Here is a 142,355-nt window from a genome sequence, read left to right on the forward strand (position 1 = left end):
AGAGGGGTCCGGTTCCCGGGGCCCAGCCCCTACCAAGAATTCCTGCAGTTTATAAGGTCCATGCAGCTGGGCCCAGCTTTTGAGGAGCTGGAAAAAATTCAGCTGCTGTTATCAGCCACTAGAATCAGCTTAAAGCTTCCTTTGTTCAGTTCCCTTTCAGGGTCTCCGGGATGTTTCAGGAGTCAGGACCTGCCTAAGGGCAAACCCCATGAAGCTCTAGGGAACTGTGGCCAACAGTTGGAGGTAAAGAAAATTCCCTCCTATGGGCTAAGAATAAGATAAACTCCATCCCAATTGGTCTCTGTAGTTCAAGGTGAGTGAACCTGTATGTCTGAAGCAATTGGAAAATATTCAACTGTTACATTGCAAAGTACCTGAAATTGCTTCCTAAATGGTCTCCCTCTGACTCAGCTCCATCCCTAGAGCTGCTGGAATGTTCTGTCCTTGAACATTCTCCTGCTGAAAGTGGAGACAGACTGAGAAGCAGCACAGACCAGAGCGACATTCCTTGGCGTCATAAACGGGGCACGTTGCTAGGTCCCCCCGCCCCGTGGATTCAGGGGAGATTGAAGGCAGCTTGCCCGAGCTGGCTCGTCTCTCCTCTATCTTGTACTCAAAGCACAATTTCTTATAGACACCATATAGCAGGGGCTTTTTAAAACCTAGTCTAACACTTTCTGCTTTTTAATTGGAGTATTTGGGCCACTTGCATTTAACATAACCATCAATATAGTTGTGCGTAAACTTACCATCATGCTCTGTTTTATATTGTTCCTGTTTATTCTTTTTTTCTTTCCTCTCTTCCTGTGTTCTTGCTGATTAATTTTTAGCATTCCGTCGTATTTCCACAATGAACTTATTACTCATACATCTTTAATTTTTTAGTGGTTACTATACAGTTCACAATTGGTATGTTTGCCTTATCACAGTCTGCCTTCAGATGTTATACCACTTCATGTATTACCTAGGAACTTGCCAAGGGAATGCTTTCATTTCTCCCTCCCATCTTTTCAGGTGTCATACATGTTATTTCAATGTGTTACAGATGCCACAACACATTATTATTTTTTGCTTTAAACAATTATCTTTCTAAATGTTTTTAAAACTGAAAAAAGAAATGGCTGTTTACTCCCATATTTACCATTTCCTGCACGCTTCCTTCCCTTGTGCAGATCCAAGCGTCTGTCTGGTATCGTTTTCCTTTTGCCTAAAGAGCTTTGTCTGATATTTTTTTGTGATGCAGGTCAACTTGGTGACACATTGTCTCAGCTTTTTGTATAGAAAGCTTTTATTCTGCCTTCAGTTTTTAAGGATTTTTGTTGTTGGACATTGAACTCTAGGGTGATAGTTCTGGTTTTCTTTTCAGCACTTGAAAGATGTCATTCCATTTACTTCAAGTGTGCATATTTTGAGATCATAATATTTGTATCAAGAACACAGGACAGATTCTGGCAGGCAGCTAGGGTATTTGTGAATTGGTTTGATTCTTTTATGTCTTCTTTTAAAACTCTTAGAACAGATCTAAAGTGCCCATTGTTTTAAGCCTCACTGAGCCCCACTTCCAGTGCGTGGTTTCCCAGGATCTCCCACGAGAGCCCCACATGTTCAACATGATCTGCTCTCTCCCTGAGGGGGATTTGAACGAATCCTGGCCTTGTTGGAACTTCGGGGCGTGTTTATCTCGCAGCTCCCGGACTACTGCTATTTCCTCGGCAGAGTCGTTCCTGCGCAGCCCGTGAGGATTTCACCGGACACATGCACAATTTGGTATTCGGCCAAAGACTTAAGGGAACCTCTCTGCAGGTTTCTGGAACTCTTCCTCTCTGGAGCCTTGCCCCTTCAATTCCAGCCCCTTTGGCCTTTCCTACTCCAAATGCATTCTCCTCACCTCAGCAAGATCGCCAGGCTCCATTCGGACTCCCCCGCCCTGCACTGCAGTCCGGAAACTGCCTCCAACACCCTCCAGGAGTGTTCTGTGCATATTTCTGGAGCTCCTTCTCTGCATATTTCCCTCCCACAAATTCCAGCTACCTTTCCTCCCCAAACTCATTCTTCTCAGCCAGCAAGACTTCCCGCAACACAGCCTAGAAAAATGCCTAAGTCAGAAAGCCGGGACAGTCTTAGCAACACGTCTTCCCCTTCTCTTGGCATCGCAGTCATGCATTTCATATACAAGCTGGAGCAAAAGGACACTTCCAGTGGCTCGTATGGGAACTAATACAATGATTAATACATAATAATACAAGAATAAACTGTTTCCCATACTCACAGCGGTACACCCTATTTTTGCCCCACCCGGCATTGCCTCCCATTTTCCAGTTTTTGTAAGAAGAGGGTAAGTGTACTCCCAATTCCTCTGCCGTGGCCAGAAGCAGAAATCTTGTTCACTTTTAACAATTTTCAACTGTAAATTGGTTCGCACGGTCCTACGTTTCATCTGTGTCCTCCACCACAATGGAAGCCGCACGAGGGTAGCAACTACGTGGACTGCACACGACCCAACCCCAGGGCCTAGGGCCAGGCTGCACCGTAGTAAGAACTACGGAGAAAAACACGTCACTGTGATCCTGAGGCCACGTGTTGGCACGAATCAATCGACAGAGACAAACCGCGGGGTGGGGGACGAGACGGAGCGCGCGGCCCCGCGCGCACTGCTGGGGCCCGCGTGCTGCGGGGGCCCCATGTGGGTCTCATTTCGTCTGCACTGTCCCCGTGCCACATGCTTCCCACTTGGACCTGGGCGTTTTCACAAAAAAAAAAAAAAAAAAAAAAAAAAAGACTGACAGTGAATGCTTCCAAATGCTGGTACTGTGTTAAAGCAGTAGACTGTTTCCACACGTTTCTCTAATATGGTTAGAAAACTTTAAATAACTCTGAAAGATCTTCACATAGATCATGGCGTATGGGTTTGTTGCATGACAGACTCTTAGGTGGGGTGAACTTCGGGTTGCTCTGGCAGAGACACTGGCCAGTTGAAACCGCCTCCTCTGCCCCACCTCCAACAGCTGGTATGATTTCATCTACACAAATTACAACCAGAGACGAGCCATTAAAGATCGACCTGACGATGTTGGCCAACGGCCACCTCCATCCTCACACCCCGGAGAAACCGATGAGTCTCCTGTCGAGATGCGAGAGGTCAGTAGCAGACCTGTCAGGAGAAGTGCCGCCTTTCTTTGCAAAGAGGCACCCACGGGCACAGCAACACCATTGGTCCATCCAAATCTCTGTTCCATTTATTTCCTGCCACCCTTGTCCCCACTTCTGCACCCTCCTTGGACGCAAGCATTCCATTGTTGAGTCTCTCCTGTGTTATGAGCATGTTTTTAATTTATGCAAATAGTATATTGTTCTGTGTTCCATTTTGTTTGCTGCTTTTATTCACTAAGGGATATTATTTGTTCAGAGCCACCCATGTTGCCACGTGTACATCTAATTTGCTGCTTTTGGGTGCCACCTAATAACCCCGGGTGAGGGCGTCCTGTTTTATCTAACAACCTTCCAAATGACAGGCGTCAGCTCGCCCCCAATTCTCAGACAGCACTGCAACAAACAGCCCCGTACACACGCCCGTAAGTGCCTGTGTAAGAATTCCTTCAAGACTTACACCCTGGAGGGGAACTGTGGGGTTGCAGGGAGTATGGCAAAATATTGCCACATTACTCTCGACACAGTGCCTGTGCAGTTCCATCCCGGGGTTTCTGAGCCTCTGCTGCGGGGCCTGAGCTGTGCCCTGCAGGGCGTTGGGCAGCATCCCGGGCCCCGCCCCCTGGTGGCCAGCAGCTGCGCTCCTCCCCATCAATGCATTGACACACGTGTTCCGACAAATCACGTGCTCCGGGGTGGGGGCAAAATCGCCCCCGGGTGAGAGCCACGGCCCTGTCTCACTTCTGGCAGTCCAACGCTCTCTTTTTCTCCCATAAGCAATTACTTGAAGCACCTTTCCACATGCTGCAGTTTTTAAGGGTTTTCTCTAACGTTAACGCTCTGCCGAGGTTGCTGGCCTCCTGTTGTCTTGCAGGAGTGGCCTGTGTATTGCCAACGCTTGTCCTTCATTGCAGTGGACATAGCAACTGTCTCCTCCGATCCTTGCAGCTATTTAGCACTATCCACGATTACTTCACCGACAAAAATCCTTCTTTCCATGTATGCGATGCAGTGTGTTGCTTTATGGTCTGGACTTTTGAACTTCTATGGAAGAAGTCCTTCCTTGCCCTTGGTCACGAGACAGGCCCCTCTACGAGCTTTCAACTTTTACCTTAATTTGGTCTTCACTCTATAGGGAGCTGGCCGCGTGTGTGGTGTTGGACTGGACCCCACACTTCTCTGTCCCTACAGCGAACCCTGCTCGTCTGCGGTGCCACTTGGGTTCTGAACTAAGTTCCCACGCGTGTGAGTGTGAACCCGAGCTCTCTGCCCTGTTTTGCCGATGGGATCGTCCACGCCTGCGGCAATGCCCCCACGCCGTGCTCCTCTGGCTCCGTAATGTGTTTCCATAACGAAGAGAGAGCCAGACCCCGGACCCTTCAGCGAAGGATTGGTCTCCATCTACAATCTGATGTAAATTTGTCCGGTTTCTCAAAATAGCCAACTGCAATTTTTGTTGGCGCTGCACTAACTTTATAAACTGGTTTGGGGGAAAATGATGTTTTTAGAATATTGTCACCCCACCCAGGATTAGCGCACCTTCTTCTAGGCCTTCAATTTCATTTGTATAGTTTTCTTTAAAGAAGTCTTCATATACTTGTTGAAGTCGAGTCCTGGACACTTTATATTTCTGGTTGCCATTAGGAGTTGGTTTTTATTTACATGTCTAGCTGGAATTGCTGCTCTTGATTTTTAAGTTGATCTTATATCCAGAACTGCCTGAGTTTGGGGGGAGTTTACAATCACTGATTCCTCCTAGGGGCCCCCATCTTGGTATCAACGCCACCTGGAAGACTGATGAGTTCATTAGATTGCACGCGAGCACAGAATCAGACCAACACAACTGCCGGAAAAGCACTATAAATACCCAACCCCGCAACAGAGTGCAATCTCGCCCCCAGATTCCATATCTTCCCTCCCAGCTGCAAAGTGCTAAACACGCCCAGGCCTATTTTGTCTTTATGTGGATGGCTCCCTCTTGCAAAGAAACACTTTAAAAAAAATCTACTAGTACTACATGCTGAGTTACCGTAAAATTTGCCAAACCAGTAGGCTCAGGAGCTACTGTGCCTCCCCCCACCCCAATCACAGGCAGACGTATTAACACAACACACGGCCCACCCGCTTCCCCACAGCCGCTGTGCAGCAGTAAGTCAGCAGGTATGATCGCCTGCCTGCCCAGAAATCTTTGCTCCCGAGCCGGCAAGACCCGCCGTCCACCTGAGCCACCGTTCTCCCCACGGGTGTCAGTTTTAAAAGTGCATTCACCTGCACATCAAGGAAACATAGACCGACCGGCCAGGCTTCATGTTGTGTTTCTTCCAAGGACGATCCGCTCGACCGGACTCAGTGTGGAGGCTTCCAGGAGACCACCTGCCCTTCCTGGTCAGTCAGCGTGTCACCGCAGCCCACCGCTTCCGCTGGGGACCGGTGCACCCCCACACTGCTTCCCACTACCCTTCAGGGGGCGCTGGGTCCGGACTGTGCAGAGGGGCCCCCTGGAGAGGTTTCACGCAGGTTTAACAGTAAGAATCCGTTTCTTCTCCTCGGTGTTCACCCCGGCCCCGGCAGAGGCCCAAACAGACACGTCTAGAATATTTTCAATGGCTTTATTAAAGGTTATTAATATAAAATACAACCAAGTTACAAGTAGCCAGTAAGAATTTTCATTGTTGAAAATGTGTATCAAAGAAAGAGAGGCGCAAAGAAAGGGAGGCCGCTCTGACAGCCACGTGGGGGCTGCGACCCCCGCTGTTCCCAAAGTGGGTGGCGCTCCCAGGCCCAGGGGGGCCGGGGCGGACCCCCAGGGCAAAGGGCTGAGACTGGTGTCTGACTTCTTGGGAGAGATTTTGCAAAATACAGCCACCCAAGGCAAGACGCTGACTCTCTGAGCTGAATCCCAGGCGCAGAGGGTAGGGGTGCGGGAAATCCGAAAACATACAGGCTGCAGCTGAAAAGTGTATTTTTAAAATGATAAATAGAAACTTCTGGTTTTAGAAGCTCCATCCTGATACACGGGGGAGAAAGGTGGTGGACAGAGGAGCTTAATTTTCCCTTATTTGGATTCACTGACCATAGATTCCCAGGGGACGGCAAAGGAACCATCTTTGTATACAGGCTGCCATGGTTACGAGGACAGGCAGGCCCGGCCGGGTGCAGACCACGAGCCAGCACCCTGCAGGCCTCCGCTTCCCCCTCTCACATTCCTTTACTTCGGAAAGCGGAGCAAAGCAACACGACTTTAGGTCCCCTCTAGGATTTCCGAGCTTGAAGGGGTTATTGGGCTTGATGGGAAAGTGGGAAAGAAATTAGAATCGTCTCCCAGAAGAACAGACAGATCGCTTCGGGCTAATCGTCTGAGGACACAGGTCTTTCTTCTCTGCTCTCAACACCAGGGGACACAAACCCATGTCTGCACATCTCCTGGTTTTGAAGGACCCTTCTTTCAAGCCCGGGTTCTAAGGCAGCTCCCGGCCCTCACTGGGGCAGGGGGTAAGCCAGGCTCGAGGCTCTGCCGCTGGCCCAGGGGGGCCGGCCCCCCGTGTGCTGTTCCAGGTGGGCTTTCTAGGCTCCCTTCCCTCACCACCATGCTAGAAACCTATTTTCCTTTCTATAGTTCAACTCTACTTAAACCGCACGGAAAAAAACAAAACAACAAAAAAAACCCCGCATTTGCCACAATAGACAGTCACCAAAGGAGGAAGGTCAAATCCAGTACCCGAAGGAGCCAAATGAGGTTTAGGAACGTTAAGCAATTGGCAGGAACCAAACCAAACATTGGCTAAGCCACGGCTTTGGCAGAAACTTTCCTGGAAAAAATTAAAATGTTGCCATGTGCTTCACCTTGGAGCCAGCTAAAATATTCTGAAAATCATTTCAGATTTGTCCTGTTAAACAGAGGCATTTTTTTTTTTAAAGATACACTTTGATATTGAGACCAGGCGCACGCTGGCAGGACTCGCTGGGATTAAGGCTTCAGGTGAGGAGAACACAGTGAGGGGTGCTGTGGGGACCACACTGGGGCGTGTCCTGCAGGTTCACGCAGCCCGGGGCCATGGTCAGGGCACAGGCTTCCCAGGGTGAGGCCCCCAGTCCTCCCTCCCCAGGAGGTGCTGTTGCTATGACCACAAAGGTCTCCAGGGGGCACTGCTGGGTCCGTGCAGACGCTGGACAACTCCACTTCCACTGGCGGCCAGGGTTGGGGGAGGGTCCACGGCGACACAGCTTGACCAGTCCTTGGGAGGAAGGAGCCCCGGCCGGTCTCACACGGGAAGGTCTAACACAACTAATCAGGAGAGCCCTGTCCTCCGGCGACACCTGCCATCAGCCCTTCCTCCTGAAGGCGCCCGGGACAGGGACACCCAGAGGCCACAGAAGTAGCAAAGAACTTCTAAAGTGGTAGCCCTACCACCGCTAAATCTAGATACAAAATAATGAAAAGTTAATACAAAACTTTTAAACATGCAACTCTTAAACAAGGATGGATAGTCTGAGTAAGCATCAGGGCCGCTCAAAGACGCCCTCTGCCACGTGTCATGTCTGTTTCCTGGAAGTGACACACAGGGCGGAGGGTGGCACAAGATTCAAGAAACAGGGCTTCTGCGCGGAAGCCCTGGGCATCTGGAGGCGGAGGCGGGGGCGGGGGGGCGCGTGGGGAGCAAACCTTTCCACGGCCACAGCCAGCATGCTGACGGCACCGTGGCTGAGGATGTCACCAGCAATCCCCTGCCAAAGGTAGCCCCACCCATTCAAAAAAGGGAGGGGATAAAGGAGCAGGGGCGGAAGTAGCTTTTATGACATCAGAGAGAGCCCTTCTCCGGGGGACGGGTGGACTGGGTGCAGCCGGAACAGAAGTTGTATTTGCAAGATTTACTGAACTCCCGAAACGGTCTTTAAAAATTCCAAGTGTAAAACTTGTTATCAAAGCATTGAAAATAGCGTATCTCTCTGGTCTTACCAAAAAGGGGAAAGTGTGGAAATCTGGGCAAGGCAATTTTTACCAGTTTCCAAAAGATTAAGAAAATTGGGCACTGCAACCAGAAAGGACCCAGGAAACGCTGTCCTTTGCATCCTCCTCCGCCACACCGCTCCAGAAAACATTTGGGGGTTCTTGGGTTTTTATGGGGTTTTGGTTTTTTTTGGTCTAACACATTTTACCAGTTGTCCAGAAAATCAAACCCCGTCTTCAAGATGACATTGCTTGAGCTGACCTGCGGAGAGACAAAAACACCAAAGTCAGGCAGGAGGGTTTTTTTAGTTTTGCGTAATCTAAAAACAGCAATTCATTTAAAATGACCCAAATGAAGCGGTCCGTTCCCTGACCTCAATTTGCCTCCGTGCTTGGAACCAGAAAATTAAATAAAATTCAATGCAAGCTACACTCTCTTGGGACCCAACACTGGCCTTCTCTGTCCCCAGACATGTCTGTGAGCAGCTTCTAGGCCAACTACAAAGGCAAGGAGAAACATGTGTCTCTGGAAGACAGGCATGTTTAAGTTTACTCATCACGGAATAAGAGAACATGTTACAAATGCAGTCTTTCTAACATAATACACACACACTCTCGCAAAACTTGCCAAGTTGAGGGAATAAAAAAAATGGGGAGAGGATGGAAAGCTTCTTTCGGATTATGTGGAAGGTTCTGGAGTGTCTTCCCCAACCCAGGGACACTTTTAAGGTCAAGGATCTCCCCCATGAAGGACGTGGTTAAGCGCGGGCTGTCTCGGGCGGCCGCGGTATTCAGACATGTCCCCACAGGCTCCCGCCAGCCCTGTGACTGGGGGGCCCCTTTCTTCCGGTCCAGCACAGCAGGTGTCCCCGGGTGGCCTGCAGCCTTCCTAGGCAAGGATGCGTTCACAGCCTGCCCGCTGCGCTGCTGGCAAACGCAGTGTCCGCAAGCAGCAATGAGCCACGCAGCTTCCCTGGCAGCCCGGCGGAAGCCCTGTTTTGCTGCATCCGAGCCGTGTCTTCGGGGGATGCTGACCAGTCGTCTGCTCAGAGAGATGTGGGAACACCTGGAACCCCATTCAGGAAACACCCAGAGGATGACCAGAGCCCAAAAACAAAACACCCTCCAGTGAAAACTGGGCAAGGGACGATGGACATCTCATCAAAGAAGATACACAAATGGTCAGTGAGCAACATGAAAAGATAGTCAACATCACGAGTCATCAGAGACATGCAAATCGAACCCACAATGAGATAGCTCGCACGAGGATGGCTATTGTCCAAAAACAAAAAAAGAGCAAGCGTTGGTGAGGATGTGGAGAACTAGACCTCTTGCTCGCAGGAATGCCGAACAGTGTAACCGCTGTGGCATTACCACCTGGCCTGTCAATTCCTCTTCTGGGGACATACCACACACACTGAAAGCAGGGACTCGAACAGCTATTTGCACATCCCTGTTCATAGCAACACGATTCACAACAGCCAAGAGCCGGTAACACCCACGTCCTTCCGGGAGGAAGGGGCCACCCACCTGCGCAGGTGCGGGTTCCGAGAACAGATCCTCTTCCATGTCCTCCCCACCGCCCGGGCCGGCCACGGGGGAGGGCAGCTTGCGCACGGGCTCGGAGGGGGTGACCTCCTCCACGGTGCTGGCACAGGCCTGGGGGGGCTGGGGCCCTTCACGCCCGACGCTGGCGTTGGGAAGGACACGCGGCTCCGGGCGGGGCTGGCTGGGCCTCTCCACCTTGGCCTCCTTGTCCTTCGGGGCAGGGTCTTGCCTGTAACAGGCCGGCAGGACCTTTTCACCTTTCTCTATGGACTTGATCTGGCTGGGGGTCAGCGACTGGAACTCGGCCTCGGGCCCCTCCCCGCGGGACCGCTCTGCATTGATCTTCCAGAAGGACGCTTCCTCTTCCTTCCGGGCGGGACCCAGAGCATCCAGGCTGCAGGACTTGCTGCCCTGGGGAGGCCGGAGGGCCTGCGAGCCCTGAGCAGCTTTGGACGGTGGCCTAGGCTCGCTGGTGGGGCCGCCGCTCGGCTCCTGGATGGATAAGGAGGAGATGCTGAACTCCATCTGACTCTGCGCCAGGCACCGGGAGGAGAGAGCAGAAAGCAACCTTTAGAACCAACCGAACAGGTGGCCTGCTCACAGCGCCCACCCCCGCCACTGGCAGCAGTAACGCCGCTTTGTTGTCCATTTTCTGGAATCTTCTTGCTCTGATGCCAAGGCCCTGCCACAGCCCACACTACAAACCGCTCAGAGGCCCCAGCTCCTACTGCTTATTAGGGCCTCTCTGCTGGGCGCCCAGAGCACCCACCCGCCTCCTCAGGAGTGATTCCAGGGCCCTCCAGGGGTGGCGCTGCTGTGGGCGACTGCCATCCAGGGGAGCGTCACGAGGGAGTATACGCAGCCCAACGTAATACAACACTGGGCCAGGGTCAAAGCCCAGCCCCCGCCCCAGCCTCTTCCCTCCGGGACCTACAGCAGCAAACAAGAGTGAAAGAAACCAGCGGAGCCAGACCCTGCCTTCCTGAGCTACAGCAACAAAGTCAAGGGCAGGCCTGAGCGCGGCTGCAGACCCAACCTCCCCCTCTTGCCCCTCACACCTGCTATGAACTGAACAGTGTCCCTCTAATCCACACATCGATGCCCTAACCCCCAAAGAGATGGTGTCAGGAGGTGGGGCCTGTGGGAGCGGGCAGATTAGGTTTAGATGAGGCCAGGAGGGTGGGGCCCCTAAGAAAAGGCTTGAGAGAGACGATCTTTCTCTCCACTGTGGGAGGGCACAGCAAGAAGGCCGCCGCCTGCAAACCCGGAAGAGAGCCCTCACCGGGACCCAACCACACGGGCACCCCGATCTCGGCCTTCAGCCTCCAGAGCTGCGAGAAATAAACGCCTGCGGTTTAAGCTGCCTCATCTGTGGCACTCGTCAGAGCAGCCCGAGCCAACCAGGGTGGTGGCCCGTCACTCCAGAGGTTGCCTCCCGAGACGGTCCCACTCGGCCGGCTCCCCTGGGCTCCCCCTGTGCCTGGTCCTGTGAGCCAGGACACCGCTCCCCACCCGTGACTGCAGACCCCCAAGGGCAGGCAGGGCCTAGCACGAGGCACGGCCCACACCCCACCTCTGAGAGCCCCAGAAATGGTTTCCGCAATCCAATGCTGCTAACCATAGCGATCTCCAAAAATGATAGCGCTGAGCTGTTCTGACCAACAGGTCATTACACGGAAACCTAAACCCTCTTTAGATCCGAACTCGCCAGAGGACGCGCGATCGGCCGTCTCGGTCCCTCCTGAAATCAACCTTGATAATTCCGCGCTTCTCACCACGCGCCCCCCCCCGCCTCGTCTGTATTCTTTTTTCATAAAAGTAATCACACTACAATAGAGAAAGTGTGGGAATTAGAAAAAAGGGAAAAATTGATAGCCCTTACCTCTCCCCGTAATCACTACTCCTTGTCGGATTTTTGTGTAATCTTCTGTTGTCATTGTTGTTTTAAATTTTTTTGTGTGCAATCTTTCTCATGTACATATTTTATGAGGCTGCGGTTCTGTTATGCCTCTAATTTAGGGTATTGTTTTCTTACTTAACATAAGCATCATCCATGCTGCCACATAATTTTAGTGGGGGCAGGATGTTTCAAAGAGCAACCATCCCACCATCTACCCAACTACTTCCTTATTACCGGCAGTTGCCTTCTAATCTGCTGCTATAATTAAGGTTGCCACGAACATCTTCATGCACAGAGCTCTGCCTCATTTGGAGTTCATCTCTTCAGACAGGCTTCCAGAAGTAAAATATCAAAATACAAGAGGGTTTTGTTTTAATGGTTAACATGCAAACTACTGTATTCGTTTTCCAGCACTTGCCCCCATTCTTAATGCCACCAGCTCCTTATCAGAATAACATCATCGGCCACTGCTCCCTCGTCACCACCAAGTATAATTTAAAACTGTTAACTTAGATACGAAACATGGTCCTTTATTACTTTAATGCATATTCCTTCATTTGATAGATGGTTGACTCAGGTCTCTCAGTTTGTACAAACGGCTCTGTTCCAGGCCCCTCCCCAGCGGGTGCGGGCACGGGCACGTTCAAGAAAAGGATGAAAACATCGCTTTTTCTGCAGAAGCTGCTGGCCCTGAACCCGGAGAGCCACACATACCCTCAGTCTGAGATTTCCAAAAGCCCAGACTCTGATGGACAGAGGTCAAGCCCAGAAGACGAGACGAGGCCCCAAAGAACTCAAGTTCAAATCACAAGCACAGGCTGCCTTAAAGCTCGGGGTTATAAGAAATCAAAGACACCAGAGCCCTGGCTCAGCGAGGTGCTGTGGTTCAGAACAAGCGCTGATCACCGAAAGCGTCCAGTGCAGCGAGCGCTCTTTGTTGGCGGTCGTTTTTGTTTTCCAAATTTTCTTTCTACAAATGAGAAAACGACAGTTTGGAGCAAGTCCGTTAGGAGTCGTGCAGCTGAGGTTTCAACCTGGATCAAGCGAGTCCCCAGCATGAAGCTGTGCCGGGCACCACAGCACCGATCAAAAGCCCAGGACCAGCAGGAACGTCGTCCACAGAAACGCCAGACAGCCTTGTACCTTGCAGGATTTCTACACGAGCATGTCAAGGATCGGACTTGATTCTTAAAGGTCTGTTTCTGAGAAGACCATGGGCAGTCGGCACACTTCCAAATTCCACAACAGAATAGATGCTGTTGAGCACAGAGATGATGGCTTCTTTAAATAAGCAAATTAAAAATAGCTCGGAAGTGGAGACCAAGACTCGAGAACAGAGCCGGCTCTGATCTGGAAATTGTAGTGTAAGACGGCTCTTAGAAGCGGGCCCTTCGTCAAGCCCCAGGCTTTTTTGGGGTCAGGAATTTCTCCGGTGGGGGTGGATCTCTGCCGAGGAGCCTCTGGGAAGCGAGGCGGGACATCTGTCTACGAGGAGGGCAGTGACGGGCCCAGCCAGGGGCGCTGGGGGCACAGGGGGTCACAGCGCTTCCGAGGCTGCCCCGGGCGTGCTGAAAGGGCGCTGGAGCAGCACTTGGCTGGATGTGACATCCTCCAGCAGGACGACAGAGGCTGTTCCCATGGCTCCTTGGACAACGGGAGGGCATGTCATGACTCCTCAAAGGAGGGTGTCCCTTGGTTAAAAGAGAGGGCTGTGCTGACAGAACTGCCTACCTGGCTTCGAGGCTTTAGGGTGAAAACGAGGAAAACAAGAATCTGCAGCAGAAAACCATCCCAGCATATCTGCTCCTAAGTCGTTGCCCTGAGCGTATGTTGTTTTTTACTTTTGTAAATAACATTACAATCTCCTGCCCTGGCTGGTGTGACTCAGTGGATTAAGCGCCAGCCTGTGAACCAAAAGCCACTGGTTCGATTCCCAGTCAGGGCACATGCCTGGGTTGTGGGCCAGGTCCCTGATTGGGGGTGTGCGAGAGGCAACCAATCAATGTATCTGTTGCACATTGATGTGTCTCTCCCTCTTCCTCCCTCCTTTCCCATCTTTCTAAAAAGTAAAATAAATAAAATCTTTAAAAAAATAAAAAAGACTACAACCTCCCTTAAAAAACAGTCCTGCTGGATCAACTGCACTGGAGCTCAGTCTCTGCCCCACTGCTCACTCCACATAAAAAGGTTTTTGTTATTTGTATGTCAAGCACACAGCATGAAGCACACAGCATGAAGCACACAACCGCTGGGAAGGGGCCGGCAGGAAGGGGGAGAAGGAGCCTAGGGTCTGTTTTCCTGTCTCCTCCCCATCTTCCCCGGCCCCGGAATCCCAGCACAAGCGGACTGGAGCAGGTCTGGGGGAGCGGCCCACCCACCCCGGGACCGCGGCCCCAGACTTCACTCTGTAAAGGTGTCTATGCACAGCAACACAGCAAAGCAGGAGGTGCTGCCAAACGCCTCCGCAACCACGTGCAGTCACACCTGCAGGTCGTAGGGAAGGGGCACCTGTTCCTTGGACAGCCTTTGCCATTTCATTTCCAAAAACCGATTTTAGAGAGAGGGTGGGAGAGAGAGAAATCGATTTGCCATTTCATTTATTTTTATGCTGAGTCTTGCATGTGTCCTGACCAGGGATTGAACCTGCAACCTTGGCTTTCCGGGACGACGCTCTAACCAACTGCGCTACCCAGCCAGGGCAGCCTTTGCTGTTTCAAAGGAGGCTTGATTGCTTCTCACTTCGGTGACTCAGCCCCACCAGGACTTCCCTCTCTGTTGGCCACTCACTCGCCCTCCTGTCCCAGACCAGGGCTTGTCCTGGGCGGCCTCTGCAAGCCGAGCTTTCTCCCTGGAGATGTCCCCAGCTCCTGCGGGGCCCCAGGACACCCAAGCAAGATGTCCAGGCACCGCTCACTCGCCTGTCCCCTTCCTTCCCTCTAACCCACCCCTCGCTCAGTGAATGGCAAACCCACCGCCAGCTCCCCGACCTGAACTTCGACTTTCTTCTTTAGTAAAAAGGGAATAATAGTCATTCTCACTTCATGGGACTGTCATGAAGATCAAATGAGTGGGCGCCCCTCGGGGCTTAGGGTAGGGCCTGGCACATAGCAAAGGCTCAGCAAACGCACGCTACTTGGCGCTCCTGGTTCTTCGTGGTCTGAGGTCAGCAAAACTCCGCCTCCACGCCCCCCAGTTACGAGGGCTCCTTGCGCACCTTCTCTGGTCACCAGGGCAAGGCACGTGGTCCCTGTTGCCCACAGCTGGGACGGGAAGGCGGGCATCTGTGCCCGAATAGCAAAGCTGGGTCCAGGGCTACCCGGAGGCCCCCGGAGTCTGAGTGTGTGGGGCTGCCGGGGACTGTGACCTCCTCACCTTCTACCTGCCTTTGAAGGCCCCGCCCTATGGCAGGTTCTGATAGACGGGGCCCCTCTGACACAGGGACAAATCAGCGAACAGAAGAGGGACATCTCTGCCTCAAGGTGGTGACCAGCTGGTGGAGAAAGAGCTCTTGGGAATGGAGGTAATGCCAGCCCTGTCCCAGAGCACAGAGCCGCTCGGAGCCGGGGCCCCGGCAGGACACAGACAGGTAGGCGGACTGCCGCCTCCGTGCCGGGCACAGGCGGGGGTTGGGTGGGGGGTTCAGGTGGCCTTAGGTCCTTGAGACAGGAGAGAGGAGCAGTACATAGGAAGCCCTCTCCCCCGCAGCGGCCCCACCGCCGGCTGAAAAGGTCGGCGAGGGTGTGCCGGGGAGTCAGCCCCGCCGCCCAGTCGCCCCCTGTGGGGAACTGGGTCTCAGCTGGCCCCTCCATTCTAAAAACAGCAAGACCGCAGCTGAGCTCCATATCTATTTTTACGTCCCGCTCACTGGAGAGGAATGTGTAAAATGCCAGTAAAGGGGGAGCCCACGCCGCCAAAACTGACGGTTTGGCTCGGCCGCCTCTGGCAGATCTAACTCAGGGAACAAAGGCCGCAGAATCACTGTCAGAGAGACACCAGTTTTCTGGAGTAAATCCTAATAAATTCACAAACCATCTAACATCTACTCTCTCCATGGAAGGGAGAGGACAGAGGAGGGGGAAAATACGAAAAACCTTTAGAATCCCAAAATCAACAGAAGTGACACCTTGACAGGGAAGAAGAGAGCGCAACCCGGCCACTGGAGACTCGGGGCGTCCGACCGCCGGGGGCCATCCGGGGGGACACCCGCCCTAACCCCAAGCACCTGTCCCAGGCCAGGGGCTGAATGACACACTCCGGCATTTCACCTGGGAGTGCAGGGGCCTAGAGAGCTGGCAGGCAAGGGGTGAACCCGGCGCGGCCCCCAGGGCCCATCCACTGGGCCCCACAGCCACGTGAGCCCCCCAAACCCAACAGAGACCCAAGAGGCGGTGGCGTGAAGGAGCCCCGGTTCTGTGGTTATGCGGTTAAGGGACAAATGACAGTCTCTGCCCTCCAGGAGCTTGTCACCTAATGTCCTGTTTCCATCCACCCCAGCCCTTCCCAAAGGCGGTGTGGAAGAGGGGAAGCCCCCGATGCTGCCACACAGGGTTCTGTGCATGGTCGCGGGCTCCGAAACCTGCTCCCCTTTCTGCCTCGGTTCCCTCGTCCGTAAAACGGGTCGTTGTGAGGATTAAACGAGCAAAAGCCTCAGAGGCGCTCAGCACAGACAGGCACGAGGTGAGCCACGCGGCCGCTGCCATGGCTGCCAGACCCACAGGAACCAGGCTTGCGCCAGGTCCAGAGGGCAGGGTGGACCGAGGCCTCGGGGTCACAAAAGGCCTGGCCCCAAGGCAGGAGAGAACGGAGCCCGGGGGACGGCCACCGAGGGCCAGGGACTGTGGGGGACGGGCGGGGCCCTGACTGCTGAGCAGGGATGGGCATCTCGCTGAAGAGGGTCGTGGACCCCAAGTGCAGAGCTGCGACGGGGGGACAGTGTGGCCCCAGGCGATGACAGCGCCTCAGAAAGGTCCGGCTGGCAGTCGGCGGCGACAGCAGAGCAGAGCTCGGAACCGAGGAGACGCTCTGCGCGCGGGACATCCCCGTCCCCCCGTGGGCAGGAGACCCGGGCGCCAGACCCTGCTTGTCCATCAGCCTGCCGGTCCCCGGCTTCTTGGAACCCGGGCCCCTGACCCACCGCAGGACAGCGGCACCGGTCCCGGCAGTGAGAGAATTCGCGTGCCTGCAGATCCCTGGTGCTCCCGCGCTCCCGCCTCCTCCCGAGAAGGGGCTGCAAGGCCTCCCCACTCGGGGATGGTCTGCACTGGCCCTCAGAGGGCTCCGGGGGCCACAGGAACCGAGGAACTGAAGCCCGTGTAGCCTCCTCACTTCCCCAAATCGGCAGCTGACCGTCAGGTAAAGGGCAGGGGGAGACAGAAAAGTCCAGACGCCCTGCGGGAGGACAGCACCGCGGGGCAGGGTGGGGGTCCTCTGCAGGCCTCCGCCTCCTTGAAACTCCAGCCCAGGGCGACGGGCAATGCCAGGAATGCTCTCGCTCCCTGCCTCCCCTCTCTGGGGCATTCCAAGGGCTGGGGTTTTTCCTCTTGAAATGTCAGTAGCATGAGAGAGGAATTCAGCATGGGGTCCCAGGGGCACCCTACCCCCAGCGCGCCTGCCAAGCTGACGGATGAGTGGGTGGGAAGAGGCCGACCGCGACCCCCCCACCCCCGCCGCCCCGGCCCCCGGCCCCTGCTGGGACAGGCAGCGCTCCCTCTGAGCCTCCCTTCCATGACGAAGAGGTCAGAGCAACAGGGGCACCGGCTGGGTCGCCAGGGAGGGAGGAGGGGCCCAGGCAGGGAGGACGGGCTGGAAGACGGAGAGGGATTCCAAGACATGGGTGTTAGGTCTGTGTGCCTGCCTGGCCAGCAAGGGCTCTCCTACAAGAGCTGTGCTTCACTGGGCAGCGACCCCGGTCCCCAGCACAGCACCAGCTCCCACTCCGTGGGTGGAACCACGACGGGCTGGCCTAAAGGAAGGAGCCCACACAGAGGTGCAGCTGTTGGGCAAGAAAACTCCAAGCCGCTGGGGTTCTCAGCTCTGCCCCCCGACGGCTGACCTTGGGACAGGCTCCCCCTGGCCCGTTCTCTGGCTCTCAGGGGTCGGGAGTCAGAGCTGAGGAAGAGCTGGACACCGCTGACGCGCGCTGAGTCTGCTGGACTGAAGAGGTGGAGGACGGCGTGAGGTTGCCCCGCCCTACGTGGCCAGGAGTACGTGTTCAGTGAATGGGGAAAATGGCTGAAGGGATGATGGTGAGTCCAGAGCTTTTCTCCTGCGTGAGTTCTGCCTCCAATCAAGCCCTCCTCTCCCTGGGCTGCTGCTGGAGGGTTTACTCCTCTCAGCCTTAAGCACAACAGCTGACACAGTGATGTACAATAAATGTCCGCTGAATTTTTAAACCAATGGGTGATGTCATAGAGGCAGGGAGTAGAAGGGTGGTTGCCAGGGCCTGGGGGAGGGGCCTCGGGAGTTAGGGTTCGATGGGACAGCGTTTTAGTGTGGGAAGGGGAGGGAATTCTGCAGCCGGACGGCGGGGTCGGCGGCACAACGTCGCGAATGTACCGACGACCCCAGAGCTGTGCCCTGAAAGACGGCCAAGATGGTACAGCTTATGTTCAGAGTATCTCACCCCAATTGGAAATGGAAATTTAAAAAAGAGACCAGTGCACGATGGGTAAACAATGGAAGGAAACAAGCCGACGTCACAGCTGCCAGGCTACAGAATCACAGACAACAAACCGCCAGAGTCTCGGCAACCCTCCCCCAAGAGCTGTGATCTGTTCCCCACACCGTGAATCCAGGCGGGCCTGTCCCCCGACGGGACCAGCAAAACAAAGTGGAGGTGACACGGTGCGGGAGGCCTAACGATCTCTTCCTCCGCCACACACGTGGCCCAGCTGACAGCCAGGCCAACGGGACACGGAAGCGAGGCTTTCTCAGCTCCCCTCAGGCTGTCATATGACACATGAGCCATGCAGAGGCGGCGAGCAGCGGCCTGCCCAGACGGCTGACCCCCCGGATCACAAAGCCGGGGGCAGTCTGTTGTGTCAACAGATAACTGACGGGGTGAGGAATCTGCTGAGGGAGGGCAAGTCGCAGGCCCCGAGTCGCCCACCCTGCACCTGGAGTTCAGGCCCCCTGCCCTGGATAAGGCCACCTCCCGCCTGCAGCTCTCCAAAGGGGATCTGATCCGTCTGGAAGTCCTAAGGCAGAGAGTGACACAGTCCAGGACTCAGGGGACAGACGGGGCGCTCCAAGCCTGAGGCTGGGAGGGGTGAGCGGAGGACTTGGTAGAACTTGATGTTGACTCATGAGAACAGATGTAGGGACAAGCGCCTCCCCGCTCTGGAATGCTGCCCACAAGGTACTAACGCTAAACAATACAAATCGGACCTCAAGAGGGCACCCCGAAAGGCAAGGCCACACAGTGAGCCCCACATCTGTGAAATAAGCTGCTTCTCGTTGAAAGCGAACAGGAAATGGAATGGAGAACTCCGACCGACAAAGGCTGTGCTTTCTGCTACAGGACACAGGCGAACATGGGTGGCATGCTAACTGGATTTTATCGAGCTTTCTCAGTGCGCCAGGTTCCCAAGGGACCCGCTGGTGTCTGTGGACAATGACCGCAGCACAAGCATGATCCGCACTGGCCCGTATTAGCATCCTGCTCTCCAGGCCTTGTGCCGGCGCCTGTCCCCAACACCGGCCCCGGAGCTGAGCCCCGGGTCAGCAGCTGCCCTGGGCCCCGCCCCGTCCTTGTCCGGAAATGTCACCTGCGCAGATTAACTAATAACACACAACTTGGGCCGTCCCACGAATAGCTCATTCGGGAACATTTAACAAGGTAAATTCTTGAGAGAGCACACACTCTTCCGGGGCACACAACGGACTTAGGCCCTAGGACATCCTCAGCGCGTATTTTGACTTCTCTGTTCTCCCGTCGCCGCGGCAGCCTCAGACCAGGGCCCGCCCAGGCCGGGAACATCGGAACATCGGTGTTGCCTCGCAGGCCTCCGCACGCAGGTTGTCACTCCCGCGGCCCGGCGCCTGTTTGCCCATTGCCCACCCCCCCCATCTCATCTACAGGACTTGTGCGCCTCCGTTACCTGTTCGGGGAGCCCATGTACATTCAAGGAATTGAGGACCGTGGCTGAATGCCAACGTGATCTCCTACAGCTTCCTTTACACGGCACCAGACAAGGTTTTACCGTTGGATTTAGGAGATGTGGTCATTCCAGGCTGCTCCCGGATGACCTTCTGTGCTCCCTGCCACCCTGCCCTCAGCGGCCCCTTCATGCCCAGATCCCTAGGGGGACTGCAGCTTCCGGCCACCACTGCCCCTAGCCTGCTCTCTGCACTGGCCCAGGGTTTAACCTGCAGTGGAAGCTAAAACGACACATGCAGGATGCGGATGTTTGGGGCCCACCACAGGGGCCGCCGAGGGCAGACGCAGCTATGCTCACGGAGAACACGTTGTCCTTCTGCACGAACACCGCGTGCTCCCCAACCGCACCTTCAGTCCGACGTGAGGGCCGCCTCGGCTGAACCCTTGTTCAATATTTCACCGAAGGCCCCCGTGGGGGAGCCTCTTCCAGACCCCTTCTTGCTTCGCCCCACTCGAACCCACCCCCACCCTCCTCAAAAGCCCCCTGGGTGCCCGTTTCTCATGAGATGAGCAACTAGGGGAACAAGAGGAAAACCAAGAACCATCCCCGTCAAGTGACGCACTTGAAAGCCCCCGTCTGACCTCAAGCCTAAGCCTCGCCACCCCATTATGGAAAGAACCCTCGGACACACGGCACTAAACGTTCTAGAATGCAGAGCATCCTGGGCTCTTTTCTCCTTTTCCTTGGGTGAGAGACACCTGCCTTCTGGTCATTTCATCGTTTATCAATACACTTCTACAAGGGCAACTAAGGGGGATGTGGAAATAAACTAAAATCGGTTAAGCCTGATATGCTTAAGCAACTCCAGCAATAAATAATAATAACAACAAATAAACAAATAATGACTGCCTGGGCGGCTGGAGTCAGCGTTAGCGATCCAGGTCGGGTTCCAACAGCGCGCGCGCCCGCATCCCTGGCAATTTCAGCCGCAGGCAGTACTAGGCGCGTCTCCCTTCTCTCTCACCCTGGGGACCCCTGCACCTGCGCCTGACTCTTCCAGGCACTGGTGTGGGAGATACAGTCACTGCCTCTCTTGTCCCCACACCTACCCAACTTCCTGTCCCTCTGGCCCTTCTGATTTCATTTTAATAACTGCAGCTGTTACCTTCTCCCACATCCCCCCTCTCAAAATTCTTTTAAAGCCCTGCTCACAGCTTCGCCAACGGAGCACCCCCACCAGGGCGCCGGGTGCTGGCGGGCGCCGCAGGAGCAGAGAATGGCCTGAGGGCCCTGTGTCCCAGGAAGGCCGCCCCGCCCATCCCCCCCCCCCAAGTGGGCTAACTCAGCCCCAGTTCCTCCCTCCCCGCTCCTGCCCCCCCAGCAGCGGAGCGGCTGCCTTCCGCGTCCAAAGGCTGAAAGAAAAATATATAACGATGCAAATCTTTTTAAAAGAACAAGCAAATCTAAATTTAATCCAACTTACCCTCGTTTCCCAGGAGAAAGGGGCAGAGTGCTCATCTTGCCAAGTTATGTCCTGAAATGAAAATTCAAGAAGAAATCTGAAATCCAAACCCAAACACCCCGTGCAAACATCCCCCGGGGCCTTGGGGGAACTAAAATTTAGGAGTAATCCCAACTCTTGGCTCGAAACAAGACTGCTGTTTTGATGCTCTGCAGAGAATGCGCTGACCTTCTCAGTCTGGCCGCAACCGACCTTTCTGGCTGAAGCTGCCAGGGATGCGCCTCCCTGGCTGGACAGACATCAGTGACCGCCGGGGAGGCCCCCAGACGGACTTAATGACAGGGATGCTGGGTAGGAAGGGAAGGGGGCTTTAGGGCTCAGCCCAACAGTGATGAGCCAAGTAGCCAGTGGAAGATGATTAGCTTTTTGAGCCTCAGTTTCCTCATCTGTCAAAGGAGAACCATTCTTCCCTTGCAGGGGATGTTGTGAAGATTAAATGGGGTAACATAAGAAAAGAACACCAGCGATGATTTGCCGCTTAATGCTGGTACATCTGAGTCCCCATCCCTCCCCTATATGCCTACCAGAGCTCTGAAAGGCACTGATCAGCAAAGTCAATGAAGGAAATGCCAATTTAACACAACTGCCTAAATATAACAAGAACTCTGACATCACCCCCCACCCCCGCCGCACTGGCGCCGAGCACAACGTGATAGAAAGAGCCCTTCTGCACAGTCTTTGAGAACTTGACCTTGGATCCAATATGTCCACTCACTGGTTGGAACGAGGACGGGGAAATGGCCTTTCGTTAGAGACCCTCCAACCCATGGCTACCTTCCTGTGCCAGCAAACCTCTCATCTGTGCCCCGCTTCTGTTTGCTCCCGGACAGGGCCCGGCCTGAGCGGGCCTGCCCAGGGCCAGCGGCCGCGTGTGGCTCCTTGACTTCGCGTAGGAAAGACCTCACAGCACAAGTCCAGGTGATTGAGAGAGTACGTGTATCAGAGCTGGGGACCGAGAAACAAGGAGGGGCTCAGCACAGAAGCAGCAGGGGGAGCCGTGGCTGGGCTGCCTCAGGGCGCTGGGGAGTCAGCGGAAAGGGGGCTTGGGGACAGGTTCAGGGGGTCGGCCTGGGACACGCTGCCGCTGCCGCTGCCCCCTGCCATCGAGCTTAGGAGACACGGTCTGTGGGGAAAGACGGGGGGAGTGGGGGGAGAAGGGAAAGGGAACAGCGGGGGCTGCTCCCAGAGGGAGGGCGCGTGGGCACTGGGCCCTCTGTCTTGAGGCTCTTCTCTCTCATGCGGGCGGGATCTCAGGGGCAGTCTCAGCAGAATATTCTTCAGGTCCCCACCTGTGCCCTCTCAGGTCACGGTCTCCCCGGGTGGCGCAGAGCCAGGGCAGGGGGTCTTCAGTCCTTGCAGCTGGTCCCGGGTCGCCCACCTGGTTCTGCCGCTTTTCTGGGCCCGGATGTCATCTCCAGGGAGGAAAGGCCGCGGAGGAGAGGTTGCCCTGGGGCGAGGCCCTCGTTCTCCCAGTTCTGCCTCTGCCGGGCCCTGGCCCGGGTGACCGTCCACCCAGCTGTAGTGGCCCGGCCGCTGTGTTTGGCGCTGTGTCCCTAAGCTACTTGTGAAGGAATTTTTCTAGCTACTCATACTGGGGATCAGAGTTTCTACACCAAAACATTGGGGACATATTGGGTGATACAGGTTAAACTGGGATAAAATTTTTTAGGTTGAGCCTGTCCTCCCGTAAGTCACCCCAGGTGAATCGTCGTCTTCTTCCCCCGGGGCACCCCTGCCCGACAGCTGGTTCACTGGCTCCCCCCGCCCGGGGCGAACTGGTCCTGCCCGCACGCCTCCTCCCGTCCCCGCCTGACCCAGCCCCTCGCGCCTGCTGCACGTCTGCCCTCACACAGGCCGTCAGACAAAACTTCCAAAATGAGAGGGAGCCTGGGGTCACTCACTGCCCGCCCGCTTGGAATTTCAGTTAAACACAAGTTATTTTCAATTTATAAACCCTGTCCCTCCAAAAATGGAAATGCACTGCCTGGAGGAATGTGAGTTAACAAGCCTTTGTGACCAGGAGTCTCCCAGCAGGGGCTGTGGGCTCGGCATCCTATCCCTGTGCGCGTGTGTGTGTGTGTGTGTGTGTGTGTGTGTATGAGAGAGAGAGAGAGAGAGAGAGAGAGAGAGATGGGGTGGGGGAGGGGTGTAGCTGAGCTAAATGACCTGAAGGTCCCTACACTTCCATGATCTCAGGACCCCGTAAGGTCCTCTCAGAAGTAGTAAAACAAGATGGACTTTGTTTTCGGATGGGAAAGATAAAGGCAGCCGGTGGAATGTGAATCATTTAATCTAGATTTGGACCTGTCCAAGAAAGTAAAGGGATTTCAACAAGCAAGTATGCTCGTGTCTGGAGGTGGGACAGCGCAGTGGCCACCTCAGGGGACAGAGGAAGTGTGTGGGCAGGGGAGGGAGCAGGACCACTGACCAACGGCAGGGCACACTGGGACGGGACCCCCCTCATCATGCGATATGACCTCTTTTTTAAATATTAATTAGGCAGCTTGAGTCCCTTCGAAACCTGCAACGATTAATATAAGGTTTTTGGTTTGGGAAGGCGAACGAGTTCAAGACTCAAAGCCACACAGACCCAGCCCGGAACGTGGTGGGCCAGCAACCTCCAGTGGTCACACGCCCCAGGAGGGGACGTTCCGAGGGCGTCAGAGCCGAGCGGGGGTCACTTTGTGATTTCTCCCCAATGTGGTGTCAAGTCAATAGTCTTTTGTTTGCTCCGGTGAGAAACTGAGTCAAGGGGCAAATTCCTTAGATGTCTGCAATCCTGGGCTCATAAAAAATAATAAAGCGCTTAAGAAAAACAAACACGCCAAAGAAAAATGTGACTGAGGCTCTAACGTGCGGCACTGGCCGCACACCCCAGCCACGGAAAGCGCCGGCGGCGAGAACAGGCTCCCCAGGTCGTGGGTTGCAAATCAGCATCGGAACGGCAAAGTGGAAGCAGGCGTACAGGCACACACACAGCTCTCCTGATCCCACAATGACCAGCAGGCAAAGAGCGCATGGCCAGGCACGCACTTGTGGACGGTCCCGTGCGCCTCCTGCGGCACTGTCTGGAAGGCTCCCCCGCCTGCCTCATAGTGCCCAAGGCCTGAAACTAAGCCCCAAAACTCATGTGCCACCGAGGCCACAGGACAGCCGGGCAGCCTTCATCCGGGCCAAGGGCTGTCCGCTCCGCAAGGGACATCCAGCCCAGAGACAACACTGACTCCCTCTGGAAACGATTCCTGCTCTGCAGCACGGCCTGGGACAAAAAGCAGAAAGGAAGGCACAGAGGGCCGCAGGGCACACAGATCCACGCAGCCATCAGAGGCTGGGGCACACGTGGAGGCTCTGGGGGTCCCTGTGGAACTCCAAGGGCTCACGATGGACACACACCAAGGGCCTTTCCTAACAGTCCAGAGGCCTGGGCTTTTGTTCTTGTCTGGGGCGTGTTCACCCAACACAATGTCACCGCCTAAGAGAAACAGTATTAAAAAAAAAAACATATACATTCCCTGCCTATAGTCCCAGAATGTGTATTCACAGGAAAGCTCTAGCATTTATTACTTGACCACTCAGAAAAACAGATCCCGGGGAGCTGTGAGGGCCCAGTTTTCCTTTCAGAGGCTGCAACCGGCCGCGGCTGAAGCAGGCTCCATCCCAGACCATCAGTGACTGTGACCTGGTTGGCAATGTACTTAACGTACACATAAAAATGGCTGGAACGGTGCATTTTGTTCTATATATTTTACCACACCAAAAAAATCTGAAAAGGCTCTATACTGTATGATTCCAACTCTATCGCCTTCTGAAAAAGGCAAAATTATGGCGTCCGCAGAAAGCCCAGCGGTTGCCAGGGGTTAAAGGGAGGGAGGGGCATCTTAGGGCCGTGAAATGCTCTGTCATGCTATAATCTTAGCTACTTCTCTCAAAACCCATAGAACGTTCACCACCAAGAGGAAACTCTATGTCAACTGCAGACTCCGGGCCATAATGCTGCGTCAGTGCAGGCTGGCGCACCGCGACAAGCCCGCCGCTCTGCTGGGGAAGCTGACCGCGGGGGCGTTGTGCCCGTGCGGGAATTGGGGGCAGGCGCGTGTTCTCCCAGGGGTGTCCAACCTGCAACCCGCGCGCCACATGCAGCCCAACACAAAATCGTACATTTACTTAAAACGCTATGAGATTTTTTTGTGACTCTGTGTCGCAGTGTATTTCCTGTGTGACCCAAGGCAACTCTTCTTTCAGTGTGGCCCACAGAAGCCAAAAGGTTGGACACCTGCTTTCTCCTCAGTTTTGCTGAGAACCTAAAACTGCTCTAAAACATAAAACGTATTTTCAAAAAAAGTGTGTGTTCCCGGGAATAAAGCCCACAGAGATAATAAATAGCCAACGGTCATCATTTCCTAACCAGCACATTTTGTGGTGACCTGTGCTCTGGAGGTCAGTGGCATCTGCTGCTCCTGCAGGGCGGACGGCCCATCGGTGACACTGCAGGGCGCTGGCCGCACCTCCGGGTGCCTTGGTCTCAGTGCATCCCCTGGGGGCTTGGATCCAGCAAGCGCCGCACTGCAGGCCGCTCCGGCCCCCCCGCCCCCCTACTTTGGCTGCAGCGCATTCACCGCAGTCTACATTAAATGTAATTTCTGCAATTCAATTTTTAAAACATGTTGATAATTTTGCTTTTGAAATTATTTGGTTACAAGTAACTCCTCTACAGTTGGCTAAGCTATGTCTGTAAAAGTCATGACTTGACGATACCAAAAGCATCCTAAAAAGAGAAACTCTGGACTGAAAATTCCTTTCAAATGGGGTGACGTTTTATACATATTCACTCTGCCTTTCAATGAGCTGGATTAGACACTCCTGCACATTTCGTCCTCCGTGACTTCCTTTCCACTTGCAGGGCCCGCGCCCTTCACTGCTGCGTGCGGAACAGACGCTGCGCCTGTGGGAGGTTCTGTGCGCGCAGGGGTCCCCTGCCGGCCCTCGCAGGTCGGCCTGAGGAAGACAGTGGGGAGCGTGGGCTTTCTGAAGTCCCCGTGGGCTCCCCCGCCCCGAGCCAGGCCCTACTGTTCACAGGCAGTAGACAGGAAGCAGCCCCTCTTCCGGAACATTCAAAGAATGGCTTCTGCGGCCGCTGCCAGCCCCATAAAGTAATGTCTGCACTCCGGGTCTCTCCGAAGGGCAGGCTGGGCACCGTCTGAATCCTCAGCCTGACTGGGGATGCCCTCTCCACGACACGCCCACCACAGGTATCGATGGGAATGACCCCCTTCCCGGGACCTCACTGGACCTGGGTTCACACTGGAACTGTCCACACACACCAGACTCAAGACCCTCGGGAAAGGGCCCTGGCCTAGCAGCTCCCAGGCCTGGCCGCACATCAGCGCCCCCCAGGGCCGCTATCTCAATAGGCAGAATGTGCGGGTCCCATCTGACTTGGCTTCGCAGAGCCAACATCTCCCGAGGTAACTCCCGTGCAGCCGCTCCCCTGCGCGGCTTACCCAGTTCAGTCCTTCACAGGACACCCGACGCCCCCTTCACGTCGGGACCCCCGGCCACACCCCGTCAGAGGTGCCCTCAGTCAATACTACCAGGTGGCCCTCACCATCCCCAAAGAGGGACGTCTCTTCCACCAGCCCCGGTGCAGGCTGCTCGCAAGGGACGCCCAAGTGTTCTGGGCGGCTCGCACACCCTGCTTCGCAGCAGGCGAAATCCCGGCTGTACCCATTAGTATAGGCCACGCCGCAAGTGAACCGTCTCCGAGCGCGCTGCCAGGCTCCAGCACAACGAGACCACAGTTAAAGATTAAAGAAGAACTGCAACAACTGCCCTCCTGATAACACTGCTGCTGGACAATGTAGCAGATGTCGCCATACACAGCACTCCTATCCGCCAGTCTCAGAATACGGTGCTCTGTCTGTGAAATCTCACCTCCTACCAGGAGGGCCGGGTTTCCTCCAAAAGTCGGAATCCCAAGCATGAGATACATTAGATTTTTCCGGAGTGATTCAGAAACAGCATCAGGATCCTGGAACACTGAAAGATGCTCACTGGAACTATAAATTGTCACTGTGCTCCTGTTTCTGGTTGACAGATGGTAGCATCTTGGCTTCAAGGCAAGGATTTCAACTGTGAAATACTATAAGCTGGAGAAATGAGACAAAGGCCCGGCCTGCAGGAATGGGCCGCCCTCCCCAGCGTTGCCGACGGCGTCATCTCCGAGTGGCGTCAGTGGCCTGGGCCTCGTGGCACATCCTGCATGGAGCACATTCTTCCCGGGGGGCTGTGGAGTGTCGGTCTGCACCTCAAAGCATATTAAAAATGGGCGAGGCAATCATATTCCTTGGTGTTTAGTCAAATGAGGTGAAAACTTGTGTCCGCACCAAAAACCTGCACACTGATGTTTGTAGCAGCTTTATTCGTGATTGCCAAAACGTGGGGACAACCGATATTCTTTGGGACGTGAATGGGTAAATTGTGGTACATCAGACAATGGACTATTATTCTTCGCTAAAAAGAAATGAGCCATCAAGCCATGAAAAGAGATGGAGGAGCCTTAAGTGCACATTACTAAGTGAAAGAAGCCGGTCTGAAAAGGCTACATCCTGTGTGGTTGCAACGATATGATGTTCTGGGAAAGGCAAAGCCATGGAGAGAGTAAAAAGATCCGTGGTTGCCAGGAGTCCGGGGGAGGGGAGATGACCAGGCAGAGCACAGGGCGTGTAGGACAGAGAAATACTCAGTGTGACACTGCCAGGGTGGACACATGTCATTACACACTTGCGCAGACCCACAGAATGCACCTCCCCAAGATGAGCCCTGATGTAAACCGGGGACTCGGGCAATGATGAGGGCTCCGTGCGGTGCATCGATTGTAACGAACGGGTCCCTCTGGTGGGGGTGCGGGTAGTGGGGTGCGGCTGTGCCTGTCCCCATGGACGGGGTGTCTGGGAACTCTCTACTTCCTGCTCAATTGTGCTGTGAACCTAAAACTGCTCTATAAAAATAGTCTATTAAAAAAGAAGGAGGGGTGAGTGAGGAAGAAGAATCATTAAAATACGCTTTTTTTTTTTTTTTTACCACTGCTTACTCTTAGAGACTAATAATACTGTTTACATATTGATGGAATCGATGGTTTTCCCTCTGACTTGCAATATTTTTAACTGCTGCTAAGAGGGCTTCCGGAAGTAGACCGCAGACCCACGCTTCTAACAACAGAAGCGGCTACGACAGGACCGCCGGGCAGCCTCCACCGGGAACCAGGTGCCGAACCCAGGCCTGCCCAGACCACAGCAGAAGCAAAACACGAGGACACTGTGGAAATGAACGGGAAAATGAGTAGGAAGTGTCAACAGGTCTGGTCTTCATTTATTTTTTCTGGTACTAAAGGAATCTCTTGCTTAGAGTACCAAAGGGACTCCTGGTCCATTAAATGGTGACTCCAGCCCAGCCAACGGGCTTTCGGCTCTGTCCCCTCCCCCGCTGCAGGACAGTAAACTAGCCCTGTAATTTCCCTGCCCAGCCGGCTCTCTGGCAGCCACAGCAGCGGGGAGGGGACAGAGCCCGCTGCAGCCCGCGCTCCCAGGGCGCAGCTGTTCGGCACGTTTCTCCCGGGAGCCCCGCGGTGCAGGACACCTGCCAGGGGCCACTCTGGGCAGAGACCCGTCGGTCTGGAGGGCAGCGCATGGGATCAGGGCAGCCTCCCCCTCGTGGCCTGTGCCAACGGACTGGGACTCCGGCCAAGCTCCCAACCCCTGCCCAGCGCCAGCTGCAGGGACACGGAAAGCCACATCCACCCTGTCATCTTTTCTAAAAAACACACAAATCGGCCAGACAGAGGTGCAACCACAATTATACAGTCCACATTCCTAAAAAAAAAAACCCAAGTCCAGAATACTGAGAAGTAACTCGAATTTCCCTTCTGCGTCTCCACCAGAGGCTGAAAAAAGAGAGGCCAAGCTGCCGAGGGCAAAGGAGAGAGGAGGCCTCACAGGTTACAGGTCCTGTATCGGGAAGCCACAGGCCTGCCAATCTCAGATGGTACGAAGATGTAATGATGGAGGAAGGTTCTGGAAGGATGCTGCTTCTGTGTTGTCTGAGATTTTTCACAGGAAGATCCAGGAACGTCATTTTAGGCATTTCCTATTAACTTAATGAGTGCATTTCCAAAAGCTCACGTCTAGGCTGGCCAGCCTGGGCCCTAGGGAGAGAGGGCAAGGCAGGCCCTCGCAAGTGGCCGGAGGGCACCACGTGGGCAGCGGGAGGGCTAGCTGGGCCGGGGTACTCCGCACCGACCGCCCACGCCTGGCCCGGGCAGCAGGGGCCTTCAGAGTCCTGCGGATGGAAGAGAGGCTGCAGGCGGTACAGGGGAGGCAGGGGGGACGGGACTCGGCCCCTGAAAAGGACATGAAGCCCAAGGGGGTAAGAAAGCAGCCAGGGAGCCCCCACGTTCCTGCGGAGGGGGTCCCAGGGAACACTTCCGACAGCGGCTGCTCAGGCTCCGCCGGCGAAGAGGAGGGGGCGGAGCTCTGGAGCCTCGATGCCGCGTTTCACGCAAAATCAGATCAGAGTCCCCGCCCCACCCCCCATCCAGACCCACCTGCACGACAGAAAGCTCAGAGGAGGCAAGTCGGTCCACGAGAAGCATACACGCCAACTGCCCGAATTTCCAGGGTCGCCGGCTTATGGCCCGTGGGGGACTGAGAACGTGGCCAGAGCTCAGAACCCGGTAACTAACTCTCAACAGATCCTGCGGCAAGGAGTTGGGAGGGGAGGCGAGTGGGGGAGGGTGGCAGGGAGCAGAGAGAGACACATTCCTAGAAATTCAGGGTTGTTTTTTTTTTTTTTCCTCCCTACCTGATCACACAAAGCAGCAGAAGAGACTGGGATATTCTCTCGACCCTTTTAAAATGTAAACTCTCTAAGTGAGCCATGTCCGAAACTTTCCCGCTGGAGAAAGATCCCAGACCGGGGAAGCCAAGGCCAGGACAGGCGGCTGAAAGCATCTATTTGCACACACGCCTTCCTGTGCTACCAGACACCTGACCAAGGTCTGCGTCTGCGCCCAGGCAGGCCCGCGAGCTGAGAAACCCCGGAGCCGCTCCCTCCTCAGGGGGACAGCCACCCCTCGGAGGGCCATGCTCCGCGGGTGCGGCTCCAGCTGCGACTCCTCTTTTGCTGAGACAGGCCCCCCGAGGGCGGCAGTGCCAGGTGCCCTGCACAGCAGAGACAATGGGGGCAGGAAGAGCTGGTGGCCTTGTCCGGAAGCTGTAGTGAGATCCTACGTTCCTGTGGGGGATTTTTAAGGGAGCTAGTGAAGATTACGGGAAGGCTAAGCGCCCCTAAGCCAGAATGCCTCTAATTTCTACTCTAATCTGCTTTGAGAAACATTCGCTCAGTTGATTCCCAAGGATGTAAGAACTGAAAGACCGACAGGTCCCCCCATGGCTTCAGAGCTCCATGGCGGCCGGCCTCCCTCTGCACCCAGCCAGCAGCAGTCCAGCAACGGCGGTCTGGGCCCTGGTCTTCTCCCTCTGCAACGGCGAGGCAAACACCGGCCCTCAGACGCACCTGTCAGGCGCAGGGTGGTACCACCACAGGGCAACCGCTACATGTGAACCGAGCCCTGACCACACGCTCCGCCCCCAAGGGCTATGACCAGCAACATGCGATCAATTTACACTGTTGGTCCTGCAATACCTGACGATGACGGGGGCATGGTCACATTGGGAGGCTGTATTTGCACAGCCTCACTTCAAATGCTGCCGGGTGAAACAGTCCTGTTACTGGTGATGGGGGAGGGGAACGTTCAAAGAAACGCGCACCCTCTGGCTGCGAATCCGGAGGCAGGCCACCAGACAAGCCCAGGCTCCAACGACATGCCCCGAGGCACATCCCCCCAGCCGCCAGGGCAGAGCTGCTTTTCGCAGAGCCAGCTCCAGGCTGAGCAACAGCAGGAATTTATTTATTCCACGACAGTCGGTGTTTTTCACAAGGGGAAATGGAGAGATGAGCTAGTAATATTAATATTCTCACCATCCGCAGCCACAACCATTTTTCAAGCCCTCAGGCCCTTCACATACATTATCTCTTCTACTCAATGTTATTCCCACTGTAGAGGTGAGAAAACTGAAGCTCAGCGAGGTTAGTGATTTACCGCCATCAAAATGCTGGTGGTAGGTGGGGAATTCGAGCCCGAGTGGCCACAAAGCCCGGGCTCGCGCTCCTACAGCCTTGGGAAGGCCCTGGGAACCCAGCACGCCGCGCGGTCTTCCATCTGACACTCACAAGGCCCATCCCTGCTTGTCATCTAAGGTCAGGCACTGGCGAGAGCAAGAGCCATGGCTCACCTGGAGCACCCATCCGAGGTCCGTCTGAGGGTGTCAGGGCGGTCCCGCCGGCAGGGGACCGGAGGGCCCTGGGGAGCACTCCCCACTCTGTGGTTGGCTGGGGGGGGCCCTGGGACCACATCAGAAGGCAGATCAAGTGGGAAGAAGGGCAGAGTGCCCTAGTCAATCTGATACAGGGTCCTCTTGGACAAACTTGGGGCCACCCAGGGATCACCCCCGACCTTGTCCGTATCCATCACCTTTTCGGCCCGGGGATCAGTTCCCCTCTGGGGATGGTCCTCCTCTCGGGCATGAGACCATCAACACCACTTTGGCACCCACTTTTCGCCAAGTCCAAGGGATGCATTTTAAACGCCCTAGTGCCAAGAATCCCCACAGCCAGTACAGGCAATACAGCCCCGACAGCGTTCCATGCACGTCTCCCCAAATTCAGTGTCTCTGCCTCTCTGCATCTGCGTGAGGCTGGGCAGAGGCCCTGGAAGCGTGCTCGCAGCCCGTCGGGCAACGCTGAGACCAATTCTGAAACACAGGGCTCATTTGGTCTGGAAAGGTTTGCAGGACCCACAGAAAACAGTTCGGTTTGCTTTTAAATCGCACTGGATACACAAATTCACAAACAGCTCAGTCTGGCACCTGGTGAAGGAATGAAGAGCACTAAATGAACCCTGGCCGGGGAGCTCAGTGGGTGAGAGCATCATCCTGATACACCAAGGTAGTGGGTTCGATCCCCAGGCATGGCACCTACAAGAAGCAACCAATGAGTGCATGAGTAAGTGGAATGATAAACCAATGTTTCTCTCTTTCTTTCTCTACCCCTTCCTCTCTCTCTCTCTCTCTCTCTCAAATCCATTAAAAAACAAAACAAAACAAAAAAGGAGTACTAAATGAACTTGGCCACATCTTCCTTATCAGTGTCAGTGGGCCCATATGTGGCAGGGGGCTTTTTGATGCCGAGCAGGCCTGTGAGGGTTCTTAGCCAGATACCAAACCAAGGCAAGCTGCCGGCCGCTCACCAGCATTTGTAAGTGCAGTCCTTAGAGGTTTATTTCCTCTCCTCTTTATTTCTCCATGACTTTTCCAAACAGGGGCTGCCTGCATTCCCGGCACCCAAATCTGAGCACCAGCCCGGCAAACATCTTTCTTCTTTAAAGGTTTTATTTATTTATTTTTAGAGAGAGGGAAAGGGAGGGAGAGAAAGAGAAACGTCAAGCGGTTGCCTCTCGTTCGTGCCCCACGCGGGGACCAAACCCACAAGCCGGAACTGAACCAGCGGCCATTCGCTCGGTGAGACAACACCCAAGCGAGTCACACGGGCCAGGACACCCTGTATCTTCAGGGAGATGCGTATTTTCACACTGAAAGTGTTTCGTCTCTAGGAATACATTTTAAACCTATACGGTCATCGCGCGAGGTTACTACACCCTTTTCCTCCTGGCAAAGCCTTCAGAGTGTAAAGTCTAATGGAGACTTCTTTTAATTCTGTCAGAATAAATCACTACTGGAAGCCTATTTCTGTCCTTCACACTTCCCTCCCGTCAGTGTGGGTTTATGACCAGAAATCAGATTTAAGCCTCATTCTTCCCTAGAATTCCTTCCACAGTCCAAACTTCCTTGGAAAAACTCCAAGCTCAGTCCCTCCTCCCTGCAACCTCACAGCCTCAATTAAGAGAGGGAGGATCTCATTTGTGTACTTCTAGCTCCTTCTGACTTTGCCCCTCCTGGCAAAAGTCGCGTTTGAAAAGCCAAGTAAGAACCGAGCAAAATCTAATGACACCAAGCAGGTTTTAGTTAAATATATTTCCAAGGGAAAGAGCAAGTTATATGACCACGTCTTGCTGGAGCTCACTGAAACTTACCTCTTATGTCTTTCGGTGGGAAAACGAGCCACCCCACGCCCCTCAAAACAAAGCTTGTACATCATGCTCACTCAGGAAACGTCTTCGGCGCTGGGTGTCGCCTCCTTATCTTGGAAGACACCTCTTCCTTCTTGTTATCTTGCTTGGCAATTTCACAGTCCCCACACAGCTCACAATTAATACATATAATTTCCTGAGCGCAGGCATAGGGTGGATATTATGAGCCCGGGTCTGCACCGCGGGGACTGAGCGAACCTCTAAGGGGTTAAGTCACCCACGGCCACACGCTAAGTGGCAGAGTGGGTTAGAACCCACTTGGCTTAAAATTCCTGCTCTTTCCACTTTGGCCTGCCTCGCTTAAGAGCAGCTGCCTTCGGCTCTGGGCGGTCTGTGGATTTGGCGCGGCGCGGCGGAGCGGGACTCCTCCTCTCGGTGACTCTCGCCAACTCCCGGGAACCCCCCACCCCGACCTTCGGCTCCGGGACACCCCCTTCCATTCCTGCGCCCTCCCCTCTTCAGCCCCCGCTACACTACCACGACCGGAGGGGCGGCTCCACGCAGACAGGTGCCAGCCCGGCCCGGGAGCCTCCGGGCATGGGGAGGGGCGAGGGTCCCGGCCCGGCCCGCGCCTACCTCGTCCCCGAAGCGCACCACCTTCTGGCCCGTGGGCCCGCGCAGGCCAGGAAAGCGCGCGAGCTCCTCGGGGTCCCCGGGGTCGCGTGGTGCCGGGGCGCCCGGCCCCACCAGGCACCGGTCGATGATCTCGTCCTGCTGCGCGGGCGGCAGCCGCGCCCACTCGGGCCCGTACTTCTCGCGGATCTTCTCCTTGTCCTGCATGATCTTCCTGGCCATGGGGCTCAGCGACGAGAAGTAGGTGAAGCGTTTACGCTCCCGGTCGTCCAGAGGCCGGTTCCCGCTCATGACGACCGAGCGCGAGGCTGCGATCGCCGCCGCCATGGACGCCATGCCCGGCTGGCCCGCCGCTCCCCGCCGGCCCCTCCCCGCGCCCCCCGCCCCCGCAGCCCCAAGCACCGCCCCGCCGCCGCCCCTCCCTCGCTCCGCCCCGACCCCACCCCGAGAAGCGTCCCGGGAGCCCCGCCCCCCCGCGTCCTCCTCCCCTGTGAGTCTGTCCTCCGCGCCCTCGGTGCCCTAGGATCCCGTCCTCTCTGCGCCCCATCCCCGGGACCTCTCCCTCCGCGACCCGTACCCCAGCCTCCCGCACCCCTACGCCCGAGAACCCCGCCTCCAGCGCCCCCACCCCCGGGAATCCCGCCCCCCGTGCCCGCCCACCCCTGGGAACCCCACCTCCCGCTCCCCGCACCCCACGCCTCCATCTGCCCCACCCACCGCCTCCCGCACCGCCGGGCGCCCCGCCCACTGCCTCTCTCGCCACCTACACCCCCCCCCCACGCCGCCCGGCCGTCGTCGGGATCCGCCCTCTTGGGTTCCCTCGGTGCCTTCACTTCTCGAGGCTGCGCTTGGCCAACTCAGGAGGTGGCTGGCGCGTCCCCAAGTCCGCGCCCGGCGGTCTGACCGGATTGCTGGTGGTGACCGCCATGGCGCCACGTGGTCACTGGTTTGACAAAGGAAACTCTTTCTCGCGCTGATGTGCCTGCGAAAGCCGGGCCTCCCCGGATCGAGCCACCCGCCGCCCAGGCCCCTCCTGCCCCTTCCCTCGTTGAGCCATCTGCTTCCTTTCTCTGAGCCGTCCCGACACCGGGCCAGCGGCCTGGCGCCGCGAGCTGGCGGAGGAAGTGTGGGCACGGGGCCGAGGGGGTGACCTGGGGTGCCTGAGCTCGAGTCAGGGGCATGAAAAGAAATTAGTTCTCGCTCCTAAAGAGACAGGAGAAAAGTGAAATACCCAGCAGCTCCAAATGCCGACCGTGGAGAAGGCGGTGCAGAAGCACTGGGTCGCGCACCTGCACGGCGCTTTGCGAACGCAGGTGAAGAGGTTGTCCCCAAGACGCCGCGTGGCCTTTCCTTGAAGTGACACAAATGAAGTGACAAGACTTATTTTGGAATCTCAGAAATCAGGAGAACTCTCAGCAGCTAGATGTTTGCAAAACAAAGTGAAGAGAGGCGCCAGGTTTTCATAGGCAGAGCTAAGGGACATTCCTGTAACAGTTGGGGGCCAGATTGGTCATTTGAAGCGTGCCCCAAATCACAAAAATTAAAACTATACCCACCCTTTATCCGCTTTACCATCTGGCAGATCTGAACAAGAATGTAACAGGTCTCGGAGGAGAATTAAGTATCCTCTCTTCAAACAAAAACACTTGGATCGTTCTGAACACATTTGTAGAAATAACTTGCGAAGTTCTGTTTTAAATGTGGAATGGTCTTATCTTCTGGCCCAGAGAGTCTAAGAAAATATTTGTGGAACGCCATGAATGCAACAAGCTCCATAATAAGGGACATTGCTATCAACAGGGTTATCAGCATGATACATTGAAGGAGTGGGAAAAGCCACCAGATTAAAAAAAGTCTGGATTGCACAGTATGCGAAGAACTATGTGTGAAGCCACGGAGTGAGAAAGGCTTTGGGGTGTTATTTTTCTCTGTTTAAGTCGCCCCACAGGTCCGGTACACGATCCTAGAGTCCCACGGATTCCTGCCTCCCAGTCTGTGTTTAGTAGTGAGTGATATTTAAACATGTGTTCTTGAAATGTAATTAATATCTTTGAACTTGCTTTGATATGCACAAATGAAAGGTCCTGTGCTATTGGAAACTGGTCCCATGTGGTTTTTAAAGCAGTTGCAAGAGAAACAAGTGTTGCTTTTCAAAAAACACAACCCAATTAAGTTTTTCAGATCAAATATAATTTATTGCCAGAGAACTCGTAATATTAAATGTGATATGACATAATTCAAGGACATCAGCTGAAGTATGTAAAGTCCATGACCTGGAAGATAAGGGGTAACTAAAAGAAAATTACTTCCAGATTTTTAAGAAACTCAGGGAATTACATGGCTCTGACAGATAACTTGGCTGAAATTGGGGGGAAAATGAATATACATATTTGTGCACTCCAGGGAAGAAATAAAAATATACAAATTCCAAATCTATAACAAGGTAGAAGAACAGGACGACTCTAGTTAGAATTGTAAAAATGAGTGTGAACAGAGCCACTTGAAAATATAGTCGGAGCTGCCGCCCAGAGGGACTGTGCAGCACATTCTAGTCCTCGAACCTTTGAATGGTAAAACTGGACCGAGTAACTTTGCAGCATTTACCCCTAACAACTGTTTGCAAAGGAAACAAGAAAGAAGATATCGCGATTACCAGACTGAAAATGAAAACCATGCTTTGGAATTATCGCCATTCTTTTTAGCTTATCTGCATCAATAGAAATGCCTTTCCTCTATTGATGTAACCGTTTCCCTTCCCTTTCTCAGAAATCCCCCTGGCCTTGGTCTCCCGACTGGACCACTATTTTGGGTTTCCGCCTGAATCAGTGCTGCCCAAATAGCTATTCTTTTGGACCTCAAAAAAAAAAAAAAAATGCTGTTACCTCCCACTCTGGCCTTCTAGTTCCTTCCTAAGCAAGAATTCGGATGGAGTTAGTCTACTGTGTCCTTCTCTTTGGATTTGATTTAGCCAGTGGGCTCCATTCACAAAATGGAGAGACTAGCACGCGATCCCTGACCCTCTGAAATGCTTTAATACCTTGTAGGGGGTCCGAAACCCATTCCTGTATCCGCCAACATTCCATGGAGGCATTTGCTGCTTCCCATTGAGCCCTCCGGGAAGGAGGAAAGGCGTGAGGCCGAGAGAACATGGGGTTATTTTCACTAGATACCTTGGTGATGGGCGATTGGTATTCCATGCCAGGTCAGCTCTTCCAGAAGGAGGTGCTGGTTCCTGAAATGCGTTTCTGAGGAATTACGGAGGGGCCGCAACAGGTGCTTTAGGCGAGGACTACACTGTGCCTGGTGTCTTCAGCTGTGAGTTCTTCCTCTGCAAGTGCCGTTTTTCTCAGGGGTGGTCTCAAGTCCCCACCAGAACGTACCACAGCAGGAGAACCTGATGTCTTGTTCATTGCTGGGAACGAGAATGTGTGGTCCGGAGTAAGGGCTCAATGACTGCTTGTTGAATGAATTACGAATGTCACAGAATCTGCATTATTATCCCCTTCTGGCAGATAAGGAAGCTGAGGCATCAAAGGAAAAAAACTCACCTGAGATTATCCACGACCACCTGTCACAGTCTGAGATGGAATTGGATTCTAACCACCAAGGTATCTTTGCCTTTTGTTAAGTCTCTAACATTAACTTATGTGTCTGAGGTTAATCACTGGATTATTAATAATAAAGGAAGTTTATGGCTATAATTTATTAAAGCTTCCAAGTCACTCATTGGTGGGACACAGCTCTGATTTTTGCAGTATAATCACCGAAAACCCAAGATGATGACCAACCCTACATTACCTATCTGGCACCTGGGCTAACAGCTGCCACCCTAGAATCCCTCTCTCTGGCTCCGCCCCATTTTTTAAAAACCTACCGAGCCACAAACAGCAAGGCCATCCACCATGGTGGAAGGTTGCCCTGGGGCACCTCTGGAGACCTGGGGGCTGACAGATTCAACAGCTGCAGAGGGTGGGGCGCACTTGAAGTGGGGCGTTGTCACCAGGCACCTGCCCGCCCGAGGTGGGCCAAGGGGCTCACACAAGCTTCTGTCTGAGCCCCAATTTCTCCATCTTTAAGATGGGGATGACCACGCCCACATTCTACGGTGATGTGTCAAAGAGAGAGAAGTGACACCCGTGAGACGCTCAGTGCAGCCTCTCCCGCTTCACGTCCACCTGGCTCCGCGGGTGCCACGTTTCTCGTATGTGCCCACAGACAAGGCCCCTGGGTTTCTGGATGGTTCCTTAGCTGAGGACCAGGACAGGGCTCCTTGCTTCTCTTTCTGCTGCCCGTCCCGAAGGGCCTGCCACACAGCTGAATATCACGTAGACTCTCAGTACAGGTGTCTGCGGAATGAGTCTGTCTTCCCTTACAGTTTGGGAGCCTGGTCCCCCCAGGAGACACCCTGCTGACACTTTGCCAGCCGGTTGCTGAGACTAATGGTGAAATTCCAGGCGCTGTGGCAAACACGACAGCATGGAGAAGGCTGCCTCGCGGTGACAGGGCAGGGCAGTCTGCCGGTGGACAGCCGTCCTTGCCGGCTGGTCTGCTTGGATGCGGGCTAGCCCTGAGGACGATGATTCATTCCTGCATCTGTTACTGGTTATTCCAGACGCTGCCCTGCCTGTTCTCTGCTCTCCCCTCCCACGCCCTGAGAGGGGACGGGCGGCGGACGGGAGTGGGCCCGGCTTAACGCAGACCGGCCAGGGCATGATGGGGCCGGAGCCATGACGGAGACAAGGAGAAAGAACGGAAAGACAAGACGATCTTACAAATCTACCATTGGCAGGAAATGTGCTTTGAATGTTTTGAGGGGGCACGTTGGTTATTTTTCCAATTGTAGAGAGAACTTCCACTGGGACAACCATGGTGGGTCACCGGGTCCGGCCAGGTGCAAGGCACTCCTTCGTGTCCAAGGAACAGGATCATCTTCGCGCAAAGCCGCACAACCCCCAGGAGACTCAAACTGGGCCCTTCTCTCGGCTGGTACCATAGTTTGAGTAGCACAGATATCTGGCTTAGCTGCTCTGTGAAAAAGGCTAAAAGGCCTCTTGAAAACAGCGACAGAAATCTGCTACCTGCCTGAGTCTTTACATTTAGGAAAGCCTCTGAGATTTTTAGTCCTCTTAAAAAACATAAACAACTCTAGAAGCAATGGCTCATTGTTTTTTCCTTTCGTCTAAAATTTCCACCCCACAACCTCCGACCTCTGAACAGAGAAGCCCCATTTTAAGACCAGGCTCAGAGGACTTTCCCCATGAAGTCTTCATGGTCACAGGCACCTGACAGCAGGTTGGGAGACACACACGAGACGGCCTCTCTCCTTCAGGGTTTGATCCCAGGTAGCTTTGGTGTCCTGGGGAGAACAAGGCCAGTATTCTTGACATTATACATGTGTCATGGACTGCGCGTCGTGTGTCCCTAAATCCATACATTGAAGCCCTATGCCCAATGTGAAGGCATTCGGAGGGGGCGCATTTGGGACAGTGTCCTTGTGAGCAGACAGGAGACAGCTCGCCTCTTGCACTGCTCTCCGCTGCGTGAGGACACAGCTGCCTGCAAACCAGAAGTGGACCCTTGTCACACGCGAGACCTTGATCTTGAACTTCCCACTTCCCAGAATGGTGAGAAATGAATGTTTGTTGTTTAAGTCACCCAGTCTGTGGAACTATGGCTAGAGCAGCCCAAAATGGACTAAGACAACGTGGAAATGGCTTCCAATTCATACAAAATCGGTGGGGGGTGGGGGAGGGAGAATATAAGGGAGATAAAAGTGTCGGGGGAGAGGAGGATCTAACAGGATGTGGCAATGATTTACTGATTGAGAAGTGAAGGGAATTCCTCTCTCTCCTCCTCTAAACAATTTGTTCTCCGCTTCTAAACACTCCCAGATGTGGAATGTAGGTTTCTTTCCTATGTTCGTCTCTTCGGGCTGCCCCTGACATCTGTTAAACGGGCTCCTGGCTCTCCGCCTCGGGCGGGAAGGACACCGCTTTGAGATCTGCGATTGGCATCCGGCCTCCCTGGGGAGTTCAGTGGCGTCCACCGGAGCCCTGTGCTTGACGGGAGACACGAGTCTGTCCCGTGACCTCTGCCATCGGCCCAGCTCGGGGACTCGGGTAGTAAAGGCCGCCTTTGGGGGCATCTTATTCTCACTCTCCTGTCCCTGCTTGAATTCAATCCATGTCCTTGAATTGTTTTAATCTGAAATACCATCAAAATACCAAGATGCTCTAAAGAATGGAAAAAATTATGAAAAAATGGAAACAGTTGTCTGTTAGGTTTCATGGACTGAATTTCATTCTTTTAATTTGTGAAAATATTGTTTGTATCACAGATACATTAAAATTGCCAAGCGCCGTGAGTCATTCCTGCTCCCAAACGGGGAGAGATATGTTGCTGAACAATGAAAACATGAAGGACGTGCGCTAGGGCTGTGAACTTGACCCCAGTCTACCTCAAGCCACTCCCTGCAAATGGGCCTGCAGACCTCTGCCCGCTCCCCGTCCTGCACCAGCCCCCACTGGGTGTCTCCGTCAGGTTACCACGTCAGGCCCGAACTCCCTCGGGCCCTCCCCGGCCCCTCCCTCCCGCACACCACCAAGGGCTCGGATAGGTGAGTTCGTCCTCAGAGCCAGCTCTGTGCCCATCTGTCCATTTGGTTAGAAAGCCTGCCTTCCTTGTGTCCCCCTATCCAAATTCAACCGATCCTTGTAAGTTTGGTTTAAATGCCACCTGCTGACCTTCCCGGCGTCTCTTCTCTAACCTGTGGCGGCCGTAGCGCTGAGGCCACCAGCCTGGTGGGGGGCACACACAGATACTGTGACATAGGACAATGGTTAAGGGGCTCCAGCAATAGCTGAGTGACTTCACGGAGGCCGTAGAGGTCACACAGTGGCTACGTGCCCCCCGCAGACAAGCTGTCCCCTTGGAGCCTCCCTACCCACCTCCGCCCGCCCTTTCTCCCTGCTGGTCTAGCCCCTGCAGGCTCTCGCCCTCCACAACACCCGTGCGAAGGCCCTCTGGCCCCTGGGAGGACTGTGGGGCTACAACCCAGGACCGTGGAGACTCTGATCAGCCTGGTTGGGAAACATCATCAAAGAGAGACCAGAGGGGGTCAAGAAAGCTACATTTCAGAGATATTCATTATGTTCCTATATCAATAACCAATTGGTAGATGGACGCGACTATCGCACAACCTCAACATGACCCTAAACCAGAGAGAGAAAAAGCAGACGCCAAGCTTCCTGTGCATCTCCCTTCAAAAATGGAAGGATGTACCTTGTCCATGGACTGGAAGGATTACCATGTCACAATGTCCTTACCGCCTAATGCAGTCTACAAATTTAAAGCAATCCCCATTAAAATACCAAAGGCATTCTTCTCAGAATTAGAACTAATTTTTAATATAGATTTTAACCCTAAAATTGATATGGAACCACAAAAGACCCCTTTCATTTAACTATACTATGAACATTTTTCTAATTTTGTGAAATATTCTGCAACATGATTTTAATGGTGATACCGTATTCCTAAGTAAGGAGGTCATCGTTTACTCAAGCAAATCTACGTGTTGGGACTTTTATAAACGGCATAAACAAGGTCCTCAGGAAAACCCACTCACCCTGGAACCGCACCTCCCTCTCCCCCAGTGGCTGGGCCTGGTTTTGCACCTGGAACACCATCGCCCTGGGAATAGGGCGGGGCCCCTCAGAGCCCGGTACTCAGGAATCTGAAACTGGGGCTGGGACAGGGGTCAGCCAATCTCTGAGCAGCAGGGATTGAAAGGGAGACTCCTCTTCTTTCAAAACAGGACAGTGAGGGGGAGGACACAAACCACCTGGCTTCTCTACAGCCACCCCCTCGCTTCCAGTCCTTGCCCAAGGCCCGGCTGCACAAAGCAGGACAGGCCTGTGTCTTTGTAGGAAACTCCCCGTGCGCCTCAGGTAGCTTGTAGGTTTCTGCTTCTTGCCACGCGGAGGGTTTTACATAACGATGAAGGCGTAAACATTTTTAAGGCATTTGATATGTATTACAAAGCTTTCCTTCAGAAAAGTCACATCCACATTGTGAGTTTCTTGAAGTTCGATACGGAGGCTCTTTGCTGGGCAGAGCTCTTGCTAGGATGCAAGCCCACATTTAGTATAAAGAGCTACCATACGGACTGAGCAAGCACATCCATTTGCAAGGTATTAATAGAGCCTTAGCTTGCATTTACTGGGCGCGTGCTGTCCTCAGAGTTGACGTGTGCAGGCACTGGACTCGGAGTACAAGTGGAATTTTCCTTTTAGCAGGCTGAGGCGGGGGTAATTTTCCCAACTAATTTAAAACAGGACTCTTCCTGTAAACTGCAGTGATTCAAGTCCATTTGCAGAGGCGAAGACCCAGGGGTCTGCTGCTGCCTCCTCAGCTCGCTTTAGCACTAGATGTTAAACCCTCACTTCCAGGTCCGGGGCCTCTCCAGAGAAACGGAAAAGCTGAGGCAGGTTTTTCCGCAGAGCTTCTGAGCATCTGGCAGCCGCACCTAGAGTAGGGACTACAGATGTTAGTAGCCCACTGCGCACGAGCCCGCACACGCAGACCTTCCAGGACTTGCTCTTGTATCGACTTGCTGTCGTCTGGCTTCTCGTGATTCCTAACCAGCTGTTTGTTCAGTCTCTGGGTGCTCAGGCTTTACACAAGGCAAAGTAACGCAAAATACGGGGAAGAGCCCCATATATTTCATAAGGGTCTGACTGGACCATGCAATGCAGGCTGCTTCAGCACATTCCTCCTTCTTTTTTCAGTCCTCATCTGAGGATATTTTTCTTTTTAATTAAAGAGAGAGAGAGAATGAGAGAGAGAGAGAGAGAGAGAGAGAGAGAAACATTTATCAGCTGCCTCCCATACAGTCCCAAGCACGGATGGAACCCGAAACCTTCTGGTGCGCAGCGCGATGCTCTTGCTGACTGAACCACCAGCCAGGGCTCATCACATTCCTTTTAAAAGTGACACCTAGCCAGAACCACCCCATTTTACCAACGGGACCTCTCTACTGCCTGGGGTTACCAAGCGGGTGGAAGCCTTTCCCCAGGGCGTTACCACCACCTCATTTATAACGCCCCCCACCAACTTAATGGAAGGAAGCTGAGACGCGTGCCTGCCGCGTCCGTCTGCACCGGAGAAGAGAGCTCCCCGTGCTCTGCGGGGCGTCCCGTGGGGCCTCGCCACCCAGCCTGGCAGGTCCCACTGCCTGGCACCCATCACCCTGTGACCGCTCTCCTCTCCCCGACCGTTGCGACCGATTTCCTCCAGGGACAGCTCTCGGATTGGCGAAGACACAGGCTCTGGATCCGAAGCCGAGGAACAAATCCCAGCTCCACTCTGCTGGTTGTGTGATCTTAGCCACGTTTCTCGGTTTCTGCGCCTCCCTTTGCCCAGAGGTACTATAGCATTTCCCACTCCACGCGTCTCCGTCCCCCGTGAGCACTAACTGAGATGCGCCGCAGGAGTGCTGAGCGCAGTGCCGGCCAATGGCAATGCTGCGGCGCGCCCCGCTGTGGTCTTGGTTTCCTTGCCTGTCTCCTGGACTCGGCGATGGGCGGGCAGAGGCCGAGTCTGTTTCTCTTTTGCTCCCCAGCATTTAGCCCAGTGCCGGGCACCTATGGTGGGCGCCCCATAATAAACATTTGCTGCCTGGATGGCTGGGGTGAGTGAAAGAGCTAGAGACAGGCAAGTTTCTGAAGCAGAGCTCTGAGGCCCACGTTGGCCCTTTGTCTTGTGTTGCAAAGCCACTGGCAACACTGAGAAAGGAGGATGGAGAAAAAGCTCAAAGCCCTGGCTTTTCCTCATCTGTTAGGGAGACATCATGTCCCTTGTCTACTATGTGATGGCCTGAGAGCCATCTTTTTGCCACAGTCACGAATGTTTTCCCCTAGACAAAAATGACCTATATTTATGATTGAGAAAGCAGACTAGGTAGCCAACTATAAGGTTGAAGCTATCTCATCTAAAGCATAGTTCTACAGGATCTGTTGTCTAATGATGTAAATTGCAGCAGATATAGTCATAAGCAGAAGGAAATAATAGAGAAACAACATGTGTATTAAAAACATAAAGAGATGCATCGGTCATATGACCTCAAGCCTCTGGGTCAAGGTTATCTCCCGGGGGTGGCGAGGGATGCGGATGAGATTGGGGGAGAGTACGTGGAGGGTGTCCCCTGCCTGGGTGACATTTTCTTAAGCCAGGTGGGGTCATCTAAGTGTTGTGTATCATTTTTATACTCACTGCATTTCCAATATTTAATAAATCAAAAGCGGTAGCCAAAGGTCACGAAGGCAGTTCAGAAAAGAAATACAAACAGCCGATAAACACAAGACGGAGATGTTCAAGTCGGGGGTAGGGAGGGAGAGCTAGAGATAGACACGGAGATAGGGAGCGGGAGAGAGCAAAGGAGCAGGAAGAAACCCGAGACAAAGCAGATAACAGCTCCACGGACACAGGAGGCAGCGCGGCAGGGACAGCTGGCTCTCTTCTCGCTCTTGTGGAGCGACAAGCGTGCAAGGCAGTGAGTCAGAGCCACACACTTGGCCTCTAACTCCCGACAGTAAGGACAGCATAAGGAGATTAGAAAGGCTTTCCTAAGGGTGCTTCTGAGTTTCTGAGTTTTGCTTGTTTTCTCTGAAGGAGGAGAAAAAAGCAAAGTTTCGACTGTGAAATTATTTCTAGCCCTTATGCCCAACACAGTCTGGTCTTGGGGAAGCCAGGCTAGTCGGGTGTATTATTCTATTGGCCAGTTTTTCTGGGGTTGGTTCCTCTGCATCTGCTACATGGGATTTAAAACAGGGGCTCTTGGAGTTCTTCGTCAGTGTAAAAGCCTCCAAGCACATAACAGATGCACATAGAAATGAGACTCTTTTAAATTGGCTCCGATTTTTTCCTGAAAGAATCTTCTTAAATTGCCTAATTAGAGATGATTTAAGAATTTGTAGTTGGCTCACTACATAACAAAAAATTTAAAACTGGAGAAACACTGGGGAGTTTGTAGTTTCACGCTTTCATTTTCCAGGTAAGGCCAGGCCAGGGAGTTAAGTGACTTGCTCAACGGCAGGTGGCCGGGCTGGTTTTGGAACCAAGGCCTCCTGACTGGGGACTTCGCAGCCTTTCCTGGCCTTCCTCGGTTCCAGACCGGCCTGAGGATCCCCATCTATGGGGGTCTCGCAGTCCCTCTGCCAGGGAGTTGAGGACACGCATTTCCGCGTGCGGCACAAACATGTTCCAGTTTCCTCTCCTGACTGCATGCTCGACACACCTACCGCAAGACTGACCTTGGGGATAAGGCGGCCACAGTCGCTGCCCAAAAGGCATCCTGGGTGTGACTCTCCCACGCTAGCAATCATCTGCACAACAATGAATTTCTGAGTGCTGGGATTATGTAGTTAATAAAAGTGAGAGGTGTACTCCAGTATGCCAAAGCCGACGATCCTGAGGTTCACGTCACCTGGTCCAGTGTGGATTTTTATCTGCTCTTGGGTCTTCCTCAGGCAGGGCTCTCCCCTGCCCCCTCCCCCACCAGATTCCCTAGTCTGTATTGTAACGACCTAGCTTGTGTTCTCTCTCCCCGTGGACTGTGAGGGACAGTGAGCACCTTCAGGACAGGGTTTCTATCTTATTCCGTGGGACCTCCAGCATGGAGAACGCTGCTTGGCCTCTGGTAGTTGCTGCAACCAAACGATGGCTGGCAGGGTCTGGGTGACAGCACCACGGTGGCCAACTAGGAATATCAATGAACTTTCACGCTCACCAAACAAAAGGCCACTTATAATCAGGGACACTGTGCACTGCCATCTAACAGAATACCTTTGAATAAACAGGGGCCCTATTAGCAATTACAATGGGACAACAGGCATAAATTGAGACTGTTCTGAGCAGACTAGGGTGTATGGTCATCTTTCTGGTAACCTCGTTTACCTCTGGAAATTATGCTCAATAAGAAAAAAACCTATTATTTTAGTAAATGCATGAACTGAAACCACTGAGAGAGGTCTGCTGAACAAAGTAAGCACATTCTATCAAAATGTATTGGACAAGTCAGGGATCATGGGCTCAGACCGCCCATCCCCTTTTCATTGTCTCTGTAGGTTATCATGTGACTCTGCACAATTGGTGGGCCTAAGTGGTCACCTGACAGACCGTGGCCCAATCAGCGTTCTTTCCTGGAGATTCTGGGACTAGAACTAAGAGCAGTGGCCTGTCTTCAGGTACCAGACGCAGACGTAGTGCGTGTGGTGGTCCGGCATCCACCAGTGGGCGCACAGCGTGCAGACAGCGAGTGTGGCAGAAGTGCGCGACAGGGACAGCCCAGCCCCAGCATGCAGAGGGTCCAGAACAAGAACGCAAACAGAAGCCCACATACTGTATGTTCAAATATTGGGAAGTTATAAATCCATTGTCAAATACAATATGTCCTTCCTCCTACCTTAATACATTTCATAACAACAACAACAAAAAAGTGGCTAAATATGTGTAACGCTACAGGTTTTATGTTTCCCAAAGTTGGCACAAAGGAACAATAACTAGGTCTAGTCACTATCGCACATGACTGGGTGTTCTCAGGGGCTTTGAGGTCCTGCCTGAGTAATAAACACGTGACTCACAAATCATTAATTCTATAAAATTATCCTTCTTGACTTCATTTCAGCAAAATCACTAACGTTCTTACAGTCAGGATTTTCACTTAATTTGTGCTCTACTAATGATCCAAAGGATTAACAAATAAGATGTAATTGTAGTGAATATGTACAAAATTTGAATATATTTGTACAAAATATAAAATGTAAAAATGTTTTAAACTTAAATTATCTGTTTCTGAAAATTTTTTCATTCTAAATGTTGGATATCTAATAAAATCAAAGACAATATACAAATTATAATTTATAAATAGCAAACTTAAAACCAAACTTCTTTAAATAAAGCTGAATTTTTTCATTTCATTTTAAAATATAATTACAATTTTAAATATAAAAATTATTAGCAATTCTAGCATTCAATATCCATCAAGTTGCCAGTGTGAAGAACTGTATGTTCTTGGGATTTCTCGGGGAACCATTCAAAAAATAGGAAAAAAGTTTAGTTTCCAAAATCCTGGTGTGGAAACAAATAATTACAAAAACCATTAGCTCAAAAGAATAGAGGGGAAAAAAGAGAGAAGGAAAACTGGAATAAATAGAAAAACAAATCAAGAGTACAAAAATAAGGTGGTATAGCTAAGTAATGTTGAATAGAATACCATAGACAGACATTAAGGCAAAAACTATTAAGAGAGATAGGATATTTTATATTGAAAAAATTCAACTTACCAGTAAGATAATAACTCCAATTTTATAGGCACATTGTCTCCAAATATATAAAGCATAATTTGAAACACAAGTAATACATCGGCCTACCTATCTTAATAGTTACCACATGCAGCTGTTGCCTCCGCTGCACCAGTTCACCAGAACCTTCGGGACCAGGACACGAAGCGCCGGACACTTGGCTAGACTTGGCTATCACTGGGAGAAGACACCTCTTATGTAAGAACCGCTGCGCTCACACTACGTGAAGGGGGCAATCTGACGAGATGGCTTCTCTCTTTCCTAAGGCTTTTTGATTGCACACAAATTTTTAGAAATGTGAGCAATCTCAGTACCTCCTGGTCTCATCATGTGACAAGGATGCTGGCAAGCGAGGCCGGAATGGTGGGGCAGGGCTGGAGCTGTGCTACCACGCACGTGTCAGCCACCTGAGGCTATCAGCCACCCCGACCCAGAGGCAGAGCCGCAAGGAGACACAGAAAGAGAAACCAGGTGGGCAAATAGCATGGCAATGGATGGATGAAGATTATTTGCAAAAGTCATGCTTTTACTAGTAAATGAAGGCACGTAAGATGCAGGTATTCATAAACCATACATTTTTCAAATTACAAACAAATATAATGATCATTGTGGTAAAAGAAGGTTTGAAAAAAAAATTGACTGGAGGCAACAAGGTTGGAATAAGCTTGAGAAAACATACACGTTTCTTATTGGCTCCATCGGAGTAAGAAATCACTGCGGACAGGCAGCTGCTGGGCACCTGGAATGGGGCTCGCGGCCGAGGAACCAACATTTACATTCAGTTAACTTTCATTAACTTAAATATAAATAGCTTGGGACGGGGGCTGCCAGTGATGCTGGGTAGACAGGAGCCCACCGGGGGTATTGCAGAGACACACCGGGCCCGGTCTCATGAGGAGCTGGGTGGTGGCGATCTGGGAACCAGGGAGGGCCAGTGGAGACTCGGGAGGCCTCCTGGGTTGCTGGCTGCAGCTGCTGGGCAGACAGTGCCATTCCTGGAATGGGAAGCGTCGGGGAACGAGCGGACTTGGGGCAAGGGGTCACCAGCTCCACTATGGACGTCGCAGGATACGTCCAGGAATAGAGTCCCACCCCGCTGGTCTGCACGCGCTGGATTTCTTCAGGCCACTCTCTGCTCTGATCTGCAGATAATCTTATCTCCAAATTATTGGACAGTAAGTATTAGAGAGTTGGAGGTTAGTTTCCTGTCCTTCACGCACTCTCTACATAAAAAGTTCCTAGTTTACTAGCAAGTTTTATGTAGAGGATCTTTTTTTAGTCTTTTGAAAGTCCGAATGTCTTGATTCATAGGAGCAATTTTACAAACAGAGCTTAACTCAGCTACTCAGACAAGCCCGTAACGTCAAGTTCGTAATACTAACGAGCACCAGAACATGATTTGGGATCATTTCCATGGAAAAACTTACCCTGCAGCCTACTCAGGAGCTCTCTAGGCTGTGCTACCCCACACAACAGCCACTAACTACATGTGGCTACCTACATTTAAATTAATTCAAACTAAGTTAAAAACTCAGTTCCTCAGTCACACTAGCCCCACTTCAGGCGGTCAGGAGCCACCTGTGGCTGGTGGTGGCTACCACATGCAAAGGCAGAGATAACACATTCCTGCCATCACAGACAGTTCTAGTCAACGGCGCCACGTTGATGGTACGAAGGAGGAGCGTGTGGATGAGAGGAGGGTGGCGGGAGGCGAGGCTGGAGCAGCGAGAAGTGGCGGGGGTTTGAGCACAGCAGCAGCCGCCAGACAGGTCAGCGACGGTGGCCGTGGTCCAGGGAGGCAACAATGGACTTGGGGTGATGGTGGGAAATCAGGGGAGCTGAGGACAGCGAAGCGACGGGGCTGGTGCTTTGTAGCAGGGAGAAGAGCCAGCTAATGGACCGCGCTGGCCCCTGAAAGACCGTGATCCTGGGTGACTTTTCTGGGCTAACCCACGGTCCCCTCTAATACACATTTCAAATTCTCTAGGGGGTACCAGGGCCCTGAGGCTGGCAAACGAGTTACCTGAAAGATTTCTAACGGGAATGACGGCCGTATGAGAACCCAGACGCACAGCCACAATTACACAGACCCGCGCAGCATTGGGAGCCCAGCCCTGGGCCGGGCGTCGGCTGGGCAGGGCGCTCCCCAGCGCGGGGCGTCCAGCCTCTGCACACAGCCGGGCAGCACGGCCGCCAGGAGGGTCCTACCTTCAAGCCAGGAAATCGCCCCCACGAGGGTGGCCAATGGATAAAAGCCACGCACGCACGAAAAGGGACGCAGCAGCTTAGTTTCTTCCGAATGACAAAAAGGTTTCAACGTGGAATTTGAAGGATAGACAGCAAACCGAATTTCAATTTTTAAGAAGGAAGCTTATGTTTAAAGAAAAGCTTTCAACAGAGGACAACCTGTATGTTGGAACTCTGGATGATTTTTAGCTGTAGTTTTAAAATTTAACAGAACACGCGATCAGAGAGCTTTTGCTAAAGACCATGGTGTGGGAACGCGTCCCGCGTGGACCCAAGCACCCACAGGCAGGCCCTTCCTGGCCACTGGGCAGCGCGGCTCCTAACGCTCTGCTCTGTTCAGACACAGTTGACCTGGCCCGAGTATTTTGGGATTTGGGGCAGCAGATGAAATGTTCTCCTAGAATATCCTGCAATCACAGAATTAGGCATCTCAATATTTCTAATGACGTGATAATCACCTTACTTGCATGAGAAACGGGGCTATTTAAATAAAAACTGAAATGTATTAATTTAGAGTTGGTAAACTAAATTTCAAAGAAAAATATTCTAATTCTGGGGTTTAGACATATCGCCATCCTTTAGAAAAGGCAGCTAATTTATTTGAACAATTTCACTAATTGAAAAACAGGCATCTCATGATTTCAAGTCTTCAAGAGCTGGTGATAAAGTGAGGGAAAGTCCTTGATAAAACGGTTGGCTCTGAGATAATAAGAGGAAAAAATTAAAACAGAACCAAACAAAACCCACGCCTCCCCACTTTCTTGACCCCCTGCCCGGCCCCCGCCTGCCCTGCTTCGCAGTCCTGCGCAGCAGAGCCAGCGGAGCGCACGAAGGCGGCCCTCTGTGGTTTCAGGGTCTTCAGAGGACAGACCAGCTGGGTTGGAGCGCAAAATAAACAAGACAGACACCAGGGGGTCCACATGGTGCGGTGCTAAGTTTTCTAAGTCTTGAGAAGAGGCTGAGGACGGAATCTTGGGTCCCCCAGACTACGGGGGCAGGGCAGGGCCTGGGGTCCGAGAGGACGAGCTGGAATCTGAGCACCCTGACTACAACAGCTGGGTGACCCCGGAGAGCCATTCGCCTCCCAGAGCCGCAGCTCCTTCGCCTGCCAGTTGAAAACGATGACAACCTGTCTTTCTTGAGCGCAGCCTTAGGCTCAGGAGAAATCGGACCTAAGGATGTGAAATCTGCCTTTTACGTAAAGCGAGGCGTGCCTGGCGCCGTGTGCCGTGCTCCCCTTGCCCTGCGCTGGTTACCAGAGGAGATCAGGGCACGGGTCTCATCTCGGTGCCTGTTTTGAAGCCCATGTCAGTACCCGGAATGACATCTGTCCAAAGGGCAAGTCCCACCTGATCAAACAGCCGCATTCTACCGCGCCTGGCAGGTAACTGGCCCATGTTTAGAGTTACTACATCCCCCAGGAGCGCAGATGCCTTGGGCACTGTTTGCAACTCTATGCAAGAATCTGCCACAAAAACTAAATAAACAGAAAGCAGTGAAGAGTTTGACTCTAACAAAAAAATCAAAGAAAAATGAAACCGATTTGAAAATGGCAATAGTTTAATGAATCCATTTTACTCATGGTCATTTACCCTGTCTGAAAAAAACAATTCAGTAATGTTCTGAACGTTTTTATACCTGAAAGTGAAACTAGTTCACAAAATAAAAACATACATAATCCAGTGTCGAAAACCGGTGATTTAGAGGAATCGCCCGTTTATTTTTTCCAACAAAAAGAAAAAAAAAACACGGTTTGATGAGTCAGTGTTTGGGTCACTGGCAAATGTCGTCTGCACCATGCACCGCCGCGTTCCCAGCTGTGAGCTCCGCGGCACGCGTGGACCGTCCACGGTTCAAAGAAGGCGGAGAACCCACACGTGAAGATCACATGAGTTGAAAACAAGATGCCCTATCACAATGTGCATAAAGCAAAAATCTTGGGAAAAAATGCAGATCTTTAAAGGAATGAAAATACTCCTGTTGTTGATTCCGTTCCTTTTAATTATTAATTTTTGGTTTTTGAAGTAGACTTTTTTGCTGCAGGAAGGAGCTGTATGACTTTGTAAGTGGAAACCAACAGGCCACTGTCTAATGAACAATTCCTTCCCTCCCAGTCATTACAGCTTTTTTCCCCCCAAATAACCCTCTTTCATGATTTCTGTTATGGTTCAGAAAGTAGAGACAATGATTTCAAGTATTCAATTCCTATCAAAAATTGGTATCAAAAGTAATAAAGGACCTTATTTCTTTGTAATTCCACATTTTAAAAATAACTTAAGAAGCAAGAGGTCCGGCCCTTTACTTGTATAAATACCGCGGCGCGACTAGAGTTTCTTAAGACAGCGTGGCGAGGAGTCGGCGTTCAGCACCTCGATCATGGACCGTAGCGTTGGGAACGTCTCTGAAACTGACGGAAGACTCTTGTAAGAAGGTGAAATACTGAAAAAGAAAAACAAAGAATACAAAACAAAGTGGGGTGTGAATAGGAACACAACTTTACAAAAAAGGCAAAGCTTTTGTTAAATTTATTCCAATTACAACACTCACTCCCCAACACCCCACATATAATGTCAATTATCACAGGAGGAAGAAGGCGCCGTGAATGGGACAGATCCTTCTAAGCAACGGACTGAGGTATCAGAAGGTATCTGCTCAGAACTGCAACCAGTCTTTGGGGAAAAAACTTCACGCTCTGGTGTCCACGTGACCGGCAGGCACACGTGCCCTGGGGCGTGCGTGCTGCTTCTGGAACCAGGGGACACAGGGTTCGGGGCAGCCTTGTCCCGCATGAGCTTCAGTCATTTCTCTGGGGTCGCTCACCCCTCACCCGGAGCGGCCAGGACAGCATTAAGGCACAGAGTTACTGTGAGCGTGGGCTGGGATGATGTACGTCAAGGAACGTGGTAAAACGGCAACTGCACCGTGTAAGGTGCTGGCGTTATTCTTTCCTTCAAGCACTGTGGAAAGACTATTGTGTAAGAAACAGAAGGGAGAGCTCTGACCTTCGGGTCATTCTACTGAAACACATGTGGGGTAGGAAACCTGGAACAAGTACACTCTGGGAAAAGGTGCTCCTGTTAGGAATTTTTCTTACAAAGCTAACGGAACGTTACAGAGTGGACAAGAGTGTTCTTCAGACATGAACTTCTCCGCTTTAAACAGAGTACAAATCTCCCAGAGATTTTTACATTGGCTGCTGTGTCAGACCGATGGGGAAGGCAACGCCAGCGGTGGTCAGAAAGGAAAAACCATGGAGAAGCAGCGGGGGGTCAATAAAGTCAAATGTGAAACGTGCTGCTCCTTCGTTCACTGCGGAAGCGTCTGCGAGCCCCACGGCACCGCACGCCCAAGCCCCTCTGCCGTGCTCCCGGGCGCCAGAGCCAGGGAGGTCGGAGCCGCCGGGGCGGCTGTCCGTCGGATCGGGAAAGTTTCAGCCTCGGGGCCCCTGGCTCGCACACGCTCGTCGCCTCAATTAGGACAAAGTACTGCCTTCTCAGAATCCAGAGGGCAGTAGAAATGCAGCTGGAATGGCACAGTGCCGCCCCTGGGGACAGGGAGTCTGAAATGGGCGCAGCCAGTTTCAAATTCACTCCTGACTCCTGAACCTCAGCGCTCGGGACGAAGGGTAAGTCCGCCACGGGAGAGGGGTCTCTGATTACATCTGTAAGACACTGGTGACTTTCACCAACTAAACAGTCTGTATTTTTTATTCATTATTCATTTTTCTCCATATACTCACCCCTCAAGGGCTTCATACACGACAGCAAAACCTCATTACCTTTAAATTCACTGTATAATAGGAACTCAAAAAAATGAGCGCGATCCCCGTTTCTTAAAGAGCCTCAAAAGTAACAGGTGGCCCCTTTTCTCCCTCTTTAGTTGCAATGCCCTTGTGTTGCCCCTTGTCAAGTGCTGACCTTTTCAAGTTCATCCAGCTTTTGGCTACTTTGCTGAAGGCCTCTGAACCAGGGGCTGTCATGGCTTCAAAGTCAACTAACTGGAAAAGACAGACATCGAGGAATGCGGTTAAATGGGCAGGAGGAAGGCTCCCGGCGACCTCTGTTCAACTCTTTATCTTAACACAAAAGCCCGCAGGCCGCGAGTGCACACACCCCGGCACAGTCCCTTCCGGGGCCCACGTACCTTCCCTTTGGGAATTTTTCCCGCCACTTCTTTTCCACTCGCCATCAACGCTCCCACGATCACCGAATAGGCTATCACACTGGTAAATAAAGAGGAATTGCCCATCAGTCCATCTACAAACAGTTACCAAGATCACCGCGGATTTCCCGCCAAAAGAGATGAAATTTTCTTTAAGAATTCTTTGGATATTAAACATAGGACTACTTTCATTTGGTTTAAAAAGTATTTACTAATTTACTACTAAATACATATATATGTATACACACACATACACACACTGATTTAAGGATAAATGGGACCAAAAATATTCTTTTTCTAAGGGAAAAAAAGTGCTTATTTTAATTAGAACATTTCTTCCCACTTAGTTTTTAAATTCTTGTGAAACAATGAATTAGAAAATGTGTGTTTGTATTTTTACCAACTTCATGAGGCTTGGTTGTAAAATGTGTGTCTACAACGTACTTCGTCAGCACAGGCTAATCTCGTTTAATTAGACAGCGTAGGCCCAGCGAGAAGAACGGCAGACACGCCCCTGACGGGCTGGCCTGAAAGCCGAGAGGCCGTGTCGGCTTCCTCCCTAGCACGGAGCCGACCTGCTCTCGACTCTGACAGCCGCACTACACACCCGGTAAGGCGCCCGGGCACGCAGGCGACCACAACGAGGCTCCGCCTCTGACAGGGTAGGGCGGCCCCTGCGCAGCAGGCCGTGCGCCCCGCCTCCCTGGGAAGACCCCCAGGGGCCAGGCGCAGGCACGGGCCGTGCCCTCCAGGGCCTGGGGCGGGGCGCCGGGGCAGCGAAGGCGGCGTGGGCTGGCGCGGCAGGAGACGCACGTGTGGGGACAGGGAGGTGTGGGGAAGGCGGGGAGAGGAAGTCGGGGGAGGACCCTCGGAAGTTCCATGGGGCAGATGAAGGAGGGAGGTGACAGCGCCAGCGTAAAACAAGGCAGGACAGGGACGGGCACTGGGCACGATGTCACCGCGTCTGCACTGGGGGCAACCGGCGTGCAGAACTGGGGGCACGGGGCGCGGAAGGAGAAAAGCCTGGAAGCAGCGGGACTGGAGAGGCTGTGTCCGAAGACGGCAAGCTGGGAGCGGAAGGGAGAGAGAACTGAGGGTCGGGGAGGCAGAGTCGACACGGCTTAGGGACTGAACGGACGCGGGGACGGAGGGGGACCGAGCTCGGCCTCCTCCACTTGTCACACAGGAGCCCGAGCTGCCGAGGACAGTGGCCAGCAGCTAGGTGTCCGCACGGGGTCGGCCTAAGCGGAGGGTGCATGGCGCCCCGTACAGGTCTGATGCGCATCTACACGCGGTGGACACGGCTGATCGTAGTTTGCTGATATGATACAATATTTATGTTCCTATTTTGTTTTGATGCCGCTTCAATATTATAACAAAATTTTTTACATTTAGAAGACTTTTAAAGTATTAATGAAGATACGCAAGTGCATTATTTCAGCGAAAACATCTTAAATTCAAATATGTGCTAGTGACAGCCACTGATGTGATTCACTGTGCACAGCACTGGGTAAAGAATAAAAAGAAAACACTAAAGACACCTCCCCCGTGTTGGTTACAACTAAAACACTCCTGGTGATTTATAAGAAGCCAGAATTTATTCACAATAAAAATAGCATGGAATGGTTGGAGACGCAGAGGTGTAAAACATTAGGGTTAAAGGTCAGTTAATGGCCAAAAACTGGGGGAGAGGGGAGAAGAGGGCAGGGTAACAGTCTGGGTGAAGATCAAAATTAAGGTACAGGGAGCGTGCGGCCTACATGCAGTAGGCCCTCAGTATATCTTCACTGGACGAGGGAACCCCAGGTCTGCAGAGCTCAAGCCCGCATCATCAGAACTCTTTCGTAATTCTTTTGATGATACAGTAGGTCAGGGAAATATTTTGGGGGTAGAGTTTGAAAAAAATAAAAGGGGGCTTCTTGTCATTGCTTGGGGCACTTCTAAACACACAACCACAACAGGGCGTATAAGCAAAAAAGGATACATTTTTCAGTGTAAAACCTTTTAAATTTAAACAGGACATTACTCACCTGGATCCTCGTGAGAGAGGCATTAAATTATAAAAGTAATAAACTAAGGATAAAATTAAGTTGCAAACAGCATCAGCCTCCTAGAAAAAGAAGACACGCACGTGAACATCAATGAGATGACAAGCTCCAGCAGGCTTTATCGGGGGCGGGACACAGGGTGCCACTGCATCAGGAAGAGAGTCACTCCACTCCTCTCCTACAAGAACCTCCTCTCTCGCTCCTCAACGCTCGATAGTCTTGTGTACAGTTTTGCTAATAAAAGGGCACATACAGTCCACTGCAGAGCAGTATCTTCCCGGCTGTTCTGAAACTGCAAACTGTTCCGACGAACACAGAACCCTCAGCCTACTTCAATGTTACTTGTGATGTCAAAATAGATATTGATATAAAAATAAAACAAAGCACTCAGGAATGCTAATTATGCTTTCCTCAAGCCGCCCGACCTCAAAAGGTTCTGGTGAGCCCTGCTCTGCACACAGATTTAGGTGATAAATATGTTTAATTCTGTATAAAAACTTAGATGCTTAATGATATGAATTAACCGATTAAATGCAGGAGATATGAGATGCCTTTCTGGAGCCGTGGACACCCATTCCAGAGCACAGATGGTGTCACCAAAGTCAGCACAGTGACAGCTGCAGCCACAAAGGTGACATATCACATCCTGCCACCAAGGAGCCCCCTTACCTCAGGGTGGGCGATAGAGGTACGAGGTCACAGGCCAGGAAAGGTCATTTTCATTACGGGTCAAATTTTTCATTTAAATGTGACAAACCCCAAATTTATGATAATATAGTAAATAATAAATTCATTTCTCCCTCCCCAATTACTATAGTTACTAAACATGGGAACTATTCTGACAAGAATACCAAAAATATTTATAGGTCCATTACAGCTGATTTTAAGCACAAAATGTATAATCCCAGTGAAAGGGTAGAGGCTTTAAAAGGTCACCAGGAATCACAGGAAGCATGGGTAAAAGGGAAACAAGCACCTACCCCAAATTCTGATGAAAGAATGAGAACTTTTCCTTTAGCTGTTAGGTCTTTATAAAGTGCATCTATTTCAGCGTGATATAATTGTGTTCTTTCTTCTGTGGTTTGAGTTTCCACAGAAAATAGTATATTGCCGATCCTAAAAATACAAGAACATGTGTCAAAGGCATGTGCCATATACAATTCAGAGAGCCAAACACAGAAATTAAGAAAAGAAAGCCAACAGTAAGCTGACGTGGCGCAGGACACACGGAGAGCGGACCCCGCCTTTCTAACCACACCAGATGAGGCACTGGTCATAAGTTTGCAATTTTTTCACAAAATATGGTGTTTTGCTCAGTCTAACCACATAATTATATGAGCTTAAGCTAATACAGGAGGAAACAACTACACATAGGAAAGAATGCATTTAAACACCCAGAAAACTTTTGATCACATGGCCACCCTGTTATTACTGGGGATCGGGGCAAGAACGCAGCGCAGAAAGGTCAGGGACTCCGCTGTCTCCTTTTTCTTTTTTTAAGGCTCTGCTGCAGGCTTAGCTCCACGCGAGGCACTGTGGGGGATGTAAATTTGGTGCAACGGGTATTTACCGTACAACGCCCGTAACAAAAACAATGAATGTGGTCCTTTGATCCTAGAAAGAACACGGCACAGCTGCTGCCTTTTGAGGAAGGGAGGTAGGAGCAAGGCCATGGATTATTCTGAGACTCTGCTCAGGTTGTAACATAGTTCACTGGGGTTTAAAAGAGGGAGGTCAGAGCGAACTCAGAAGACATGGAAGAGAGCAGGACATGCTTCACAGAAGAAGAGGCCTGAGCTTGGGTCTTAAAGATCAAGATGGTAGAGACTCAGAGACAGGAGGTGCGAGGCGACCTCAGAGAGCAAGCAGCCCAGCTGAATTTACAGACCAGGTTCTGACAGGAAAATTGTTCAGGTAAGGCAGGGACTATCAGTCAAAGCTCCGTTATGGAAGGCCTCACACGCCCGGCAGGGGAGTAGGTTTTGGTGTCAGGAGGCAATGGCAAGGCATGGCCTGGGGAGGAACTTCTGGAGCCAGGGGAGTGCCCAGCGGAGTGGAGCCCTAAGGCGGCCGCTGAAGCGCTGGGAAGCCACCAGGAGCGGGGCGACCGGCACACCAGCAGGAGTCTGCGCGAGGGGCTGGCGGCCCTGGGCAAGCGAGGCCGGGAAGGGGGTGACACAGACAGAGAGGGAACATGCTACGCGTCAGGGGGCAGGGACTTTACATGCGCTCTTTCTCAGCAGTTCCATTTCTGACTGGGAATTTAACCCGAGAACACCTGTATCTATAGCTATTCCACTGGTGGATGCAAGGGGAGGGAATAATTTCACATTAATAGTGAACCCTGAAATTCCTTTTGGGGGAAGAATGACCTTTATTGAGAGAGGACTTTGATAAGTAGGTGGCTGGGGGTAGAGACAGAGACCTCAAGGATGTGGAAAAAGCCCACAAATCTGGGAGGTGCTACACTGGAGCTTCGTGGCGAAGGCCTCGGGAAGCTCCGCTGTGGGGCCTGACCGCGCGCTCCTGCTGCCGAGAGGAAATGCACGTGAGGCAGAGGGTCAGCCCGGCGGCTGGGCGGGTGCTGGGCGGGCAGGAGCCACAGCCTCAAAGGCTGAGGAGTGTGGGCGGGGGTGGGGGCAGGGGAGGCTGTGCTGAGGGTCAAGGTAAGCCCACCCAAAGCTCAAGGGATTGGAGGCTTCTAGAGGAAGTTTGGATTTTAGAAATAGTGAATAAAAATGTTCCCTGAGTTGCTCTTTGTAGAGTGAAAAAAAGAACCACCCTAAATGGTCAACAGCAAAAAATTAGTACAATATCCATAAAATGGAATACTATGCAATTATGAAAGATGCATTTAAGAACAGGATATGCGGAAAATGTTATAAAGTAATGGTGAGGGTAAAGAAACACATTACAAAATAATATATAGAATATAATCTCAGTTTCTAAAGAAAATAGAGGTTTTATTTTTTAATCTTTGCTTATCTGTGATTCTAAATTTTGTACACGAAGACGACACTACTCTTGTAATAAGTAAAACCTGCATTTAAAAACAAAAAAGAAATGGGCAGATTTGATGCCTTGAATTGGCCTTGAATCCGCCAATTTCTCGCCTTTTTTCATTTTCTTAGTAAAAACCTTCCCCAAGTGAACTTCTAGAACCCAAAAGGGTATCTCCCACAGCCACAGGAGACATCACACCTGACATCTAGAAAGCTGACAGATTTAGCGTGGTCAGAAGACGTTAACTGCCCGTGCAATACTGTACATGCAAGGTGAAGAAAAATAACAGGAAACAGCAGCACCCGGGGCCTGTCTTTGTTTCGGGATAAAGCGAACGCCGTGAGCCCGGGCGCCCTTCCCAACACCGGCCTGCCCTTCCCGCCACGCCACCCACGCTCAGGCCGAGTACATACTTGTCTCCTGTAATGGTGATTGTGAAACCATCATATTCCTTCCCTTGATCTTTGAGGCTGGGGACTTTTGTATTCACAGTGAACCCATCCTTCGTTTTAGTATTAAACTGCTTTCAGGGAAAAAGAAAATTCACGTTACTGGTGTGAAATTCACGCAAACCCCCAGCCGCTGCTGTGCAGTGCCGACTCCGCCTTCTGTGTTTTCAGGAAAGGTCACCAAAGTCCCTGAGGCAGGAGACCCAGCGATCAGCGACAGAGGACGACGCCTGTGCCCGTCCCCAGGCCCCGGCACCAACTCTGAGCCCAGCTCACACCCGCAGGGCCCCACATGGAGGCCACAGCGGCGCCGCTCCCCTCCGGAGTCCCCTCTGGGTCTCTTCTCACGTTCAGTCTTAATCAGTGGCAACCCTGACTTTCAGTGGGAGTCGCACCCGACACCCTGTAACTCAAGAAAACACCTTGTGTCCGGCTGTGCTCCTTCAAAGCAGAGTCCGAGTTCTCTGACAAGTGCTCAGAATTAATTGTGTCTGCCCGGCGGGGACTTTCAGACACCCGCGCCCGCGCCGCAGACCACGGAGCCGTGCGCGGCAGGAGCCACGCCGCGCTCAGAGTGGCCCTCGGGGTGGCGAGGACCGGGGCGCTTCAGGCGCTCGCCCTCTCGGGGAACCTGTGGCCCATTGCAGGTTCTTTTCAAACAGACACGCGCATAAAACATTGAAATCTCCCCAGGCCAGTTTTGTATTCTGCCCCATACAGTACATTTCAATGCCTAAAATACCCACAGGGAAGCTCGAGATTAAAGACTGAGATGCGCGCCAGCAGCCCTCCGTGAGGCCGCTCTGCCCTCTGGGGGGCATGCGGGGAACTAACTGGGGAGAACGGCAGGGGGAGCGGGGGCCGCTGGATGCCCCGCAGCGCAGCCTTCCCACGCCCCACGCACCTCCACGTAGCCGGAGAACCTGTTTGTGACTAATTACCAAGGCCTGGACCCCTGTTACGCTTAGACACCGAATATCTGTTACAGTTTCAATGCTCACGGAATTTTCCAGGAATGCAAACAGCATATGCACTGAGGAAAGAGTGTGTATGTTGTTGGGAGCTCTCCTGAGCGTGGTCCGCCATTTCAGGACACCACGTCGCCAATGACATCGTAGCTCATGACACCTGAGTCACCATATAGCAAGCAGGCACGGGGCTGCACTGGCAGCCGACAGTCGCCACGATTTACGTACAGGGACAGGCCACCGGCTCCCTCTCCACGGCTCCTCAGGAAGACATGCCTGAATGCTGACACGCTGCACTGCATGCCATCCTATACAAGCTCCTTACCTGTTAGAACTCCTTATGGCACTACATTGACTTCAAAGAGCTTTTGGGTAAGTGCGGTGCACTGTGAATTTCATCTTACTGCATCTGACCCTGTCTCCTGAGTTAACACGTGGGTGTGAGAGACTGAGAACCACTCCTCGGTTCAACAGACCCTCACGAGAACCCGAGTCACCGCGCCTCAGCAGACAGGCGCCTCGCACCCAGCCCGGAAACAGGCTCGCCCACGCCCCGCGGGGCAGGCACAGACCCCATACAGCCTTAGTTCACGGCTTTGTACACGACAGGAGGCTTCCTGGTTATTCCTTAGAAATGGACAAGCTTTGGTCATCCGTATTCATTTCTTAAATTTGCTGTAAATCAACCTTACCTACTACAGCTGCAAGGAGAACGTTTATTCTGCCCTGCAAATTCCACTCACTTCAGCAAACCTGAACCCCACCCTCTGCCTCCTCGGCTCAACAAGATTCTGCGTGGGCTGCACACGCCTACGCAGGGGTCTGGGAGACAACCCCAGGCAGGCAGCTGGGGCAGGCACGGCGCTCACGCCACACGCTTCCCTCCTCTCAAGACTCACAGTCTTGTAATCGTCCAATACCTGAAAGTAGCTGCCTCGTACTTTGTCCAGTTCTACCAGTGCTACGGTGTGGAAGGGCAGTCGCGTGCCAGTTACTTCATCAGGACCAGAAACAGAATTCAGTGTCTGCATTTTTATTTCTGTTTCCTGTATCAACTGCTTCCTCACAAATTTGCTTTTATGTCTGAGTCCAATGTCTGTGTTTTCTATTACTTTGGTTATTATTCAAGGTGACTGTTAGTGTTTTCAGGTAGCACACACTATATAAACTTTAAAACACTTTTGGTATAATATTCATAAACACGGCATTTAACAACTCAAAAAAAATGCTATAATTTTGTATTTTTCCTAAAAATGTACTGCGATTTGGATGATAAACTTACCTTCATAATTGGAAGAAGGTCTTCTACTTTGTGTACCTTTTCCAAAGCTTCCCTAACTTCCAACAAGCCTTTAGGATTATTAGCTCTTAAAAGGAGAGAGAGAAGAAACTGAAATTAATACAGAAATGTAAAAATTATGCTATTACCTCTCATTTAAATAAATCATCCTTAATTATGATTACTCAATATTCAAAATGGTGGGCCACAACTAAAGTTTCTAAATCATGAGATGGTTTGATCTCATCAATTTTGGGCTACAGGTAAGAATTAAGGAAACAGGTAGCAGCCTGTCTAGAAGGTGAAACAGAGAAAAGCAGAACGGACATTCTATTTGGTCATAAAACCTGATTCTCCTATTCCAACTCTGAAATTAGGAGTGAATGTTTCTTCTTTATAAAGTTGCTCACACAGGTTTTCATATCAATTTTATATCTACTTAATAACTAACCACTCAGAATCTTTTTTTTCTCCAGTGTTCTGTTCATTGTTTTATCTATACCTTTATATCTCCCTGCTTTTCAGGTGAGAAAGAATGAATATGAATGCTGAAATCCCTTATAAAAAAATGTCACAGAAACATCCTGCCTTTTAAAAGAAAGAGACTGGGATAGTCATAATATCGCATATAAGATTAAACATATTCAGGTGAGTCCATGGATTTTGTTAAGTTATTAAAAAGGCAGGCATTCTAAAAGGCTTTATGATTCCCAACACAATGTAAAAATTTGAAACACTCTGTTTAGTCTGTCAATAAGCTTAGTTTTCAAGTTTCATAACTATAAGAAATATATGAAATCAATCCATTACTATGAAAAAAATTAAAAGATTACCCATGATAAATAAGAATTCTATCTTTAATAAAATGAAGAATTTTCTCAAAATATTCCAGGTATCTCATGTTAATCACCTGACCCCTGTAAGAAAAAAAAAAGAAAAGAATTTTTAAAAAGCAATTCATTCCAAACACCACCTAATTTCCAAGTTAATTCAAAAGAACAACAGAGAGCTATGAGAATAATGTAGGAAAAAAGACTGGGAAATTCACCTATTTGCAACCAATGAATGGGAAAGCAAAGAACTGACTTAGCGAGTCTGCTCATCAGCTCTTGGGGTTTATTCTGGTGAGAAAGGTACCAAACAGAGCCCCAGAGACGCAAAAATGGAGAGAAATATCCTCGTGTACCCAGCTGAAGCTCAGACTTTCATGCCCATTTCCTCCTGTGGCTTCGCAACATGCCGCTCTCCTGATGGCCTCATCTGCTGGGACCCCTACTTTTATCCAGCGGATGGGCAGGTTCCATCTCTGCTACTCACCCTACGTAGGATTCTCCTCACAAGATTTCTGTGCCCATCCCCCCTCCCAAAACTCTCTTTCAGCACTTTCTGTACAGCCAACATGCTGATGTACACATCCAACTGACATCACACGTACAAAATAGTGTACCCATCTGACTGGTATACACATGTACAATGTATACATCCTACTGACGTACACGTGTACGTGTACACATCCAACTGCTGCCCGGACTCCCCCCAGGCCTCAAGTTCACAGGAGTCAAGCAGGAATCCACTCATCCGCACTCTCCCAGATCTACCTGCCCAAACCCGTCCACTCACTTTCTGTCCTGCTGCGACCTGGTCCATTTTCACACCCACAAACCTGCGCCAGAGCTGAAACAGCTCCCTGGGGCTCCGCACTGCCCTGTGTCTGACCCCCGCCGGCACTCCTCACGGCGCCTGGCGCCTTTCGATAGCCTCTCCTCCCTCCGCTCACTCCAAGCTCTCCAGGCCTTGGCGCTTGGTCACCAGCGCTACTACGCAACTCTCTGCCTGCTCCTTCGCCTCCCAGGTCCCCGCCTGTATAACCTATTCTGTCACCTACGGCCAGAGTGACCATCTGATTGTGCAACTGTGCTCACGTCACTTCTCTGCTTACGACCTCTGAATAGCTCAGCACCATTTCCGGGGTGGGGGGGGGGGAATGCCTTCCCTTGGAGCAGAAAGTTTTTTATACTTTGGGGAAAAAAGTGATTTACATTTCGGTCTCTGCCCGTCTTTCAGGCCTTGATGGCTCGCGCTCCCTTCACTGCAACCCAGCCCCCAGTCCCAGCGAATCGGTCGTCCCTTCCCGACCGTGCTGACCCCCTGCGGGCCTCCGCCTCCCCACCTCTCGCTGCTCTCCCCCTTTCCAAACTGCCCAGGCATCACCCGGAGGCAAGTCTCAGGGCCCTGTCCTGTGTCCCCCGGCGTCCTCTACATGTGACCACCACATCTGAACACAGCTCGCAGCTGTCCACTGGTGCATCGTCTGCACTCAGCTGCGAGCCTTCTGAACCAGGACTTACTAACTCCTCAGTCACCGCAAAGCACAGCGCACTGACAGTGGACTCCAAGTAACGTTAGCTGAGTTTAATCTATAAATGTCACAGGTCAGTCCGTAAGAAACTGCAATACCGAAGTCACAAGGGAAAATTATTTTTTAGAAATTAAGAACAAATAAATGGATAAGTGACATTTCCATTAAACTTGAATGTCAAAGGTGTACAGAGTATTATTTTCTTGATTCAAAGTTTGGAGCGAGGAGCATTTGAGATGGGACTGACAACCGTGTTTATTTGCAAATTCTACCTACAATTAAATGGAGCGGCTCCCCTCGAAGCTGCTGCCTTTTACTGTTTGCTCACCATTTATTTAGAAGACGGCTAAGCACAGGAAGGGAGCAGTGAAGAGGCGAGCACCTCACCAGGGCCCTAACTTGCAAGCCCCCGGGCAGAAGAGCCCCCCCATCCCTGAGGTGTCCGTCCCCCTGCCCAGGCAGACAGCGACCAGACGGCGTCATTGCTCCAAATCCTCTGAGTGTTGGCGGCGGGAGGGGGGGCCTTCCCCACAACAGCCACCGCATGTTATCAGGATATTATGGTAAACGGAATGTCCTCCATCGAACTGCGTTCTATCGGGGTTCAGGACCCATTACAGAGGGACATCCCTGGCCAAACACCTGGCAGCCTGCCCTTCCACGAGCTCTGTGTCAGACACGGAGCCTGAGGTGGGCCCAGGGTGGGCGCCGCGCTTCCTCCTGCAGCCGCACCAGCTCGGAGGACGCAGGCCGCGCTCTGCGGGGGCAGAGCGAGTCTGTGCAGGCCCCGTCAGAGTCACCGGGAAAGGAGCGGTGGGTCCTCATGGTCTCCAGACCCGTCAACCTAGAATAAACTCCCGGGAAAATAAAAAGAGGCACAGAAGGGCCGTACCTGATTAAATTGATGTGGTTGTTGAAGCCTCTGCTGAGACTCCGTGCTGGCATCTGATCTAACCAGAGCACCGGCTGGTCTGGGTCTGCAATCCTAGGAAACAGAACTCGTTAAAGGTGAAGACCTTTGATGACCCAGAAAGGTTCAAAAGCATTACAAATAAAACATACAGAAGTCTTTGCAAAAGTAGGGACGAAGCAACTGCTCAGACCATTACATCTATGAACATGACACACAAACATGCAAATGCCAAAAAGATGTTCCGACTGGGCCAAGGAAGAAGTTGGTGCCGGTTTACTAGTGGAGAAGTGGCTTCTCATGAAAATGAAATCATCAGTTGCCTAAATGGAGCGGTTACCCAGACACTTCGATAAAGGGAAGTACCCCACGTTCACTCAAAGGTACCACAGGGAACAGAACGAGCTTTCAAGGGGCTTTTTCTAAAACACTTCTTTTAAAAACGTACTCGGAAACACGATGATTCCTATCTTGTAAATATTGAGTGCATTTCAAAGAATAATGCTGCCAGCAGTTTCTGACAAACTTTAGAGAGGAAAACATAGTGTACAAGGCTTATTGTCAGTACATAAAGCGGAATGCAAAGCCTTCGAGGAGACGGATTCTTTCCCGATCATTAGATCTGGTGTTCTCGGCCCGCAAGCCTTAGTTACCGTCTCCACTTGACTGCGATGTCGAACATGTCCCTCCACTGCAGCAGCCGCGTCTTCCCGCTCACCCGGACCTTCGAGTTGGCCCACGCGCGCTGCACAGCCTGCATGACTTCTAGCGCGGCCAGACCCATGGCTGGAAGAGAGAAGCACCGGGTGCAGGACCTTGTGGGCGCGCTTCAAAGGGCCTGGCCCTCACCGAGCCTCGGGGATTGCTCTGGGGTCCCCATACAGTTGGCCCTTGAACAGCACAGGGCTTAGGGGGACTGATGCCCTGCATGGGCGGAAGTCCGTGTGCCACTTTGGAGTCCCCCAGATTAGCTACCAGTGGCCTGCTGGTGACCAAAGGCCTCACTGATCACATAAGTAATCTATTACGTATGTGTTTGTATGTCATGTGTATTATATACTGTATTCTTAGAATAGAGTAAGCTTGAGAAATTAAAATCATAAGGAAAATACCTTCACAGTTCTGTACTGTATTTAGCAGTACCATAAGTTTACATCATTGGTTTACAAGACAAATTGTCTGGCAGCACCTGTATTAATATTGTCTTATGTGATACACTGTAGATGTTATACATGTTATTAACATTAGACATCAAAAATGAAAAGCTCATATGAAAAAGTTATATTTACATTTATTTGCAGGTATAACGATTCAGGCACTACGGAAGTGTCAGCAGTAGGCTGCTTTGTGGTCGCCTAGTGTAACCTGTGCGATTGCTTCACAGTAGAAAGGGGACTTCTATAAAATTTTCTAATATATTTACTGAAACAAATGCACACATAAGTGGACCCATGCAGTTCAAACCTGCATTGTTCAAGGGTCAACTGTATAAAGAATCACAAGTATTGGTAATTTAATGGGACTGGATACACATTACAATCAGGATGACCCTAAAACTATCAACAAAAACTAGAGACACCCCCAAAGTTCCCCGCCCCCAACTCCGCTCCCGACTGAGGCGCCTGCAGGTCACATTCTCCATCAGGCCAACAGCAAGGACACGGTGGCTGTGGGTGGACCGTCCGCCCAACAATAAAGCCTTCAGACCTGTTATATATCTACACTCAGCAAAGCACGAAGCCCAGGTGGGGCGCAGTCTTCTCGCGGAATGCGGTGAATGGACCAACACATTTCTGTTATGATCACATGCCGATTTTAAGTAGGCACAATATGTGATTTTTTCTAAAAGCACAAGGTCGTTGAGCAATCGTTTTCTGCTTTGTCAGGAATATTTCCATTTTCAGACAGTTTCAAAATACCTCTGTGTATCCTCTTGTTTGGCAGGAAACCTGGTGTTTCGTATTGCATCAGTGACCCCAAACGATCAGCCACACAAATCAGCTCCTGTACCTCAGGCTGGTAACTCTCAAAATTCTGATGTAACACGTCTCTGGAAGAAACATCACATGTGCGGTAAGGACTTCTACAACACGACACGGGGTAATCAAACTTCCAGAGGAACAGTCACTTCCTCGCCTCGAAAGCTAATCAAGAAATCTGTGACCACGTAATTTTTACTCTGTCCAGAGCTTTGCACCCAACCATACACAGAGCAACAGAAGGAATCTCGCAGAGTAGGTAAAGAATTACTATCACATGCTTGTTAGCAATACTGGTAACTAGTTTGCAATTCAGACCATCCCTTGCTCTGTAAACTCCTCCAGATACCCAGCCTGCATGGAGTGCCTTTCCCCACAGCAACCAAACCCCCAGCCTACGCCCATCCCCCTCCTCGGGATTGTAGCAGGAATACTTTGAATGGTGTATGTGACCACCACTGTTTAGCTGTCAACCTGCTAGAAGTCGTAACAAATGCTGCAGTTCTAAATACGGGTTGTGCTGAGGCTTCCAAGACCCCTGAGGTCCAGCTCTTCACGAGGAGGCCTCACATGATGCAGCGCTGTCATTTATTTCAGCGAAAGGACACACGCACAAACATCAAAGGGAAAAGGCGCGTTGGGCAAAGTCCGGAGGTGACCGGGTGGTACAAGCTTCCAAGTGTCCTCTCCCAGAGGACACACAGGATGAGCTCCCCCAGTGAAGTGCTGCCAACCAGGGAAGCTCACTAGACGCCCAGTGCCAAGGGGGTTTACTGGGGGGTCATTTTAGAACCGCCCAAATCTATGGGGAAGGAAAGCAGGTGCTCAGCATAAAGCACCGCGCCTGTGCAGACAGCCTGGACACAGGGAGCCACCCGTACCCGCCCCGGGCGTGGTGGACACTCCTGAAGTCCAAGCTCCCAGACGCCAGCCAGGAGCCAACGTCACAAGCAGGCCTTTCCAAGGACAGTGGCTCAGGGATGCCATGGAAGCCATTCCCTGCGTAGAGGCATTTCCCTAAAAAGGGCTGGCAGAGAACACATATAACCTCTTTACACTGCCCCTTTCCTTTTTTATTTTTGATTATGTAGTGATTGAGACATACAAAAACATACAACCCCGGCACCCAACTTAGGAAGCAGGACAATCTGTAGCTCTACCTACTCGTCTGCTTCTTCCATATCCTATCCTCCAGCCCCCGGCAAGCGGTAACTTGTCTATAATTCTGCATTCATGACTCCTTTACCGTTTTCTTTAAAAAATAGGTTACATCATGTATATCCTTCAACAACATATTCTAGAGTTTTCTCATGAGCTTTATGGGAGAAACGATGTAACCCCGTAGTCCACCAACTTGCTGCTTCTGCTCCGTGGGGTGTTTAGGACCAGCCACAGGGTCGCAGGGTCGCACAGGCCATGCCCATGCTGCCAAACGGCTGCCCGTCGTGGGGCAGGCTACGCTCATCCGCTCTTCTGTGCACGGACACGTGGGGTGACTTCCAGCTTTCGGCTTTGAGTAAACACTCCTCTCAACAGTCCTGTACAGGCTCCTGGTAGACGGCGCAGCAGTGCAAGGCTCTCTACTGTGTGTGCACAGCAGAGTCACCAGGCTGTGGGACAGGCAAGTATCCAGCTTTAAAGACAATGACACACTGCCGGCCGGTGGGGCTGCAGCAATCTAAACTCTCTGATCCCCATTTCTGGTCCGTTTTACTGTTATCAGACTTTGGAGTGTTTGCTCATCGAGTTTGAGCTGATCGTTTCACTCTTCATGGTGTCTTGCTGAACAGAAGTTCTTAGTTTCAATGTAGTCCTTTTTGTCTATCAATCCTTTTGTCCAAGGTCTGTACTGTGTGTCGTTGTTTTAAAAATTCTCCTCTACCTCAAAAATCATAAAAGTCTCCACTTACATTTTCTCTAAAAATTTTTAAAATGTTGCCACTCACACTGAAGATTTTATTCACCGAAAACTGGATCTCTATCTACACCGTCACAAAAATCAGTTTTATGTTATCCAGGGAACAGCCTCATAGTCCCATTGCCACTCACTGGCGAGCCGCGCCCCCCCCCGCCCCGCCCCGCCAACAGCACACCGCGGCGGCCGTTTCTCGAGGCTGTTGGACGGTTTCCCAGCTGTGCTCCTCGGTTCTACCTGTCTGCTCTCTATCCCTGCCCCGGTACCACTCTGTCTTCGTTACTATCCTAGGTTTCCTATCTGGTAGGATGAGAACCTTCCCCTCCGAGCCTGGCACCGTCATCTTTAAGAGTATCTTGATGACTCTTGGTTCTTTGTTTTTCCACACAATTTCTAGGATTAGCTCATCAAGTTTCTCAAAAAACTATTTCCAATTTTGAATGGCATATGATTGGACTTACAATTAATTTGCAGAGAAATGACTTGATCTCATAGAACTTCCTATTCATGAACACAGTTATTTCTCTCCATGTATTTCTTTTCTCTTAGTAACTTTCGGTAATGTTTTATAATGAATTCCATACAGATTTTGTTCATCTTTTCTAAGATATATTTATTGCTATTATAAATGGTATTTTTGTTTCTTGCTGGTATATGGAAATGCAAGTGATTCTTGAATGTTGATTATAGTCGACCACCTTGCTAAACTCTTAGCAGTTCTTATAATTTCTAAGTTTGGTTTTTTAAAAGATTTTATTTATTTATTTTCAGAGAGAGCGAAGGTGGGACAGAAAGAGAGGGAGAAAAACATCTATGTGAAAAAGCAGCATCGATTGGTTACCTCTCATACACATCCTTACTGGGGTGGCATGACTTTCTATTTTAAAGATTTTCCTCCTTATCTTAGGTTTTCTCCAATTTATTTTCATTTACCCTTTAAAAAAAAATCTGTGGATTCCTCAGTTCTGGGAAATCCTCAGTCATTTTTTTTTTTTTTAATTGCCTCTCTCCCATTCTCTCCTGAGATTTCAATGAGACACACACTAGACCTGCTTACATCTTCCGCATCTTCTATCCCTGCACGTTTTCTAACTCCCTGACTCCGCGCTATATTCTGGATAATCCCTAGCGCTCTGTTTTCCACTTCTGCAATTTTCAGCTATGGCTCATCTGCTATTTAGCCTACATACTGAATTCTTCATTTCAATGATTTTATTTTCTATTCCCAAAGCTTCCAATTATTTTTTTAATCTGCCCGGTCATCTTTCATATTCTCTTTGTTCGTGTTTGTGATTTCTTCATAATTTCTTTAAATACTTAATTTGGAGTTATTTTAGAGCCTGTACTCAATCATTCCAGCATCTGCAGTCCTTGAGGGTCTAAGTCTGCCATTTGTTGTTTCTGCCGGTTCTCACGTTAACAGCCTCATTCTGTGCGAATACCTGGGGCCCAAATTCGCACTAATTCCTTCCTAGGGCAAATCTGCCGCAGCGGTTGTTAGACGCGCTTTCCCCCCAGGACGCGTTCTTCCTTCTAAATGTGCTTACATTCACCACTCGAGTTTCAATCCCCCTTCTTTCTTTTTAGAGAGTGAAACGGTCCATCTGTGAAGAGTCAGATCAGGCCCTTCACCCTCGAGGCGCGGCAGCCTCCCAGGAGTCGCCTCTCGGGGTCTGTGTTGTGATGGGGTGGCCCTGCGGCACCTCTGCCCTGCCATACTGCAGCAGCAGGTGGCCAGCAGTGTGATTTCCGGTCTGTTCAGTAATGTGTTTTAAAAGTAACACGGCAAAGAGTAACGCGTCTCAAAGACGGCCAATAACTACAAGTGTATCTGACGCCTGACGGTTGCCCAAAACCGGCAGGGAAGAATAGCCTAGAAGGAATGATGCTACCCCAAGAGAAGTTGCACGGTACTTTTTAAATAGAAAGAAATATCTGCAGACATGTCAAATCAAAAAATAAATTAATCAGAAACATGAAGAGAAAGCCATTTATCGACGAAAAGGTGTCGTGATGAACTTAGAGCTCAGTACTGAAGAAGAGAACCATCGAAAGCACTCACCTTATGTGGGGCTGCAGCCCCGGCTGCTCCTCGTAGTCCTCGATGAGGAAAGGCAGGCTCTTGGCCCAGTGGTCCTTGAAACTGCCCGGCAGGTCCACGTCGATGTTGTACTCCGCCAGCGGCGTGTCGAGGTGTGCGTGAAGGTACCGAGAATACTCTGCACACAGGAAACGAGGTCTGACACCCCAAATACTGCTGAGGAAACACTTTTGGTAGCTAGCTGCCATGCGAATACTTTGTAACAGACTGTTACTTAATTACAAGAATTCTATCTAAATGGAGACTCCAAGTTTTATTACCTCACTATCGTTCTATGATAATCGGAGTAACCGGCAATGAGTCCCAGGGTGAAATACCGGCCAGTCTGGATCCGCTTTGGCTAAACTTTAACCACCATTCCATGAAACACACTGAAGATCTCACTCTTCAGTTCCAGAGTCTGAAAATCCATGTTCAATGTCAGATAGACAGATGGGTTCTCTGTTAACTGATAGATGATAAACTGCCTATATATACTGTTTCATCAACTGACTGATCAACTGCTGCTTATCTCTATAAGGTGGTGGTAGAAAAACAAAACAAAACAGGATACAGTGTACCCCATCCTTCAGTCTATAGTTCACCAGTCCAAGTTCTCCTAAACCAGAAAAAAAGAGGGAACTGTAATTTAGAGTACAAAGCTATGCCGCCCAAAAGGTAGCCCCTAGCCACCTAGTAACTGAGTACTTAAAATGTGGCTAGAGTGATGAGACACTAAGTTTTGAATTTTTATTTAATTTGAATTAATTTAAACGTAAAAACATACTTAATTCAATTATTAGAAAACTTCAGTATGTTTGGAACAACTTGCACATATAAATCTACTTTTTCAACTTTAAATTTTATGAAATCTAAATTTAGATCAAATAGTTCCAATGAAAATTTAGTACACAAATCAAGATGTATTATAAGTATAAACTACATGGCAGATTTTCAAGACTTATAAAAAAAGTAAAATACTGAAGGAATACTGTTTTCACATTAATTATATGTTGAACTAACACTGTGAATATACCGAATTAAATTAAATGTATTGTTAAAATTCACTGCACCTGTTTGTTTTCACTTCTTTAATGTGGCTACTAGAAACTGTAAATTACGTACATAGTTTGCAATTTTTCTCCGTTGGACAGTACTGGTATAGGGGCAATGGTAACAAAAGGGAAGGAATGGAAGCGAAGACTTGGGATTTATATGAAAAACAAAAACATCTCTAGGTACGGCAGTGAAAAGCTGAGTAAGAGCATGACTCACAAAAAGATAACTCTAAGATCTGCTTTCTTCCTCGTCCCCATTTAATTTCGCGCAACTACGTCAGAGTTCTGACGTGAGAGGCTGACCGGTCAAAGACAGCCCCTTCCCATGTTAACAGTAAAAAATCTCAGGGAAGGGCCCTTTCCTGTCACTCCTGCATCTTGGGATAAGATGCGATGAGACATGAATACGCAGATGATCGTCACATTTAGTTCCAACTACGTTTCCCTGACTTGAGTCAAACTTTTAGCTTTACCAGGGAAATACCCAGGAAGTGGCAGAAAAAGCACTGAGCTGGTCGTCAGAAGACATGGGCTCCGTCTAGTCTGGCTCGCACCCCTAACCGAGGGCGGCGGAGGACCGGTGGCCTCTGCCTTTGACACTCAGTTGTCTCATGGGACAAAAGTGACGACAATACGATTTCCACAGCTTTGTGCATTAAAATTCAACGATTCTGCAATTTTCTGACTTACCTCGGAGATATTTCACTTTAAGATACTCTGGGCTGGCCTTCTGGCCTGGGAGAGGATCATTGAGCATAACTTTGGTTTGGGCCTTTATGCCTTCATAAAACTGTCCCATGGCAACGTGGCTGAGTCCTTTCATGTACTGGCACACCTCGTTGTATGGCTCCAGCTGCAGACACCGCTGAGGGATTGGGGGACAGAAACGCCCCATTAGCACCAAGACAGCCCAAGAGAACATCCGAGCGCTTTATTCTTTCATCTGAACTTAGGACAGTTTTCCCTCTGGCTTGAGTCAGACCAAATACGTGCTTGTACACTAGCCTCTAGGACAAGGCGGTGGACGTTGTTCCTTTCTGTTGAGGTACGGACGCCACTCCTGCCACCCCGCCCGTTCCGACCACGACCACCGCACCACGGGAGGCTCACCTTAAAGTTCTTCAGGGCCTCCTGCAAGCTGCCGTGGTGGTAGAGCATCATGCCCCGGAGCTGCAGCGTCTGCACGTGATTCTGGTTGAGCAGCAGGGCCTTCTGAAAGCTCTCGGTGGCTGCCTCAAAGTTGCCCAGTTCTCTAGGGATTTCACAACAGTTAGGGATACAGTGTACACGCGTTGGCAGACACACACAACACCTTTTCTTCTTCAGGGCCAGTCTGTGAAGAGGATGCCTTGGCACGGGCGTTCCTGTGTCAATTTTACCACTTCACAGCCATGTAGTCTAGGGCACATCACATCTCACTGACTTTTTTTAAATCTTACCAGATTATAGGATAACCACAGAGCTCTTAAAATTCTTTGGGGAAAATTAACCTATAGCTTCTTCAAATCCCTTTCCCTAATTCATCATGAGCTCCAACCCCTACAAAACTGTGCATAAGTTTTAGTATTTGGATAGAAACATACATTTCTCCTTCAAAAAAAAAAAAAAACAAAACAAAAAAACCAGGCATGTAGATTATAATCATACAAAGGCTCAGCAATCTGAATCAAATCCACAGGCTTAAAATTGTATATTTTTCTGTCACTAAAGTTACTTTACTTAAAGTCTAGTATATTGCTGTGATTTAAAATTCTGAAAAAAGAAGTTTAGAATTGTGACCATTTCAGAGTGGAAATGGTTATTACTGACCAACCTTCTTTTATGCATTAAAATGTTTACAAATAATAAAGTACTTTCAATATACCCCATACATCAATTTTCTATAAATAATGAATATTTAAAAATATAACAGCTGACATTTATACAGCACTTTACTATTTATTACGTGCTTTCAATCTGTTTTCAATGAACATTCCCAACAGCTCCATGGGACAGGAAAAATAAATATCATCCAAACGAATCAAACTCCACTTTCTTCAAGTCAGGATAAGACAGGTTCCCCAACTATTGCCTCAGGTAACTGAGCTCCTGCGCTTCATCCTTCCTGAGCGAGGTGCCTGGCTGAGTCCGAAGGGGCGTCTGCCGCTGCCTTCCCCTCCCGCCTTGCAGAGCACCTACGAAACAGACTGCACACGTTTTTCCAGACCCAGAGTGGGGCAGCTCCACTTCTCAGGGCCATGCCTGGAGCCAGGACGCCCGGGTCTCGGCACGACTTCTTGTCCCTGACAGAGGCGCATCGGAAATGTAACATTTCTGCTATTCTAGGAGCCCTCGGGCAGGTCATCGTGATGCGGGTAGTGACCTTAGTTATGGCCTAAAGTGGCAGCAGCATCTGTAACTCAATGGTGTATAATGCCACGAGTCACAACAATAACCCCAGAAAGACCTGCATTTTCTAGACCTGCATTTCTCAGTATATATACAAACTGAGGTTGTTTTAAGAGAGGACTATGCATCATGATATCCTCTGATACATGGGTCCTTCTAGACTCCAGAGAAGATCTCCGCAAGTAGTCAATGCCTATGTGATTTAGAAGGGCCATTTCTTTGGGTTAGGAGACGCGATTTCGCATTGATACCACTGTCGCACGAGGCTCTCTTGCTCCCCACTCTACACGCCCCCTCCTACCCCACTGTTACTGCTTCACTTACCGATAGGCCTGCCCCAGACTTTTATATGCATCAATAAAATCAACTTTCTGCTTCAAAGCTTCTTTGAAGGATTCAATAGCTTCCTGTAAAAGTACATAGAAAATTATTTCACTTGCCTAACTGTGAAAATTGAGTTTTGCTTAAATCACTAAAGGACTTATGTATTATACATGATCTCTGAGTGATTTTGTTTAAATAGGAGGACTTTTAAAAAAGAGGGAGGTAAGAAGCACAATAAACTATGAATCTGGAGGACTTAATTTCAGCAGTAAACAAATGCATTGCTCTGAACAATAGCAGAGCCTTCAGTCTCTCCCTTTCGAAATGGGAAAATAGCTTCTCACTCTTTTTCATCAGTACGCTCAGTTCAGTAATATCACCTTCTTATTCATATCATTTCCTAAATTAACAAAAGCCCTGTGGAACAAACACTTAGTAACTGTGAAAAAGTAAAAATGATCACAACTAGCAGCAATAAAATTGAATCAACAAAAGAGGGGAAAAAAGCAAAATTGTTTATAAAACAAGCAAAAAGTCTCCTAGATTGGCTAACGGAGAGATCTGCGTGATCTACAAGGGAAACAGTAAAACAAAATAAAACAGAAGCCTTACAGCTGGGGCGTGCGGGGCCTTGCGCCTGCCAGCGCCACCGCGGGTCTGCGGCTAAGGGAGCGGAGGCCACACGGGCACCGTGCTGCCGGGGGGGACCTGGGACACTGTGCGCTCGCTTGCTGCGGGACTCTTGCTGTGAAAACCATCAACAAAATGTGCCATTCTGGTCCAGAACTGACATCCTAGGCTTACACCAGATCAAATGTGCCTTTCATCATGATTTGGTTATTTACTGTAATAAAAAATTACGAAGCCATCTCACACATTTCCCAAGGAAAAGACCTATCTAATGTTAATGGCTACAAACTATCAGGATCTCTAATAGCTTTAATGAGACTTTACAACTTCTGTGATAATCATTTCACACCTGATTAGACAGTTCATAGCAGAAAACTACTAAAGACATCATACGCCTTGCACATGGTAGGCACTCAATAAATATTTAATGATTTGCTAGGCACATGAAATCACTTTGCAAAAGCAGTACAATCCTAATTCTTTCCAAATCGTTCCTCACTCCCTGCTCCTTAATTTTCTCGGGGGTGGAGAAGGGCAGCAGGATAAGCGAGGCTGGCTTCTTAAAACTCTTCAAAGGCAACAACGGGCAGCACCCTGCTCTTTAAGGAATCCGGCTGAATGCTGCTTGGCAGAAAGAGGAAAATGGATGCATTTTAATAGTTAAGAAACGTTAAAAACCACTCTTAATTGGGCTCCTGCTGTGGCATATTGATTAAAAATTTTTCTCAACTCTATTTTTAATTCAACAAACATGTATTGAGTGCCGAGCGCCTACTATGTGCCGGGCAGTGAGGCACAGGGGAGATGAAGAGGAGCATCGTTATCCCAGTCCTCTAAGAACTCGCAGTGGAGTTAGGAAGCTAAGGTCGAACCAGGTTACAGGACAGAACTAAGAACTACAACAGAGGCGGAGTCGAGGCTCTGGGGGTGGAGAGAGAGACCGAGGGCTGGGCCTGGGACACAGGACAGGCTCGCAGGGACAGTGGCAGCTGAGCCGGGTCCCGGAGAAAGAGAAGGAACTTGGTAAAGACAGAGGCCTCACGGACGGGGCAGGGGGCTGCGCAGGGGTAGGGGGCACGCAGAGCAGGGGGCGCGGGTCGGCAGGAGGGCAGGGCGCACAGCGGGGAGCGGTGGAGACCGAGGGGCCGGGGCGGGCCCACGTGGACAGCGGGGCCAGGGAGGGAGGGCCTCCCCACGCTCTGCGCCGCCCGCCGGTCCAGCAGGCGAGGAGGACTGCGGCTGCAGGCGGGCGTGCGGCCGCACCCATGGGCTCTCTAGAGAGGGTGACCGCTCCACGAGAGCAGAGGAGACAGACCGGAGGGTGGGGGAATGGAGCGCCCAGTAGGAGGCCGCTTTGGTGTCCAGGAGAGAGAAAATGAACGCCCGAATGGAGCGTCTCGGAAGAGAAGAGGAGGTCCGATTTGGGAGACATCTGTGAAGGCAAACTAGGCGGGACTGGTGGCTGTTTGGGTGTGGGGGACAGCGGGGGATCTTCCAGGCTGAAGAGCCAGGGCGGGGCGCTAACCACCGTGGGGAGGGCAGGCAGGAGGTGCGCGCAGCCGGCGTGCAGAGCCTGGGTGTCCGTGTCTGGCAGAGATGCCGGGGACACCGCCGCCCACCGCGCTGAGGCGCACCCGGAGGCCCCCGCTCTTCAGTCTGATCTCTCTTCAGCCTCTTGAGGCTTTGCTTTCGGGGCTCCTGTCTAATCACTGCACAGCTCTCTACCTCATTCTGCCAAAGGGGGGACACAGCAGAAATCAAGATTTGAAGCCACTGGGAACAAAGAAACTTCGCTCGAATGAATCGATCTCTCAGCGCGGGAATGGGCTCGGAGTTCGCCTGTGAGGTGAACTCAGCCGCGGCCACTTCGCGTGGCCCCCTTCCTCACTGGGCGGGGCAGCCGTCACCCTGGGGCTGGTCACCGTCACTGAGCGCACACTGTCAGGTACCTCTCAGAGCATAAACGCTGATGACAACACGTGCTCAGGACATACAATTTTTGAAATACCCTGGGAACAAAGATAAAAGGAGGATTCAACAGAAAAACATTTGCTGGTTTTTCCCCTAGGAAAATCCAAGATGTCCGCTACAGCTACTGAATCGGAGAGCTGTGAAATCTGTCATGTGATGTTGCCTGCTATATTTCCCACATACATATTATAAAGTAAATATGGAACCACCCACTTAATTCAGTTCTCAATTGCTGTCGGCCTGCAGGGACCCCTTCAGGATATAAAAATAACTCAGACTCATTGGTCCATTTACTACTTTGTCTCTACAGTGAACGAGAGAAACAGAGGCATCTAAACTAAGTTCGTTCATTGAAAGAAGGCGTTTCACCACTGACTCAGTGTTCCAATCTGTGTGATTGGGGCACCCTCTGCTCCTTCTCTACTTCCTGGGGATGCCGTTGGGATGAATGAGACAATACGTAAACGCTGTGACCTCCTCGGACGGCAGATCTATAAAAATGCAAAGAAAAAGTCCCGTCTATCACACACATCGATGCTGCGTTTACGAGCGCGGTGACAAGGGGAAAGGACCCAGCAGTGCTGGTGCGGCCGGTTTGCCGAGGGGCTTCTGACACTCAGAGAACGAACGTGCGGCTTCCGGGTTCTCATCGCGCTGGCTGAGGATGAACCGAACCGAACTGCAGCCCTCGCCCAATCTGTGATTAGTGTCTGTTACAGCTCTTCTCTGGAAAATTCTCATTTCAAAATCACACAAAGGGCCCTGCCGACCGGGCTTTCTAGTTAGAAGTGAAATCATTTGTTTGCATTTGTTTACTTTAAAAAGTAATTTTAACTTCTTAATACTAGTAGTTGGTATTTGTTTCTACTCAAATCTTCTCCTCCTCCATGAGCTATTCAAGGGATAGACTTTGAATACAGTACTGTAATTTTGAATTTTTTATTTACAGTGGCTGAGAGGTGAGAGGAATAGCGGGCAGATACAAAATAACTGGAAATGTCCACCGGGCAGCTGCTTAAAGCACATGTTAAGTAACTGCTCTCGGAGCTCCGGCTGCCAGTCTAAACCCGGAGCGGGGAGAGGGAGGGTTAGGACAACCCTCGACATCCCTGCCAAAAGGGTCTGAGGGGCGTGGAATCGAAGGTGCGCAATTCTTATTACTTTGTTTTCTAGTGGGTAGGAGTTATTTTTTTTTTTAGACTATGAAATATAGATTAAATTTTCACATGTAAAATAATCCACTATAATTAATACCTGAGTCCTGTTTACAGTGTATAAGGTGCTTCTCACACATTATTTTATTTATTTCTCACAATCACTTCAAGAGGCAGAGACTGGCATCATCTCTACTTGAAAGGTGTAGAAGGAGAGGCGGAAGGAGTTTAGCGGCTTGCCCAGCGGTGCCGTTAAAAGATTCAGAGCAAGAGCTCCATCCAAGGCCTTCTAGCTCCAAATTCAATGCTCTGCCCCTGAAATTCATTTATTCCATTAATACTTATTGAGCACCTACTATGTGACAGGCCTGTCTACAACACTAAGGGTGAACAGCACGTGGCCTTCCTAAAGGTAAACCTTCTCCCTACCCTCCAAACGTGTGTGCGTGTGATCCTCAGAACTCTCTCCAGGAATAAAATCATGTTCTTTCGGCCCGAGTGCCCTTCCTGGCCACAGCTACTGAAACAGTTCACAGCTTTCACCCTGCTCTGGGGAGTCTGTCTTGACCCCCTGGTCAGGGTGCAGTGTTTTGCACCTGCACAGCCTGCCTGAGTTTAGTCGGGCAGATCTGCTGTGTCCTGCACTAGAGCGCCTACTGTGTGCCAGGCCTCGGGAGCTCTGCTCCTGGCCCCCAGCCGTGTTTCCGGCATGGAGCCTGCTGCACACAGGGTCCCCGCACCTGCTCTGAGAATGCAGGCTCAAGGGCAGGGAGAAGGGACGGGCTGGAGGTGGCATTTCTACCCCACACTTCACCTCGGCTGGGACAGCGCCCTTCCAGAGTCCCTGAACGCCACCTCCCAAGAGCAGTCCTCAAGGGACAGCGGCGTGGCCCCTGAATCGCAGAGACGCCTCCCACCTGCTCCCGGAGCCCAGTTCCGGCTCACCACCTCCGACCTGGAACGCCAGCCACGTCTCCTCGGGGGTCCCTCTGTCCCTAACCTGCTTGGCCACTATCACGTCAGAATCCACTTCCTAAAGGACAGATCTGGTCTCAACTATTTTCCCCCAAATCTGGGCTGCGTACCTCCGCGCCTACAGATTGAAGTCAAAGTGCTGAGCACAGGGCTTAGACGTGTCACCTGCTCCCCCACCACCTTTCCAGCCCCACCTTCCTGCACACACCGACTGTCTCCTCCACGCATGGCTCCCGGTCATCCAGCGCAGTCTCTGCCAGGGGAGCTTGTCTTCCTCCACCTAATCCTACTCTGCCTTCCAAGTTCAGGACAAAGTCCACTTGGTGGTGAGGGGGGGGGTGCGGGGGAGGACTTTCTCTAACTCTGCTCCGTAGTTTGGAGGAATTGTTCTTATCTCTGTGTCCAAAAGCACTTTGTTTATAGTACTTTCTTCGGTGTATTTACCAGATGATAAAGTGTATGTGGAAAGAACCTTTGTAAACTGTCTCCTTTATCATGTGAAGCATTACTTCTTCCTCTTACTAACCTTTCATCTTCTCCCCTCTGGATCCTCCTCCACGTACCTACCAAATAGTAGGAGCTCAATAAATCTGTTCATTCAAACTACCTTCTGAAATAAACCAATTAGCTATCTGTTGACACATCGTTCGCTAACACGCCAAACTAAATTTTTACTAACTTCCTCCCACCGGCAAAGTCAAAGCAGGCTTGGCAGACTGCACAGCTCACCTTCAGAAGCCCTCTGTGAAAGAAAGTTAACCCTTTGTAGAGCATGGCTATGGGCTGGTTCCGGTTCAGCTCCAGGGACTGCTGGAAGTCTTCGTGGGCTGTGGCGTAGTCCTGCAGAGGGGGCGGGGGAGAGTGAGGTCGCAGCCGTCAGCGGGGTGGCCGTTCCTACTTTTGATTGGTCAGGAAAAACATCCCAGTTTATTCTGCGCCCTTTTTAAAGGCTTTAAAGAAAATATTTCATGACCACAAATATTACAAGTGGAATTTTTATGTCGTTTGTTGAGTTAATTGATTTTCTTAAGTGCTGGGAAAAACTCACACAGGTTTAATTTAAGCACACTATTTTGCCAATAAAGAGAATATTATTTTAAATAATATTGAAGTCATAACTTGTTAGAGAAACTTTAAAAATTATTTCCTGGTACTAATATTGTATTATATTGAATACTTCTGAAGTAATTATGCTATAAATCAACCTTCAACGGTGTTGTGCTGAGATTTTTTTAAATATATTTTCTTTTCCATTAGAAAAGTAGTACAAAAATTATGTAAACCCGAAAAGAGAACTGGAAAAGATAACAATGATAATTGTAAACACAACTGTGATGATAAAAGATAACCCTGTTAGGTTTGCGTCCCCTCCGTACAGAAGCTACCGTCTGGGAAGCCGTATCAGCTCGGGTCACGGTTCTTGGGTTGTAATACCCAAAGGACTTCAAATCGTACCCCTAAATTTAATCACCACATTGATAACAAGCACACCTGCTTCCCTGCACTGACATTTAAGTATAATCTATGAACCAAATTTCTCTTCTGTTTTTCTCTTTCTTTTTTTCCCCTAGTCCAGAGTTAGTTACTGCTGACAGTTCAAGCACATAAATGTGTTCTTGGTATTTAATATTTCTCTATGGGTTCAATTTCAGCTAAAGAAAATGCTCTTGTAACTAACTATCTTGCACCACCAACATATTACTATACAGCTCAAAACCCAAATCTACACCAGCTTTCTGAAGTAGAAGGAAAAGTGAAATCTTTATCATCACAAAAGGAAATGTTTCAAGGCAAAAATCGTTCACCTCTGATATGAAGTACAAGGTCCCCCGATGTCTGTACAAGCGTGCAGAGGGCTGAAGTTGAATAGCCTTAGTGAGATCATTTACAGCTTCATTAATTCGTCCCAGAGGGGAGAGAATCTATAAACCCGAAAGTGTAATTAGAAAAGAAAACTTCCAGTGATCATCCCTAAAACTGCCAATGTTTTTTACTTTTCAGGTACATGTCAGCATACTCTACTCTCAGTATTACTCTCTCCACAGACTAGAATCCTTGACCCCATGTACTAAGCAGTGAGGTTCAAGGTCAACAAGCTGAGAGGCCGCTCCCCGTCCCATCAAGGGGGAGGCTGGTGAACTGTGCAGCGACTGCCTTGTGATTGTTCCACAAGGTTCTGAGTTATCATACCTGTTGCTTTCCTTGAAATGTCACCATTTGTTTTCTCAACCTATAATTTCTCTTTTAGATCAAAATGCAGCCTGTCAAAATCGATCTGAAAGACGACTCGGAACCACTGGAACAGAGAAAACGCTGGGCACAGGGAGCGCCCTCCATGGTCTTTAGCTATGTCCCCTGAGGTGCCGAGCATTACATGACAATTTCTAAGACTTCAGGTGCCTTGTAAGCCCTGTTGTGTTCACCCTTAGCTCATCGGTCATGGTGTGCGGAGCAGGGAAGGGAGCACCTGTCAGCCTGTCTGGAAAGCCCCTCTGACCGGGCAATCAGGTGCGTTCAGGCCACACGACAATACAGAAGGCAGCTCAGAATGCAAAAGCACACCAAAAATACACATGCAAACCCCTAAATGGGCCTCAGTACTCCCTGCTCAAGCACGTGCCCCTGCACAAACGTCCTTACATTAGGGTTGCTTTTCTTTTTATAACATTGGTCATTTTAATTAAGTTTCACTAACTAGTTTCCTATTCTGCAGAAACTTCAAACCAGCAAAACAGGGAAGATTCAGGCAGGTACGCCACCAGGGCAAGAACGGTAGCCCAGGGAGATGAACGAAACGAAACGCGTGCCTGAGAATCCCAGAAGCACAGTGGCCGGGGTAACAGCTGGGAAGGAAAAACAGCCCTGCCCAGTCCCTTAACCCCAGGCAGCTAACTGAGCCGTCACGGGCCAGCTCAGCAATCAACAGGCAGAACGACGACCTGGGGAACTCAAGACCTTTCACTGTGTTCACTAAATATAGACTATTTCAGAAAGTAACGGATTCCTCATCAAATAATTTCTGATATATAAAAATGACAGGCTATAATTTGGCTGGAAAAAATCACTATGCAGTGGCATTCCTGCTCAATAATGTTGGGAAAAGGGGACAGTGCTATGTATTTTTAAGATAACTGAAAATTGCTTTTCTAATCACCGATATCATTTTTGGATATACCATTAGCTTTTTATTAGAGACATAAAATTTTTAAATCTGCTAAGTAAGTCCTTTTCCTGGGGAAACTTGGAAAATTAAACTTATGCTTTATTCGTTACGTTTTAACACAACACCAGAGTCAGGGAGGGAGAAGGCTCCGGCGCCCTCCCCTCAGGCAGAGGGCCGCCAACTCCCCCCAGCGCTCGCCCTGAGCACCGGCCGGGCTCCCGGGTCAGAGGGAGCCTCGGGGTTACAACCCAGCAGACGCCAGGGATAACGAATCATAGTATCAGTAAATGAGAAACGATCTTATTCAGAGAGCCAGCTCCCCAATAAAACCAAATTCTCTTTAAGAAACTGAACTATAATTTACGACACTATAATTTTGAAAACAAAAATATCACAAACACAGTTCTAAATTACAAAAATGCGTCGTGTTTCCTTGCTAAGTTTTCTCTGCCTGAAGAGGAAAAAGAAGTCATTTTTTCCTTTAGCTCAACTACAAAATCCCACCTGATCAGATGACTAAAAGTTAAGTTTTATTCAGGTTCAACTCATGAACAAACTCAAAAGCATTGAGCCTGGCTAATGTGCGGGAAAATAAACACAACGTGAAAGCTGGATAGTTCGGAACACCCTTTCCACCTTGCTCCCCAGGACAGGGCTCTGATCCGTCTAGAATCCCCTCCTCTCAGCGAGGCCTCTGCGAAGCCTGTAACACCCCCCGCCCCTTGTCAGTCCAGCAGAGAAATCCGGAGAAATCCGGCAGGCCAAGAGCCACCCCTTCCTGTCCCTGAAGCACCTCCTCTCAGCGTCTGCTCTCACAGGGATCACCTGGAATTTCCACCATGGTACCTCTCTATCTCCACCCAAGCGTCCCTTCAAGGCCTGGCTATCTATAGTCAGCCTTACCTGACCAGTGTCTCCAGGGGATAGGTCCAACCCGTAAGAATTACAGGTAAGCACTCGCCTACACACACACACACACACACACACACACACACACTCTCTCTCTCTCTCTCTCTCTCACTTCAAAGGCTATTCCGTTTTTACCCACTGTCATATTAAGTTTTGCTAAAGCATGTCATATATACAATAAATATCAAGTGTAATACATACTTTCCAATGGACACTGATAGTTGTACATAAGTGTGTATCTTAATACTAAATATTACTATTACATGTTAAATCAGGAGTATCACTCAGCCCATAGTTTCCTAGTAATTCCAACCATGTCTAAAGCATTAAGTACCTAGGAGGAAAACACAGTAGGTAGAAGGGAGCTTTAAAATGTATAAGTAAGAAAACAATAGGGAAAAAAAAGTCGGAGATTCAACTAACCCAATAAGGACAGAGGGGAAAAGAAAACCACACTCACTTCTGCTCGCTGCTCAAATACCTCTGGGCGGTCTGGCTCCAAGGTAATTACCCGGCTCAGTTCGAACAGAGCAAGCTCAGCGTTCTTAATGTCCTTGAAAAGGCATTAGCTTAGTATGAGATACACTGTTACTCAAAACCAGGTAGAATAGATTTTCTGAAACAGTAACTTAGTAACGATGTAAGTACTTATTTAGAGTAAATATGAATTATCTCCTTAGGACATACCTGCCAAGTTAAATAAGTTATATTACCATTATTTAATTCGCTCACGTCTACCTACTCATCAGCTGTACCCTGGACCTGACCACCTATCACAAGTTCCACAGATGGTAGAATGTTTTCTAAATGGAACCTATTTAAACACTGAGTCAGTGAATATCAAGGGATGAGAATGTGGACACCAGGCAAAATGATGCCGCTGACCAGCAGCAACGCAGGAACAGAGGGGGTGAGTCAGTGTCCCCCAAACCCCTAAGACTATACACCTGCACCATAAGAAATCGAGGTACGTACGTGTATGTACGTGCATGTATCTTTTACAATAAAAATATATGAGCATATTACTTTTATATTAAAAATGCATTGAAGATACAGCAAACTTCATGTCAAGATATAAAATTAAGAGATGAGAATTAGGAAGAAGCAGCCGATCTTTGGCTTCCACTAGGGAAACTTCAGTCACTTATTGATGCTCTGAACGTAACATTGTTACCGTCCTGAACACCTGTCATTCCAAAATCTGTTTTCATTCTCAGTCCTCTGTATCTCAGAAATATATAAGTATCATATAGAATTTATCTAATAGGCCGGCACCCAATGAATACAATTTTTTTAATTGGCAAAGATACGAAAGTGATGTTTCTCCCTCAAAGCATAATTTCATTTCAATATATTTCACATATAATACGAAAAAAAGTTTATGTATAATGTTCTAGACTGAAAATGTAGAGCTCTGAATCTTAATTTCATTATTTAATATAATAATCTCAGGAAATATTTCATTTTTATACTATGATACTTATGTAATTATAATGTCATTATATATTTTATATAGAGAGTCATTATAACCTTCCTTCATTCCTCAGAAAAATAAGGGGAGTGAGGGTACAGAGATATACCCATCTGGGGAAAGTATAATATGTGATAACAAGCAAATATTACACAAATACTTTTGTTCTTTTAGTCAACATTTAAAAATTGTGACAGGAACTCAGATTCTGTGTCCTACTGCACTTCTGATGCCCAGGCTCTGCTTTCACCAACGAGCATTTCTTAGGATTTAGAAATATTAAAATCTCATGCTTTTCTTGGTCTATGTCCAGCTCATCACCAAATAAAGTTTAGGCTGGCAACGCCTGCCCTTTTGGAGTAGAAAAACATTTTGAGGTCAAAATTGGTCTCAGGGGGCCTGGATGGACATTCCCAGTTCACCGCTCCCCGGCCCTCTGATCGCGAGTAGGTCCTCCGCTGCCTTTCTCGTTTGTGGCCGGAACAGCACAGTGCCTGTGCCGCCAGGTCGCAATGAACAGTGAGCGAGCGGTCCCATCAAACCCTGGCGCAAGGCAGGTCACGTAGGCGCTACGGCAAGCGTTAGCTAGTCCATACTCACATGTAGGCCCTTCTTTCCATAGGCTATCCCTCGGCCATAAATTGCACTAACCAGATCAGGCTCCTCCTAGTCAGACCAAAACAGAAACACGTCAAAAACTATAAACAAAACAAAACAAAACAAAAATCAGTTTCTGCTTCGAGCGCGTTAAGGCCACAAGCGACAGCTCTACCTCGCGCTACCACCCTCGTGCGTCCTAGCGCAGCCCCCAGCCAGGAACACTCTACCCTTTGAAGCTCATGTGAATGAGGCACCCAGTACGAATTCTGCATTAAAAAAATACTAAGATAAAGAGAATGGACAAGAGCTCTGCACTAGTGTCTTTCACAGTCTTCTTCTTTAAACTGTAATCCTCTCGACAACCCCCTGACTGGCCACACCCGCTACTACGTGTTACAGAGAAGACAGGCTCAGAGAGGAAGGCAGACAGGAGCGAAGGACTGGGAAATGCCGCTTCCTAGTTTGCCTCCTTTGGCGTAATCCCGGAACAATCTGGACGGAAAGGACCCTCCGTGCCAACCCAGCGAGGAATGAGGCGCGAGTCGGCTCCAGTCTGTCGGGGATGAACACAGCCCTTTACTCTGGTGGTCGGTTCCTTTCGGCAACCTGCTTCAGGCCCAGGGACCCGGCGTCTGCTGGCCCGGCCCTCGGGGCCCGGCACGCAGTCCGCGTGCGCGGGAGCGGCCCCACAGGCTGTACGAGAGGCCTCCCGGCTACAGGCGGCCTCCGCGGTTTTGACCCCACCTCGGAACCCTCACCTACATATTTAAGGGAGGAGAGCAAGCCGCCTGAGGCTACACGATCCTGGGGGAAACTCGTGCCACTGCTAAAGAATTTAACAGAACTGCACCGGACAGGCGCCGTGCTGGCTAATCTGCTGCTCAGTTCAAATCGGAGAGCGGTCTGCCGGTATTGCAGAAAAAGGCATATCAGCCTCAACGATGAGTAAATAAAAAAATGAAGGAGACGATGCAGTGCCCTCAAAAGAAAACAAGGCTCCTTGAAACAAAATGAGGTCCCACGACGTGAAACAGCGAATGGGTGCGTCACTGGCTCCGCCAGGCCAGCAGATGGGCCTCATATCGCATGGAAACTGGAAAACCTCAGGGAAACAACGACAGGTCGCCTGCTTCTCTTGGAAAATTAAGAGAGTCAATAAAGATGGCCCATAGGACCAGAAAAAAATCCCCCCACAAAACCCAGAGTGACGTGCTGGCTGTCTCTCCAGACGAGGGCGTAGGTTTGTCAGTAGTTTAGCACAAGCCGACCTGGGGCCTCCACGTCACACCCGTACACTGTCGCTCATTTAGGTCGCCTCCCGCCTGCCACGGAGTTTTGGGTTTGGGATTTGTAATTTAGAGGTAGCTGGCATGAAGGGCTGTCCACGCCATTTGCTCAATGGAAACAAAGAACCAGTTCCACAGAACCACAAAGGAACGGCCCTGAGTTCTTGCGACCGCGCTGACGTGTGACGGGACCGGCCCTGACGGCCGGGAGGAACGGGCTCGGGATGCTCCCGGTAACTCTCCCGGGGGAGGGCGGGATCGCCAGCTGTGTTTTCATCCCACTTAAGACGCTGCTGCACTCTTTCATTGTTTAAACACAAACATGCATACATGTAAACAGAAAAAAATGGTTTAAGTACTAGGTTACTAGAGAAAATAGAAGATTGTATTATCACTAAAAAAATCAGTTTAAATAGTAAATAGAAAATACAAATTACAGAATATTTAGAAAATAAGGAAAGGCAAGGGCACCCAATCACCCTGCCACCCAGAGGCAACACTGTAAACACTTAGTGTCCTCCCGGCACAGCAAGCGGCGTGCGTGGGGGGAGAGGGTTCCAGGGACAGAGGGAGAGGGGCCGCAGGAAAAGCCGCCCGCTGAGCAACTCGGGTCGCCCTGCCTTCACGTTTCCACGGCAGCGACCCCTGCCAGGGGTAGCACTGCCCAGCAGCACCGCGGCCCAGTGGGACGGGAGGCAGTGAGCCCGCAGGGCGTCTCCCACAATGACGATGACGTTCCCAGGGACAGGAAACCCTATGCAGATTTGTGACGCCTCACAATGCTACTATCCGAGAAGTTTCTCTCCCAAAGCTGAGAACATTTTCATGCCAGAGGCTTATTAGGTGAATCAGAAAAAGGTGCCTTTAAATAAAGTTATTGTATTGGCCTGGCCGTCATCTCCGTATGCCCTGGGGCCTGGACTGGCCACACGGGGGGAGGGGGTCGCCCTCATCTCCCTGCCCGACACTCTGCTCCTGAAATCCTGGCAGTCCCCCCTGCTGGGCGTCTCTGCTGTCACCTCACTGGCCCACCCGCCGCCGCTCGCCCTGCCAGGCCCCCCTCCCTCACCCGGGCTGCGGCAACGGCCTGACCGTCCTGCTCCGGCCATGGCACCGCCCCCACACTGAGAGGTCCCCCTCTAGCCCTAAGGTCTGCCCATGTCACTCCCTGGCTGAAGTTTCTCATTGGCTCCCCGCACCTACCACAGTGACATTCATATTTTTACTCCAATCCACAGTAAGAAATACAGTTGATGTTGCAACCCAGTACACACACACATACAGAGCATACAGACATACACACATGTATCAGAAACACAAAAATCGCATTAAGTCATCCCCAGCCTTCCTTGCACAGTGTAATCTGATATTTCCTAGTCTGATATATTTCATTTTTTAAAGAGGGGTAGTCTTGGCGTGCCAGTTGATTTCAGGCCCTGCTACAGGGTGGCAACTGGCCGCTTGAAAAATAAAGAGGTAACACTTAAATGCCTTTGCAAGAAAAGCGGGTCGCTTTTCTGCCCTCCTGTTCAGCCTCATCTCCTTCCACTCCCCCGCTTCGCGCTCCAGCAGTCAGCACCACGGAACAGGTCCCCGGACCCGAAATGCCCTCCCAGCTCAGTGCAGCCGCGGGCGCTACCCCGCCCGCCTGAGGTGCCCGCCCACTCACCGCCTCTGCGCCCACGAAAGTCCTTCGATCGCTCAGGCGCATCTCACACACCCCCTCCCTGACTCCTCCCAGCCTCCCCTGCAACGCAAATGTGATCGGTTCCTTGGGTCCTATTATCTGTCGTAGGGACATTAGCCACTCGTTCATTCAGCAGGGCCCGCTCCTCGCAATGTCCGATTCCTGTGCCATGGTAAGCAAAAACCAACACGAAGGCAGCAGATTCTTGCCGTCTCAGAGCCGAGCCGGAGAGCCCCAAGTACAAATATAGTTGAAGATGAAGCTTCAATATGTATGTGCCAGAGACTGAATGGTGATTTTAGAAAATGCATAAAGGCCTAGACAAGCTTAGGAAAGACTCTCCACGGAGGGGACACCTGGGCCGAGCTCTGTAGGGGGTGGGGCAGCCCAGAGCGGCTGCTGGGCCAGGCAGAGGGAGCCGGGGAGCACGTTCCAAGATGAGGGTGGAGTGGTAGGTATAGACCTTCTCGAGGATTTTTATCTTTAACCTAAAAGCAACAGCAAAGTGTGTGTGTGTTTAAAGTACACATGCACACATGGTATGCGTGTGTGGGGGTGTGGGGGGGGGGTAGGAGACAAGCCAGGAAGTGACGGCCACATCAGTCGTCTGGTGGACGGCAGCGGCCTGGCCACGGTGTGAGCAGAGCCGGCAGAAGCGGAGGGACAGAGGAGAGCCTGCACTTGGGAGGCGCAGGGGTAGAGCCGGAGTGTGGAGCACGTGCGCTCACGCCGCCCAATGGAGACGGGGCCGCTCCCGGGGCGGGCGCCCTGGGCTCTTTCCTAGTGCAGATGGGGGCACGTGGAGGGATGGGGGTGCGGTCGGTAGGGCTGGAACCTCTGAGTGAGGTGCGTTTCAGACATCCAAGTGGATATAATTTCTTTAAAATAATTCTCTTATTACATCGATATTTTCCATTTAGAAAAAAATACTAAGAAAAAAAAGGTAAACTGAATGGGTCTATTCAATTTAAATTCCGTCTAGAATTTTTCCAACAGCATGGAACAATGTATAATTACTGTGGTTATCATAGTGATAGTCTAGTATTAGACTGCAAAAATATCCTAAAAAGAAGGAAAAATTGAATGGCTTTATCCAATTTACACTTTCTTTTTAGAATTTTTTTCCAATAGCAGAGAAGAATGTATAATTACTGTGGTTGTTAATCATAGTTATAGTCTAGTATTAAGGGTTACTAAATTAAATAACAGCTTTTATTAGTTTTTTGATTGATACAACTTTATTATTTATTTTATCTACCTTTGGCTTTGGGTGTTAACAATAAGTCAAAACTCTTCATGAAATGTGTCATGAATTATATTTTTCAAATAAAACCAACGTTTATTTCTAAAACCAAATTGTGCTCAGAATATCAATTTTTCCCTTTTTTCAGTATACAAGTCTAGTAATATTTACACGTTAGAGTTTTCAGAATTTTAAATAAAAATTAGTATTTCCATCTTATAATATTACTTAATTTCTGCAAATGCAAAATCCTAGTATAATAAGATAGTTACGTTACAGGAGTGAAATCCACTTAGATGTCTCAATTCTCAAAAAATTACTTTTTTTATATCCACCAAGGCCTACTGTGGTATCCTCCTCATATTACTTACATAGTGACTTTAAATTTTACCAATATTTACTCTTCCACTTCAAGGCTGGCTTTTTTATTAAAACTCGGAAGTCACGGGATCAAAGACAAGTCAAAAAAGTCACTCACTGCAGAGCAATGTGATGAGCACTAAGTTTTGGCTAAGCTGTAGATACACATACGAATTTCCATAGACGATGTGTAGAGGATCCTACCAGAGAGAGGTTTTCAATGTTGTCTGCTCATGTAAAATAAGAAACAAAGTTCCTTCATGAGCTCAGTTCCAGAATCAGAATCAGGAACCAGAATCAGATCATAATGAGACAAGCTCAAGGTCACACAATTCACAGTGAAGGCCGCTCGCCTCCTAAAATTGTCCCAGCCCTGACATTCCCAGGCTGTGCGGGGACCAAAGAGGCACAGGAATCAGGACAGGGTCCCCCTTTTCGAGAACGCTCTCACTAACACACTGACACACGTGGCCGGGACACGCGACACTGATGAAGAGATAGCTCGTATTCACAGGCGTTTAAGAGCAGAGTTTTCTCTGAAGACCGGCAGACCTGCGGAGCCCGGAAGACTGTGCTCGGTCATAAACCCTCACGCTGGAGGAGCGTTTTTTCCTTTAGAGATGCACCAAACAAACTATATTTAGATAAATATTCAAATGAACACTTTGAAACAAAAAAGATTACAGAATATCTCATAAGTTTGTCCCTAATGGTGCAGCTAGGACAACAGGAAGGTGTAAAAGTTTTACATGAAAAGATGTAAATTCTGAAATTTAGGTAGCCCTCGTGCATAGATCCAAATCCACATTAAATGACCTCTAAAAATGGAGACTCTCATAAGATCCAAGCCCTTGTGGCCCTCTATTAATGGAAGCCTCACACTGGAGCTGTCTGGGGAAAAAAGTCTGTCAAGAGTCAATGAACTCAGTAAACCCCAAAAGTCTCTGTGTGAACAGTTATTTCTGCAGATTTGTGAAAGGACTTTGCTGCCTTGAAAATCAGACTATTTGCAAGTGTGGAGGGTCCTGTGAGGAAAAGGGCATGTGGTGCCAACGACCCTCCGAGGATATTTCGGTCGGTCCTAACGTGGCAGCCTGTGTACACGCTGGAAGACACGCCGCACTACCGTTCTGAGGGCTGAGTACAGGAAGGCATTCTTGGGAGAAAAATCGATTTCACTACTGCAAGAAATGGTACCACCGCATTTGCCAATGAAAGAAAAGGGAGAGGGCAGTTAGATTTAAATAATGGTCATACTTTTAAAATATGATTTAAAGAGACTGATTTAGACAAATTCTGTTTCACGTGACAAAAGGCTTTTAGGCCACTTGGAAATGAAGTGATAGCCGCTGTCTGCTGGCCACCATCTCCGTGTACAGTTCCTTGATGAGACTGGCTATCAAGAATTTGAGAAAATCAACAAAAAGACTCTTACTTTCAAACCTCAGCCTAATATGGAAAAGTTTTGTCCAGAAAAGCAGGAACAAGTTCCTTGTTAAATTAGTTAAAAGAATTTTAGCATTTAATAGCAAATCTTTATATTTTGATGTTGTCGTAGTCATGTAATATAAAAGTAACGTGACAAAGGTCACCAAGCTCTATGTGAAATTTAAGTTTGCTCCTGTTTGCTCCAGCGTGCCACGCAAACACAATTTTCTCACATCTCAGTATGTGGAAGAGCCGGGAGGCACCGAAACGAAGGCTAAGAAGAGAGACGTCACCAAGAAGAGCACCAGCAGGAGACACCGGGCGCTGTCACTCCACCTAAAAATGCTCTAAGTGACCGCCCAGGTCTCTCTTCTCCTGGCCAGGGGTGTCTGATCTTGTCGCTGCTCCCGCGGTCCCCACTCCTGCACACCAATTGCCCAAGTCACCAGAAAACCCGTCCCACCTTGTAATCCACACATGTGCAAAGAAAAATGTCCCAACTGAAAGCGACCCACGGTATCATAGATTGATGAAAACGCTCTATTAAATTTCAATATAGTAATATCTTTTCTCAGCACAAAGAGGGACTTACTTTCTGAACACAAGTGGAAGAGAAATAGGTTTTGGAACAATAAATGGACAATACAAAAGCATGTTATAGCGCCATTAAAATCTTAAGATTGTAGAGAAATACTAAAAAACTTTCACTTACAAAACTAGGTGAAAACATAATACAAAATAGTATATGTAATCAGATTACAAAATAAAAATGGATACCTTGAAAAGGTCATAAATAAAAATCTTGAATGGAAGAGTGACAAAATTAAAAAAATTTTACTCAAGTTTTTTCCTTTAACATTTCCATAGTGCCTTCAACTAAAATGGTAATAATATTTTCAAAAAGTTGAATGAATTGATAATATATCTGCAAGCTTGTACTGTTTTCTGCTGTTAGTTACCATAATTAATTGACATTTGCTCCTATAAATGTTCAAAACCTCCCTTTCCAGCCAGGGTCAAGTATCAACTGTAAAAGTGCTTGCTTACCTTTTAAATACTGCATTGTTAAACAAAAAGGTGACTTTTAAAACTATTTATACTCTATCTTTTGTACTTAAAACTTCACTGAATATTATTCCTTACAACCACTCAAACACACAGCTTCTTGAGGACTTTAAATAACTAAAAGAAATCTCATCGATTTTTTTGAGGGCAAAGATAGAATTATCAACATAACTAAACTTATGTTTAAAAATGAGAAAGCAAAAGCATTGCAAAAATTTTGAAAGTAGTGTCTTAAAATTAAGTCTACCTGCTGGACTGTAAACTATTTGTTGGCTTTCGCTCTATTAGTACAGATAAATATACCAGAATGGTGCCTTGAGAAGCTAAAATTTACTGAGTACTGACTATGTGCCAGACTGGATACTAAGTACTTTTCAGGATATTTCATTTAAACCTAACAAGAATATTTTTTGGAAGTAGTTATTATTATTCCCATAATCCAGAAGGTTAAACAACTTGCTAGGAAGAAGCTAAGTGGATTAGAACCTGGATATCTCTACCTCTCAAGTCCACATTTTCTTCACTGTTCTCTACTGGACAGACACATCCACAATCAATAATGAAATGGTCAAGTAGCTACAAAAACACAGTGAAGTAATGATAGGATGTATAAGGTCAATTTAAGCATTTTACTGTAACCAGATTTTAACACAGCTATCAATCACCAAAGGCCCAATTCTTCCACCAAAGAGTCTCATAATTTTAAAGTAAGAAACAAATCCACGAGTGGAGCTTAAGTTAACCACAGACAGCAACTGCTGCAGAGAAGGGAAACATCTGGAATTCCAAGAATTACCAGTGTCTACAAATCATGGGCGGTATCACGGTAGGGAGAAAATAACAACTATCTTTTTAAACTTGTATTTGAATCCTCCCGTCCTGCCTCCCGATGGCGGGGAGACTATGAGCAAAGTGCCTGACTTCCTTAGAGCTCGTTTTCCTCATTTGACCTAAGTCTGCAAAGACTGAAGGAGAGTGTGGGCCACAGCCTGCGCCAAGGAAGCGCTGGCCAGGGCTGAGTCTCTTCACTTTCTTACATGATCACAAACCAGGCAGTTTATTGCAGCACTTAAACTATATGTAAGTCCATATTTTTGTCATGAATATAAACTTGAAATTACATAATTAAGAAGAAAAATTACCTGAAGCATTGTGGAGAAATGTCTTATTGCTTCATCATAGAAACCACTGCCGATCAACACATAAGCAATAGCTACAAAACAAAATACAAAAATATTAAAGGACAGAATAAAGGATTTCAGACTAGAATCAGTAACTACATTCTTTACTGAATCTTCAAAGGCAGCTCCAAGGACTAGAAGCAGTTAAAGGAAACCTAGACGTTAATAAGATGTAATTGAATTCCTCTACCACTCAGCACTTGTTAATCAGTCTTCTAGTTCTATCTAGATTTGAATTATTAAAGCCATCTATAAAACATCTGCTTATGAGAAGTAATTATCATTTTCTAAGTCCATCACTCACTTTCAAATACCAAATAACCTTTGTGATGTTTCCTATCTATATATCAAAAGAACTAGCAACAAGCCTGAATAACATCCATATAATATGGCAATGTGATTTGACTGTGCAAGTTATGAGAAATACCCAAATAGCATCACAAATCTTGATTCCTGGAGGTGCTAAATTTACTACCACTTACCTAATGAGAACAAAAACAAGGGCTCAAATTAATATATATTAATATAATACTTAACTGTAAATAATTCACACCATTGCAATGAAATGGTTGTCTTTTTTCTACCTTTCCTATTCAAAATATAGTCCAAACACTACTCAAAATATACAGTAATGATGAATAGATTTGATCAAATTGTGTAGGTGAGTGGCATTTTGAAATTAAGAGACATGACAATCTTTTAAAACACAACAAAATTTTCACTAAACTTTTTCACCTGCCATAAAAACATTAAATTTTATTATTATAGATTACATTTCCATATAATATTTGCCCTAACTCTGTACATCCTCAAATACACCTAAAAAAACATATCGTCATTCCATATAATACTATCTTGATCACATTTCTTTGAAAAACAGCTGTATTGTGACTCTGTAATTCTAGGATCTAATAGATGTTCAAGAAGATGGGCAACTAATACTTTCACTGTCATTAAGAGCTTAGATTTCCCAACAGTTAAACAGTTAAAAGTAACAAAATAAATAAATAAATGCAATAGAAACATTAAATGCACAAAGAGATTTAGATTGTCTTTACTACTAAATTAAAAAAACTAAAGTTCCAAGACCTTGTGCATCATAGTAAGACAAGAGCTTTTGGGGACATTCTTCAAAATAAGAAAAGGACTGTTTCTATCCTAATTTCTTTGTCAAGATCTATTAAGATGAAACTCATATTTAGAATAATAATGAATAGTACTCAAGATAGTTTTATCAGATTACAAGACAACCAAAAACTCCTTTGGTGGAGGCCATAGTAGTCGTTAAAATAAACAGTAACAGTCACATGTATTGCACTCTTAATACGTGCAAGGCACAGTGCTGAGCACTGCACGTATTAACTCGTTTACTCCTTCGATGCAGTGAGATAGCTACGATTATCATCCCCCCTCGCAGGCCAGCATAAAGCAGCTGCACTGTCCAAAGGCAGCGTGCAGTGACGGCGCAGAGAACAGGCCGCAGGCTCCAGCACCCGCGCTTCCAGACTGAACGCTCCCCTGGAGCACCCCGTTGAGGCTGTACAGACACTGCCGGGTACTGGTCTGACTGCAAAACGGCTGGACCTCCTTGACGATTACATGAACAGGGACGGAAGCATAAACTTGTCCTTTTTCAAATGTAGGAAGAGGATGACGGATCGGAACGCCCGGATGTGGGTTCAGATTCCGGCCCCACTGCTCACTGGCCATGTGATTGGGGTGGGCGGGGGGCAACCTCAGGTACTTCTCACTACTAGCTGGGTCTCGCTTAACAAGAGTGCACAAAATTTTCTTAGATTCCTTTCACACCTAAAGTTTTAGAATCTCCTATCTATCATCCCATAGTCAGTTAGTATCTGCTGAATGAACGATGAGTAAGTGACCCATAAAAACAAATACAGTTTCAGGGAATAATATTGTACTTAGCAACATGTTTACGTTGTCCATGTCTAGGTATTGAATTCCACTCAAATAAAATCAAATGCAGCTCTCAAATCTTTCCATCTAAAAGTAAACATTTTGGGGGGGAAAACACCCAAAAGTATCCATTTAAAAAAAATCCAAATCTGACACAAATATAAGTAACTATTAGGATCTAAATTTTCTTACGGAGTCCAAAGACAAAAATAAAAAAAAACCGGGATGCCTGGAATTCTCACAGAAATTGTTACTAACCAACAATCCCACGTGTGCTGGCAAGAAGTATGTAGACAGGGGTCATTTTTCCAAGGAAAAAATATGGTGGCACCAAAGCCCCAAGGCCAGCTCAGGGCCTGCGCTACGCCAGGGTCCTCTAGGGTTACTGTGAGCGCACGGAACAGGCCTAACACATACAAGGCCGGTATTTACTACTGAATACATGAATACGAGGCTGACCAGAATCAAAGGGCTTCAGAAAAGGCCAAGTCTGATGCCTTAAAGGGTAATTAACTGTCAAAGCCTGCTCACAGAGTATCAACAAAAAGTGACTAACACTTTCTGAGCAGTGAACTCTCAATTATCTGCACGAACAGAGGAAAGGAGCAAAGACAAGAAGTGCTCAGTCCTAACATCAAATGCGTATGGCCGCAGAAAGGATAAATGATTATGTGTAAATTAGAAAAATTTTCCTGTAGGTGCCTGGAGCTGGCATGTGCTCATGTAAAGTGTGTCCAGCTGCACTGTTCAGTCCTGTATCCAATTCTGTTTCCACTCCTTTGAGTGTGAGCTGACCAGGCAATGAGGAGACACACCCAAAAGCATATTAGACACGGGAGAAAGCAGCCTGTCTTAAAACATGCCACAAACAAGCCAAACTGCATGACCCACTTGCAGAGCTGAATAAACTCAACTTTTCCACACCCACGTCTTTAGACCCCAGTGGCCAACCTCATGAGTAAGATTAACCTAAACCTAGCTATTTTATGACACAGAAGATGAAAGTAGGCATATTTCTCTTCTGCTTTCACTTCTATATTGTTCATATTTGACGACAGCATTCAATTAACCTTTTAACGAACAAGAGCTCATAAGCACTCATTACCATAATTATTCATTTCCATGGGAACACAGAGCTGGGACAGTCCTACCCGATCGTTCCACCCAAACCTTTTATTTTATGACATGCTCCACGAACCCGCACAGGATCAAACCACTCCCGCTAGCGGAGCCAGCCTCTGTTGGTCTCTGGGCTCTCTCTGCCTCGCCATCCTGCCTGCCTGCGCTGCGTCTAACACAAATGCGGCACAAACGCCACACAAACACCCCCGGCTCCAGCCTCACCTAGCTCTTCATTTGTGCTGTCATTATCAGTAGCAAATGGGAATCTCTTCTGTTCTGCAATAGACTTGGCCTGGCTCTGAAATAAAAAAAGACACACATGCATTTTAGCTTAGCACAAAGGAAGAGAAAACATAATAAAAATCTCTCTTTTGAAAAAATTAAAGCTATTTTGTTTAATTTATGGGGAAGCAATAAAATTTCACTTTAAATCATGCCAATTGCGTACTGTCTGAAACGCACTTGTTCCCTCCCCAGTCGCGGGCGGCCCCGTTTCCGGGAGCCGGCACCTTTTCACCTCCATGGGGGATCCTCTTGCCGGTTGCTCGCTCCGGAGCTCCCTCCACCTGTTCACAGGCTATTTAATGACCTCCATTGTGTTGCAAAAAATCGCACTCTAGTCATCAGTTCTTCAATGTGCCCTGATAACAGACTACTGCTTTTTAAACCCTAAACATATTTTAGAAACAAGAGCTTCAAGTTGTAGAGATGACGCCATAAAAGGACCAACAAAATCTGACCAAGAAACAAGACATTCTGTTGAATCACACACAGCAAGCGATGAACGCGGCCCTCCCCCATAATGCAGTAGGTTCACCCATGAAGAACCCACGCAGACGTATTTCACTTGAGAGCTAAAACCAGAGTGGGGCTCGGGGAAAATCAACTAAAGCCTCGTCTAGAAGTCAGCTTAGTGACTGGGAGACTTCACAGACAGGATGCGTCCACCACACAAAACGAGGGCTCTACCATGTTTTAGAGACAAATCGTGCCCGATAAACAGCCGCTGCTTCCCCAGGGGATTTGCCTGTCGACACGAAGCTGTGACAGGCTAAGCCTATAAGGTTCACATTAACGTGCCAATTTCGTACCAGATTCAACTAAGACACGAGTAAAACTCATACATACACACAGCCAGCAAAAGCTAAGACAATCTGTCACTTTTGGCAAAATTCTATGATTGGAACCCAGTGACATCACAATTATTTGAATTCTTTTTTTTTTTTTTTTTACCCATACTCCATGTACGACAAGCAAATAATTTCACCTGGGATATTCTTCGGACTAACGTATACGCTACTTTGCCAATGACTGGGATTCATTGGCCACGAAGAACCAGGCTCTCGGGCTTCACCGACTCGACAAAGCGACCAGGTGCGTCCCCCTGCGTTCCCTAGACACTCAGCATCCGGACGGACGTTCAGACACAGAGCGCTACCTGGTCTGCCTGTAGAGCAGATCAAGAACAAGTTACCTCTGGTTACAACACAAGTAAAAAGGTCAGAGAGCATCGCTGCTGAAGAGCCACAGTTCTCACTTCACCTCAGGATGCTGGACAGAACGAAATGCCGGAGAATTCTACCACTGGGGGCAGGTTTCACACTTTATTTCCTCCAGTAAAACCTTGATGAGTAGAGAGAAGTTCAGCCAGTTCTCTCTTGTTTTGCCCCTTAGCGGGGAGCTTCCACGCATGGGTACCACGTAAGGCTTCCTCAGGAAGCAGTACATTTAACAACACGGGACAGAATCGCACCACTATGCGTACGTCCATGTGTGACCAGACATGGGTCCTTCCTCTTTGTCAATGAAGGATAAGCACAGATGCTGAAGATATTTCTGCTTAATAAATTGCTTTGAGCCAAGAAAAGGAGGCTATAAATAATTATTTTAATACTTAATAAGTCTTATTAATTTCACCCGGCATTCAGTGAGAACCTACCATTTGTCAAGGCTTTTTGCACAAAGATATGGGAAGAGGGCAGAAATGAAATCCCCTTCAAGGAAGAAATGACTTGCCAAGCACCATCAAGAGCATACCGAAGGGCATTTCTGGTTTTAAATGGTTTTCATTACATTAGAAATAAAAATCTGTAACGGAAGTGGGCAGGGCATGTCCAGTATGGACAAACTCATTTCTTGATCACAAGAGCCTTTCCCCTGTCCAACACTGCATCTGCAGGTGGCTCCTGTGGACAGAGAGGTGAGGAGCTACGATCAGGACCCACGTCACTCATAGACTAACCCCCAACCAGCCTTCAGGTCCAGCTGACCTTCAATTGTGCAAGCTGGTTCGCCTGATCCCCTGTGCTAAGGGGAGTATGTTGACCCTTTGCTTTTCCTTCATGTGATTCATACAATTGTACTCTTAAGTTCATTTGTATAATTATTTGGTTAGTGACTGTAGGAGTTGCAAGTACAGGGACCAAGGCTACCTGGCTCACTGCTGCAGTTACAGTATTTACTTAACACAGTGCCTGCCACATGACAGGTACAAAATAAATATAAGAGAATGAAGGAAGGAATGAATCACCTAACTCCCACATTTTTAACTTAGGGAAGGAAAATGAAAGGCCAAGATTGATGGGCTTTCTCCCACAGGTTAATAGCTAGTGCCATCTTAAACAGGAAATGCAACTAGTAGAAAATATTTGAATTACTATCAGTCAGAAGCTCCCTCACAACTCTAAGAACCTAATGGCCTATCCAAGGTGGGGATCATCTAATCTCTACTAATGGTTTGCCATGATGGCCAACTCACTACTCTATAAGATAGCCCAGTCTGGTCTTGGACAAGCCTAATTCCAAAGTTTTTCCACAGGTCAATTTGACTGCTACTCAATGAGTTAGGCAAAATCAGTTTATCATTCTCTGGTTTGCAACTCCTACCTATTTTTGGTAGTTCTTACAGGAAAAGGCAAAGCTTTGCTTGGAAAAGAAAGGGTATCCTAAAGCGGAACTTTAAACAAAAGAAGAAAACAATATCTATGTGGATGTTGTAGGGAAAGGTATGGAGAAAAAACGTTGGCCTGGGCACTGAAAGAGTAACTCAGCCTCATAGACGTGTGAACAGCACGCAGAGCCTTCCCCTCGAGGCAGCGAGTCCAGAGGAACATGCATGCTAACGTGGACAGACGGATGCAGGCAGGGCCAGTGCCAGGCACTCATCCTGAGTGGACGGGTCTCCTGCAGTCTTGCTGGTACTGATAAAAAAATACAGACATACAAGATACCTGCACAGCCAAAGTCTGGAAAAGTAAGATTATACTATACTTTCAAGTGCATAGGCTCCTGGAAATAAGGCTCATGATCCCCTTTTACTCCCTAGAACTTAACAGTGAGATGTTCTAGGTCCAGCATGATCAACTACACAATTCTTAAGTCAAAAGACCAAACACCAGATGAACCATCTTTATCTTATGCACATAGAACCACTGGGCTCAATTCCTACTTGACAAACAGAGGTGACCTCCATCCTTTGGGACTAGTATCAGCAAACCAGAAGGAGTGGATAGAAGACGCATACCAGGATCTTCTCGGTGCTGAGGGACAGCAGAGAGTCACAGGGTGGCGATCCTCGGGGCTCACAGTCCGAGTCATGGAAGCTCAGGAAGGATGACTCTGAAACAAACAAATGTTCCTTGTTACTTGCCTCGCCTTAAATTTATGGCTCGCAGGTGCTAAATTATGAATTGGAACACTAAGACTCCTCAAAACCAAAATCAGGACAAGTGTATATGACACTACACTTTGTAACTACTGTGCACGCCCATGCGCGACTGTCCTCGCGGCCCTTCTGGAAATGATGGAAGCCAATGAGACCTCCCGGAGGCTGAAACGAGGTTAAGACAGGCTGGAACTTATCTAAGGGCAACAGGGCAAAAGCATCCCTAGTCCAACACTAGTCTCACCGCGCATGTGCGGTCAGTACAGTGGCTGAGGCCCTTTCGCCAGCCCTGTCCTGTCTGCGGCACTGACCACAGGGTAAAAGGATCACAAACGGGGGACCAGGGCCAGGCTGGGGGAACTTAATGATAAAAGCTACGCACTAAGGGTCTAGCATCATGATGGACAGATAACTCCTAGAATTCAACAAGAAAAAAAGACAACCCAACTAAAAAATGGTCAAAGGACTTGAAGAGGCAGTTTTTCAAACATATACAGAAATTGCCACTGCCTTCACGAAAAGATGCTCTACATGGTTATTACTCAGGGAGTTCAAATCACACCACAATGAGGGACCACTTCACACCCTCTAGGGTGGCTGTAGTGTTTTTTTTTTTAAATGAAAGATCACAACTGTTGGCAAGGATTAGAAAAAGGAGAACCCTGTGCATTGTTGATGGGGATGGACAATGGTATGGCCGCTGTGGAAAACAATGTGAAGTCCCTCAAAACGTTAAACATAGAATGAGAACAGAAGTCCATCATTCCAGTCCTAGGTCTATACCCCAAAGAACTGCAAACAGGAACTCAAACAAGAACGTGCGCATGCGTGTTCACAGCAGCACTATTCACAACAGCCAAGAGGAGGACACAGCCCAGTGTCCGTCAGCAGAGAACGCATAAACAAATGGCAGTATGGAATGTATTCGCACCGGAATACTAGGCAGTAGTACTGATACATATTACAATATGGGAGAACCTCCAAACAAAAATTAAGTGAAAGAAGTCAGACACAAGAGGGCAAATGCTGTATGATTCCACTAATACGAAATACCCAGAACAGGTGAATCCGTAGAGACAGAATGCACATTGGTGGTGGGAGGAGGAAATAAATGAGGAGAAACTGCTTAATGGATGAGGGGCTCTCCTCTGGAGTGATGAGAATGTTTGGGGGTGACTGCAGAACACTGTGAATGTACGGAATGCCACGAAAGTGTTCGCTTAAAAAGTTAATTATGTTATGTGAATTTTGCCTCAATAAATTGCTTTAAAAGGTACGTTCTGACTCAGTGGCCACAAATGAGCATCCCATGATGCTCAAGGAACCACATGAGCGAATGTAGCCAAATTCTCGTGTGTGTACGTCTTAACAACAGGAATCGGGATGTGATAGGTCCAAGGCGCCCTGCCGGGCGAGCAATCGTAGGGGCTGGAACATTCAATTTCACCAGGCACAGCCGCGCCGAGGAGGATGGAAGGGTTAGGCTGTGCTACAGAGAGGGAGTGGATATGCACAAAAGGACAAAGGCAAGCAATTGCTGAGGGGCAGTGAGCAGACAGCCTGGCTAAAGGTGGGATTTGGTGCTGGAACATGAAAAGTGAGGCTGGAAGGTGAGTAGTCAGACTGAGAACCTCCTGGACACAGGAGAAAGGCTTTAGCCTTATCGGAATGAAAGAAACAGTCCTGGCTGTTGTAGGTTGTTGAAGGAAAATGACTTGAGAAAGACATTTTTGAAGTACACTAACTTACTTTAATGATAAAAGCTACGCACTAAGCTACGCACTGTTCCTCTTACCTTGTCCAAAAGCGAACACTCGAGACCCCACCGTATGCTAAGGACAGTGCTAAGCATTGCATATGCGCTGCCTTATTTTAGTCCGATAATTCCTCTGCTTTGTGGAATTCATTTTGGTTTAAATAAATAAATAACCTACATAATTTTAAGGGGTTGCCCAGCATTTTGCTGTATGGAACTTAACCACAGTCCTATCATTGGAAAATTAAGACGTCCTTTCTTTTTTCCTTAATATAAGGGTTTCAGTGAGTATCCTTGACGTACACTGTTGCAAATTTACCCAATCAGGCAACTGAATTAAATCCTAACAGATACGATTTCTGAGGGAAAGGGTCTAAACAATTATAAGGCCTTTTATCGGTGCTGCTCCCAGTCCCTCCCGGGACGCAGTGGGAATTCCAGCCCCACCGGCAGCGTCTGAGATGGTCCATTCCCCAGGCGGGCATTCTCCTTCCCAGCCTGAAAACAGGACTGCGGTCGGTTCACGGGCCATTTGCATCTCTTCTTGTGCAAATTGTGTACACCCTTTGCTCATTTCTAAATCCTCTGAATCTATTCCAGCACAAGATACACAGAATTTCTAATTATCTATTTCTTAAATAGCCAGTTGCCCCAGCATCACTTATTATCACTTTGAATGCCAGCTTTACAACACATTATAGTCATGGGATATGTTTCTAGACCTTTTTTTTTAAAGAATCATTGAAATCATATCCAACTTCGGCCATAGCTCTGAACGATAACTGTCCATCTCTACACAGAATTTCTACATGAACATTTACTTTTTAAAAAGCACAGTAATTCATGTTCATTGTAGAAAATATAGAAAAATCCCAAAACATAAAGAACAGTCATTTAGAATACCTAGATGCCTGGAGACCCACTGTGAAAATGTCAGGGTCCAATCAAGAGTGCTAATTTTGAAATCGGATGGCCTGGGTTTGAATGCTTTTTCTCTACCACTTACTAGCTCTTGGCCACTGCCTTAGCCTCTCCAGTCTTCAGTTTCTTTATTTGTAAAAGAGAATCAATAGTAGTGCCCACCTCACAGGCAAGCTGTGAGATTTAAATAAGGAAATATATGTTTATTACTCTTATTATCATCAGGGTGTGAGGACTGAGTAGACATTGTTTTGTGACCTGCCCTTTCAATTTAACAATGTAAACATTTTGCCATATGATCACATTTTCTTCGACAGTATTTTTATTTAAACTGGTGAGATTATGTATCATTTTTAGTATTTTTAAAAATAAAATTTCAATTCTCTACCAAAAAAACATGTATTTTACGGCTGTCTCTAGACTTCCTAGCCCCTTATCCTGGCGTTTACGCTGACTGCGGTGCCACACTCTTTCACTTACTGTGACCCTATAGTAAACGCAATACCCACACATCGAATGTAAAGCAAAGCCTCTTCAATTTTTTTTTCCCCCAAAAATTCCTTGTCTATTTGGATAAACATTCTTCCTTCAGATAAACTTTGACCATTTTGTTAAGGTTCCAAAACAAGAATCATATCCCTCTGAATTTTATTGGAAAATATATTAAAATTGTCGATTAATGAGGGGAGGAATACTAGACTTCTTTACAAAATTTAATCTATGTATTCAAGTCTTCTACAAACCCATATGAAACTTTATAATTTTTATACAGGATTGAAACATTCAAAGTTGTTGTGATTTTAAAAAGTGGTTGATAATCACTGAGTCAATACACATTTGTCGAGCTCGTACCGTGTTCCAGGCACTGCCTGAGCCTCAATGACCGTCAAAACCAGAAACGACCCTTGTGCTTGCATATAGGGACTTCAATGCGGGGGGGGGAAATGACAGGGATCGGAGTCACACAAAGGACGTAAAATCACAACACCTTAAGAGCTAGGAGACGAGCATACTCCTAAGTGGTCTGCCTAGGGGAAGTTCCCTGAGGACAGAAACATCAGCTAATACCAATATGGGGGTGCCTTGCACAGACAGGCACCCTCCTAATCCCCATGTTAAAGTCAAGGAGACCGAGGCAGAGACAGTGAAGGTGGGACGGAGCCCTGGGGGCCTGGGTCCAGCTGAAGGCCCGGGAGAGGCTGGCAGGCCCGGGAGAGTGGTCCAGGCAGAGATAAGCACCCTGTTCATCTTTTGTCTTCTTAACCGACCAGAGCTGAATATTTTATCTGCCCACATTATTGGACTCCTAACAGCTCTATTAATGTCTCCATTTACCCAGTGAATAATTCTATCATCTACATGTAATTATATCAAGATCTTTTAAATATTTATACTCATTTGGCATCTTACCGTACTGGATAAGACCTCCGAAAAAGTGCTCAATAATACTAGTGACAAAAGGCACTCCTGCATACGCCTGATGTTAATATTTTATGACCCATCATTTCCTCAACTTTTGACAATAAAACTTTAACATTTTTAAACATCCGATGGGAAGTTTCTGTATGTGGCTATGGGTCAAGATTGGTGTGTTTTATCACATAAAGGAAAGATTCTCCTATTCTTTGTTTTACCGAAAATTTCACATCAGGAAAGCTAGTTGACTTTATCAAGTACTTTTGGATATTTCTTTAAGATAATCAAGATTTTCCTCCTTGGACCTACTAAAGTGATTAGTCTAATTTTTTAAAAGGTTGAACCACCTTTTACTTCTTGAATACACTAACTGACAAAGGCAAATTATTCTTTTAATTGCTTGCTGGCTTCAGTTTATAAACATTTTACTTAGGATTTTTATAACTATGTTATAGCTTTCTTCCCCTGCCCCCCAACCGTATTAAGTTCTGCCATCAGTGTTTTTCTCTGTCATTTAAAAAAAAAAAAAGTTTGTAAGGGTTGTAATTAAAGTTGTCGGGAACAGGAGATTAAACTTGTTCTTCAATATAAAAATGTTTAACTCACTATGGCTTCAATTATTTTATAATAATAACCCAAAGAGCTGTATTTAAATGGTGGAGCTTTTCCATGAAGTCAGGAAAAGCCTCTGCTTCCCTCCTTGCTTAGCTGACACAGGTGGAACGGAATGGTGATTCTGCAGAAAGAGCCTCACACCACATTACGGAATCTCATCTTTTCCTCCTTCATCATCTGGCTGTTCCTTTGTCGCTTCGTATTCACACCGCATTGGCGGAGGTGTCTGCACTGCTGACTCCTATCCTAAAGGCCTCTGTTCTGCACGTCTCCCATCACTTGCAATGTACGTCTGCGCCTGCTCTCTGTTGTGCGTTAGCCTTGGCAGGTTTGTCTACTTTATTCTTCTTAAAGAACTAACTCTTGGATCTACCTACCAATTCTATTGTTGATCTGCTTCTCATTCATTTATTCTGTGCTGGTTTTATTTAATCCTTCCGATCTCCCTTATTTGCGGCCTTGTTTCTCAAGCTAAGTATCCAGTTCATTTTTTCCCTTTCTCCTCGAGCACTAAGAAGCCACAGAAGGCTTCAGCGGGGTCACTGGCACGTGTGTGACTAGGGAAGGGTCGGGGCCGGAGCACGGAGGCCATGTGCGGTCAGGTCAACAGCTTGTGAGTTGCACTGGAAGCTGTTTGTCATGCAGTTAGGCAATTCCAGGCAAAGATAAGAGCTCTCAATGTGAACTTGATCATCATAACCTTAGGCTCGACGTACACATGGGGAAATAATTTCACCATTAATAGACATGTTCAAGGTCACAAAACGAAGCGAGAGCAAAGCCAAGACTTGCCACGTCGGCACTTGGGGACAGCACAACGATAAAGGCACATCTGCCAACGCCCCCTCGGCCCGTGCCGGGAGCTGGTGGTGCACTGTCTCGGCACAGCGCTGCCACCCAGCCTCCTTCCACCGCACCTCACCCCCGGCGGACTTCAAGAAGAGCAGTTTGGGTGGAGAAACAGGAAACGGAAGACAACGGAGGTCCTTCCTCGCCTCTCCCTTAGCTGCCTGAAGAAAGACTACGGAGGGCCTGTGGCGGCAGGAAGAGCCCTCACCAGGGATGGCCAAGGGGTACGGGCCAACGGTTGCGAAGCTCAGCACGACCTGTCAGCCCTCTCAGTGTCCCTTTGTCTCTGCATGGGCACGGCGCACACTCGTTCCTCCCATCGCCCTGTGAACGGCCTTCTTTCCCTCTGGAGTCCCAGGCCCTTGGCCCCTTCTCCTGCGCTCAGGATGGCATACAAGCCCCCCACTGCCTGGCTGCCTCTGGGCGCCTATCCTTACGGAGCCCCCACGTGCACAAAATTAAATTTCGTTTTTCTCCTATGCGTCTGTCCCATATCAATTGAATTCTTAGACCAGCCAGAAGAACCTAGAAGGGGACAGGAAAAATGTTTCCTCCCCAGCGAGGCCAACGACAACGGGAGGTTCAAGAGGCCCCTGGAACACGGGGGCGGAGCGTACACACATCTCCCGTGAGGAATTCTGCTGCAAGAGGAGGCAGGGAGATGAGGCGGTGGCTGGAAAGACACGGGTCCTGTCTTCGTTGTTTGTCTTTTCGAGATGGGGACCATTACGACCATGTGGATGCTGATGGAAGACGAGATGGAGTGATAGCCCGTGCACAAGGAGAGCGCGCCGAAGGCGAAAGCTGCAGGCAGGCTGATGCCAGGGTGGCGGAGAAGCGTGGAAGTTCTCTTCCAAAAGCTCTTTCTCAATCAAATCAGAGGAGGGCAGTACCTTCCCGTGAGACCAGAAGGTTGCGTTGGAAGTAGCGTGTATTTGTCACGCGTTCACATCCGCAAATGAGAGCTTGTAAACAGCAAGTCCATGGCCAATCCCTGAAGGAAAACGTTTTGTAAGAATTCAGCAGTCCCTGGGCTGTGCTCATCCCTTGACTACGTCATTCTCATTGTAATAGACAGTGTGCCGGGGTCACCTGAACACAAGGATGACTGAGCTCTTCCTATGGATAGGCTAGAACTTGGACATCGGGTGCCAGCTATTTCTTGGCAATTCTAGCCTTAGGTGTGAATAACTTGGGAAGAGCGGGCAGCATTATTCTGGCTGGAGGGGCTACCTGAAGGCCAAGCAGCAGCCATGTAACATCAACCTGCAGCACCTTTTGCTTTTCATCAGCGTCTGCATTTGTAAGGCAGCCATAGTTTAGGATATTGAACGTTACACTGCTCCAGGGTCCCAGTGGCCAATTTACTTGGGAATGTAACAACAGGAAAAATTCTCCTCTGGAGAATTTATATGCTGTTTTTATTCTAATAAAATATTATTCGGCACCTGAGATGTGTAAGTTCTCAAAAACCAACCTGAAAATAGAGGCTGGCTACTGAGAATTAGATCATAAAGTCAACACATAACCCATTAGGACTGGATCTACAAAGCCACCTTAGAGACAGAATGGCTTTTCCACAAAGCATGAACATAATCTGGCCACAGCTGTATTAACCCACATAAAAGTATTAAGACAGGTAAGGGGTGTATAAACCCAAAAGAAAAGGAGTTGGTCAGGTGCACAGAAGGGAAAAAGGCATGGAGCGAATTACGGGGTGCCAGTCCAAGGACAGAACAGGGTGGAGGGTGCCGTGGCCATCAAACTGGGCAGCTGGCCTTACCGACACGGCTGTCACTTAGCCTGGGGTTCTACACAGGCTGGAAGATGTATCAGGTGCTCTAAGGGACGCATACTTTTAAGAGCTGAAGACTTTCTCATAAACCCAGACTGTCAAATGTCTACTGCGAAGGCAGATGCAGAGTTAGGCAGTGATGTGAAAGCATTAGTGATAAGGGAACACAGGGACTCTCGGAACATCCCCAACACAGGAGGAAAAGTCACAGAAACACCAACTGGTCTTTCGTGTAGAAGAAGCACCGAGCAGAGGGTGGACCAGCCGGCACAGGACTCCTGAGTGTCTCAGTAAAGCACACCAGCACCTGAGCAGAGTTAAGTCCGCTGCGCCATGTGGGTGCCTGAATGAGTCAGAAATAAAGCTGTATTGAGTATTTCAAATGAACCTAGGGTACCATGGAATGAGACCATATTAGCAAGCTGAAAAGCAGATGTCACTTACTGATTTGGTTTTTTTTTTCTAGTTACGCAAGTTATTCAGTTTGTGAAAATTCCTGGAGCTATATACTTGTAATACATGCATTTTTCTGCATATATGTCATATTTCAATAAAAGGTAAAAATAAAAAAGATGACAGAAGATTGAGAAGGTTGGAGAAGATTAATCCAAAATGAAGAGTATTAAAACTATTCTGCTACTTCAATAAATTTTGTGTATAGTCTATCCGCAAGAAAACAAGGACAAACAGAAAGATGACCTCCTTAAAACATCCATCCTTTCCAAAGGGGAAGTTTTAAAAGTCAGCCAAGTATCAATGTGATGAAATCAAGCCACGTCTACACACCGCAGACAAGACTTCCTGAAAAGTTTTTATGTTGGAAGTGCTCAGCCACTTCCTTCGTCACCTTCCAAGTAGGGTAGATGCTAAAACCCAGGCCATGTGTCTTCTGCCTTCATCCAGAGGGAAGAAAGTTAACCCTCATTACCCAAGCTGAACACGTCCACCAGTGCCTACGCCTTTTTAAAGGTAAATGTAATTCTTAGTGACAACAGGTCTATATAAAAAAGCTAATGAGTGTGCAAATACCATGGACTAGCATCTTCTCAGGCTCCTGCTACACAAAACAACTCCTCAACCACAGGACTTTCTGAAAGATGCTGCTCAGTTAGCAAAAACAAAAAGCAGACACCCTCAGGCCAGAGCTGGGCAAGAAAGCACTATGCAAATGTGTTCATCACCCTGCCAATCGGCCTATGCCCGCTCCCTTACCCAGGCAAATCTGCCCGTGCATGCCTTTACAATGATCAGAAGAGATCTGTTCCAAAACTATATGTGATAACAAACAGAAAATCAGGGCCAATGCAAAAAAGGATTGAGAAAATACTACTAACAGCAAGGGTTCCCATGGTTGCTGTGACTGAGCTAAAATCTGGAACTTAACTTCCTATAGCTAGAACAAAAAAGGAAACGACTCTCATTATAGAAGTTCCTCTTTACAGATTTCTTATCACCTCTAAGGCAGTGCAGTGATTTAACTGCTGTGAGAAATCAGATTTCATTTATTTAAATGCCCGGCTCCTCAATTAAGAAAGATACTGTATATACTGACAATCTTTAAGTCTTAATGATTTGGTCAAAAACACAGCTACATTGCTAGTTACGTATTTTTCTACAGTTAACCGCCAAATCAGGCAAAGAGACACTAACACTTTTTCCCCCAGAAAGAACTATGAGGAAATAAACTCAAATCTGGGATTATTAATTTCAACAAAGAAAAGTATTACAGGTTGTAAATTACTCACTGAACTTGACTGAGGCGTTAAGCATGCATAACCACTTAGAAGGTGGTTATTTGAAAACTCCAACAAATTGCAAGAGGTATTACAGAACAGACAAAAAATTCTCAAGGAGGCAGTGAAAAGGAAAAAAAATCACAGAAATTTGCTGTTCTTGTGAATACTTTTCAAAGTTTTGGAAAATAATTAGATGTTACTGCATCAGCTCTGTAACATTAGGTGTCAAATTAAGAAGATCTTTCCAAATCTCACTCCACCCAAGTCCCTGCCTGTGTCACCTCACCAGTGGCCTTCCCTGGCCACCTCTCCAAGTGGCAGCCCCACATTGCTCTTTCCTCTCCAAGGCACGGACCGGAGCACAGGCTGCACTGGAGGAGGTCCACCAGCTGTGCCGTGTCCCCAGGGACTTAGGGCACTGACTGGCATCTAGTGGCACAGCTGCTTTTCAGTGAAAGAACAGATACAGTCTTTCTCTGCTCTAAAGGTCAAAATATTAGCGTCAGTGAAGCAGTCTTTCTTCAGTGCGAAGAAGCAGTAATATGTAATACATATATATTTTATATGTAAATATAAAATTCTAGAAGTTATTTAAGAATATATATAACCTTCAACAAGCAATGCATAAGGGTGTAGGACTTTATCATTAAAGTCAGTAACCAATTATACTAATTCGCAAATAACACTGAGGAGATAAGGCACAGTCGGGAGGTCAGGTTCAATTCCTGGTTCCACTCCGCTGCATAACCTCTCTTTGCCTCAGTTTCATCTTACATAAAATGGGGATAAAAATGTACCTACTTCAGTGTTGTACGGATTAAATAAGAATGTAGAGTTCACAAGTTGAAAACTTTCGTTCATTATTTCTTCTCACAATTCCAAATTAAGAATAGGGCAAAGGTAACAAGGAAAATTTCTTTTTATTTGGTGAATATGTACATTAAGGCATTTTTTTTTTCTTCTAAAGAGTAAGGTTATTTTTCGCCACAGAAAAGCAGAGCGACAGTGATAAGTTTACGGGTATACATGCTTTCAAATGCAAAGCGCAGTTAAAATGTGTCGCAGGAGACCAAGCAGGGGCCGTGGGGGGCAGTCAGGGTCAGGCGGAGACCACGGCCCGGGGGGCACCCGCACTAGCCATCCCTGCTGCTGGACCCTGGTGGGGCTGCGCCCACCGACATCAGCTGCTCCCTGGGCTGGGTTCCACGCGTGGGCGGGCTGCGCAGCGTGGCCGCGGCCAGTGCGCTATTCAGATGGGCAACCGCCAGCTGCTGCCTTTGGCCCCGCACACACCCATCTATCTTAAGAGGAGACATGTAGGGCTCAGCAGCAGTGCTCAGACCTGGACCCAGGCAGGCATCGACGCGCCCACGTGAATCTGAACGCCGTGGGAAGGTTTCTGAAAGTGGCCGCGTTACGGTGTCTGCCCTCCGGACAGGGACCGGAGGACAGGGGCGGGCTTGTGGACGCACAGACCAGCAAGTGCCAATGACAGTGATGGGCGAGGACAGGTCTGTCTGATGCTGAAGAACTGCGTGGCTTGGGATCCTGACAGTAATCTAGACCCTTATGTTGATCATAGGTCAGTGGTTAGTTGTAAATCCTGAATGTCTTCCTACCTCTGTTCTTCTTAGGACAGAGAGGGACTAGGGCAGGTGCCAGGGGTCCAGCTTCTACCTACTTGTCCAGGATAAGGAGGGAGAAGTGAGAGATTCCAGGAGCCTCCACCACACATTCACATACTACAGCCAGTAAAGCCATGGAAAACAGCCAGAGCCCCAAGTAGCACAAGCAGTTGACTCCGCGGCTGATGACAACAGTGGCAAAGCCACTGTAGCACCTGTCAGCAGCTACGGGACATCCATGTCAGCCAGGGAGGCTGTCTGAAAGGCCCATGCCACTTCTTTGCAACAGCACATTTTAAATTCCAAGCTAAGAAAAGAAGTACTACATGGGAGAAATAAAAAGAAAATTTAAGCGTTAAAATAAGTTATCCTTAAAGCCTCATAGTAGTTAGTGTTCACCCTCTGAAGCAGAGAACATTAGATGACGATCTCTGTATGTGAGGGGATTGGAGAAGGGGCAGGACGAGTCCTCCAAAGGCCCAGCTTATGAAAACCGACCTCTGTCTTCATCTGGAGGGGAGAGCACAGGTCAGAGCGGGCACACCTCCGCCATCATACGCCTGATGCCACAGTGTGAATTGAGCCTGGATCTCTAATATCAATTGATTTGTATCTTCCATTGTCTAGCATCTGGGTCTCCTATAGCCAGTGAGCATCGCACGACCGTAGGAGGGAAGAGGAAATGAAGACCTATATAATACATACTATTTGATAGTAAATACTGCGGACATGCTTCCCTAACTACAACCACTTAGTGTTGAAGATAGAGTTTTACCTGGAGCCTAACCACCTGGGCCCCTTGCATAGCTGTGGGACTTCAGCAAAGTGATGACTTCCCTGGACCTGGGTGTGACCTGAGACAAGGAACTACCATTCAGTGGGGTAGTTTCAGGTGTTCTGATAGACTAAGCGAAGGAGGTAATCAACCCCAAGTGCTTGCGACAGCACGGGGCACACAGCAAGCACTCAGTATGTGTTAGCTGCTTCTCATTTTCCTCACAGAACTCCTGGGAAGAAAAGAGAAGCCTGTAATTAGGCAATACCATCTTCGATTTACAGACAAGACAATTTTGCAAAGACAGGCAATTAACTTGTTCAGAGTCAGTGGAAGCGACAAAGGTAAAAGCCATGCTTATCCCACTATACAATGCTGGCCCTGCGACACAATAGGTCACATACCCCTCTGTCAGTGAGACTTCCTCAAGGAAGTCAGATTGTGCTAAAAGGAAATCAGACAGTGTGTGCTAATCCTGACATCTCATCTCAGCTAAAAAATACTATTGTCTTCCAGGTACAAAATGCTGAAGAACACTGCTGTTGGGCCATTAAAGGAACTTCATAAAAGTGAGTCGGGTGGACCCAGACCTTTTAAAAGCAAAGCGAGCCTTAAGGCAACTCACACAAGGGAAGGGGGTAGGGAAGGGAGGGAGGGGACTGAAGGGTTAAAACACCCACTACAGAACTTCAAAACAGAAACATACACACGTATTTTGCCCTTGTTGCGTCTGTCATGACTTATTAAACTGAGGCCAAAGGCGCCGTCTTCGTGAATGAACTGCCAGTTCCACTACGCACACAGCCCTGGCGCTTACAGGAGACTCCAGGCCTGCGGGGCCCTTTTTACCTTGTGGGGAAACACCTGACAGATCACAGGTCAATCTTAAACAACCGGAAGCAAGATTTAACGAGCAGATAAAACGGGCTTGCTCTTTCGTTCCCTTCCTTCTTCCAGGAATGGAATTTTCAGAGGCTGTGTTTAATACGAGCCATCAGCCCGGGAAGTCAGGAAACCGGATTTCCAGGCTTAACGGGGGCCAGGTATCCCCGCTCCGGGCGCATCCTCCTCCGTCCCTTGGTGCCCCTCCTCGTTCCCACGGCACCCGCGGAAACCGGGGCGGGAACGGGGGCTGCCCCGGCCACCTGCCATCGCCTCCATCACCTTCTTAATAGTTGCGAGATTTCCGAGGAGGCCACCCTGGCCCCGACAGCACGCTGTCCGCTCTTGTCTCTGCTCACCGCCTTCCCCGAGGCGGCTAAGGGAGGAGAGGGCGCAGCGGCGGGGATGCGAGCGGCGGGGCACCTCGCAGAGCCAGCTCGCGCAGGAGCACACGCCGCGGCCGCCGTCGGAGGGGCCCGGGCGGCCCGCACGTCGGCCCCGGGGCTCGCAGCCCCCACGGCCCCGCCAGCCCCGCGGCGACCCGGACGCCCGCCCGCCGCCGCCGCCCACTCACCGCCGCACTCGGCCGAGTACTGGTCCCCCCAGTCCCCGGACTGCGGGCTGCAGCCGCCGCCCGCCGGGGCCTCCTGCTGCTGCCGGTGCTGCAACTCCTGCTTGAGCAGGGACAGCGGCGTGTAGTGCTCGGTGGCCAGGGCGCCCGGGCACGGCCCGGCGGGCAGGACCCCCAGCAGCAGCAGCACCAGGACGCGCCGAGCGGCGCCGGCGGCGGCCACAGCGCCGCCCCAGCAGCAGCCGCAGCAGCAGCAGCAGCAACAGCAGCCGGCAGGTGCCATCTTTCCTCAAAGCGCATGTGCGACTGCCCTCGCCGGCGCAGCGGCCTCCCGGCCTTAACCCGCGGCTGACAGGTGGGCCGTGGAAAAGGGGCGGGGAGAGGAAAAACAGCATTGCCTGCTGGGAGTTGTAGTCCCGACTGGCCCAGCCTCGGGGCCCTTTCCCGGGGTTGGGACTACGAATTCCAGCAAGCACCGCGCGGCGCAGACCTTCCGGTCTGGCGTCTGACGTATTCCCCGACACTGAATCGGAAGTGCTGGACTCAACTGCGTGGAAATGGACACTGGTGAGCTGGGTGGGCTACGGCCCCGCAAGGGGAATCCCGAGGGGGTGACAGCGGGAAAGGTGAACACCGAAGAGGTGTCAGCGACTCCTGCTGCCGCTGCCTCGGCCTCCTGCCAGTACAGGTGTATCGAATGCAACCAAGAGGCCAAGGAGTTGTACCGAGACTACAACCACGGCGTGCTGAAGATAACTATCTGCGTGAGTTGTCAGGTGTGGGGTGTCCTTGGAAAGAAACTGATGTGGCGAGATTTGGGGACCAATCTGTACCAGTTATGGGGGATGATAGAAATCGAGTTTCAGGATCTTCTCGTACAGTCTTCAGATAGATGCTCGACAGACTCGTCCTAGGTCTGCCAGACCTTTGCATGAACACCTGTGGTGCTAGAGAGCTCGCTGCCGTGCACTGCTTTTCTCATACTGGTCACGTTTGTTGGTGAGACCTAACCCGGTGAACGGATCCTCGGGCGAAGATGGGTGTGAGTGTTGTGCATAGAAACTTAAACATTGGATTAGGTTGACATTTGGATCCACGCCAAAGCGCTTTTATTTTTAGATATTCTCCCCTTGATAGACAAGAGTTAACCATTTTTACCTCCATAATCCATATTAAATTTGCACGAGATACTTTTTTTCAGGTTTCACCCATTGTGGTTATTGAATGTACAGTATTGTGTACAAAGCGCTATGCTAGACGTTGGAATAAAAAAACCAAAAACAAGGAAGTAAAAATTCTGCTCCCAAAGTGTTCATAGTCTATTTATAGAGCGTAACCTTTCGTTGCAAAAGTCACAAAGTTGGAGGCATTAGCAAAGAACCTGTCCCATGATAGGCAGTCAGTATGTTCTTGTCCTGTTTCTGATCTGCTGGTGATTAGGGGGGAGAAAGCCCTGTAGTTATACACAAGGGAGTAGACGAAAGTGTGACAATGTACCTATTTATTGTCCATTGGTATAAACACTCAGGTGCATGTACCTCAATTTGTTCCTCTCACAGGTGGTTTCCCCTCGTTTGGAAAAATTTCAGTCCTGGTTAAATGTGTCCAAAACACGCACGTTTAGCAGGAATTGCCGAGGGCCCAGGAAGCCTTGATTCTGATAACCTAGAACCAGGCTGCACAGCCCAGCTCCGTGCAACAGCCCGCATTCGCCAGCGGGTCTCCTGCAGCAGAGACATATTCTCAATGTTATTGGAGGAAAAAAGGCATCTCTTGGTGCCGGCTGCCCCAGGATTGTTGGCACTGGTGCCGCATTCTTTACCCACTTGCAGCTCTCAGAAGCTCTGGGTGCAGGCCTACTCTTCTGAACCCTTTTCTGCAAATCATGTTTCAAGAATCACAAAGTTGGGGGCCACCTGGCCAACAGGCAACAATTCATCAATGAAAGTACATTATAAACTTAGAACAATTCCGACAAGTTGAGAGTACAATTTTTCTGGGATACTCTTCTGCTAAAATCAGTCTTTAAATCCCGTATCTTTTTAGCTTCTTATATATGAGATTAAAAGATTAATATTTCTAGCCTAGAAGATTGTATTCAGTCAGTTCTGAAACCATCTCTTGAATAGATGAAGTTTGTATCTGAATGGAAATTTATGTAAATAAATGCTGATACGGCCTTATTAACTGTATGAGTCCAAGACAGACTGCTGTTTTGAAATCCTTTAAGATTTCAGGATGTATGAATTTGCTTATTCTGATACTGTTTTGCATTATTTCAGAAATCCTGCCAGAAGCCTGTAGACAAATATATTGAGTATGACCCTGTTATAATTTTGATTAATGCTGTCTTATGCAAAGCCCAGGCCTACAGGCATATTCTTTTCAACACTAAAATAAATGTAAGTTGTCATTTTTTTCCTAATTTTACTTGATGATACTTTTGCATTTTAAAAGAATAAAAATAATTTTGAAGAGAATTTTTAAAAATCCTAATGAGGGTGGGTTTTTACTTGGTAATGTGTAGAAATTTCTAGAAATAAGCATTGATTGTTGTTGTTTAAAAAGTGCACAGTGTTTAGTGATTATATAAGAATGTGTCTCTGGTAGGAAACTGACAAACCATAATCTGAATTGCTTTTTCATAGCTTATCTTTTGAAACAGGCACCAGTTATTTTTAACAATAAAGTTAAATATATCCAGGTAGGGAGACAATTACACCTGTAAGAAATAATCAAACATTCAAAGAAAAATTTACCTCATTGCGTTTTAGACTCTACTCTTGGGGGAATGCACGAGGTAAATAAGATTGAACTTAATCAGAAAAGTCCTAATGTATAAAGATGGGTTTTTCAAAATATATACTTGGTATATTGAATGGTGACCTCTTTAATAGCTTTGGTTGGACTGACAGATAAAATACAGAATGCCCAACTGAATTTGAATATCAGATAAAAAACAAGTAATTTTTAGTGTATGTCCCAAATATTACATGGAACATGCGTATACAAAAAAAATTTGTTGTTTATCTGAAACTCACATTCAGTTGTGTGTTCTGTATTTTTACTTGCTAAACCTGGCAACCGTAAATTTGGGCTAATATGTACAGTAACTGTGAAATTTATTTATTCCTGTGTCCCTCCCCCAAGTTAAATAACCAGGGCAGTTTTTAAATTACTAGAGCATTGATTCTCAAACTTCGCCGCACATTGGAAAGACCTGGAAGGGAGGGAGGGGGCCATTGTTAATCCTTCCCACTCAGAGCCTCAACCCAAAGCAATTAAATGAGAATCTTTGGGGCTGGGATCCAAGCATCAATATTTCACAAAACCCCAGGGCGACTCTCCCGTGCAGCCAGGAGAGCCCGTGTGCCCGCCGAAGCTCACGCGACAGCGTCCCAGGACTGCGCTGGGTGCGCACGCACCATTTCCACCCTGTCCTGATGAAGTTCAACGCAGAGAGAAATAGACAGGAAGAAAACAATTCTTGTTGCCTAGCATTTTGTTTTTGCTAAAATGTTACACCCTTTAGAATGCCTAGCTTATTTGCACCTTTTACTTGCTTTCAGTATATTAATTTATACTCACCCAGCCTAGAGGTATTCTTTAAAAATCCATGTTCAGACGACCAGTTTCTTATGCAGTATCATGGAATCTTCAGAAGAAATCTTTTCTCTTTTGCTACTTCCACCTACCCACAAGTCATGTACATTCTGTGCTGGATTCTGTCTACAGGACAGATGTTGAAAATTGAACAAAGGGTGAACTTCTATGTAGGGCTGTGATTCTTAACTAGGGGTGCGCATTTAAATCCCCCTTCCTCCAGAACTGTTTCAAAGTGTGTACGTCTCAAACATACTTCCAAAGACTGAATCAGGATTGGGGCCTAGACATTAGTATTTTGGGAAAAAACCTCCCCACGTGATTCTGATAAAGACATTGCTAATTAAGAACCACTGGTGTACAGACTGAATACAAGGACACACTTACATGAGCAATTTGGAATTTGAAAAGCTACTAGATGAGACATTTTTTAAAACCACAAATACTGTACAGACTGTGTCTGTACCTCTTGGTATTAAGTACAATTAGTTCTCCTTTCCCTAATTGAGCGGCAGTGTCTTTCTGACTACCAGATGCACGGAAAACTCTGCATATTTTGTTTGCTTTGTGAAGCGTACCTGAGGTGGTGGCAGCTTCAAGACTCAAGCCAGAACACTGATCCTGATGACTTCATCAGATATGCTAAGGAGTGGGATTTCTACAGAATGTTTGCAATTGCTTCTCTAGGTAGGAACAAGCTTTGTTTTCTATTCTTAGCTAACTAGTACTTGCCCTTGTGATTAAAAATAAGGCGCCTGGTAAGAGGAGCTGGTTAGTATGGGACTTGAGACTTAATTTTCAATTCTACCACTACCCTGCTGAATGAGTTTGTCTAAATTATCTGCTTTCTGCTAAATTATCTGCTATCTTTTTTATTTGTTACCACACCTGTGGAATGGAAAGACCGTCCGATTAAAGGGTCTTTATCCATTAGGGGGACATTATCAGTTTAAAGAGCTTCATGAAATATTTTGAGACATAATATTGTTGATAAAGTCCTTAAGTTCAAGTACTAATTTTCCAATTTGAACATGACCTGGGCCCCATCTTCACTAAGAGATTAGTAATTGCCAGGTGTTACCCAGTGTATTATACTTACGCAACGTAAGGGACAGTTGTAAGTTCAGGAACTGTTGTGCTTCAGAATTTGAATTTGTGACTCAGGTCAGAATCGTGTTGTATCGATTTCTGTGACTATGTTACTGCTTACTGGCTTCCGTGCTTCCCTGCTTCTAAAATTGTTTGATGATTATGAAACGTCGTCATCCACTCCAATGTCACATTTCTGGACCATGTGTCCTTTTTTTCCCCCCATCTGCTGTCACTCCCTTGGCCTCTCATCCAGCCCTAAGGTTTTAAAATTCATCTCTCTGCTGAGAATTCCCAAATGTATCCAGTAATATTAAAAATGTACTTAAACATATCACATTAGCCTCAGAAGTAAAACTTAATATAATTTTAAGCGTTAAAGCAAAGCCTCTTAAAATTTCTAAAGGTAAACTGCTTTATGGACTCTGTCTATGAATACTTTCTGGAAGGATAAGGAATTGCACTCCACGTTGGTCAAAATCACTAAGGGAAGTTTTTAACGTGGGTGACAGAGCATTCAAAATCTTGTGGATAATAGGCACTCAATACATAGTGGAAGAATGAACAAAGAAAACTGTCTTCCTACATAAAGACGGGCCTGTCTTTCAGATTTCAAACCCTCCGTTCTCCTGTTCATTCTTCCTGTGGGGATCCGGGACTTAAGGTGGTCCAACAGAATCCTGCTTCCGAGAGGGAACTTCAGAACATTGATGATTACGGTTCAGATAGAGTTACATTTTCTTCAGTGGATGGTGAAATACTTCATGAAAAAATAGTTGAAATATATTTCTGAAATTATACCAGGAGGATTTGACACAAAATGCAAAAAAAAAAAAAAAAAAAAGAGTAGGAAGGGAAAGAAATTTGACCTCGATAAAGCATTTCTTAGTGAACTCAACTGAAATGCTGCATTTTTGGGTTGTGGTTTATTCATTTTGATGGGGATATGGTTTTTGTGGAGAGGGACATTCATATTTTTATTTCCCATTTCATTCTTAGAACAAGCTGCCTTTTTAATTGGCATTTTTACTTTCCTGTGGATAGAACGATCCATCACAACCAAAAAAAGACCCAACTTTGTTCTGCTGCTGAAGGCCTTGTTATTATCTAGCTACGGAAAACTCCTGCTGATCCCTGCTGTCATTTGGGAGCATGAATACACCCTGCTGTGCCTGAGATTCATTAAATTATTTGTCCTTACCTCAAATTTTCAGGCAATTAGAGGTATGTTTGTGTGTTATTCTGTCTTCTCAGCTTTGCACACATATAAAAGCTTAGAGCCTTATTTCTGCATCACAGTTTTCATATAACCTGTTAAACACTGGAAATCTCTGTAGAATAATGACAATGCCTAACATTTCTAGAGGGCTTTGTGCGTAGCATATTTCGTATTTGTTCAGTTTAACCACGTGGTACTATTTGGTTTTCAAAAGTTTTCATATGTGTTGTCTCTGTCCTGCGGAGTTAGCAGGGCAGCCATTATTACCTCCACTTTAGCAACAATTCGTCCAAATTTACATGATCGGCATTGTCACGCCAGGGCAGCTCCTACTGCTCCGGGGGCGAGAGGAGCCCCCGTGTGTCTTCGTTTTCCCACACATTGTGAGAAGTGCTATTTTCAATGAGCTGTTACCTGGTACTTCCTATCATAATGCTGTTGTCTGGTGAACCCAACAACCAAGAACATCAGTTTTTTTCTGCTGTTCTCTTTATGACCTTCGAATCTATATTTTATTTTCCCTTCTCATATTAATGGGGATCTGTCTTCATTTCAGGAGTGTTAGTGTTACACGCAAGTGCTTTGTTCCTCTCCAAAGGTGTGCAGCTGGGAAAGAGGGAGGGGGGTCACAGCACAGATTAATAAGAACAAAGAGAGATTTTCTAAAAACAGCTTTACAAAACAATTCCATTCCTCCCACATAATTTACATATCACTTAGTAATCACAATGTCATGCAGTTAAACTCTGAGGAACTTACCAGCTGCCTGTCCCCTCTAGTGACACTGAACATCAGCCGGAAGCTCTCCCTCTGGGCCATCCTGTGCGGCCTGCTGATGGAGAGCACCGTGGTCTACTTCTTCAGGCGGATGGAATGGGACCTCGGCAGTGACTGCGCCATCTATAAAGCGCAGGACTTCTGAAGAGGGACAGAAGCCCCGTAGTGTGCGTGCATTCAGACAGGTGTCCTTCTCAGATGAGACAGATGTCACTGTAAATAACTCGGGCCCTTACGCAACCACCCCTGGCACCGGGTGGCCCCTGGGACGTTAGCACATGGCTCACGGGGTCCTTCCATCCCGTTACCATCCTCAGTGGCATCCACGCCTGTGTCCTCCTTGCACCCAGAGCCCCATTCTCACGACTCCTCTCACACCCGCGGTCCAGCTCAGTCCCGCCAGCATCTCAGACTCTGAAGTCTGTCCCGCCGACAGCTGCTGCCGCCCTTTCCAGCCGTCCTGCTCCTTCCCTTCCGCCATCCCTGCCTTTTGCTGCCATTTTGACATCTAGTCCCGTGACCCCTGATCTCTCCCTCTGCCCTGGCCTCCTCTTAACCACACCCACGGCCTGTGGGCAGTTGCCGAGCTCACCTCCCTTGGTCCCTTGAAGCCCACCGGCCTCTTGCCCTTCTGTCAGACGTGACTCGATAGAGCTGCTTGCGTGAGTCTCACCGTCTGTTTTCTCCGTAAGTCACAGGGAGTGTCGCTTGCTCAGGCCGTCCCTGTGTAGGCACAGACCCTCCGCTGGCCCTCTGCCTCACGGTCACCTCTAGTGTACGCCCCGGCAGGTGACCTGAAATCGTCCCCACGCTCCTTATTCCTGGGCCTGCTCTCTCTCTGCCGAGAATGGCAGCTGTCACTGGGCCCCCGAGCTTCCGTCTTCACATCAGAACTTCTCTGACTGGGTGTCTTCCTTCTGCCCGCCGTCCTGCCTCGGGCGAGCTCAGCTTCCTCTCCAGGGCTCTCCATCCTGTGCGCGGCCTCCGCCCGGCGGTCCCGGTTGGACCCCGGTCACAGCAGTGAGTCGGTGCAGGATCCCGGCGCCCAGAGGCCGAGGGAAACGGGCCGCGGGTGCCCCTGCAGCCCCGTGAGGGAAGGCTCCTTCCTCGTCACTGCTTCCTCGTCTGCCACGTGGTCCTCCTAGATGTGGCTCACCTCTCTCCAGCCTCCCTCCGTGCAGATTCCTTTCTTGGGAGCTTTTCTCTGGCAGTGTCCCTTGTCATCTGTCACTCAGACCCCAGCTCAACCCTCATCGTCTCCTGCTTACAAGTTCACAATGACCTCCTCACTGGCCTTCAGCCCTTCTGGTGCCACATACATCTCCGCCGAGCACCTCTCTGGGGCCCTCCACGCTTCCTACCATTTCTGTGGCCGACGCAGGAGCTTCTCATGTCTCCCTGAGGAGCGTCTCTTAGTTCCTTCCAGGCTTTCGCGCGGTCCTCTGTCCGTCGCATGGTCCCGGTCCCTTCTCCGCAGACCCTTCCTGCCCGGCTCCCCGCCGCAGACCCTTCACCTCAGGCATGTGCTGCGCTCTCCCCGGGGCCGGCGCGGCCCCTCCTCCGCCTGCCCACACACAGTCGGTCGCCTCTGCTTCGCTGTGCAATGAAGGCTTCCCAGAAACTCCTTCGTTGCCCTCCCCGAACCCCGCACCCAGGGCCAGCCACCTCAGCAGCCGGGGGTCCTGAGTCTTCCGAGACTGTCCCAGCGGCAGACACGCTGCCCCATCACGATTTCTGGTCAGGAAAACAGGTCGCCTGCCTTTAGCAGCCGCCTGGAAGCCGTCATCCTCCGTTACGTTCGCTCCGTCATGCCAGACACTGTTCATGTCTGTGTGTGCGCCGGACTCCCCCAAACTGGTTCACAGCTGGTGCCAAGTGAGACCGTGGCTGAGGTCACTCTGTGTCCCCCCAGTACAGGGCCCACCCTAACAAGTATTTGTTGATTTGATTTCAGCAGAATGTGCCATTCCGCATACTCCTTTTATTATCCACAGTTTTATTCTTTACTATTTGTGGCCTGATCAAGCTGCATCTGAAAAAGAGAAGCCAAGTACAACCAAGCTCCTCATTTCTGTTGAGTAAAGTTTTGGATGTACTTCCTGAGAAAGAAGCCATGCTGATGGCATTTGAACCCCCGACCCTACACCCCCTCACCCCCACGTACAGGAAACAACTAAACCACCTACAGATACTCACAGACACACACGGAGACTCACACACACGAGGAATGTTGCTGCAGGGACCGATGTGTGCAACAAGTGAAGATTTATACATTCTAGGTCAGTTCAGGTAAGCATTTAAATTAAGAGAGGAACGGGCATTCATGATTCACTGTAAAAATCTGTCTTTCAGCCCTGGCCAGATAGCTCAGCTGGTTAGAGCATCACCCCAGTGTGCCAAGGTTGCAGGTTTGATCCCCAGTCAGGGCACATACAAGAATCAACCAATGAAGGCATGAATAAGTGGAACAACAAATCAATGTTTCTCTCTTTCCTTCCCCCATCCTCAGTCTCTCCAAAAATCAATAAATATATTTTTTAAAACTTTCATTCCTATGGCATTTTTATATCTTTTAATTTAAATGTTAAGTTACTGGCTTTAATATATTTAAAATATTTTGTATTACTGTAACAGTAGAAAAACTTTTAATAAATTCAGAATAAACTGAGCTTTTTAAAAAATTGTCAACTCAGTACCTTCCTCTGTAACTGTGTTACCTTTCAAATTGGCTGACCCAAAAATAAATAACTAAAAACAACTCAATTGTACACTTTACAAAGGTGAATTCTCTCTCAATGAAGCTGTTATTACATAAATCAAAATTACCTTTCCCCTTTTCTCCCTGTTTCACTCACTAGTTCTTTCACTCATCATTTCTTCATTAGACAGATACTACTGAGCACCTACTATACGTGTGTCAGACACTGAACACTGTGGTGAATTAAGACATTCACATAGAAATGTGAGCAGCTAATTGCATCCAGTGTGGTACAAGCTATAAAGGGTGAGCATAGGGTCCTAGGGAAACACAGAGTAGGAACACCTCTTCCAGCCTCGGACATTGAGAAGGGCTTCCAAGAAGAGGGAAAAGGAAAGGCACTTCCCAGCACCCCCGGCAGACTGGCACGGCACGCAGCCCTGGAGGGCGGAGTGCCGTGTGTGCCCAGAACTGAACGTGCAGCCTGACCGGCAAGCGTGGGCAGCGGGAGTTCTTGAAAAGATTCTGGGAAGTCAGGCAAAAGCCAGATGATGAAGAGCCTCGTGAGTTGTCATTTCTCCCAGGGACAATGAAACCAACAGTTAGAAGAAACCAAAGTGAAAGCAGTAAAACCAATTGGGACAACATCCCAGAACAGCCACGCGATGTTGACCACCAGGTGGAGCCTGTGCATGGTAAGGTGCAAGGGGGAAACCTGGTTCAAAGGCATGCGACCAAAAGGAAAAAGCCAGTTACAAAGCAAGAGGTAGAAAAACATGACAACATGTACACACTGATCACAACATTCAAATCTTAGATCTTTAACTCAAATAAGTGCGGAGAAACACATCACTCAGTTACAAATGCATGCTCCATACACCCCCCAGTCTGTCCTGGTCACCATAAAGGTCCTTTTTTTTTTTTTTTTTTAAATCAAGTATTAGACCCCCCTTTCCTGGGAGGCAGCGAGGCATCCGTGAGCGGCAGTTGGCACATCCGGCCCAGCTCTGATCTCCCGCTCCACTGAGCGTTTTCTCTATCCCATCGCTCCTGGGAGTGAGAAAAAGAAAGGGTAAGAGCAGGGAGAGGGCAGAGGGGCTGCCTTGGAATGGCCAGCAGGTCCCTGGAGGAAGTGGCCCGCCCACCCGGTCGTTCCCCCTCCCTGCCGCCAGAGGCCCTGCGTTCCCAACACTGTATGAAACACTTCCGGTACAAAAAGTTGAAAGAATTGCACAGCGAAAACATGTATCCATCACCTACGTTTTATAATTCTTAAATTTTGCCCTTTTTCAGACAGGTTGTTTCTGAGACCAAAGAATTGCTCAGCTACACTGAGGAGTTACAAGGTAGGTAGTGGCCATGTTTAGGCTTAGAACGATGTCTGTTTTCCAAGCCACCCATCTGCCCGCAAATGGAGATGTGGTCCAACAAGGACAACAAGAAAAGAAGGTGTTTGTGTGAAAAACCACTTGAAGGTGTAACAATTAAATCCCTTTTAGACGTCCCGGTTTCCCATCACGGCCGGGTCACATGGTGGTGATGCTGACAGAGCCCACTGGTGGCTCTTGGGCTGTCGGCATAGCCAAGAAGCAGAAGTGCTCAGTGCTGCATAGGCATTAACAAGACGCATGAGAAAGGAACAAGTGGCCTTTTGTTGGAAGTTTCCATCAGTGTTTGAAGCCCTTGGAGCTAAATTTGGACGAAAACATCATGTTGGACGTATGAGCCCCAAAAAGAATATTTTTAGATATTTAAAATAGGACTAAAATTTTCAAAAAGTATTTTTAAAATCATGGTCTTACATGAAGAAACTGAAGCTTAGAATGGTTAAGGGATATGCTCAAGGTCACAGAAGCATATGGAGACAGAACTGGGACTGAACCCTTGGCCTCTAACGGGGGGCCCTACATCTATTTCCCCTTGTTAAGAAAGGGGATAGTTTACTGCTCTTCAAATAGAGTTAGGAATAAAGAACAAGAGAGTTCTAAGTAAATATAGAACTTGAGCCCTGGCTAGTGTGGCTCAGTGGATTGCGTGCCGGCCTGCAAACCAAACGGTCACCAGTTCAATTCCCAGTCAGGGCACATGCCTGGGTTGCAGGCCAGGTCCCCAGCAGGGGGTGCACGAAATGCAACCACACATTGATGTTTCTCTCTCTCCTCTCTTTCTCCCTTTCGTCCCCTCTCTATAAATAAATAAATAAATGATTTTTTTTTTTTTTAAAAAGGAACTTGAATGACTTAAAACAAGGTTTAAATATTAGTCCTTTGTCTCCAAGGGAAGAAGCTGCAGAAGAACATGAGCAACGTACTTCATTCTTCCCTCAGTGGAACAGCTCAGACCCTCTAGAATTGCGTTGTATCTTTCTGGGATCTCACACTAGATCTAACCATATCCTTTCATTATAAAAGTAGGAACACAATCTCAAGGGAAATGATCTTAACCCAAGGCTGAATTTAGCATGTTCTCTGGATCCTGATGAGCCCACAGAGGAAAAGCATCACAAAAGCAAAAACCTCAGTACCTGAAACAGGATCTGATTTATTTGTTCCTTTTGACAAATATTTACATAGACTGTAACTCTGTGCCAGGCCCTCTTTTAAGGGCTTTATAATTATTAACTCATTTAATCCTAGAAGATGCCTGTCAGTTAACGTTGACTCTAGGAGCCCATTGGACACATATCCTGAGGGCTGGCCACTGAAAGGGGGAACATATAGGTGCCTAGAAATCTGTATTAGTTTCCCGTGGATGCTGTAACAAATGATCACACGCTTGGTGGTTTAAAACAACAAATTTGTTCTCTCCCAATTCCCGAGGCAAGAAGCCCAGTCAGTTTCACTGGGCCAAGATCAAGGTGTCGGCAGGGCCACACATCCTTCAGAGGCCCAAGTGGAACCTATCCCTCGCCTCGTCCAGCTTTCGGTGGCTGCTGCCATTCTTTGGCTTGCAGCCACGTCAATTGCTCATCCATCTCCATAGCACCACCTCCTGGACATTTGTGACGGCACTTAGCACTCACTGGATAATCCAGGATAATCCGGTGGTCTCAAGATTCTTAACATAATCACACCTGTAAAGGCCTTTTTTCAAAATAAGGTTAACATTTACAAATCCTAGAGATTACATCTTTGGCCCAGCTATCTTGGGGCATTGGAGGGGTCTATTTTTCAACCTACCACACAATCATTGGGCTAATAGCCCCCTCAGCACACACAAATACACACCCTCCCGCATCTGAGCAGGACTCTCCTGTGAGGTCACAGGGAGGCAGATTCCAGGACCCTTCAAAGAGCCCTCTGAAAGTACCTCGCAACACAGACCCTGTCCCTAGGACTGTGGGAGCAGACAGGCCTGGATGTGAACGACAGAGATCCTGCATCAGCTGGGACTGGATTCCATGTAACACGTAACATTCCCTTGCAACATGTAAAGATGCTGTTCAAACTCTTCCCATGTTTTCCAGAAACCACCTTGCTGGGATGGGACACTTTGGGCAGGGACACCCCAAGGCCAACACCTGCTCTAGAACTGAGCATTCACCACCTGGCTCCAGCCTTCATTTGCCTTCAAGGTCAGTATCGGCCTCAGGTATATTCTGCAAGCCAGTAGGTCTTGTCTTTCCCCCAGCAGGCACTTCCTGGGCTGATTTTACACCTGGCTCCCTCTTAGCTGTCCTGCCCTTGCATGCCCTTTGTGCCGATTTCTAAACCCACTTTTAGAAAGGACTGCAACTTATTGTGTTGTGTGAATTTTTACAAAGCAGCCTTAAATAGTTTTTGGAACAAAAGTGCCATATAAATCCCATCGACCCATTTAAAGTAATAACTGCACAAGCAGGCGCCCTGGAGAGCCGCCTGCCCTGCAGGGCGCTCGTCCGTTCTTTCTCCAGCATCGGGGGCAGGTGAGGTCAGCTTCCAGGTCTCCTGTGGGGCTTCTTCCCATCAAGGCTACTGTGGTCTGAGCGCCTGAGCCTGCATAGATTAGTGACCAATAACACCATCATTAGGGTGTGTCTACTAGAAACTCGCTGAGAGAAGTCATGTTGGGTATGGCGACCGCAGGCACATTGAGTGGAACTTGTCTTCCCTAGCGTTTCTGCCAGAAAGGCAACGGGGACCAGCCCCACAGAGGTCCAGCGTCCCTGGGGGTGCTGCTGGCTGCCGCCTGCTGGTGAGAAACAGAAACTGCAAGCTGAGCCTGCTGGGGCGCACCCTCCTCACCCCTAACCTGACCTCCATCCCATTCCTGAGGCGTCCCTGCTTACAGACACACCAGAGAAGCGGGCGCAGTGACCAGCCTGCCCTTGAACCTCAGGTCACTGTGCCTTTCCTATCACGGTGCTGCTCTTGGGAATTTCATAGGAGCTTCCTTGTCTCCAACCCCCAATCATATTATGGAAACCATCTTAAATGGTCTCTTTCACTCCTCCCCCCCGAGCCCCACTCTGGCATCTTATCACCCTGGTGACAGGAGAAAGAGAATGAAGGCTAAGGCGCTCTCTTCCCAAAGTTCAGAACAGAGCTGCACCCTCGTAAGGGAACTGGGACATGTTCAAAGGCTGTATGGGGACCGTGGCTTTAACCATGTCTATTTCTTCAATCCTCATGCGAGGCTATGTTTTGATTTTAAAGAGAGGAAGACAGAGAAAGAGAGAAACACTGATCAGTTGCCTCCAGTAACTGTCCCGACCAGGGATTGAACCAACCACCTTTTGGTGTACGGGACGACGCTCCAACCAACAGAGACACCCAGCCAGGGCTAACCCTGTCTATTTCTAACGCAAATGCTCCTCCCACCAAAATCAGCCTTCCCAGAAACAGCGGTTTCCGTGTCCCTGGGGCCCCGTTCCCACCCATCACTCATTTTCATCAGAGCTTCTCTGTCGTGGAGACAAAATGGGAAGTGGGGAGAGGGTCCTGGAGCGTCTGCCCGAGGTTGGCAGAAATAATTATCCTGTTGGCACAGCCTGTCCTCTCCTCTCTCAGGCATCTGCCTCTCTGGGGCTGTAACTCTAGGGCAATAATTCTGCCTTCCAATCGCCGCATGCCTTTATTTTCCTAATACTGCTTTGTTAGTGTATTTGATAGAGGTTTCAGTCGACGTTCTGTAGTCACTAAGCTTGCTTGTGCTAGTCCCTTAGGGGGTCGTGAAAACCAGATAGGAAACTGGGTATCTGGGGACCTGTCCTCACCTGACCGGTGGCCAGAGAAATGAAGAGAAAGGTCATGCACTCTTACCACAGTTGGTTAGAACAGAGGCAAAAAGCGGGCTTTTGACACTTTCTCCAAAGCCCACACACTCCCGTAGCATTTCCACCCAGGAAACTGGTACAGCAGGTGACAGCTGTCCTTCAGGCGTAGCCTCCAATGACATCTGCTGACATAAGCCCTATCTCCTCCATACAGAAGGGGCTCAGATGCGAATCCCTGAACCAACAGTACAATCTTTCACAAGGACAAGAAGATGGTCATGCTTGGGTGTGACAACGAGTAGTTTTTTTTTAGAGAAAAGAGGAAACTGAATAGCCAACTCGCCTACAGGGAAGTGATGCTGGTGGCCGTGGAGCCTTGTTACCCTTACAATTGGCAGATATTTATAATCACAGGCTCTGAACAAAGTCGGGCCTGTGCACACAGAAGTCCGACCAAGATCCAGTTGAAAGATGCCACACGATAAATGACTAAATAAAACGCTGCGCTGTGGATCCGACATTATCCCAGCACCTGCTTGTGCCTTAAATGCAGAGAGTGCACAACTACATCTGAGATGCCAGCTCTGCTGTCCTCGAGCCATGACCTTAAGCAGGTCACTTCACCTGTGCTCCATCAGAGAAGTAAAAATGTTTTAGGGAAGCACACAGCACTACACGACAAAGTCTTTGGAGACCTTGTTTACGGTGTTCCATCTGCCTTCACTTTTTTCTTCACAAAGACCTTACCCTTCAAGCCAGCTCACAGGTTGTCTCCGCCCACATTCCGCAACAAGTATGTGTTGCGTCCCCTTCAAAGCCCATGGCACCTCCTTGAGTAGTAACCCCACGTGTTAGGTGTTCGGGGAACTGTCCCATCTGCCGGTGCTCTTCACGCGATTCATCGTGTTCTCAGTCCCTGGCTCAGCGGGACCCAGGGAGAGCAAAGTGTTACTTGAATGAATGATATCACTGTAGATTAGGAACAAAAGCAAGGAGTCAGGCTGGTTAAGTGACTATTAGAAAGCTAAAGGAGCTTTTCTTAAACTTCCTTGCATGTTGTCAGAGTGGAACACGGTTTCTTCCACCTTCACCAGCTAACGTTGGACACTTTACCATCTACCCGGCGCTCTGCTGGCCACTGAGGGGCAAGACACTCTCCGAACCTGCAGGTGACGACTGATGCCAGGTGGCAAGAAGGGATGCCTGCTGAATTTATTTTCCAATCACCTGGGGGACCGCTGCAAGGAGTGCAGTTTAGAAAACATTTTATGATTTGGTAAATTTTGTTATCCCTTGCCAAGCTGTATTTACAATAGTACATTACACTTGGTGTAAGAGAAAGTTTGAGGTTATTTACATACCGGGTCCAGTAGAAGCAAGGCTTGCTTGATTGTGGTTGGTAGGGTATGTGAATGTCTTGCACAAGACGAACAGCAATTTGAACATTTCACCTAAAATGTCACACAGTGTGCTTGAGTGTGATATTGTTATGTTGCAGAATCACACGGTTATGATGTTGGAATCAAAGATTTTTGTAATAACACAGGGGCATTATTTACTCTGTATAGTATCTCAAGTGGAGCACTGAGGTCTGTGGTGGTTTGTGTACACGTGGCAACTCCTCCACTGGACAAGGCCTGCGTTTGCCCTTCCTAACAGTAAGGGCAAGGCCCTCGCATGCCTTCATCCCTCCACTTCTGACCCTGATAAGAACATCCCGCAGCAGCGAGATGAGCTCTCCCTATGAATCGCGGTGCTTCCAGAAGAGCCAGGGGCAGCAGACCAGGGGGAGCCGACGCTGAACCAGAGGGCCCGCTGGCCCGAGCCAGTGGCAAGCTCAGCACCCAGCAGTGGCGCGCCCGCTCTCAGAGGCCTGGGTCTCGCAGCCATGCTGAGGGGCCGGGGGGCCAGGCGTTCTCTCGTGCTGTGAGACACAGCAGCCCTCAGAACAGCAGTATTGGCACCGGGCTGACGGAAAGCCATGCTTCTTGAACTTGGTGCACAACACTCATCGCCTGCATCTTAAAGATGCAAGGCCTGAGTCAGCAGGCCCGGGAGGGGCAGAAGACAGTGTCTCTGCAACACGTTTCCCATGCTGCGTGCTCCATGGACCCCATTTGGAACACCAGACCTACTCTAGATCTGTAACTGTCCACTTGCCCAGGCCTCAACTCCTTCCTAAGGAAATCGGAATGAGGTCATTATTTTTCTGAAGGACCCCCAAGTGCTTCTGCTGTGGTCGGGGTCGAGGACAGCCAACCTCGAGTTCAACTCAGAGTTAAGCAGGGACCCGGCCTCAAAGGGACAGACTTCCCCTGGTTTGACAGTTTCACCTTCTCCTCGCCACTGGACAGTATGTCACACGCTGAAGCCATCCCTCATTTAGTACTACTTTCAACACAGGAAATGAGCAGGAACGAGCTTCCTTCTCTGTACCTCACCCCAGTTCCTGGCACCGGGTCGCGTACACAACAGGCTGTCAGCAAGCCAGTTCATGAGGATGAGTTTTACTTCCTTTCCCTGACCCAGAAGAGGCGCTATGAAGCAATTATCGCACCAAAAGGAAGAAGAGGAGCGAGGGGTCTGGAGTATTCAAAGGCCGAACAGCCCCGAGGCCTCCCTGCCAACGGTCCACTGCGGATCCAACACTCGAAGAAGCCAACAGGGGGATAGAGCTTCTTTCAAATTCTTCATGTGCCACATGTAATTTTCTTTCTGTATTTGATTAGATTCAATGTATTCAAGCTATGAAAGTGGGTGATTCTGAATTCAGACCAAAAGAACACACGACCACAGACACAGAGTTCAACATTTTATCCTCGTTTTTTAAACTACAAAGTGAAAAGTGTTCATAAAGGATGTTAATAAATACATTAAGGCTGACGGTGATCGCTGTTCTGAGTGAAGAAAGGGGTTCGCTTTCTAACATACTAGTTAACATCCAGAATCTTTTAAACGAAACACGTTGGTCACACCGCAGCAGATGACACAGAACAGGAGCTTGCCCCGTTTTCCTCCCCCCCAGCTCAACATATCTTCATACTCTCTTCCCTCCTCCTATATCTGATGGGCAAGAATGATATCTATTTTGACAAGGTAAGAGAATGCAGTTGATTGGCATGACCTGAAACGTTTACTTTTCCAGTAAAAATCTTCCACTGAGTCACCCGGACAGTTAGTAACGAAGCTGACAAATAAATAAAGCTCCACCAGGAGGCTCAAAAAGCTCATAAACGGCAGAAAAGGCTGCCGATGGTACTGAGGAAGGGCGCATGAAATGTTAGTTTTGATACATTGCAGACTGGAGGCGAACCCCACAGCGGAGGTGCAGGCCGTCTGCGGCCTGTCGGAGTGACCAGCTAGAAGTCGTCTGGCAGGCAACACCATGAAGACCTTCTCTGGGATCCTCCTGTCTCATCCTGAGCCCCGGCAGGAGAGGCTCGGTACCAGGGTGGCCACGGTACCGCAGAACCTCGGCCATCAAAACACACTGTCGCCAGGCTCCATGGAGAGCTCCCTGCTCACACACCTGGCCGCACGGGTCCCACAGGCCTGGGGACCGCCCCCGGGAGAGGAGCAGAGGTGCCTCCTTGCAAGAGAAGCAAGTGCTGACAGTGTGTCCAGGAGTCAGTCGCCTCCCTCCGGGGACCCTCTAGATGGACTCCAGAATCCAGTCGCTGCTGGCGAGGGCAGAGGTGGGCAGGGACAGGTCCCTCGGGGGAGCTCGTTCCTGCCCCGCGTGGGGCGAGCTCTGCTCCTGAAAATACTCCTCCTCCTCATCGAAGAGGCCATTCTCCAGGGCGTAGGTGCAGTCGGCGCTGGCTGCAGCCTGGCACGCTCCCTTATATTCCTGAATGGACTCATAGAGGCTGTACAGCTGGCAGAGCAAGGACATGTCCAGCTGCCGCAGGCCGACCTTGAGGGAGGGGTGGGGAGGCAAAAACAAGAAGTCAGCACGGGAGTTTCACTTTAGCGGGACACTCAGCCCCGGTCTGCTTGAGCCAGCACATTCCTCCTGCGCGGCTGATGACTCGGGGCACCCGTGGACCCTTCAGGCTGCCCGTATTGACGCAACCTCGGTTGTGGGATGTCCACACCTCAGGCATCACTCCTCCGAGTGTCAGCAGAGTCGCGCCTGCGGGCAGGCCCTGGCCTGCAGAGGTTACCCAGCACGCCCTGCGATGCAACAGCATCACACTCTGGTGGCCCCAGCGGGTTTCACGTCGGATGCCGAGACACAAGGGTGTCCTGTCCTCATGCCAGGATCAGGTTCAGAGAAGACCCTGCTGCGACAGTCACTGTCAGCACCCTGGGGCAACGCCGTCCCCTTGCTGGGGACAGCGGCTCACCGGTCAGCGTCAGGCACTGCCCGCACGAGCACCCGCCCTCTGACCAGCTCAGCCTACAGGCTCTCAAGAGAAGGGGTCCAGTCCCTCAAGAGAAGGGACTGTCCCCCCCAAGACGGTGGTGGGACCCGTCCCCAGAGCAAGCGGCAGACTAAGCTGAGCAGGACGGAGGACGCGACGAGTCTCCTGGGAACTATTTTCACAAGTGGTGACAGAACAAAGAACATTGAAAAGGCACGTATCTGTTGATCTGCCGGCTCCCCCTTCCCCACAGCCTGCCCCACAAAAGAGCGCAGTCAGGACAGAAAATGCATTGTTTCCACCCACCCCCAAGAGGAGGGTTAAAATCCTCCTGGAAGCACACCTCAGCCAGCTCAGCGGACACTCCTCTGCACGTGAGGATCACCTGGCGATCTTGGGACCCACACAGGTGCAGGTTCAGTAAGTCTGGGGCCTCTGGTGACAGTGACCCTGAGCAACACAGCCGGGGAGAAACTTGAGACAAGATGCCAGCAGGCCCGCCTTCTCCTCCTGGCCCTTGGGCCTTCGCGATGACAACACAGGAAAATAATTTCTCTTACAGGCCTACTGGGAGGATTAAAGGAAATATCGGTTCACTGTAACAAGCAGCCATGAAGCGCGCCCCGCGCCAGAGGCCCGGACTGAAGCGCTGAAGAGGCAGGAACGCAGACTCGGGGAAACAGAGCGGTGGTGGAAGACCAGCCCTCCCGGTTCCCCAGCAAAGGAAGCTTCCACACAAGCCCGCCTGACTGCCGCCCAGGGAAGCTGGGGCCCTGGCAAGAAACGTTCATCTTGTGACGAGGGTGGGTGTTAAATTCCAGGTTCTTCGTCACCCCCGTCCGCCACTGGAAGCCACCAAGCAAACACTGTCCCTCCACCACCGCTGAACAGACCATAAACAAGGAACCAGGTCACACAGATTTAGCCTATTTTGCTAAGATGCTCAACGGAAGACTTCCAAAGAGAGGGGCAAGTTCTGCTGTTTCTGAGGAGATTCCCCATTATTCTAGAATTCTTTCTACCCTAGAATTCCTACGAGGAGCCTTTCTTGGGAAGGGACTGCCCCACAAGTTGGGGACAGGGCCTCCAGGCCCAGCTTTGTTCAGGCCCTGCTCTCAACCTGCTCGTAAATGAGGGATTTAGATAGCCTACGGCGGGCGAGCTCGAGCACTTTGGGACGAAGTGTGGTAAACCGCTGTTTCTTCCTTCTAAATGGACGGCAGGCCTCTGGGAGAGTTTCCCGAGCTGCTCCTAGAGGGCACACCTGGCTCCATGGCCCCTGCACCTTGAACCAGTAAGGCACAGGCACACCACGCGATGCCCAGGCTGCCACATGCCACGTCCCAGAGTCAGACACCATCACTCCGGTTCCCGAAGAGAGAGGGGGAGAGAGAGAGAGAGAGAGAATGTGTTGTGTGGATTGGAAAAGTGAGCCCCTGACATTTGTGTTTTAAAAATTACCCAGACAAGCCCTGGCTGGTGTGGTTCAGTGGATCGAGTACCGGTCTGCAAACCAAAGGGTTGCTGGTTCGATCCCCAGTCAGGGCACACGCCTGGGTTGCAGGCCAGGTCCCTGTAGAGGGCATATAAGAGGCAACCACACATGGATGTTTCTCTCCCTCTCTTTCTCCCTCCCTTCCACTCTCTAAAAATATATAAATATATTCTTTAAAAATAAATAAATAAAATACAGATTCATAAAATCGTAAAAAAAAAAATTACCCAGACAATTCTGATCTCCAATTCCAATGAAGAACCAGTGTGGACACAGGTATCTTGCCTGGGCCACTCACATTTAGTCCCCTGGAAGCGCTGAGGTGCGGCCGGCCAGGCAGCCGAGCAGGGAGAACGCAGGCTCTGGAGGCTGCCTGCCCGCGGTCAAACGCTGGCTCTGCCCCCACCCCCTCCCCCGGACAAACTGTCCAACTCCTACGAAGAGCAACAGCTGGTACTGTGAATTTTGTCATCCCTTCCCCTCTGCTGGCGCGTGGATCCTCGCCTCAGGAAGGGACGGCAGGGACGGGACGCGTTGGGCGCCAGGGCCCCGTGTGCTGCCACGTACCCCTCCCCCCTCTCCAACACCGAACACTGAGCGGGACCACCCGGCCCCCTGAGGCAAAGGCAGCCAGTGCAGTCGGACAAGATGGAAACTAACCAGCAACTCTGCTCTGTTGAGTGGCGACTGCAGACTCCCCAACAGGAAAGGACCTGGGATGTCTTAATTCAAACCCCCAAGAGGAGGCCTTCCAAACCAGTTCATTCATTTTCAAACAGATGTAATTATTCTTTATACAAAGTCAAAATCTGCCATCTACAGGTTCTACACACCCCAGATGCCAGGTATAACTGCTGCACATACAAATGTAATTTCTCTCTCTCTTAATTATCTTGAAGATAATTTTCATTGTATCCTTCCCCCCGCCCCTGAGAAAAACTGTTTGTCTTCTCTAGCATTAATATCCTCAGGTCCTCCTGCTGTTTGTGGGGACGTTCTGGTCCATCAACCACCTAGACTTTTCTTCTGGACTAACTCCAATTTTCCAAGAGTCCTCTACAGTTCTCAATCTGAAAACAATAACCAGCCACAAGATTCTGACTCAGCCTATCTTTTCTAGGATTTAATACAAGGAATATAAACTTTAATAACATAAGACACACCCTCCCAGAGGCACACCAATATCTGCTCAAAAAATCATAAAAGATTCATCTGGAATCGTGGAGATCGTTCTACTGAGTCACTCTGCTCCCCATAGATCGCGTGGGTGATCCAAGGCCGTTTCCCAAGGATGGAACAAGACACAAGCAGCAGCAAGCAACACGCCTCTTTGGACCTGACTTGACCTCCGCCTTCCTGGGCCTGGGCTCTGCAACCCTCGCCAGGTTTGGAGGCTCTGACTGCCCACGACACAGTACTGCCCCAAGGCTTTTCCCTCCAGTAGCTGCCATTTCCAAGGGGACCCAAGCCTAGGAGGATACCCCCAGGCCGGAGCAGGAAGCTGTCCTGAACCCTCTGCACTGCAGCGGCCGATGACTCACAAAGCCGCCTTGTCATCGGGCGGAACGCTGGCCTAGAAACTGAGGTCTGACCCGCCTAGGATACAGTGGCTCTGGAACACACCTCTTACCCAACAGACGCCCAGCACTTAGGCTGACTTAACAGGGCCCTGAACACACTCACAGGCGCGTACACGCCTACACACCACCCAGCTGCCCCTCTGCTTTCTTCAGGCACCACACTTTCTTGAGTTTACCGGAAGCCCTCCGAATGAGCTAGAAGGACGTGAGGAAGGTGGCTACATGAACAAACCTAGCCACCGAGCCAGGAAACGTCTGCCTCGGCTGTGGGCGTTTAAACACTTGCGCTTGAATTTTCTAGAGGGAAGCTGGACATCCCTAGGTGGCGCTCCATAATCCCTTCTCCCCTTCCGGCACCTCACACAACGGGTCAGGTCGAGGCCCCTCACCCAGACCATCCCCAGCATGTCCCCACCGCACCTGTTAAAGCCTCCTTGCTCACCTGGCCCAGCCACGATTGTTCCTCACGTTTCCCTCGCCTTCTCTGCCTGTCCGGGGGCACTTACTGTTCTCTGCCTCACACCACAGCTCACGCCGGGTTTCCTTCCTCTAATTCAGGACAAGCCTGTGATGCGGCAGCACCACCCGGCTTGGGCTCCCCCAGCTCCCAGCGCAGAGCCTGGCAGAGCAGACGCGAGGGGAAGCACCTGGGTGGAGAAGCCCAAGTCGCCCTCCTAGGGGACCTCTGGCTGCAGAAGCGGCGGTAGTGGGGTCAAGCTGGGCCAGCAGGACCTGCGCTGCGCCCCGTAGGCAGGCTCAGCGGCGGCAGGCTGGCCAGGCAGCCCTTTCTGCCCAGAGCACCCCAAGGTGGCCGAGAAGAGTCTCGCACGACGCGGTTTTCACCACATCATTGAAAACACACCCCTTGCCTGATGGGAGCAGAAGACACAAAACCCAGTCCCGTCCCGTCCCGTCCTCCCCTCCGCACCACAGGTGATGGAGAGGCGAGCTGTGTGCGCTGGGAGAGGCTTGAGACAGCCAGCCCACGAAGTCAGTCTCTCAGCACTAAGGAACGGGGTCCAGGGACGTGGGAAGGGGACTGAAGGGCCACCCGAGAACTAAAGTGCAGAATTATGTTTCAGGACACGATTAAATCCCCCATGAAAAGGAACTTCTCATCCTTTCAGAAAAATAGTTAGGGGGGGCACCCACTAACCCCCCTGCCACCGCCCCCAACCCACCAGCACAGAGAGCCAGTCGTCTCAGTGATGGGTCCCTACATGTCCCTGAAGGACGGCCGATCTCCTAATTCACAGCTGGATTCAGAAAACAAGCTCTTTCCTGAAAGCCCGCCCTGAAAAAAAATCCAGAGAGGCTCATGTAAGAAAAATCGGAATCCTAAGACCCTGGGATTTGGAGCCCTTCATCCTAGACCTTCAGGACAAGAACAGTCCGCTCATTTCCACGGCTTTACGCTGCCAGCACGATTCCTGCCTCCCTCTGTCCAGGCTTCCTGCTTCCTTCCTGTGCTTTTTCTGGTCTTTTCCCACAGGCTCCACTGCACCCACGCGCGGCACAACGCAGGTGCTACAACCCACGACATCGGCAGTGGGGCTGGGCAATCGCGAGCCTCTCTTGAAATGGTTTCAGAGGTTCACAATGGGCCGGCAGCCGCAGAAGCACACCTCAGGCAGGGCAGCAGCTCCCAGCGGGGGGGTTTCGGGTCACTGAGTCTCTGCGTGTCTTTGCGGGGGAGGGGGCATGGAATGGGGAGAGGGAATTTCTTACTTTTAAAAAATTATAATAGGAGCATTACATTTAGGAAACAAGCCTTAGAAGATGAAAGGAACCTCTAAAGGGAAATTTCTGTCGATTCAAAACAAAGTATCATGAAATACTTCAGGCTATTTTTTAGAAATAAAAAAGTTGTATGAAAGAAAACATTTGTTTCATTTTAAAAATGAAAAATAAAAGTTGCGGTAATTCACTAGCACATTTAAGACACAAACAAAAAGAACTGCGCAACTAGAGCAACTAGTAGAAAACAAAACAAACATAAAGGAGCCGGTCTTATTTGTGCCTGGTCCCCCACGCTGAGCAGGTTCCGCAGCGGCACCGGTGAGGAAGCAGGTCTGGGCGCTGGGACAGGGGAGCCTCAGGAAGCCATACTGGGATGGACTCTGACATGAAACCCCTGCCCCCCGCTGCCAGCGCACCATCTCCTGCTTATGCAATTCCCCAACCTGAGATGAAGAGCACCCCCTTTCTCTGGGCAGGAGGATGTGAGGCTGTAGAATCAGAAACTGTCGCATGGGGTCCTGAAATACGGGGACAGGTGCAGAGAGAGTTTGTTGTATGAAAGCTTAGATGGAAACACGATGGGCGATGGGAACATGTAAAATTATGGTAGAGTCACACAATGAACACTAGGAAGTCATTTAAAACAATGAGCAGTTCCGTACATACTAGAGTAGAACAGAGCTCACATCTGCTGTTAAGCACAAAAGTCCAAGTCACAGAACAGTATGTTTAGTAGGATCTCACTTTCTATGTTTATGCACACACGTCTGAAAGGTTCGGACTGGAAGAGGAAATGACGGTTAGCAGAACTTACTTCTGGAAAGTGCGATTGGGTATTTAGAGCCTTCTGTACTGCTTAACTGTTTGCCCCAACAAGCTATGATACTCTTACATTTAAAAATTAGTTATAAGAAGAAGGTATACTAAAATGGATGCACACTGCTAGTTAGACTGCGAACTGAGTCCCGGCAGGGACGCCTGGAAAACCTGTGTGGAGGACTGATTGGCAATGCCTCCCAAAAGCCTGAAAATACTGCACAGCTTTTAATCGGTAACTAGCTCACCCCCAGGGACGGACTGCAGAGGCGACCATCGGCTGTACGCAAGTGTGTCATCGATCCCCGCCCTGGCCGTGGGAGTAGGTGTTGCTTCTGTTAAGGCGAGGAGAGGAAGCGCTGAAGGGTGGCAGGGCAGGGCGCTGGGCCGGCCCGCAGGAGGCCACCCTGGCGCTCTGACCGCTAGGCTGCACTGCCTGCAGCCCGCACCGGGAGGAAGACCCACACTGCCAGCCCTGAGTTCACAGACATTTTTGGCTCTTCTGAATTTTCTCCATTTTCTGCTGTGACTGTGTGCTCATTTGCATCGAGAGAACGTTTCATTTTTTTTTTAAATGTGATGAATGAATAATCACATACAGACGCCTGTAAATGTACCTCAGACGAGACTTGGTAAATGCCCCAAATCTAATCAGGTGTCTAGCGTGCATCCGCAGGACTGGGATGTAATAAAGAAAGCAGTGCCCTAACGAACCGTAACCTGATTTCTGAATAAAGGATGTGTTGACAGCAGACTGCTGACCTGCATACTGTTTAGAAAAGGAAAAGCAGAGAAAGGCTTCATTGGTGTTGATCTTGTAGGGCAACGGCTCTGAGCGCTACTACCTGGGCTCCCAAACTTGACAGACACACCCCTGCAGGGCCTTTGAGGCCCCCTCCCCCGCGGGCTGTGGCTCTGTCTCCTGGGCACTTTCTCCTTCTCAGGGCAGAAATGCATTTTGCTACTTGATCCGCTTCATCTCCTGTGAATGCTTGCTTTGTTTATTTATTTATTTCCTTACCTGAGGACATCTTTCCATTACTTTTAGAGAGAGAGGAAGGAGGGGCGGGGGGGTGGTAACAGAAATATCAAGTGCTTGCCTTTCATAGGCTCCCCCATCCAGGATCAAACCCGCAACCCTTCTGTGTATGAGATGACTCTCCAACCAAATGAACCACAGCAATCAGGGCTTTAGACTCACCAAGCTGAGGACAGGACTCCGAAGAGCCACGGGGACTCAGACAGAAAACAGACCCCTTCCACCAGAGCCGCAGCTCGCCCCACCTGTCTGCCTCCCAGAAATCCCTCCACCTGGTAAGGCGGCCGAGCTGGGTTTCTGCTGACACCAGACAGGACGCATCCGCATCCACGCTGGGAGCTCATCCTGCAACTTCACGGTTCCCATACGGGTATGTTTATTTCTAACCTAAACTAACGTCTGCACCAGTCAGCCCATTTCCTCTCGTTCTGTCCCAGGCAGAGATGAAGAAAAGCAATCGACCATTTTCTTTCAGAAATGCCTTTGCACACTCTTTTCCTTTTTTCCCAATTATAGAAATAAAACATTCAAATATATTGAAATTTTCAATGGTTTGGAATTCTATGAAGCCGTCTTCCCTAATTCCGCATTCTAAAGCAGCAATCCTCGAATGTTTTGTCTCAGGACCTCTTTTTACTCTTAAAAATTATTGAGGATCCCAAAGAGATCTTGTTTATAACTATTGATTTCTACCTTATGAGAAATTAAAATTGAGAAATTTTATTAATCCATTTAAAAACAATAATAGACCCACTACATGTTAATAATTTTTTATGAACAATAACATTTTGTAAATCTTTTTAATGTCTGGCTTATCTGCTTCTGCATTTGATCCCTTGTGGCATGTTGTTTTGGTTGAAGAAAATCTGGCTTCACACAGATATGTCGACGGAAGAGAAAGAAGTACTTTAACAGCCTGTAAGATAATTGTGGCTATTCTTCTTTGACGCTCCACTTTAGCTGGCTGTAGTGTGGAACTATTAACTTTTTATACTCTGTTACATTAAAATCCACCAGCCTTGCACTTTGAATGGATCTTTTAATCATGCAGGACTGTGATATCAAGCATCAGTGATTAAAAAAAATGTAGAAAATTGATTCACTGAATTATGCAGATCTTCCAAAGGTTGATATATTTCCTACTTAATATTTTAAAAATTACATTTGTCAATATGACCACCACATAATTATGGACCCCAAAAGGATCCATTTGAAGGTCAGCTTATATTCTGTCTTTTTCTTGAATGGCATCCAATTAATTGAAATGCCCTCTCTGTAAGAGTAGTTGCAGTTAAGGAAGAAAATCTGAAGCTAAAACCAGAAAACCAAATTCTTGGACAACATGCAGAAAACTGCATGTCAGCACCTAGTGTTTTTCAGAGAATTGCCAGAAAAAGCTAAAGAAAGTGGTTGGTGTCCACTCTGTTTTATGGTGTTTATTTCCCCAAAGCCCTTTCATTATGATCATTCCTTTAAATCTCTGGTGGTCCCTTAGGTCAAACAGGATACCTTATTGTTTTAATTTGCATATCTCTGGAATTAAGGGATGTTAAACAGCTTGTCACTTCTCTTTAACTGAGTTGAACCTGGCTGTTTTGTCTCCACTTCTAAGTACAGTCAACAACCTAATAAAACAGCCTCTTTCCCCGTTCTTAGTCTCCGTGTATTTCTGTAACCTTCCAGAGCCAGGCCTCTCCAGGCCGAGGTCCTGGTGTTGGCAGGGGCCGCCCCTCCCCCGGAGAGCGCTGGACCAGGACAGAGGCCTTCCCTTCTCCAGCCCCCACCCCCGGTCAAGGACAGCGCCTCCCTCCCCACTCCTTAAAGACAGGATTCTCAGGCCTGCAAAACTGGGCCAGCTCAGGACTCTGAGGGCCAGGCAAGGAAGGGCACAGAAAGTGCTCATATGAACTGAAAAGGCCACACGTCTTTAAAAATTTCTGTAGAACTCTATGGAAGGCTGAGGGTTTTTCTGTCTCCAAAGCTCTTTGGGGAGAATAAACATCTGTGTTAATTGTCTGTGAAGGAATGAGCCCCGGGAGAGAAGGAGCAACCCAGCGAGCTCTACCGACTTATCTCTTGGAAACATCTGGAACATGTGGGCAAGGAATGGCGTGACTAGGAGGCCGGGAGAAGGAACTTGGGCAAGAGGGGCGAATATCTGACCCGGCCAGTCTCAAGGCTGGTTTCCTGTTCGTGGAGCCTGCGATCTGCCTTCCTGCGCAGCGTCGTGAAAATTTTCACTTTTCGAACCGGGGTCTGAAGCAAGTGTGCGTGGAGTTAGGTGGGCCTTCCAGGAGCAAAACCGCAGAGCTCCCGGCTGCTGCTTGGTGGGAGTGGCGTGCACCAAGGCCACAGCTCTCTTCTCGAACCCACGCTGGGCATCCTTGCCCACCTGGCCTCTAAGGTCGACAGCTATGCTGGACCAGGTCCCGAGCCAGGTCAGCACCGACGTCTTCCTGATGCACACATGCCTGGGCACCGGCTCGTCTGAGATCCTCTGTAAGTGAAGAGGTGCCCAATGTGCCAACAGCTGGGGCACTTTTACATTCACATGCAACAGACAAACATCTTTAACCAAAGCGGGGGGGGGGGGCGGCCAAAGGGTGTGCTATTTGTAAGAATCTTATGAGTTAGGAACAATATTAATTTACGGTCTCTGCAAAGATTAAGTGGTATGAAAAAATGTCTTTAAATCCTCTGTATCTTTAAACCTTGGGAGTATAAGTAGAACCTCCCTTAGTGGTAGCATCAAAAGGGAATGAAAACAGACCAGCGCCCCCACAGCCTGCCCCTACTCCTGCCGCCCACCACGGGCACACGTGGGCTTTCACATGCACAAGCTGTTACATATACTTATTGAGCTTTTTTCTTTTTGGCCTGGATCGGGACAAGTATTGTACGGGTTAATTATGGCCTAAAATTTTTAAGAACTATTGCAGACAGCGTAATTGTGGATGCACGGAGTCCAGCAGCAAACTTCCACCATTGCATCATGCTTCCTTGTCTGCTCCCAATTCTTTGCATGCAGTGGATTTACGACCAAGTACGGCTGCGCACATGTCCTCAGGGACACCACGTACGGAGCGACAGGCAGGTACTGCTCCGGTGCCCACATGATTTTACGACAAAGCACACTCCTTCTGTAGGCACCAGAAAGATCCAGAAATGCATAGGGGGGGAGAATTCTGCTGCTATACAAAAGGATCCTTCATGGCATTTAATTCTCAGTTTCCAATAGCAGATCTGGAGCCTCAAGTAGGGAAGTGGCTTGCCAAAATTATATCACATAATTTCATAACAAAACTAAAGCTCTTGATGCCTGGTTCGGGAGCTTTCTCTCGCAGAGCCCGTCAGAAATACAGATCGTCCCAGATTCTGATCCTGTGGGGGCAAGACGGAGCCCAGGAATATGCATTTAAGCAAGCAGCCCAGGGGATTCCCAGGCT

The 142,355-nt window shown here is 49.2% G+C and overlaps 4 protein-coding genes across 11 annotated transcripts in view; 1 reads left to right on the top strand and 3 right to left on the bottom strand.

The window, feature by feature from the left end:
- Positions 1-5,701: 5,701 nt before the first annotated feature.
- CUNH1orf198 (chromosome unknown C1orf198 homolog) lies at positions 5,702-34,361 on the bottom strand. 2 transcript variants are annotated; one of them, XM_054576732.1, is made up of 4 exons: positions 34,003-34,361; positions 21,126-21,176; positions 9,626-10,135; positions 5,702-8,357 (listed from the first exon to the last, which is right to left on the bottom strand). In XM_054576732.1, exons 1-4 carry the CDS (start codon positions 34,333-34,335, stop codon positions 8,301-8,303), a joined length of 951 nt encoding a protein of 316 aa, XP_054432707.1. In that variant the 5' UTR covers positions 34,336-34,361; the 3' UTR covers positions 5,702-8,300. The 2 variants fall into 2 exon arrangements, with proteins under 2 accessions (XP_054432707.1, XP_054432706.1); XM_054576731.1 differs by having other exon boundaries at positions 9,626-10,174.
- Positions 34,362-37,338: 2,977 nt separating this feature from the next.
- Positions 37,339-113,621, bottom strand: TTC13 (tetratricopeptide repeat domain 13). Of its 5 annotated transcripts, none has more exons than XM_054576734.1 (23): positions 113,296-113,621; positions 100,211-100,305; positions 96,910-96,985; positions 93,610-93,680; positions 85,399-85,464; positions 83,788-83,880; positions 81,061-81,177; positions 79,985-80,095; positions 74,526-74,608; positions 72,924-73,065; positions 72,504-72,678; positions 70,738-70,894; positions 66,701-66,831; positions 65,435-65,567; positions 64,764-64,856; positions 62,346-62,429; positions 61,516-61,600; positions 59,230-59,336; positions 56,794-56,929; positions 55,796-55,875; positions 53,748-53,826; positions 53,522-53,601; positions 51,167-52,043 (listed from the first exon to the last, which is right to left on the bottom strand). In XM_054576734.1, the coding sequence occupies exons 1-23, from the start codon at positions 113,573-113,575 to the stop codon at positions 51,929-51,931; spliced, it is 2,589 nt and encodes an 862-aa protein (XP_054432709.1). In that variant the 5' UTR covers positions 113,576-113,621; the 3' UTR covers positions 51,167-51,928. The 5 variants fall into 5 exon arrangements, with proteins under 5 accessions (XP_054432712.1, XP_054432709.1, XP_054432708.1 ...); XM_054576733.1 differs by having other exon boundaries at positions 59,230-59,339; XM_054576736.1 differs by lacking the exons at positions 83,788-83,880; positions 85,399-85,464.
- A 187-nt stretch (positions 113,622-113,808) lies between these two features.
- On the top strand, positions 113,809-120,996 carry ARV1 (ARV1 homolog, fatty acid homeostasis modulator). Of its 3 annotated transcripts, none has more exons than XM_054576738.1 (5): positions 113,809-114,056; positions 115,575-115,694; positions 117,411-117,582; positions 118,984-119,208; positions 119,983-120,996. In XM_054576738.1, the coding sequence occupies exons 1-5, from the start codon at positions 113,850-113,852 to the stop codon at positions 120,123-120,125; spliced, it is 867 nt and encodes a 288-aa protein (XP_054432713.1). In that variant the 5' UTR covers positions 113,809-113,849; the 3' UTR covers positions 120,126-120,996. The 3 variants fall into 3 exon arrangements, with proteins under 3 accessions (XP_054432713.1, XP_054432715.1, XP_054432714.1); XM_054576740.1 differs by having other exon boundaries at positions 119,029-119,208; XM_054576739.1 differs by having other exon boundaries at positions 117,429-117,582.
- Positions 120,997-130,685: 9,689 nt separating this feature from the next.
- The window catches only part of FAM89A (family with sequence similarity 89 member A), a 16,892-nt gene continuing 5,222 nt past the window's right edge, over positions 130,686-142,355 (bottom strand). Inside the window, exon 2 of the mRNA XM_054576479.1 lies at positions 130,686-131,788. Within this exon, the coding sequence (XP_054432454.1) occupies positions 131,525-131,788 (264 nt within the window). The 3' untranslated portion in view covers positions 130,686-131,524. The remainder of the gene's footprint in view (positions 131,789-142,355) is intronic.

The sequence above is a fragment of the Pteronotus mesoamericanus genome, unplaced genomic scaffold (genome assembly GCF_021234165.1).
Source record: "Pteronotus mesoamericanus isolate MK-2021 breed Mesoamerican mustached bat unplaced genomic scaffold, CSHL_Meso_final contig_347, whole genome shotgun sequence".
Taxonomy (NCBI): Eukaryota; Metazoa; Chordata; class Mammalia; order Chiroptera; family Mormoopidae; genus Pteronotus; species Pteronotus mesoamericanus.

Bases quoted from the DNA above. Each gene is read 5' to 3' on its own strand.
- CUNH1orf198 (XM_054576731.1), bottom strand. From the start codon at position 34,335: ATGGCGTCCATGGCGGCGGCGATCGCAGCCTCGCGCTCGGTCGTCATG. The intron at 21,177-34,002 runs GTAGGCGCGGGC...TTTTCATTTCAG, and splicing joins TGGTGCGCTTCGGGGACGAG to GACATAACTTGGCAAGATGA. The intron at 8,358-9,625 runs GTGGGTGGCCCC...GTCTCTCCGCAG, and splicing joins CGGAACCCGCACCTGCGCAG to GTCAGCTCAAGCAATGTCAT.
- ARV1 (XM_054576738.1), top strand. From the start codon at position 113,850: ATGGACACTGGTGAGCTGGGTGGGCTACGGCCCCGCAAGGGGAATCCC. The intron at 117,583-118,983 runs GTAGGAACAAGC...TTTCATTCTTAG, and splicing joins GTTTGCAATTGCTTCTCTAG to AACAAGCTGCCTTTTTAATT. The intron at 119,209-119,982 runs GTATGTTTGTGT...TGTCCCCTCTAG, and splicing joins AAATTTTCAGGCAATTAGAG to TGACACTGAACATCAGCCGG.
- TTC13 (XM_054576733.1), bottom strand. From the start codon at position 113,575: ATGGCACCTGCCGGCTGCTGTTGCTGCTGCTGCTGCTGCGGCTGCTGC. The intron at 70,895-72,503 runs GTAAGTCAGAAA...TCCTGTGTGCAG, and splicing joins TAAAGTGAAATATCTCCGAG to AGTATTCTCGGTACCTTCAC. The intron at 62,430-64,763 runs GTACGGCCCTTC...TTTTTCTTACAG, and splicing joins AACCACATCAATTTAATCAG to GGGTCAGGTGATTAACATGA.